The sequence below is a fragment of the Pelophylax lessonae genome, assembly GCF_965119305.1.
Source record: "Pelophylax lessonae genome assembly, chromosome: 5".
Classification (NCBI taxonomy): Eukaryota; Metazoa; Chordata; class Amphibia; order Anura; family Ranidae; genus Pelophylax; species Pelophylax lessonae.
The window spans coordinates 79,858,409-80,002,587 of NC_138772.1; the positions used below are offsets into that span (position 1 = coordinate 79,858,409).

The 144,179-nt window shown below is 43.0% G+C and overlaps 1 protein-coding gene across 1 annotated transcript; it reads right to left on the minus strand.

Moving 5' to 3' along the window:
• Positions 1-10,510: 10,510 nt before the first annotated feature.
• Positions 10,511-75,147, minus strand: LOC309555577 (uncharacterized protein; the record flags this gene model as incomplete). Its single annotated transcript, XM_082257636.1, has 8 exons — positions 10,511-12,360; positions 14,103-14,248; positions 17,581-17,702; positions 19,349-19,941; positions 24,382-25,983; positions 30,774-30,919; positions 46,159-46,280; positions 74,395-75,147. The coding sequence occupies 8 exons, from the start codon at positions 75,145-75,147 to the stop codon at positions 10,511-10,513; spliced, it is 5,334 nt and encodes a 1,777-aa protein (XP_082113762.1).
• Between the last annotated feature and the right edge of the window lie 69,032 nt (positions 75,148-144,179).

Sequence of the window (144,179 nt, forward strand, 5' to 3'; positions counted from 1 at the left end):
TAGTGGTTTTGTTACTTCCATTCCTTGTACAAATTTTCCCCACTTTTAGACTGCGCATGTCAGTGTGCATGTTTGATATACATCTGGGTTATTTTCTTTTTAAACGTTTTTTTTTATTAAAGGCAAAAGAAACATGGTACAGTAATATGCAGTGAAAATAGTAGGTACATGCCGTGATAAAACAAGGTGCTTTAAAATACAAAACTGCAGCATATAACATTCAAATAACAGGTAACTAGGTGATACATCAATGGGATCGACCCGGCGTCCCGTCTGAAAAGCAATGAGGGTATACTCAAACTGTGGGTGTGGCCGAGGCCACACTGCGTGGATGGACCCCCACACAGAAGGGGTCTCAACCAAAACCAAGGTATAGCTCCTAATAGGGTACGCCGGGGGCCGAGTGGACATCTGGGTTATTTTCATCCATTCAATGAGTCTTCCTGTTAGGGAGGGAACCGGTGCGTCTTGGCGTTCACGCCACGCCACAGCATCACACACTGGGCCGGGTGGGAGGAAGTTCGCCCCGTCGTCATCTCAGATCAGCGTTGGAAGCCGTACATGCCACATTGAGGCTTTACTCTCCAGGTGGATCATTGTGGTATGTAACACAGAATAAGTGCATTTTTGCAGTGGCCCTTCATTGAAACTCAAATCTAATTCTAACCTTCCTCTGTTTGTTAGTTTGCACAGAATCCTTTGGGGTGGAAACTCTCCAAACATTGAAGGGGATGTCTGATGGATGACTTTATGGATGTATTATGCAGTTAGCACTGAGAGCCACCCTCTTGTAAGTTTTAAACTGTTTTGGAGTTGTTCTGTACCTTTTTCAAAGTCCTTGAATTATACTCAATGAGTTACAGGAGGCTTTTTGATAGAACTTTTTGAACTTTATCCCATTCATTCATAGGTTCCAATAACAGCTATATTCAATTTCATTCAATTCAAAATTAGATCAGATTTTTCCTCCTGCGGTCAGCACATAGGAGCCCCACCCTGCAATCTCCTTTTGGATCTATGCCTAAAATAATGGTAATGGTTTTCAATCGTTTTTTTCCTCAAAATTGTGGAAACTTGGATAATTATACTAGGCCCAAATATACAGTGGTAAGAGACCCTTTGTCAACTCTAACCAATATTATATATTTTATGTTATGCTATTTATATACATATATATATGTGAATTTTTAATGAATATTTTATATATATGTAGCGGGGTTAAACATGCCTAAAGACACTGTTTGATATGTGGGAAGGAACTAGGCTCCCTCTAGTGGTAGCTGCATGGAATTTCCCGGGCTGTGACTTCCTTTTCACAAGATGAAGAAACTACATCTCCCAGGCTGCTTTGCAAGATCCAGGAACTAGGCTCCCTCTAGTGGTAGCTGCATGGAATTTCCCGGGTTGTGACTTCCTTTTCACAAGATGAAGAAACTACATCTCCCAGGCTGCTTTGCAAGATCCAGGGTGCACGGCTGCACCGCACGGCACTATGGGGGAGGTTATTTAAAGGAGAGAGAAGCGCGCGAAGGGGGGCCTTTCTGCGCTGGACTCTGAGGAACCAGCGAGCGAGAGTGAAGGACTGACACTGGATATTGGGCCAGAGCCTTTTAGCCTGGAGGGACGACGTGGAACCGTCCCATCTCAAGCACGAGGCACATTCCTGGAGGTCATACTGCTGTTTGCCGAGACCGGAAGTCATCCGCCAGAAGGACCCCGCGCGGCTGGCATATAGCCAAAGGACTGAGACCGCAGTGGAAGCGCGCGAAGGAGAAACTTCTGTTGGTGAGAGGGCACATGCCCAATAACTGACTTTATCTGCTGAAGAGACAGTTTTATCTACAGATAGCGGTAGCGCAGCAGGAGGTGATAAAACCCCGGGGTTTATCACCATACTCTCTCAGGAGACTCATAGACAAACAATACGGTCTGTAAAGGAGTCGCCAGAGGCTTATCTCTCTCGCAGAAGTTATTGCTCAGTTACGCAGACACCCTGCGGTGACAACTAACAGCTCGTTGTTTTCTCTCTCTTGATCTTTATTCCTAATCTGGATTACAAATGAGCTCTATTCAATAACCTTGCTAGCGAAGATCAACAAGAAAGAAGAGAACTCTGGGGGAGGGACTCAGATAGGCCCACCTACCTGGTACTGTGTCTAGCCTTAATGCAGGAGGAGTGTGGGGGTATTCTTTTACCTTTTTAAAGCTGTTTTAAATAACCTTTTATGGACTTGTATTGTATTGTATTGTATCTCCCCTATTCAATTTGATATATAGTAAACTAAGTTTGGTTAATTACAATCTTGTGCGTTGTTCCATTGTGTCACCCAGAAGGACTACTATTCAAGAAGGTAACAAGGTATTGTTGCATAGTGAAGTATTGTATTCCAACCTGTGTATCTATTTGATAGTCCAGTCCTATTCTGGGTTAGTTGTGCCTGAGGAGGGATCGAGCCAATTTGATTGGGTTGTTAGGCAGGGTGTAGACCCAATAATATAATCAGCAGCTCCTGCGGGGGTGGTGCTACACGTGGGGGCTCGTCCGGGATTTCTACAGTCCTGCAACACAACCCTCTCAGCCCCAGAATCCCCTCCCACGCAGAAATGGATCCTGTCGCTGCTGCTGAGTGGTGCAAGGAAGAGAATGTCATAGTGGAAAATGGCCTGGTGGTTGAAATCAAGGGAGAAGCCTGGACTGAAGAAAAGCTCCTCCCTGTTTTAAGGGCACTATCCACAGACAGGAAATTCTGGGTGATTGACATAAAAACTGACACCACTGCCCCACACACGTATGCACTGTGTGAGTGGAGGAAAGGGGTCCCTGATTATTTCAATGGAAACAGTGTAAAAACTATTGACCAAACAGAACTTTTCCTGATACATCCAGGAGTTCCTACTGCGGGTCCCTCATCCACCACCCATGGGGTATCCAGCCAAGAAAAAGGTGTCCAAGAAGGGCATCCTGAGTCATCACCTTTGTCGACTTTTAGCTCAGAACTGTGTGCTGTTCTTGGGGAGATTGTGGCAAAATGTAGCAGGGACTCCTCGAGCTATCTGATGACTGGATATAGGAAGCTCCGGACATTCTCTGGGAAACAGCCTGTGCCTTCAGCAGAAGATGGGTTCGAAGAGTGGCTAGATACCGCCACTCAGGCTTTGGAGGAATGGGAGGTACCAGAACAGCACAAGAAGCAGAGGATCACAGAGAGTTTAAGGGGACCTGCATTAGAGGCTGTACGTAATCTAAAGCTTAGCAAGAAGAACTGCACTGCACAGGATTATTTGGACATTCTGCAAGATGTGTTTGGTCGGACGGAGAACGCGGCTGAACTTCTCTACCAGTTGGACCACTGTTATCAAGAAGAGGGGGAGAAGTTGTCCGAATTCATTAAACGTCTGGATAGGATTATCCACCAGATTCTGTTAAAGAAAGGAATAGACCCCCGGAAAATAGATGAGACTCGTGCACGACAGGTTCTGAAAGGGGCTCAACCTTTAGATCCCATTGCCATACTGTTACGAACTCGTCGAGATGGCGGCATTCTAGAATACCCCGATCTGATTCGAATGGTCAGAGAGGAAGAGGTCATGTTGGACAACAAGAAGAAAAGTCGGCAGTTTGACTCAACTGCCCGGGTTGGAGTGATAAGTGTGGAAGAGGGTGACTCTCAAGTTGAACTCCTAAAGACCCAAGTGTCTCAGTTGATAGAAATGGTGTCCATCCTGACTGGTCAGGTATCCACTCTACCCAAGGGGAGTATATCGGAGAGGCCAGATGAACCTGTTAGTCTCAGCACAGATCCAGAGCCACGGCCTGTAAGATTGTTAACTTGTTTCAACTGCGGGGGAGTTGGGCATGTTAGAAGGGTATGTCCCAGCTCAGGAAATGCTGCCGCGAAACCTCGCGAGCCAGCGGGAAACTTCAGAGGACACCGGTGAAGGAGTCAACCGGGTGTCCGCCAGTCTTAAGGGACTCCAAAAGTGGTGCAGGATCAGGGAAACTGAGTCAGGGGGTCAGACCCAAATATAACACCCCCAGTTCTAGACCACGGGAACAGAGGGAAAGGAGAGTCATTCACCCACCTAAGAGACTGACCTATGATCAATTGGGTGAATGTTCGGAAGAAGCTGTTTTTACCTCCAAAAGATCTCCTGACCAGCCTAGTTCCTCCACTGTAGATTTGGTGGGGGACAACCCTAGCTCACCCCCAGGCACAACTGTACAAGCCACCCAAGTTTTGGGGGGTCTGTGAGAGATCATGAGAACAAAGTATTGAAGTAGAAAACGTTTGCATTTAAGTTTGTACATAAGGATATTGGGTTTGGCCATTATAATAAGCACAGTTTTTGATGTTCACAATTTGGTTTACTTTGTGAGTTAATGTTTGCGCACATTTTGTTGCTCTGACCTCACTATATGTTTTTTTCTTTTTCTCACCTTTTGATGTTTTTTTTTCAACACAAACTTTAAGATGTAAGTGTTTAAGAAATTGCAAAGGCACATGTGCTTTTTAAAGGAGCACTATATAAAAGCACTAGAAATCAGCACTATATTAACACTGTAGAAATCACTTATTTGCTTATTAATTGCACTTTATCGTTTTACTGTTGCACTGCTATTAGAATACAAAATTGGATGTATTCAGATTGACTTATTTCAGCAAAATGTTAATGTTTTTGTTGTATAATGCCAACCTATGCACTAGGGTACATACTGTTGACCTCTTTGGGGACCAAAGTTTCTCAAGTGGGGGGAGTGTGTAGCGGGGTTAAACATGCCTAAAGACACTGTTTGATATGTGGGAAGGAACTAGGCTCCCTCTAGTGGTAGCTGCATGGAATTTCCCGGGCTGTGACTTCCTTTTCACAAGATGAAGAAACTACATCTCCCAGGCTGCTTTGCAAGATCCAGGAACTAGGCTCCCTCTAGTGGTAGCTGCATGGAATTTCCCGGGTTGTGACTTCCTTTTCACAAGATGAAGAAACTACATCTCCCAGGCTGCTTTGCAAGATCCAGGGTGCACGGCTGCACCGCACGGCACTATGGGGGAGGTTATTTAAAGGAGAGAGAAGCGCGCGAAGGGGGGCCTTTCTGCGCTGGACTCTGAGGAACCAGCGAGCGAGAGTGAAGGACTGACACTGGATATTGGGCCAGAGCCTTTTAGCCTGGAGGGACGACGTGGAACCGTCCCATCTCAAGCACGAGGCACATTCCTGGAGGTCATACTGCTGTTTGCCGAGACCGGAAGTCATCCGCCAGAAGGACCCCGCGCGGCTGGCATATAGCCAAAGGACTGAGACCGCAGTGGAAGCGCGCGAAGGAGAAACTTCTGTTGGTGAGAGGGCACATGCCCAATAACTGACTTTATCTGCTGAAGAGACAGTTTTATCTACAGATAGCGGTAGCGCAGCAGGAGGTGATAAAACCCCGGGGTTTATCACCATACTCTCTCAGGAGACTCATAGACAAACAATACGGTCTGTAAAGGAGTCGCCAGAGGCTTATCTCTCTCGCAGAAGTTATTGCTCAGTTACGCAGACACCCTGCGGTGACAACTAACAGCTCGTTGTTTTCTCTCTCTTGATCTTTATTCCTAATCTGGATTACAAATGAGCTCTATTCAATAACCTTGCTAGCGAAGATCAACAAGAAAGAAGAGAACTCTGGGGGAGGGACTCAGATAGGCCCACCTACCTGGTACTGTGTCTAGCCTTAATGCAGGAGGAGTGTGGGGGTATTCTTTTACCTTTTTAAAGCTGTTTTAAATAACCTTTTATGGACTTGTATTGTATTGTATTGTATCTCCCCTATTCAATTTGATATATAGTAAACTAAGTTTGGTTAATTACAATCTTGTGCGTTGTTCCATTGTGTCACCCAGAAGGACTACTATTCAAGAAGGTAACAAGGTATTGTTGCATAGTGAAGTATTGTATTCCAACCTGTGTATCTATTTGATAGTCCAGTCCTATTCTGGGTTAGTTGTGCCTGAGGAGGGATCGAGCCAATTTGATTGGGTTGTTAGGCAGGGTGTAGACCCAATAATATAATCAGCAGCTCCTGCGGGGGTGGTGCTACATATACACATTTATAAATATGTTTTTTTGTATCTTCATGGTGTGCTATTTTGTACTGACTGAAATGATTTCCAATATTGTATTGTTGATTTGGAATAGATATATATACTAGATAGACATTACACAATATCTCTACATATATATAGTAGCGCAAACTCATCAAAAAGATAGTGCCATAAATAATGTGCAAACCGCACAAAGTCCAATGGTTCAACAGATGTCACATAGGCAAAAGAGAAAGACTAAGAGATATCATAAACAGTCCGTAATCCTTCAATCTATCTCCTGGGATGACTACGTGAAGAAACGTGTTTCTCAAGGGGATCACCACCACCACCGTGCTCCAAAGGGGGGAGGAGAAATGCCCACTCACCAGATGCTGTGGCCCAACCCACTTTCGTGTTTGAGCGTTAAGGCTTATAATGATGGTCACTGGTCCAGAGTATCCACACCGGGAATCACACCAGCACAGTCAACAAAAGCTCAGCAGCCATATATAGTATGAAATATCCCCGACCAACAAGCGTCGCTGCCTTGGAGACTTCAGAAGGCGGAAGTGATGGAGTTCCATGCGCGGGCTGCAGCTATGTGGACACGGGTGACGCGCATGCTATGAAGAATGACTGTGTGCTTGTTGGTCGGGGATATTTCATACTATATATGGCTGCTGAGCTTTTTGATGAGTTTGCGCTACTATATATATGTAGAGATATTGTGTAATGTCTATCTAGTATATATATCTATTCCATATTTTCTCAGTTAAGTAGCTGCATAGCCATTGCATTTATAGGTGAGTGGTCCTCATTTTGAGCGCTTGGGATAGCTTATTTTATTTCATTCATTTTTGTCTTCGGTGGGCATTTAAGCTGTCATATTTTATATTGTATTGTTGATTATTCTCTATTTCTTGATATAGGTGTGATATTACAGTATCCCCTGAATAAGCTAAATTTATTAGCGAAACATGTTGGGACTATCACCCCTGAGCCACCATGAACTTTGGACTATGCTAATCTGTTTCCAAACCATCATGTTTGAATAATTCTATTTAAAATTGTGTGTTTGTTCTTCAGTGTTTTTCTATACAGTTTAATGAATTGAAAGTAAAATTTTGCAGTTTTATTATTTATTTTGGAGTATACTATTTGCACCTTAAAAATCCCAGCTCCTTTGGGATAATTTTTTCCTGTTTTCTATTCCATATAGGGATGTGGTGCAGGTTAACTATACTTCTGGATATATCTCTTTCTTGTTTATATTTACAATTAAAAGGTTTACAGATGAGGAATATTTGTATAGTCAATTGATGGCTTATACATTCCCTCTTAATCATTCAGAACCCTTAAAGGGTATGTAAATCCTAACAATGAACTTACCTGGTCTGGTAAATATACCCATTATTATTCTGAGAAGTACATGCCCATCCATGTCCATAACATAGAGGGCAAGAGGACAAGGGGAGGGTGCAGTAGTCCTTGCTTGTTTTGTTGCCCTGAAACAGTAGGATGAATGAGTGTTGTCATACTAGGACAGGAAGTCAGTTAATGATAATAACTATTAATAATGATTAATAAAAAAAAAAAAAATATCAGGATATATCCGTTGCTATTTACTACCAATTTGACTTGAAAAAACAAAGTATAATCCACCTGGATACACAAAGTAGTTGTAATGATATGTTGAGTTTATTAACACATGTCAAAGTTGCAAAATTGTGTTCAGGCAATAACATTTGTTTTACCCCACGGGGTTAAGGGAATTAACAGAAACACATTTCCTTCATTCTCACAATTTATAGAGTAGGTGTAAATATTTACTGACATCCAATATTGGAAAAGAACTGCCAATCAATCAATGTCTTGTCTTTTTTTTTTAATGTTTTTTTTTTAGCACTTTCACATATCACACATTTGCCTTGGATTAGGGCCTTATTCAAATGGGCGCTGGCACCTACATCCAGCACTAGCATTCACAATGAGCTACAGGCAGGTAGCCTATAGCAATGGATGCAGACCCAGCAGCTGCATGGACACAGCTGCATGTCAAAATTTGACACGTGTGAGGGAGCGGGTGCACAGCCCAAAATGCAGACAGGCAGCACCCGTATGATTGAGACCTAAAGCAGAGTATGAATTAACATAATAAAGGTTTAGCCCAGACATAGCTATTATTTTTTTTTATTTGCAGTTTCTACTTATTGTTACAGTAAATACAGTTTCATATTATGTACAATTTTAAAATAAAAAATTTGTGATCAGTGATAACTGTTAGAGATTTAGAGTTTAATATTATTTTAGATGATAAAAGTCTCTGAAATACATATGAATATTATAATGTAATATGTTAGTTTTTGAAGGTTACTTCAATATGTCTTTGTGAAGGACAGAGAAGACATTGTTCTATGTATGTATTTCTATTCTGAGTTTCTATGTTAGTATGTTGGGTGGGGTTATGTGTCTTAACTATAAACGCAAACCATATATGCAAGAGTGAGTGTTACTTTTATATTTACAATTTCTACCTTCTTGGGACACACTTTTTTTGCTGACATCGTATTTACATATAGTATAAGAATACACTACTCTACGGCTACCTTGCCGTGAAGAAGGAGCGCGGCTGCCTTCCCCCAGGCAGCAAGCACGCTCGGAAACGCGTTCCATGCAGATGACATCATCCAGGTTCGACTATCCACCAAGCCTCGCTGTCAAGCAAATACACCGAGCCTACTTCCTGGTTCTAACCTTGCCGTACAAGCCGGCCACGGTGAAATGATTTCGGCTCCAGCAGGACGGATGTCCATGACTGGATGATGTACACTTCTCCACACTGGAACCTTGTTTTATGGGCATGAATATATGCTTACTAACGTGAGTGCATAATTTTATTCATTAAACCTGTTGCATAAAGTCTACACTTAGAGGCGCCTCTGTCTGTCTTTGAATTCTACTATGACTATGAGACAAGCACAACTGAACCTCTATTTGTCACTATTATTTTTGTTTTTGCTTTCATCATTACTTTTTCTCTAATTGTGTTATAAAGAACCGTCATTTTTTGGATGGACTTCAACGTTTTCCTCATATGGACTTTTTTCGTAAGAGACATTCTGATCGTTTGATCATTATGAGAAGGGGAGTTGGGATGCTATTCTCATATATAAATTTTTTTATGAATTGTCTGATATAGGAGAATATGAGTGTTTACAGCTTGAAAATATTTTAAAACACATTGTCTTGCATTATTCAAATTGAATGGATTATACAGCTTTGGGAATTCTATGTGTAAAATGTGTTGTATTAATCTTGATGGAAGTGATGAGATAGAAGGAAACATAAGTGACTCCATGTTGACATTGACATTTGATACTTTCTCCTACACAACCTTTGTTAGTCTAGTAGATCCTTGGAAGATTGATATCACAACAACAGCTAATAATAATGATACTAGTTTAGTTTACATTATAATTGTTACATTTAGGTTTCCTAAATATTTTACAGAAACACATATTATGATAAACATGTAAACATAGAATTAATTTTACCGTATTTTACTAATTTTGTTAGAACACACACAACTTGGGAAAGTTAGATAGTTGGGTTGCTATAACAAGGATGTACAAAAGTTCTACATTTGAAGCATTATTACCAATTAGAGGATAGATTTATCTTATTTTTAAAAAAAAATAGATTTAGGAATTTTACATTATGACTTATGGATATATACTTCTATTGAAGAAGATGCTAATTATATCTAGATCAAAAAAGGTATAGTTAACGTACATACAGGCTTGTGTGGAAGAGAAGGATCTGGTTTAATCTGTTCAAACAGAGTTACTGTTGAACTAAATAAATACAGAACGTTAAAAAAGAGCATAGAAAAGAGTTGCTTGTTGGTCCTAGATAGATAGATGGAATATATAAAAATGAGTATGGCAGTTGAATAATGGAGAGATATGATTACTTATCATACTTTTAATTGTTTGGTGTGAAAGATAATGTATAAAGGCTTATATCGTAAGAATCTTTTAGTTATAGAAATTTCCTGCGATAGAAGAGATTTTATTTATTAATTAACAATTTATATTACAGAGTAATATAATTTTACATATCAAATATATTATTTACTTTTTCCTTACATTGATATAGGAAAATAGTTATATGATATGGTCAAAGATTTACGAAAATAAATAAATTTCCTGAAGTATCGTGACAACTGACAATGAGCAATAACTATTGTTTCAAACAAAGATCTTTATTTGATTTATTGTTTCTACATATATAGATTTATACAGTATATAGAACTAACCTTTTGTGCAGCATTTTCTGTAAAAAAAAAAGCTGATAGTATATTGCCTCATGCACAGTCATGACTCCTATAATGTGAGCCAATGGGTTCTGAAATACTCCCCTACTACCAGAGACTGGTGGTAGTCCTAATCATTTTTGTGCTCCAGGTAAACTTGCAGTATTTTGTTTCTGTATTCCACCATTCTTTTAGTATTGTCTTTGTCTATCTGTCTATCCTGTGAATGAAGTACAGAGTAAATGTTTCCTTGCCAACTTGTACAATAACATTCCTTGCTCAGGTTTTTACAGTCCTGCACAGCTGGCACAGTACTGGTGTATCCTGGCAGACTGAATTCAGCCTTCCTTACTTGGCTCTCAGAAGTCAGTGGGTGCACTCTGTATATTAATGCAGGGGGAAAATCATTTGCGTCTTTGTCCCCATGCTTTTCATGATGTATGTCATTACTACCCTGCATTTGGCAATGGCCAACTGCTACCAGGAACACAGGGATAAAAAGCAGGCCATGAAGGGCACCGAATGCAAGGACAAGTAACATGATCTTACAAAAGGTTTGAAAAATGTAACTTTCTGCAGTAGAAAGGGCTGCAATCCCTAGTATTGTGGAAAGAGCCCCCTGTACTATGGGGTAACCAAGCACGTGCAGTGCATCAATCATCCTCTCATTGACACTTCTCTTTCGATTAGAGACACATGCATACACAATATGTGCTGAAAAATCAACAGAGAACCCAATGCAAATGACCAAATTGATCATTGATATGGAATCTAGGTTAACTTTACAAAAAGCCATAAACCCTGTGACGCCAGCAATGATTGATGCAATATCAAATGTCACCCATAAGGTGCACAAGGGATCTGGAATAAACAAAATTGAAATGACAAGCATGACAACAGTAGCCACTATGATATTTTGGATTGTGTTTTGAATTATTACAATGTATTGATCCAGATAAATAAATAACGGATGATAAACCATTGTATTAAAGCTGCAATTATTAGTGGTGTCTCGTAAGTGGGTTAACATATCTTTGGCATTGTCAATATTGATTACATTAACAGCCTGGATAAAAAATCTGGAGGTCTTAATTTTACTCCCTTCTATTCTGATATCCTGCCTGAAATCAGAAACATTTTCGAACATTTTTTCTAAGTTTTTCAAGAAATTTTCCTTAGTGCTGATGTTCAGATTTTCTCTCTTAGACATTTCTACATAGGCTCTCATCCAGGATGTGGAATATTCCTTGGCTATGTAGCAGCTCTTTTCTAAGTTCTGCATGCAAGTTTCAATGACCTCCCGAGTCTTTATTTCCCAATATTCCGCTTCACTGGTCACCACCACCATAACCCTAGGGCCATACTCAGAAAAATATAATGCTTCTGTATCATAGAAGTGAGTCAAGGAAGAGTTGGCTTTTGCCAAATCTTGAATATCAATTCCATCTTTTATCTGAATACAACCATAAATGCTAGCGGACAGATATAGCAGATATAAAATCAGTACTGATACCTTAGCCCAAGGCTTGGTGAGGAATGGACCATAGTATTTATAAAAGAAGATTGTGATAGGATGCTCAGTCTCTTTTTCCTGAGAGGAGCCCAGGACTTTTCCAACACAACATGCATTGTACAGCCAGCTCTGTTTGTTATCTCTCTTGTCACTTACTTTCATACAAGCTAACCAATGTCTGTTGTTCTTTTCATGGATTTCATTCAAAGCTAGTATAGCTCCAAAGAATGTTATGCAGTATATGTAACAGAAAACCAGAGCAGTCCCTGTGTAGATACAGAATGATTGAACGGATGGGAAATGGGTCATTATTCCAATGTAGAATGCTAGCACATCAGTGAGAGTGGTAATGGTGATGGACACAGCTGCCTCTTGATAGGTATCGGCCATTCGTTCTTCTAGGGTACTTGCAAGCTTAGTTTGCTTCCAGTAAGAGAGTATAATGAACATGTTGTCTACTCCAACTCCTGCAAAAAAAAAAAAAAAGATCAATGTTAGGCATAGGCACTGCATGTACAGAATATACTGCAAATATATATATATATATATATATATATATATATATATATATATATATATATATACAGTGCCATATTCATATTTCATGCTGTCCTCACCAAAATTTGACACAACTCTTTTTTGGCTACACTTAGTTTGCAAATTATCATATCACATCATTATTATAATGTGGATTAAAGTCACTATGTGCTATAGAAGTCAGCATTTGAATTATGCTCTTGCAGAGAACCACCAATCCTACAAAGAAAGAAAAGTCCAACCTCAACCAATAATTTTTGAGAGTGAGAAAGGCTTACATTCTTTGTCAAATTTTTACTGTGGTCTGTGTCCCTACTGGGAAAAATTCACCCTTTAATTGTCCTTTTGACCATTGTTATTAAGACAGAAAATGTGTAAAAGAGTTGTCAGCAGATCGAAATGTAAGGATAAAACATTTAATAGTGGCACCTATTCTATTGACAGTTTGCTAAGAAGGGAATGATCTTCGGTACTATGGAAAAAAATATCTTGTGTTTCAAGGGCAGGGAGTCAAGTGAAATCTTCTTAATTGGACTTAGGCAAAAAACAAAAGTGGCTAGAGTTTTTACCCTTCCATACTCTATCCAAATAAAAAAATAGTTATGGCTTTACATACCGTTTAATTAAGGTTAAAGAACATCATGTGATTCCCTCAAATAGATGCTTGCAGTTACACACACATCCATCCTACTTCTGGATTTACCCACAGTACAAAAGAAAAATGTGTCAACTGATATTGTAAATGTTACACTTTGGTCATTCACTTTCGTATCCTGTTCTCTCATACCTTGGCCCATTATTGCCTAACTGTATATATAATCCCGTTTATGGAAATATATGCAGTTTTGTTAGTCTCAGAGCGCTATGAATTACTATAAAACTAAAAAGCATAAACTTATTCTGAAGAAAGGTCGGAATATTAATAGTTAAAAGGTAGGTATATTTTACTAAGCATATTTATCTTATTTATACATTAAAGGATAAGTCCAACCTAAAATTAAAATCCCTGCATCTATAGATCTCCACGTTCTAACACTAACCTATTTAGCCCTGTAAAGAAGAAATCAGTGTATTTACCTTTTTTGAAGCTGATCTCATGCTGTCTCTAGCAGCAGAAGCATTGCAGAGGATACAGCCGAAAACGGCAGTGAAATGAATGGAAAGTGATGTCACCTTTAGACTTACTATGGAGCTTCCTTTGTCAGCAATGCACTCTGTGCCCGTCTCCCCAGCAAAGCCGCAGCTGACAGCTCAGTGTGGGATCGGACCGGCTTCAAAAAAGGTATGTATACTGATTTCTTCTTTACAGAGCTAGATAGGTTAGTGTTAGAACGTGGAGATCAATAAATGCCGGTATTTTAGTTATAGGGTGGACTTATCCTTTAACCACTTGCCGTCTGCTCACTTGAGCACTACTGCGGCAAAGTGGTTGGTTATCGTCTGGCTACGTAGATCTACGTCGCCAGACACTCCCCTTTCTCTGCGGCACGCGCGCGCCGCCAGAGGCTCGCTCCCGCTGTGTTCAGTCTCTGCAGGACTTGTTATTTTTCTATTTCAGAATTGGCGGTTTATTTAAAAATGTAAATATAACTTTTATGGGAAATATGGGAATCAAGGGCAATAAAAAATAATTTACTCACAGAACTGCAGCTCATTATTTTATTTTACTTACCAAGTATGAGAAATGGTGCATTTGCGACTGTTCTGGCAAAAGGTACTTTACACAGTAAGAGAAGCCCAAAGCTGGCCATAATGGCTAATCCAGGTGATATTACGCCAAGTGTTGTTACCCAAATTTTATTTCTCACGTTGTCCAAGCTAGAAATAAAGATATGAAGATGTTTTTACCCTTCTTTTTTTTTTTACTAAAGTTTTTATTTATTTATCAATTTTTCCATTATACCTTTACATACATTTGTAGTATCAAACAGTATTTACAATTATAGCAGAGGTTACGATTTTTTACTTCAATATCCTTCCCATATAGGGGATAAATAACACCACCAGTGTATTACAGTCATAACACTGATCTTCCTTAATTGTCAGTTTCAATTATACCCTTTTCATAATCTAACCTCTGCCATACTACATCCCCTAAAGAAAAAACAACCCACTTTAAAAAAAAAAAAAAAAGAAAAGAAAAAAGGAAAAAGAAGAAAGAGAGAAGAAAGGAAAAAAAAAAAAAAAGAGGGATAACTCAAAAGGTCTGGCTGGCCTGGGGGGGAACCGGGAGTTTCCTCTATCTCCTATTCCCTCATACAGAATTCTGCCTTCTTGTGGTTATAAATTTGTTCCATCTATTCCAAATTAATTTATATTTATCTAGTTTGTGATTGGCATTTAGTACTAGGTTCTCTAATTTATTGACCTCTTCTACCTTATTGATCCACATATTTAAGTTTGGTGGTTCCTCCTTTTTCCATTTTAGGGGGATGCATATTTTGGCTGCATTCAACAAATGAGGTATTATTGAATTTTTATATTGTTTTCTTGGGATATTAGTTTTGTGGAGAAGGAAGAGGGCCGGATCAATTATCAATTGGTGATCTGTCAAATTTTGTGTTATTTCATAGATCTGTTTCCAAAATTTTTCCATCTTGGAACACGACCGGAAGATATGGAGTAATGTCCCCTCACCTTCTCCACATCTCCAACATCTGTCCGTATTTGCTGATGATATTTTGTGCATTTTTACCGGAGTTTGATACCATCTTGACAGTATTTTAAAATTAATTTCTTGTATTTTTGTATTAATGAATGTAGTGTGGGCCATCTGGTATATCTGTCTTTTCTCTTCTACCGAGAAATGTTTTTACCCTTCTAGCTACAATAGGTAGTTTTATAAATCCACCTTATACAGTGAATAAAAAAATTCCCTGAAGAAGTGGACTTATTTTTAATGCAATTGTAGTACTTTGGACCTCCTATGACTTAGAGATCTTGCTGTCCGGTAAGAAGTGTGTGCTCCTGGTGGTGTGGAGAAGAGCAGATAACCATGTAACACTGTAACATGTACATGTAACATGTAACACATATAACTTAGCACATCACTAAAGAATAGCATACCATCTTTTTTATTGGCATATATGGTACACTAGTCTAAATGTTTAGTGACTGAAGAGAATTCCTGATTTGGATTTCCAGAGATTTTTGTAGTTTCACTTTTTGGAGGACAAAACTACTAAACAACTACCATTTGTCGTTTGCATATTGCTGTAAATAATAATTATTGCAGTGTATATATTATAAAATGATTCTGACAAATAGATCAAATTGGTACAGTGAACTGAAATATATATAGATCACAATTTCACTGCTGCTTTAACCAAGATGCCCCCCATGACCATTCAGCTTTGTGGCTTCCTTGCTTTCTGTACTTATTTAAATAAAACCAATTGTGTTTAATTTCCATGCCATAAAGACTAATGTTTTATTGTTGACTTCTTTCACACTTACTAAAGAGAAAAATGGAACACAAATTAGAAAACTAGAGGCATATTTAACCACTTGCCAACTGCCAACGGTAATATTACTGTGGCAGTGCGGCTCCCCAGGGTACCAGGGTCCAGCGAAGTAGACCTACGTCACTGGACTCCTAGTGATTCCAGCGGGACGCTCCCGCTGTGTTTAGACACAGTGGGAGTCGGGCTGGAGGAGGAGAGGTGGCGATTGCCGCCTCCCTTCCCCGATCATCGGGGGAAACTGTGAGAAGACCCTCCTGCTTATGTAAACAAAGCAGGCGGGTCTTCTCAGTGACAGACAGGAAGAAATCACTAGATTCAGCATAGCTGAACCTGAGATCTGTCACAGAACCCCCCCGTCAGTAAGCATGAGGCATACATTTAACCCATTGACCACCCATAGGGTTAACCTGCCAGTGTCATTATTACAGTAACAGTGCATATTTTTAGCACTGATTACATTTACTGGTCCCCCAGAAGTGTCAAAAAGGTCAGTTAGGGGTCTGATCTGTTCGCCGCAATGTCGCAGTCCCGCAAAAAATTGCAGAACGCCGCCATTACTATTAAAAACAAAAACAATAAAAATTAGATAAATCTTTCCTGTAGTTAGTAAATGTGATAACTTTTGCGCAAACCAATCAAAATACGCTTATCGCGATTTTTATACCAAAAATATGTAGCAGAAAACAAATTGGTCTAAAATGTTAAAAAATTTAGATTTTTACACTTTCTTTGGGGGGGAATGTCATATAGCAGAATGTGAAAAATATTTGTTTTTTTTTCCAAAATTGTCGCTCTTTTTTTGTTTATAGCGCAAAAATTAACAATCGCACCGATGATCAAATACCACCAAAAGAAAACTCTATTTGTGAGAAAAAAAGGACATACATTTCCTTTGGGTACAGCATGGCACAACCGCACAATAATCCGTTAAAGTAACGCAGTGCCGAATCGCAAAATAGGGCCTGGTCAGAAAGGGGGCAAATCCTTTCGGGGCTGAAGTGGTTTTGCTCTATCCCCATCTGGGCCTAATTGCTTCAATAAATTGTTGTGTTTAGTATTCTGGTGTGTGCCAATGCATAATATTTTCAGGGTTGCTTTTTACAGACATCCAATTTATTTCATGATACCCACTCCATGTCAGTTTTTTTTCAGATTTGCTTACTTATATGTTTTTTTTTTTTTAAGAAACCATACTTTACATGTAATAAACAAATGTTATCATGTTTTTCTTTACCATGTGGCATATTTTTTGTAATACTTCTGCTTGCGGCTGGATCTTTAATATATCTTTTTATATCTTTTATGAAATACAATATGGTTCAATCTTCTGTAAACAATTTCAGTCTTAGACAAATAATTTTTTTTTTTTTAAGCTGAGGTTCAGCACAAGAACCAATTAGTAAAACTGATATGATGTTGTAGAGCAAGGCTTTCTGTGTTTTTTTTTTTTTTTTTTTTTTTACTGAAGTTTAGGTAAGTTGTTTTATAAAAACCTATTAACTGTATTAATGGAAATTATTGTAAATAATGGAAAACTCCCAGTCTGCTTGTTAAATAATCAAATAAATATCCAAGGTCTGTCATGGCCATGCATTAGTATTATGCACTCCCCATATTCTTCCTACCTAGACTTATGCAGATATACAGTATTGGAGATGTAAATATGGAATGAATGCATTCTCTCACCTGGCACAAGACAATATGGAGAAGAGGATGGTCACAACATAGGTGATTGCAAACAATGGGATCACAGTTTCTGTGCTTCCTTCAAATTCCGTTTGCAGAGAAATAGATGTTGAGTGGTAAACCTAGGATTAACCAAATATTAGCTGATTTTCATCTTATTAGGGAAATATTAAAAATACAGTATGTTGGCACTATCATCACTATGGCAAACCTGTCATTTGCTTCTGATCATTTATTAGCTTGTATGATCCAATCATGTAAGAGTTTTATCAAGGTTACCTTGCCCCATAGTATAAAATTAATTAAAAAAATTGAAAACAACCATTGCTCACTAACTGGGTCGTTGGAGGCCAAGATTATTGCACAGTTATTTAGAATTTTTCTAATAGCAAACAATAATGAATCAAGGTATGCTTCACTGTGCATAATCTGCCTTAATTTTCCCCATGTTTTTATTGCCAAGTTTTTGAAGGCAGGCTAGGCAGTCTTTTTATAAAACTAGTAAGTATTCTCTATGGAAAACCTTTTCCAATTAAATATGTGATAAAAACTGTGACACTAATTACTGATATCCATTATGTACCAACACTTTTTGGAGCAACATAAAATTTCCAAAATGGTCCCGCTAATGACCATGACCATGATTCTAAAAAAGCTACTGTTATTTATAAGGACTAACAAGGGCAGAATGTTGATCTAAGGTGCTAACCCTATTGCCTTCATGGATAAGGAAGGAAATGTTTCCCTGCTGGAGCAAACTTGTTTTTCTCTGGATCAATGGTAGGTTTGGAAATGTCTGTAACTTAATGGATGTGTCTTTTTCAGCCTGACCAACTATGTACTATCATTGGTGTAAAGATGGTGTAAAAGAGAGGTGTAAAGATATGCTTTAGCTTTCCAGAGTCAGACCATAAAACAAATTACCAGTCATTTAAATTAAGCCACTATGAAAGCTGCCTATGTTTAGTAGTTCACAAACAGATCACCTGTGGCTACAATATTCAAAAATGGTGGATGACCCCGCTCGAGTGAAATCATCTTCTTTATCAATGGAACTTCCTAAATTCACACAACAGGAGAAAAACAAGATGAGTGCTCTTTAGTGTGAAACATGTTAAAAGCCTCACTCCTTTTCTTGTACCCCTGTTGTGAAGTTACATTAATACAATGTTAATATACTGGAATGTGGTCATCTATCATACTTGAGTATTTTATCTTCAGCTAGACGTGCACCCAGTGTTTGATGCAAAAGTGGACTGACCTGGAGCAATGTTTGATATTTGTTTATAGCTCATCTGTGATATATATACCCTGTTGGTCAGCATATCTGGAAATGTTTGACTCACATTATTTTGATCCTATAATATTGTAAAACAGTACAGCATTACTCTTATTTAAACACAATACACCATGAACAAAATGTGTTATGTAGGAACATAAAAAACATAAAAAGTCCAATAGTGTAATTTAAAGAAAGTTCAATCCCATGTGTCATCATAAATCATTATACTCCAATTGATTACTTTATTATTGATTTATTTTATTCATGAGAAGCACATATTAGTATTAGCTTGCTACTGGTGTTTGTGTATAGAGGTTATATATGAGTAGCAGTGCAAGAGTTTCACACTAAAAAAATTGTAAACCTAAAATGTTACATTAAAGACCCAGCTTAGTTATATAGATAGCACAGTTTTACTTGAAAATTTCACGATTTTCATGATTATTTATATCTACACACATACATTAAAGCCATACTTGAACATACCTTTACATATCTGAGTTGCAATTCATCTATCAGATGAGAGATGGAGTTCATAAAGTGATGAAGCCATTCTATGCTGTTGTGATGAACTGTACCATTGTCCTCTCTTAGGTAGTACAGAAATCGCAGGGCCTTGGCCTTCAACAGAACATTGTCTGGATCCAACATTACACCACCAATGTACAGTCCCACAAATACACCATTCTGAAACTGAGGGTAAGTTAACAGGACATCTTTGTTGTTATTTTGCATTAGGTTGAGTATTGGGTTGGCTGAGACACAGGTGGAGCCATTAACTTGGGCACACAGTTGGTCGAAATTAACTCCAGACTTGGAGGTCAAGTTTTTCACAGCCATGTCAAGCTTTTGCAGTTCCTTGAAGATGCTTGTGATTAGGATATTATCAGATGTGCTTACAATAATAAGAGACGCAAAAGTGCCCGGCGTGTAAAGTCTTTGTGGCGAAAACTGCCCCGAGTCATTCATAGGAAAATTAGTTCTGATAAAATCTCTTTGACTCTTTGCAATTCCTCCTTCTGGAGTGAATAACTCTTCAAGTTTATTAATTTGCCTCTGCTCCAGAAAACACAACCCAACTCCCAATCCAAGAGAAAGTATTAAGGGAGTAATAACAAAATACCATGGCTTTTTGGCAATCAGTTTGCCCAGTGTTCGGAATCCCTGGGAAAGGGGTCTCTCTAAGCAGTCTGCATGGCAGCCACTCATGTTTAGTTCATTAAAAAAAAATATATATATAGTTATTACAATAAAAAATAATGATGTAAGGTTTTGTTCCTTTTAAATCACTAAATCTGTTCTAGAGAAGCATTTCTTATACTCTAATGATTATATTCAGTAATCCTGGATTTATATATCTGATATGCCCCTAAAGTACACATCTGTTAGTGATGGTTAATTAGCCAGATGATGATGTTCACATCAGTAAATACAATTATTCATTGTGTCAGGACATTTAAATGGTTTAATTTAATGCAATGTATTAATGGCTCAGAGCACTGGAACATTTCCAACTAGCCACCTACCATAGACAAATATACCTGATTTCCAGTATCAGTGGTACAATGTTTCTTCTTAGTATCAGTCAAATGGAAAATATACTTAAAGCATATTTAACCACCTGCTGACTGGCCACCGTGTATATACTGTGGCAAAGTGGCGCTATTGTGCGAAACTACGTACCTGTATGTCGTCTCGTTCAATAGCCACTAGATGGCACCATCACCCCGCTGGAGGCGTGAATGCGCCGTTATTGGCTAGCAGGGAAGGCAATCATGTCCCCTGGCCACCCGCGATCATCCTGGGAGAAGCAGAACGGTGATCGGCCTATGTAAACAAGGCAGATCACTGTTCTGCACAGGGACAAGATGGGGATCTTGTGTTCCTGCTAAGCAGGAACCAGGATCTCTTTTTTCTCCCAATCAGTGCAACTCCCCCACAGTTAGTAAGCACCCCCTAGGGACACACTAAACCTTTTGATCACTCCTAATGTTAACCCCTTCCCTGCCAGTGTCATTAGTGCAGTGACAGTGCATTTTGTTAATTTCCCCCCAAAAAGTGTCAGTTATATGCCTAATTTGTCCACCGCAAAGTCGCAGTCCCACTAAATATCGCTGCAATTACTAGTAAATATAAATAAATAAAAATTGTTTAAAAATATTGCATCATTTGTAGACGCAATAACTTTTGCGTAAACCAGTCAATATACACTTTTTTTTACCAAAAATATGTAGCAGAATACATATTGACCTAAATTGATAAAAAAATTGATTTATTACATTTTTTTTATTGGCTGTGTTTTATAGCAGAATTTTTGCTTTGTTTTGTTTATAGTGCAAAAATTAAAAAACACAGAGGTGATCAAATACCACCAAAAGAAAGCTTAATTTGTGGAAAAAAAGGACTTACATTTTATTTGGGTACAGCGCTGCACGACCGCGCACTTGTCCGTTAAAGTAACGCAGTGCCATATCGCAAAAATGGCCCGGCAATTAAGGGGGTAGAATCCAGAATTGGTTGAATCCAAGAATAAAAATGTAATGTATTGGTTTGGATTGGAGTGAAGGGGATAAAAAAAATATGGTGTGAGGGATTGGTGGAGAACATGACTCTCCTGAGGCCCTGCAGTAGCCCAACAGACTTTAGACCACCATGGTATAGATACCATTTAAGTGTAATATTAGATGTAAAAAAAAAAAGATTTAATTGAATCAATATACAAAAACCATTGCAAAGTATTTATTCAATAACCGATCTTAGTAAATGTCTATTTTATACATATACATATCTAAATAATTTCTGGCTAAGATTCTGTTTGACGCTGTATTCATACTCAAATTTTATTATCATACAATGTACATGACACGTATAAAACATACTTGTAACATAAAAAAATCAAACCATAGGAGAAAGATGTAAATGGAATGGCCAGATTAGGTGGGTAAAGCTGGGAACTCAGGTTTACAGATCTTATTACTAGATACTCTGCAAGATATAAGATGCTATTGGATGGGTCATTCCTCCAACATCCCCAAATCCCAGAAGACGCCATTTTTAGGAAAAACGCATCAGCAGAGTCTACTTGTGACATCATCGTGACTGGCAGGATGGATGACACGGCGGCCGGCGGCGGTTTGCGTTTGTTATACACCACTTGTGATTTACAGCCTTATTGTAAATGTGTTTTTGTATTTTAAAAAAATCTACTATACTGTTTTACGCTATGAGGTATCTCCCTATTTACATCTCATACATGCTTGTATGGTAAGTGACTTTTCCCAAGGGTTCATTTACACCAGCAAGAGTTTCATAGCAGGAATGCCTTATCATTGAAGCATCCACTATGAAGATTGAGTAGCAGGCTTCTTTGATCTCTGTAACTGAGATCCATGCAGTCTGGTAAGAGGCTGACCTTTTCATTTTAAGGAACACATTAGGGGTAGTGGACCACTTTTGGAGTGGAAATCTGTTTATGAGCACTGAGCACTTTATACTTGCCACATTTATATTGTACTTTTTTCATATCAACAAGATGTTTTAATGGACTATATATTTTTGACTACACAACGATGCATATGGTGTAATATTTTATCTCATGGAAACTTCTCAGGGGGGAGCCCACAAGGGGAAACCAAGGACAGAGTCCACAGTTCAACAACTGCATGATGCTGCTTGCTCTACACGCCAAAGCCAAACCAGTTGAGCTCCATCCATGTTTTAAATGGAATCCTGCCAGAGTAGGCAGAATAGAAGCATCACTACCTGGAGGAGGTACCAAGGGGAGCCCAAACTAAAGGAAGACATTTAAACCCCTTCCTACATATTGACAGCACCTTTTTTACTTTTGGGTAGAGTAAGGAAGGTTTAATAGTCCTATAGGATTTGTTTGCTGTATGTGTACTATTGAGGAAATTTCAGTTCACTTCCTGTTCCATCTTTCAAAGTGAGGGTAATTCTCCTCTTAGACTGTCATCCCTGGAACAAGTGTCCCCTCACTTTCTTTCTCAACAACAGTGATCATTAGTATAGAGAGTTGAATCTCCACAATGGGGGACACAGGCAGCAAAAAAACGTATTGGAAGGTCTAACCCAGGGATCTCTAAACTACTAAATAATGGAAAGAATGCGCTAGCCCCACAGCAGGTAGGCAGCACCTAGAACTCCCTGGGAGGAAAATAGTGAAAATCCTTATAAGGAAATAAGTGCAAAAATTATATATGAAAAAATATATTCCTTAAAAATGATTGACCACGTATCACAAAAGTGCAGGAAAAAAAAAACATAAAAGTGTCATGGAACCAACTGGGATCAGAGGTCCTCTGGCACCTTCTGTGGGGGGGCATGTTGGGTGGAGCAGCCGCGTCGCTGCCGCACGCGGTCCGCACTACAGCCGACCATGCACACTTTTCTATGCCGTTTGTCAATTTTTCATCTACAATCATGTAAGTGCAGCTATATATTTAATTAAAGACTTTTTTAAAGATAATGAACTCTACCTCTCCATTCATTTGTATGTGAGTCCTGGAAAGTCCCGTTTTGCACGTGAAGTACCCAGATTTATGGATTGCTGTTATTGAAGGAGATTCCATCATCTGTTGGGGCCAGTCCAATCCTAGAGTATAGGATAACTACAGGCTTTCTGATTACTTTTTTCTGGTAAGCAGCCATCCATTTTTTTTTGATCACGGTAGGGTCGCATGCAGCACTTGATATCGCAAATTGTGTGAATTCACTCTACATCAAGAAATCACCTGTTGGACTTCACTTTGAAAGTTTCATTAACACCACTTTGCTCATTGGTGACTTTTTTGAGCATTTTATGCACATTTTTGTTTCCATGACACTTTTATGTGTTTTTTTTTCCTGCACCTTTGTGGTACTTGGTCAATCATTTTTAAGGAATATATTTTTCATAGATAATTTTTGCACTTAATTCCTTATAAGAATTTTCACTGTCATAATTTATTATGTTTGCTGATGTAAATTTATTTTGAGCGCACTTGTTTATTTTCACTTATCTCCAAACTACTGTCCTCCAGCTGTTGCAGGACTATACATCCCATGAGGTATTGTAAATCTCTGACATTCACAGATATGGCTAGGCATTATGGGAATTGTAGTTCCTGAACAACTGGAGGACCAAAGTAATAAATGGAATTGGTCTCTTTTTTTTAAAGAAACAGACTAGTATATGAGATGTCAATAATTTAAAAGCAAGTGTCAAGATAAACCAATGGGATTTGTTTCTACACAGGAAACTGCCTAGATCCCCAACATTTTAATTGTCAGGCTCAGAGAATATAATTAGCACTATATAGAGGGGAAGTAAGTATCTCTCCTAGGTAATTCTGCACAGTTATAATAACTAAAGACAAAATATTCAGATTCCTGCCTAAGCCATAACATGGCTTATTTTAATTATAAGGCTGTCATCTCCATGTCATTTATAGATTCTGAACTAAATGCTTCATTTGAGTAATAGGATGAATTTTTATTTTGATTGCTAAAGTATCTTTCACTTAGATTATCTTTTGTATTCCCTACTAAGTCATTGTCTCCTCTAGCTCCTTTCACCGTTGTTGTATTGTCATCACAATGAATTTTATGGCCACAATTTCCAAATAATGTTAGAAACACTGGAAGAAATACTAGTCCATGAAGCATTCCGAAAGTAATAACAAGAAATATGATCTTAAAAAATGTTCTGAAGATGTAGCTCTCTGAAGTGGAGAGTACTATGACACCCAGGATGGTAGAGAGACCACCCTGTATTATAGGATAACCCAGAGAGTGCAATGCATCAATCACCCTCTTATTTGCTGTGGATGTCTTGTTTGAAACAAAGGCGTATGAAATATGAGCTGAGAAATCCACTGAGAACCCAATACAAATGACAAGGTTGATCATGGATATGGAATCCAACTTAACATCCCACAAAGCCATAAATCCAGTGACCCCTACAATAATAGAAGCAATGGTAAATGTAACCCACAGCGAACACAGAAGGTTTGGGATTAGCAGTAATGAAATAACAAACATAGCAATAGCGGCTACAACAACATTTTGAATTGTGTTCTGGATGATTACAGCATATTGATCAAAGTAAATAAATGCTGGGTGATACACAAGGACAGGGACCTCACAGCTCTTTGCTGTGTCCCGAACCTGATTCAGCATGTTTTTCTCATCAATGGGAGAAGTGACATTCATAGTCTGGATAAAGAAACGGGAAGCCTTTATAGCACCCGCCTGAATGTCCACATCTTGTTTAAAATCTGAAAATAAAGTAAAGAAATTTGTCAAATTTCCTACAAAATTATTTTCATCATTTACATCCAATTTAGATAGTTTAGCAAACCCTAAGTATGCTTTCAGCCAGGACTCAGAGAGGTCTTCACTGACATAGGAATTTAATTTTAACAACTCCATACACCTGTCAGTTTTATTACGGACAGCTTTATCCCAGTAAGAAACTTCCTGTGTAACCACAACCATAACTCTGGGACCATACTGGTTAAAATATAAATCTTCACTGTTGTAGAAAGAACGGACATAGGAGTTGTCAGTAGCCAAGTTCCGTAAATCAATTCCTTCCTGTACCTGAAAGCACCCGTATATGCTGCCAGCTAAATATCCACCATAAAGAACTAACACAATGATCTTAGTCCAGATGTTGGTTAGAAATGGACCATAATATTTTTGGAAGAAATTTGTCATGGGATGGTCAGTCTCTGTACCAGTGATTGAACTGAATGTTCCTCCAACACAACAAGCATTATAGAAAGCGGAGCGTTGGCCATCTTTTTGCACTTTTTTACAAACTAACCAGTGTCTGTTACTCTCTTCTCTTCTCCCATTGAGGGCTAAAAACGCACCAAAACAAGTGATATTATACAGGAAGCAGAACAGTATAGCTGTTCCAGTATAAATACAGAAAGATTGCACGGAGCCAAAAGAAGTCATAATTCCTATATAGAAAGCTAGGACATCTGTGAGGGTTGTGATTGTTATGGAGACTGCAGCTTCTTCATATGTCTTGCCCATTCTTTCTTCAACTGGGCTCTTAACTTCAGTTTGCTGCCAGCTGGAAACCATAATGAACATGTCATCCACTCCAACACCTGTAAAGAAAATATCCATTCATGTTTATCATGAAATACTATTTTTTAAAATGATTTTAAATTAGTTGGAAGCTTAAAGTCTGGATTTTTTTAATTAAAAAAACAAACATGTTATACTTAGTTGCTCTGTGCAATGGTTTTGCACAGAGCACCCCTGATCCTCCTTTTCTGGGATCCCCCGTTGGTGCACCAGGTTCTTCCTCTTTTCTGTGTGCCACCATAGCAAGCTGCTTGCTATGGGGGCACACGTGTGTGCTCACGCTTGAGTTGCGTATGTCTATGGACCCACGCTCCATAGTTCCACACAGCTCTGCCCTGCCCCCCGGTCCCTCCTCACAGCATTGGATTGACAGCAGCAGGAACCATTGGCCACAGTAAAGTTCCAAGACCTGGTTAGGCTATATGAAAAGAGTGGCTGGATCACAAAAAAGGATGAATTCTCTTGGAAGGTAAAAAAGTCCACATACAGTATACAGTCTATATTTCAACAGTCTGATTCATCGGGTCACACAAAGCAATGTAACCCCCTTTAGGTACCTCTTCTCTGCATATAAAGGGCCTGCACGCCACCCTGATCTGAGACCACAGCCTGCAAAGCCGCTATGTAAATATCTATTTGTCTCAAACTTGGAAGGGGCATTGGCTCCCTGCCACCATGTAATTGAAATTCAGACTAATTTTTCGTTATTTGGAAATTTGGATGTATCCGACTTTCCGAAGTACAATATTAACAAATCTGAAATAACAAATTCAAAATTTAATAAAATTGAATTTGAATAGTTTTTAATCAAATTCGAATTCAAATAGTTTTTTTAATTGAATTTGAATTTCCAAAGAGAATAAAATAGAATAGAAAAGAAAAGAATATAGTATAATAGAATGGAAAAGAAAATTATACAATATAATGGAGTAAAACAGAACATAATATAAAATAAAAGAATAGAAAAAATTAAATAGAAAAAAAAGGGGTAGAATAAAAAAAAAAATAGAGTAAAACAAAAAAAAATAGAATAGAAGATAAAAGAACAGAATAACATTGATTAGAAAATTAAGGAATATAATAGAATAGAAACAATATACCCATCTTCTGAAATTCAAATTTCAAATAGAATAAAATTGAATTAGAATAAAATAGAAAAGAATAGGAAATAAAATAATATAACCATTTCCCAAAATTAAAAAAAAAAAATAGAACAGAATAGAATAGAAAAAAAACCCAATGGAGCAGAAAAGATAAGAAAGAATTTAACCATCCTCCTGAAAATTCGAACTTCAAACAGAATAAATTCAAATTTGAATAGAATAGAAACAAATAGAATAGAATAGAAAATAGAATTAACAATAGAAAAGAATAGAAAGAATATAACAATATAACCGTTTTCTGAAATTTGAATTTCCAATAGAATAAATTCAAATTCCAATAGAATAGAAAAGATTAGAATGGAAAATAAAAGAATAGAATAAAAAAAAATAATAGTATAGAATGGAATAGAAAGAACATAACCAAAAATTTTCCAAAATTCAAATAGAATGAATTTGATTTAGAATGGCATTCGATTTGAGTGAAATTATAAAAGTTTTAATCAATTTGAATTCAAATAAATGAAACAAAATCAGAAAATGAATTAAAGGGACCCCTTTTTCAAGGTGATAAGAGCTTACCACCTTAATAAAGGGGTCTCTGTAAGAATTTCAATGCAAGTTTTTGGTGTGGTAGCTTTTCTCCGATCTCTCCCTACCGCAATGTCGAAGTCCCGCTAAAAATCGCTGATCGCCGCCATTACTAATAAAAACAAAAACAAAAAATCTATCCCGTAGTTTGTAAACGCTATAAATTTTGCGCAAACCAATTAAAATACGCTTTTTAGGATTTTTTTTAACCAAAAATTTGTAGCAGAATACAAATTGGCCTAAAGTGATAAAAAAACATTTTTTTTATTGGGAATGTTTTACAGCAGAAAGTAAAAATATTGTGTTTTTTTCAAAATTGTCGCTCTTTTTTTGTTTATAGCGCAAAATCTAAAAACCGCAGAGGTGATCAAATACCACCAAAAGAAAGCTCTATTTGTGGGAAAAAAGGACATCAATTTGGGTACAGCGTCGTGCAACCGTGCAATTTTTCGTTAAAGTAACGCAGTGGCAAAAAGCAAAAAATGGCCTAGTCATTAGGAGGAAAAAACCCTTCCGGAGATAAAGTAGTTAATATGTTCTTTTTGGAAATAGATACAAGTATTTTAAAGGTGATTGTGCTTTTAAAACACATTCATTTTTTTTTTATCTAGGTTTTTGATTGCTGTCTCCTTCTTGTGCTTTTTGGCCTTGTCTCCCTAGGAATTTGTATGATTCGAAAAAATCTTGCTTGTAATCGGCTGGCAGAGGTAACAAGGGATGTTGGGATGGGGTAGAAACAAAGAAGGTATGAAAAAAATTACCCTTTAAAATTTAGGCTAAATTTATTTGTTGGCTTCACTGTAGTGTGTGAAGCAGTGATACAATATTTTTTCTGTTATGGTTTCCTAAGCTGGGTGTCTGTTTTCTCCTACCTGCTTGTGGAAGAAGCTTACAGAACATAGGAAAGGGAGATTCAAATGTCTAGTGTTAATATTTATCATGCCTTAGCCAAGCCCTGTAAGGAGGTGTTCAGAAGGTGGCTGGGGAGGTGATAAATGCTAGGGAGGCCTGAACAGAGTGATCCTTCCTCTCCAGGGAGGGTCCCACTTCTCCCAGGGCTTTTTTCTCTGGGAGATACTGTAGCTAGGTGAGACAAGAAACTGCAGTTCAGGCCTCAGCAGGCACTGGGCTAAGGACCTGGAGAAGATTGCTTAACCACTTAAGCCCCGGAAGATTTTACTCCCTTCCTGACCAGGGGGTATTTTGCGATTCGGCACTGCGTGACTTTAACGGACAATTGCGCGGTCGTGCGACGCTGTATCTAAACGAATTTGGCGTCCTTTTTTCCCACAAACAGAGCTTTCTTTTGGTGGTATTTGATCACCTGTGCGATTTTTTGATCATGCGCTATAAACAAAAAAAAGAGCGTAAATTTTGCAAAAATAGCAATATTTTTCACATGAAATTCCCCCCCAAAAAAATGTAAAAATCAAAATTTTTTAACATTTTCAGCCAATTTGTTTTATGCTACCTATGTTTGGTAAAAAAAAAATCGCAAAAAGCGTATTTTGATTGGTTTGCACAAAAGTTATCGCGTTTACTAACAAAGGGAAAGATTTTTGTTGTTTTTTTTTTTAACGCGTATTGGCAGTGATCTGCGATTTTTTTTGCAGTACTGCGACATTGCGGCAGACAGATCAGACCCTTGACTGACATTTTTGACACTTTTGGGGTTACCAGTGACATGCTATACATATGCACTGTTACTGTAAAAATACACTGGTAGTAAAGGGGTTAACTTTATTTGAGAGGGAGGGGCTGTGTGTGTCCCTAGGGGCGTGCTTTCTACTGTGATTGGCTGTGGCTTCAGATGTATGAACAGTGATCAACGGTTCTACATAGTAGAATCGTATGATCATCCTTCATACACCGGGGAGAATGACAGGCAGCTTGTTTACACAAGCCGCCTGACTTTCTCCCTCTCCCACGACGATCGCAGAGTGATCGGCGGACATCGGGCCCAACGGTCACACGCGCGGGGGGGTGCGTGACCGCGCGGGAGCAGGAGCGCGCCTTCGGCGGCGCGCGCTCGCTCCCTAGACCCTCAAAGGCTAGCGACGTAGACCTACGTCGCTTTACCTGTGAGGGGCTGACTGCCGACGTAGATCGGCGTTAGGCAGTCGGCAAGTGGTTAAAGTGTTACTAAACCCAGGATCCTGCATTCACTATATCTAGTCTCCCACAGTACACAGAACATGGAAATGCTAATATTTTAGTAAATATAAACTGCTATATACCTTTTCTCATCAGCAGTATATGGCAGTCTTGTGACTCCTATTGGTGTCTGGCCGATCCCTGGTTAAAGCTTGTAGGAGGAGTTTTCATTCTCCTCTTACTGTCCTATGAGGCTGCTTGACCCCTGACCCTCTGTCTGGACAGTACTGATTGGCCCTGTGCAATACACACCAAACTGAGCATGTGCATAGTGCCTCCAAAGCTCTGTTCTATCAGTAGATGGATTACGGACTGTGGAAGAAGGGGAGGATCAAAAAAGACAGGATCAAACAGCCTTTTTACACAATGCAGATGATTACCCCTTAGGTCCCTCAGTGACTATAACAAGCATGCTTTACTGCATATACAGACTGATTTCACTGTTGTGGGTTTAGTAATCCTTTAAGGATCATTTGCTGGAGTGCATCATCCTGAAGTCTGATTCTGGAGAAGGATTTTTTGTTTCCCTCACTGTGGATGGCAGACAGCTCTTTGGACATTACGAGTAAAGACTTTGTTGTGGACTCCTGAGTGTGCAAGTGCTAGAATGGAACTAAGTGCCAGAGGATGCTATATAGACTGAGACTGCTCTTATAGAGATCTAAATATGCTGGCCATCCCCTGTTACCTCCAGGAAAGGCTGCTTAGAGAAGATTAGTAAGAAGCCGTCCCTCTGATATTGCTACTTTTCTTTTGGAGTATCCTGAAACCTTTTACCTCTCTCCTGTTTCAAGTTATTCAGCAAAACATATTTAAAAGGACATCCCATAGACTGAGCCTTTACGGTCAGTGCGCATGTGTCTGTGCTTGTGATTGGCTGTACTAACAAGGGAGACCAGAATATATTCTCAGCAGCCCCCCCCGAGGATGGGCACCACAAATTATACACCTATACTTTAACTTACCTAAAATAAGAAAAGGAGCATTTGCCACAGTAATGACAAAGGGCACTCCGCATAGTAACAACAGTCCAAAACTAGAGAGAATGGCTAATCCAGAGGAAATGACTCCGAAAGCAGCAACCCAGAATTTATTCCTCACACAGTCAAGTCTGCAAAGAATCAGAACATTGCAAGTAGAGTTTCTTTAAAAAAACAGTCTAATAGTTTGGATGAGTATCAAGTCTATACAGGTTATTGGCAGATGCATATTGAAGTTACAGTTTTAAAGCCAAAACTTATATTTTAGTTTTAGATAGTGTAAACAATTGTTAAAAAACACTTTTTTTTATCATATGTTCCATTGAAGAGATTTCCACACACTGTCTGCCCAATAGACACCACACGAAGTGGAAAGAAATATTCTAAGACGTGAGGGAAATCCTCTCTTATTTGGCACTGGAACCAGTGGTGTTTTTTAGGTTTCGTGCTGCCCTAGGCCTGACTAAACTTGGGCACCCCCTAATTTAATACGGCCCATCCCTTTTTAGTAAAGGCCACACTCCTTCTTGTTTATGACCCGCCCTGTCACCTGTAAACCACAGACCACAACCACAGTCTATCAGTGCCCATCAGTTCAACCTCATCACCAGTGCCCATCAGTGCAGCCTTTTCAGTGTCCATCAGTGCAGCCTCAATACTGCCTCATCAGTGCCGCATATCAGTGCGGCCTCATCAGCGGCCACCAGTGCAGCCTATCAGTGTCCATTAGTGCAGCCTATCATTGCATCATGTCAGTGCCCATCAGTGCTGCCTTATCACTGCAGCCCCATCAGTGCAACTTATCAGTGCTGCCTCTTCAGTGGTCATCAGTGCAGTTTATCAGTACCCACCATTGCCGCCTCATCAGTGGCAATCAGAGCAGCATATTAGTGCCCATCATATCAGCCTATTAGTGCCCATTAATGCAGCATATCAGTGGCCATCAGTGCAGCTTATCAGTGCCACCTCATCAGTGGCCATCAGTGCAGCCTTATCAGTGCCACCTCATCAGTGGCCATCAGTGCAGCCTTATTATTGCCCATTAGTACAGTCTCATGTCACTCGATTAGTAAGATTACTCCTTTCTTTTAGGATAGTTGGACTTGTGTTTGCTGCCACTGATTGTAATCATAGGATTATTTCACTTATTTGTATAATGACTAGGAAGTCCAGAGTCATTATTCAAATAAGTGAAATAATCAGTGGCAGCAAACACAAGTCCAAATATCTTATAAGATAGGAGTAATCTTACTAATCTAGTGACATATTGGGATAGCACATATGAGGTAAGCAGGTCCAAAATATTATTGCCATACATATACAGCATCATATACAATTAAAAGTCTTAATTGTATATGATGCAATTCAATATTCTCGCTCAAGGACAAGAATGTTTAAAGAAATAAAATTATATTAATTGACATGATGCCTGCCATACCTGGGGGGCGGAGGAGGGTATTAGGCTGCAGTGCCACACTTATTAGCATTGGCGGGCGTGGGGCCAGTTGTATTAAGTGTGGTCAGCAGCCTGCGGTCTGTCCGAATGTCCTCACCGGCCGGTATTATCATACTCACAGGTAGCGGTGTGACCACTTTATGGGGCTGCCAGACTGATTTGCTTCCTGGACCCTGCCCTCCGGCCCAATTCGCCCCATAAGACTGGCACTATACTAAAAGTGTAGCTCAAGCTGGCAGGGGCCCTTTTTGTGTGGGAGATGGGGGAGGCTGTTTTTATTTTTTATTTGTGCGGGGTGCAGCTTTTTTGCTGCCCCCCTGCAAAGTGCTGCCCTAGGCCTGGGCCTTGTTGGCCTAGGCCAAGCTACAGCACTGACTGGAACAAGTGTTCCCATTGGATAATTTCCCCTCTATTCCTGTTCTGGTGATAAACCAAAATGATGGATTTTTGCATCACTTTCCGTTCTGGAAAGTGGCCACCAGTATAAATAGAGAGGGTAAAAATTTTAGTGGGTCCACAGAAATACAAATTTGACATGGTCGATAATGCTTTCCTACACTATCCACAACTAAACCACAGCAACATTACATGTAAAACAAGTTTAGTCTGAGTGCTGCCAGGATGGCTAATTCACTACACTATTGAATGGTCCAATGTACTGCAGATTCAATGCAGTTTTAATAGAATGTATACAAATGTCAACATTTCTGATTTTCAATTGGGCAATAAAATATGAATTTAAAAGGTGAAAAAGGTTTAAGCGAGTATATTTTACGATATACTCTGTGACACTGGGATCTCAACTGTTTTAACATGTCAAACGTAACTTCATGCGATTGATAAACCAACAGATCCCTGTAGATACATGCTACCTTATGCAAAATTCGTAATCAGTGATGACTATGATTAAAGAGATAGAGAAAAAGACCTATAAGCCCACTAGCGGTGGTAATTATAAAGTGAACCTATGTGCTCAGGAGTATAATGTAGATAAGAAATAGAAATGCTGCTACTTGTACAAAGACATATAAAATATGAAATTTTATAAATTTGCTACAATGATAAACATATTACAAAACTTCAGTAGTGCAAAAAACTAATAAGGAAAATAAAATCCCCATACACCTCTGGTAGAGATGCATGCAATCAATAAATAATACACCGCGCAGCTCATCTGCTGTTACTTAAAATATATATCAATAAAAGTTCACAAAGGTTCATAAACGTCCAAAACACTGTCCAATTGAGGAGCACTAGTGTCTTTACAGGACCACCAACACACTCCGCCACCACCGTGCAGAAATATATCAGGCAAAGGGGGGACTCACCAGATATCGTTGCCTACTCACTCACATGAATAAGGCAAATAGGCATAGATATGGCAAATAGGTATATGGTTAAACTCAATACTCCTCTTTCAACCGCCAACTTTCCTCTGATGGAATACCTCCTCATCCGCTCACATGTAGGGGTATAAACAGAAGGCTCCACTAGAGTGATAATGTTTTGAATCAAGTTTATTTAATAAAAATAACATACTGTATTTTCTGGCGTATAAGACTACTTTTGAACCTCAAAAAAATCCCCCAAAAATGGGGGGGTCGTCTTATACGCCGAGTATAATATCTCCAAGGTAACCCAAGTCTAAGAATTACTGGTAGATGAAAATTAGGGGGGTCGTTTTATACGCCCAGTCGTCTTATACGCCGGAAAATACGGTACATTGCAAGAGATGTCCAAGAGATGTAGCCGCCATAGATCCTCCTACCAGCTCCACGCTGGTAAAAGCGATGGTTGGGGACACTTACAGCTCTCCGGTAACTAGGAAGTGGACGCCGTAGACACAGGGGTGTGACCCTGTGATCTTGGATTTTGACACTTTGATGTGCTATTTATAACTGCTAAAAAGTGAGTGCAATGTATGTTATTTTTATTAAATAAACTTGATTCAAAACATTATCACGCTAGTGGAGCCTTCTGTTTATACCCCTACATGTGAGCAGATGAGCAGGTATTCCATCAGAGGACAGTTGGCGGTTGAAAGAGGAGTATTGGGTTTAGCCATACAGTATACCTATTTGCCATATCTATGCCTATTTGCCTTATCCATGTGACTGGGTAGGCAACGATATCTGGTGAGTCCCCCCTTTGGCTGATATATATTTATGCACGGTGGTGGCAGAGTGTGTTGGTGATCCTGTAAAGACACTAGTGCTCCTCAATTGGACAGCGTTTTGGACGTTTATGAACTTTTATTGATATATATTTTAAGTAACAGCAGATGAGCTTATTAAGTGTATTAATTATTGATTGCATGCATCTCTATCAGAGGTGTATGGGGATTTTATTTTCCTTATTATTTTTTTGCGCTACTGAAGTTTTGTAATATGTTTATCATTGTAGCAAATTTATGAAATTTCATATTTTATATGATTAAAGAGACCCTGCTGCCGGACCATTCATTTCAACAACAATATTTCCTTAAAGTATAACAAAAGGCAAACCTTTTTTTTTAGTTGGAGTGTAGAGGGGTTAGAACACCTGTCAGATTTTATTGCTGTCTGTGCCCCCGTTAAGGAGATCCATCCTCTCTATTTGTCCTGTTTACTATTATCATTGAAAGTGAAAGTAAAAGAAAATCCCAAATTTTGGATTGTCCCCAAAAAAGTAATAGCGTGGAAATCTTCCTAAGCGGACACTAGTTCTGGAGACCTAGGGGTCCCCAAGGAATTCCCTTCATTTGCAGGGATTTCGTCTCAATTCGTTTTTGGCTATGGGATAGGAAATGAAGCGAAATCTCCGAAATGTAACACAGATGGCAAAAAAAAATCTGACAGGAGTTATAACCCCCCCTTACTCTATCCAAAATGAAAAAAAAAATGAAAATTGTATCATACTTACCGTAATTTTCCTTTCCTGGTGCCTATCCATGGCAGCATACCTGTGATAGAGCTCCGCCTCTACTCTGCCTTCAGGACTAGTGAATAGCTTAAAAGAAAGACCCCCCTACTTCCAGCATTCTCCTGTGATATAGAATACTGAGGTAGGGAATACTGAGAATACAGGGAGCGTATGCTGCCATGGATAGGCACCAGGAAAGGAAAATTACGGTAAGTATGATACAATTTTCAGTTTCCCTGTTGCCTCCATAGCACCATACCTGTGATAAATAACTAGTTGACAAAAGGGTGGGTAGAGGCTTAAAGACAAGGAAATGTTTTTTTTTTTTTTAGCTGAAGAAAGGGCTTCCTGCATGGTCCTTCTTTCAAATTCTACAGTGGTGAGTGTTCCAGGGTCAACTCAATGTTTTATTAATGTGTGCTGAGACGACCATGGGGCAGCCCTGCAGATGGTATCCAGGGAGACGTTCGCTCTGGCTGCCCATGAGGCAGAAATTGATCTTGTTGAATGAACCTTTACCTGCTCTGGAGGAACCATGCCTTTAGCCCTGTACACTTTATGTATTAGTTTGACAATCCATGATGCAAGAGTCCTGCTAGAGGCTTTACCATGGGATAATGAACAGCCTGTTAGATGTTCTAAATTTTTCTGTAGCCTCGAGATACTTCTTGTGGACTTTCGCTATGTCCAAGCTTGGGTCTATTTCTGACTCGGGAAAAAAACTAATGGCAAGGCCCGTGGTTCCCTGAGGTGACTTGCAGTAGCGACTTTAGGGGTGAAACCTTGAATAGGTTGCAGTTCCACTCTGTCTGGAAAGAAAGAAACGTGATCCTCTCTGATTCCCAGGGCTTGCAAGTCCGATATCCTCCTGCCAGATGTAATGGCTAGAAGAAAGGCCATCTATAAGGATAAGTTCAAAATCGATATTTGTTCCATAGAAGCAAAAGGATGTTCCGCCAAGGCTTCCAGGATTAAAGTTAGGTCCCATTTTGGAAAGGTGCATCTGACCAGAGGAAAAGACTTTAACACCCCTCTAAGGAACGTAATATCAAGAGGGTTGACCGCCCATCTTGAATTTGTTGCCATTGATAATGCGGCCACCTGGACCTTTAATGAACTGAGACCTAGGCCTAGGTCAAGTCCGGTCTGTAGGAACCCCAAAATATTGGAGACTGAAGGTGAGAATCGATCAAAAATTTTTATTTTTTTTTTCCCTGCCGCAAAGGTTTGGAACTTTTCCCAGATTCTTGAATAGATGGAGTTTGTTGTTGTTTTCTTGTTTGAAGGAGTGTCGAAATGACTTCCGGGGAACAGCCTAAGGCTTCAAACCTCCGCCACTCAATTTCCACACCGGTAGATCCAATCCGTGCGGGTTTGGATGAGAGACTCTGCCCTGCTATAGAAGTTGAGGGAACAGGGGAAGTGTCAGAGGTGTGTTCACAGACAGCCGCATTGCTAGTGGAAACTAAGGTCTCTTGTGCCAATAAGGGAGAATCACCTGGATGTGTACTGGTTCCTTCAGGAGCCTCAGGAAGAATTTTAGAATAAGAGGGCGAGGTGGGAAGGCATACCCTGTGTCGAAGTCCCAGGTGCATGTCAGAGCGTCCACTGCTTCCATCTGGAGGTGTGGAAAACGGGAGAGAAATCTGGGAAGCTTGGTGTTCCGTGGTGTAGCGAACAGATCTACCTGAGGATATTTCCAGTGATTGGCGATCTGGTGAAATATGTGCGGATGCAGGGCCCATTCATTGTTGTCTGGACAAGATCTGGAGAGAATGTCCGCTTGATTGTTTAGCCTGGCCGGGAGATACACTGCTCTGAGGTCTAGGAGATTCCTCTCTGCCCAGAGCATGATCTGTTCTACTCTTGACAGAAGCGACCTGCTGCGAGTCCCGCCCTGTTTTTGAATATAGGAGACTACTGCCCTGTTGTCCAGTGATAGAAGGACTCTCTTTCCTCTGATGTGGGGAGCTAGAGAGGTTAAGGCTAGGAATGCTCCTCTCAACTCCAGGATGCTCGAGACTAAGCTCTCGGCTTGAAAGGACCATCTTCCCTGGACCTCGATTTCCTCGATTTCCTCGAAATGGGCTCTCCACCCTTTTCCGCTGGCATCTGAAGTAATTGTGGTCCAGGAGAGGGAACCCAACTATCGCGGTTTGGAGAGGTTCTGAAGCTTCGGCCACCAATGAAGACTTCTGCGCATGCATGGTGTTAAGAGGATGGTCTGTGAGAGACGTTGTTTCTTCCACTGTTTTAGGAAGCCTGTCTGAAAGTACCTCAGATGCCAACGTGACATGGCACCATCTGAATGCATGCTGACATTGAGCCTATGAGGCTCAAACACAGAGAAGCTGTCAGGCGGGGTTGTGCAAAATCTTGGAAACTCTCTGAATGAGGATCTTCACCTTCTGTATGGGTAATGACACTGTACCCTGACTGGTGTTGAATAATGCTCCAAGATAGATCATCTGCTGGGTAGGCATGAGATGGCTCTTCTGATAGTTTATTAACCTCCCTGCCTGGGCCAAAGACTGTAACAAGATGTCCCTCTGTGCAAAAAGGTGACTGACTGTCCACGAGCAAGAGGATGTCGTCCAGGTAATGATATACCCGTAGGCCCTTTTCCCTGAGAAGGGCTATGGTAGAGACTAGGACCTTGGTGAAGACCCAAGGAGAAGTGCATAGTCCGAATGGAAGGCACTGAAACTGAAGATGTAGACGCCCCACTGCAAACCTCAGATATCTCTGAGAGGACGGAAGAATTGGAATGCGCAGATAGGCATTCTGAAGAGCTATTGAGAGTAACCAATCCTTTGGTTATACTGCTTGGATTATCGTCTGCAGAGATTCCATCTTGAAACTTTCTAGATCGATATGTCGATTGAGGTTTCTCAGGTCTATTACTGGTCTCCATCCCCCAGTTTTCTTTGGAACGAGGAATAGAGTAGAGTAAAAACCTGTATATTGCTCCAAAGGGGGCACTGGAACCGCTGCGCTCTGTACATGGAGAGTCGTTATAAACTGCAGAAGAGCTTCCGCTTTTTGTGATGATGTTGGGATCTCTGTCCTCTTGAAGTAATCTTGAGGAGGCTGAGGAAAGAAAGTCCTTTAGTGTCCGTGTTTTATTGTAGATAGGACACAAGGGTCCTGACATCTTTTTGCCCAAACTGGCACAAAATGTTTGAGCCTGGTTCCCACCGGGAGTGTTTGGGCCTGCCCTATGTCAAAAAAGGTTTTTTTTTTATCCTGGATGGCGGAGAAAGGTTTTCTTTTTCTTGTTCTGAGAAAGGAAGACTGGGTACCCCTCCAGGTTTTCCGGGCATCCCTATTTTGGCAAGACTGTCTGAAATTTCTTGACCTGGATTGTTGAAATCTAGAAGAGAAGTTTCTGGATCTCCCGGCCCCTCTGTCTTGTGGAAGTAAGCCTGATTTGTCACCAGTCACTCTAGAAATTGCTTTGTCCAATTTCTCCCCAAACAGTGCCTTCCCATCAAAGGGATTCCTGCACCAGTTATGTTTTGAAGCAATATCCGCTGCCCACGACTTTAGCCATAAGGCCCTTTTGGCCATGACTGAATTGCTCTGGCTGAGCAGCGAATGGTGTCAATTGCTGCTTCTCCGACGAAATCGGCCAACATCTTCAGCTCATCCAGTGCCTTTATGATGTCTTTCTTTGGCACATCTTGTCTGATAGCCGACTCTTATGTTTTCTGTTCAGGCTTTTATTGCTGTGGACACTGATGTAAGGGCGATTGCTGGCTTTCATGCTGCACCTGAAGCTAGATTGCTCCTTTTGAGATCCAGATCCATACACCTCTCTAAAGGATCTTTAAAGGATGCTGAATCCATAGAAAGAGAAAGTTTCTTTGTTAGTTGGGTCACTGCTGTTTCCCACACTGGCATCGAATCCAGGGGCTCTGAATCAGCTGGAATTAGAGGGTAAAGTTTCTCAAACTTTGTGAGTGAAAACTTATTTTCCGTCTTCTTCCACTCCTCCTCAATCACCTCCTTTTCCTGAGAAGGGGTTCTGACCCTGTGCCCTGAAGGGCAAATTGGCATGCTGGCCATAGAGGGGCCTGGCACCTATGGATCAATGTCTGTTCCCTGTGGGTCCTGAGGTATTGCCTTAGCAGGCATCATGGCAGCCAGTTCAGAAAGAGAATCTTTCATGGTCTGTTTCAAAAGCTTGGCCACTTGTAGACTTTCTTGGTCTCGGTCAGCTGCGTATTCCTTAAAGCAGCTCTGAAAGACCAGCTTGTTAGGTAGGGGTGTGGCGCCACAGGCCCAGCATTTTGTCCTCACCGAACACGTATGAGGAGAGGGAGAGCTCTCATAGCTCCTATGAGATCTAGATTGACCGGAAGATCTATGTCTAGATGAATGCGATCTGTGGCCCGAACTGCGTTCACGAGGATAAGCATAATGTCCTGGGTGACTTTCTCGATCTCTTTGAGTAAACAGGGCTAAAAAATATCGAGAGAGAAATGTGTTTTTTTTTTTTTTTTAAAAACACATTTATCAGTGCACTCTTTTGATACTCACGCAAGGGTGGTCCCATACCTAATAGACATTTGCTGATCTTGATCATGAGGTGAATGGCTCATGTTGGCTAGTGCAAGAGGATCAGCTGAAAATAGGGAGGAGGAAGAAAGCTTCAAAATCAGGATACTCTAATGCTCTTTTTTTTATAAACTAAAAATGGGAAGGCTTGTTTCATTAATACATACATATATATATATATATATATATATATATATATACATACACGCACACATACACATTACACACACATAGTGACGGTATGCGAGGTGAGGTAGTCAATAATCGGTATATCTCACCTCGCATACGTTCGGTAGTAAGAGACCAAACCAGAATCCGGCCCGGATTTTTCCAGTCTCTGTGACAGGCTAGGTTCCGGTCCAGAGATTGTGGGTCACCTGAGTCCATGCTCAGCTGGACTTTAAATGAACAGGAAGAGAGCACAGGAATATTCTGGTCTGAGACTCAGAAGGGAATCTGAGAGAGGAGCTCTTTTTGGAAAAAAAAAAAAAAGTTTGCTTTTCCAAATGTTTTTGTGGGTGATGGGGACCAGCTCCACACTGTATAGTGAGAAAAACTGCTGTGTAGTTTAGCACCGGAAGGCAAAAGGCAAGGATCTATTTTACTGTTTTGTTGTTTTTTCATATTTGCAAACCTCTGCTAAATAAAGCTGGCAACCCACCAGACTTTAAATAAATTACCTGCATGCTGGCCTTACTTTTCTGGAAAAGGGGATCACTGTGAGCTAATCTCCCACAACACACACATATATACACACACACATATATATATATATATATATATATATATATATATATATACATACACACACATACTTCTCATTCAAAGAGTTTTCTTTATTCTCATGACTATGAAAATTGTAGATTCACACTGAAGGCATCAAAACTATGAATTAACACATGTGGAATTATATACATAACAAAAAAGTGTGAAACAACTGAAAATATGTCATATTCTAGGTTCTTCAAAGTAGCCACCTTTTGCTTTGATTACTGCTTTGCACACTCTTGGCATTCTCTTGATGAGCTTCAAGAGTTAGTCAACTGAAATGGTCTTCCAACAGTCTTGAAGGAGTTCCCAGAGATGCTTAGCACTTGTTGGCCCCTTTGCCTTCACTCTGTGGTCCAGCTCACCCCAAACCATCTCGATTGGGTTCAGGTCCTGTGACTGTGGAGGCCAGGTCATCTGGCGCAGCACCCCATCACTCTCCTTCTTGGTCAAATAGCCCTTACACAGCCTGGAGGTGTGTTTGGGGTCATTGTCCTGTTGAAAAATAAATGATGGTCCAACTAAATGCAAACCCGGATGGAATAGCATGCCGCTGCAAGATACTGTGGTAGCCATGCTGGTTCAGTATGCCTTCAATTTTGAATAAATCCCCAACAGTGTCACCAGCAAAGCACCATCACACCTCCTCCTCCATGCTTCATGGTGGGAACCAGGCATGTAGAGTCCATCCGGTCACCTTTTCTGCGTCGCACAAAGACACGGTGGTTGGAACCAAAGATCTCAAATTTGGACTCATCAGACCAAAGCACAGATTTCCACTGGTCTAATGTCCATTCCTTGTGTTCTTTAGCCCAAACAAGTCTCTTCTGCCACTCGTTTTCCTGTACTTAGCTGCTTTTTTTCTTGCTATAATACAAATTCTAACCAGGGCCGTCTTTATTCTTGATTGGACCCTGGGCAAAAATTTTCTTGGGCCCTCTTGAATCCACTTATCAGCTATTAGGGGGCTCAAGGGGCAGCTGCTTTGGGCCCCACAACAATGACTAGACCCTGGGCAGCTTCCCCTTTTGCCCTGTGTCAAAGACAGCCCTGATTCTAACAGTCTATTCAGTAGGACTATCAGCTGTGTATCCACCTGACTTCTGCACAACACAACTGATGGTCCCAACCCCATTTATAAGGCAAGAAATCACACTTATTAAACCTGACAGGGCACAACTGTGAAGTGAAAACCATTTCAGGTGACTACCTCTTGAAGTGTGACTCTACAATTTTGATAGTCATGAAAATAAAGAAAACTCTTTGAATGAGAAGGTGGGTCCAAACTTTTGGTCTGTACTGTATATCTATATATATATATATATATTTTTAAATAAATGATTCTCTGAATGAATAAAGGAAGGAAAAACTACACCCCAAGGAATGCCTGGCTGGCTGGTAAAGAGAAAGGGGAAAATTAAGCAGATGGAGGGGAAGGAGGGATACAATAAAATGGAACAAACTCACCTGGAGAGGAGGGAAAATAAATGTAGATACCTGAAGAAAGATAGCAGGGGGGAGTCAAAGAATGCTGATCCTGCTGCTACCGCCATCAATGCCAATCACAAAAAAAACTCTTTATGCAAAACAGTTATGGCAGACTGCGTTCCTCATTAGGAAACTCTGCATACTCCAAAAGATCTGCAGAAGGGGTTCCCAGACTTTTTAGCGCTTTGAGCGGCCTGAGTACAGGGACTGCGCTTGGGAGAGGCTTAACCCAGCGTAAGCTGCCAGATGGTCAGCAGGTAAGAACATACTGCTACTCTTCACCCGTCAAGAGGTATGAGGAAAAAAAAGGATAATGCTGGGAGTAGGGGGCATCTTTCTTTTAAGCTATTTACTAGTCCTGAAGGTGGAGTAGAGGTGGAGCTCTATCACAGGTATGCTGCCATGGAGGCACCAGGAAAAAAGTTTTGCCTATAGTTCTACTTTAAGGTTATATGTGCATTTAACATATTTGATGCATGTTTTATACCTGTATAAGCCTTCCTTGTGTACACATTCAAGCTCTGAGCCAGCTGCTGGGCACATATTGTCATATATTTTCAGTGTCAGTCAATCTTGTTAGTAGACCTAAAATGACACTAAGGGGTTGATTTACCAAAGGCAAATAGACTGTGCACAAAGTGCAGTTGCTCCAGAGCTTAGTAATTAAGGTAAAGCTTAAATTCGCAAAGAATATCCAGTCACATGCAAGGAATATTTAAAAAAAAAAAATAGAATTTTTTCTAACGTGTGATTGGATGATGGAAGTCATAGCTTCTGCTCATTTACTAAGCTCTGGAGCAACTGCTCTTGCAGAGTGTACAGTCTATTTGTCTAGTAAATCAACCTAATAGTATCATCCTTCTCTCATTCCCCAGCTGTTACATACAAAGGTTATGTAGGGAAGTGAAAGGAAAGCTTGTCCAGCTCAATTCATAATTTGACACTCCCAGAAGAGGAGAGGCTATGACATTTGCTTTCACAGTATCTGTAATTTTTTTACATTGGTGACAGATTCTCTTTAAAACCAGATTTAAAAAAACATGTAATCCAGAGGATTATTAACTATGTACTACATGTTTTGCTTAAAAAAAAAAAAAAAAAAAGGAATTCTGGAGGACATTGGCTTAGCATCTGGATCTGAACTCAGGACCTCTGTTGCATATGGCAGCAGGGCCGCTGATAGGGGGGGACCACCGGTCCTTCTGTAGGGGGCCCTGGCCCTGTCACTTATCAGGGGGGCCCGGCCGGCAGCTTCAGACTTCATGTAGAATGTGACTGTGTACAGTCAGTTAGTGTACATAATATACTGTTCCCTGCCAGAGTCCTGGGTATTCATATTCCCTGCTGGGCTGAGGGGGGGCCTCATCTGTTCCCCTCTAGAGCAGAGAGATCGCTGCAGCCTCTGGGGACTATTTTTTTCATTTCGGGCGTCCCCACGGACTTGCACACACTTTCTTGTAATGTGGAAGTCCCGGCTCTGTAAGTCCCCGCTGCTGGCCTGCACACTGCCTGACTTCTTTAGCCAGTAAGTGCTGAGGGAATCAGGCAGAAGAGTGCTGGCAGGCTAGGGGCAGCTAGCTGGAGCCTGGAACTGGAAACGATCCGTGCAGGGCAGGCACACAGATGAGTCCTTGTGTGATCTCCACTCAGCAGCTTGTCCAGCAGTGCAGACACAGAGGGATCTGGCATAAGTCACACAGGAAAGGTACAGTCTCATGACATGACACACCACACACCTTTCCCCATACCCTGGTATATTGCCTATTTTAATATATATATTATATAGCAGGGAGCAGCCAAATATGGTCATCATTATCATCATGATGACAGTCACACTCACACAGTACAGGTGCTTTGAGCCACAGAGCCTGTACTGTGTGATTATCATGATGATAATGAAGATCATCATTGAAGAAAGAACAGTGAAATGCATAGATTTTTTTTTTTTTTTAAAGGGTATGTTTATTAAACTTTTGTAGACATTGCAGCAACAACAAACACTCAGGCTCGGTTCACACTTGTGCGATGCGGGAAGGCTGCAAATATGCAGCCTGTTCCCGCATCGCATCCGCACAAGAGGCAGTTCACACTGCCATATGCGATACGCAGGGGGTGTCAATTAAATGTTAACGACACCCCCAGTTTGATCGCATATCGCAGTGCGATCTGACAGTACGCACAGAATCGGATCGCACAAGTGTGAACCACTGTGTGACCCAATCCTGATGCGGCTGAAAAAAAGGGTCCTGTGCGAGTTTGGTGTGGATACAGTGCGAATTCAGCCATACAAAGTGTATGGCTGAACTCGCATCCGCACAGGAGATCGCATGTAATGAAGGAGCAGTGCGCTCCAAATTACATGCGATCTCCGCAGCCGCAATAATGTGAACCGGGACTTAGTAAGTGGTAAAACAAAGCTTGCAAAACAGGGCAGTGCACCGAGGCGCAGCTCAGACAAATACAAACAAAAGAAAGAAAGAAGAGAGATCCATTTATCCATGACAACAATGCTTAATGAAAGACCAAAATGGTCCAGCCGGCCATATATGTTTCGAATCCCAGCAGGTTCAGCAGGAACCAGCCGAGATTCAAACCATCTATGGACAGGCAGATTGTACCCAAGTTGATCCACTTGATAGACTTGCATACAACCAGCCTGTCAGATTTCACATGCAATTATTGCTAGCAGCTAGCAAGTAATCATTGTGTTCTCCTAAAGGGGACCAGGTGGCAGAATCATTGTTTTCTCCTGACTATGGTTGCAGGAAATAAAATCGCATTATCTATGGCCTGCGTTAGGCCCCTATCACATTGGATGGACTCCGCTTTGTTCAGCGGAGGATCTCTCTACTGATCAGAGCAGAGTGGGCAGATGACAGGTCCATGTCCACTCAGTTTATGCAGAGCAGACATGGACAGAGCCCACTCTACTCTATGGGCAGTGGGGTGTAAATGGACTCCATTGTCTATTTACACCCGACCACCTAGATGGAGCAGGACAGACCCCCTTAGGGTTTTTTTATCGGACCAGATCAGAGGTAGGCAAGTTTAAACAGACACAAGTAGGTTTACATCCGCTGCTCCATAGAGGTAAATTGAGGGTCTGATTGGGTCCACCCAGGGCTGCCAATAAAGGGGGTACCATTGGGCCTCCTGTAGAGTTACTTATCAGGGGGGCCTGATCGTCAGCTTCCGACTTTGTTTCGAAGATAACTATCCCTGGAAGACAAAGCTGCATTTTTTAAGGCAGGTGGGCGGGGTCATGGGTGGGGTAAGGGGCGGGCTTTTGGGGGCCCCATCAGATAGACTGTACGGGGCCCCGTGATTTCTAACAGCTGCCCTGTATGGCAGCAACTCCTTTACTGAGCCATCTGATCCCTTGGACAGCCTTACTTTCTATCTTGTTTCTGGTGAACCTTGAACTCTTTGCTCCTTCCAAGAACTACCTATTAAAGCCATGCCTTTGCACTTCCTGTTTGCCAGATTACTGTGTTCTTCTCCATTCAGTTGGAAAAATTTGCTACAACTGGAGAAGACAGAAACTGGAGCAGTTGTGCATAGTAACCAATTAAGCTTCTAACTTGAGCTTGTTTAGATAAGCTTTGGAAATGAAAGCTAGGAGCTGATGGATTGCCACGCACAGCTGCTCTAGTCTTAGTAACTTCCCTTCAATATCTCACTTATTGTGCTCCTGCCACCGTCTGTATCTACACTACCACTTGTTGCCGACCTTTGGCTTGTTCCCCAACAAGGTTTCTGCTTGATCCCATCCTGCAACCATTGATTATTGACCATGGGTTTGTTTACTGACTATTCTTCTGCTTAATCTCTACCTACTACATCTGCTACATCACCCTAGCTTATTCACCTTCTGGTGGGGCAATCCCAAGGACCATGACCTGGAATAAGCATGTGGTGAAACCTATCAGGAGCACTGGTGAAGACCAGTTAGTGCTTGGACCCCATGCATCAAGTTAGCCAACGTCATTCATTGGGGATATCTGCTTGTGTATTTATCCTGCTGGCTTCTGTGTGAGCCTTCCCACTGATATAGCTACTGGCTTCACAGCCTGAACCTTGTCCATAACATTTGATTTGTGAACACTAGCTTATGAATTTTATGGGCTTGCACTGGGAAAGGTGTTGCCATGCATTAATTAGTAGCAGGTTTAGTGGCATTGACTTTCTTTTTCTTACCTCACACATGTTATAATAGAAAAGAATATTGTAATAAAGTATGTAATGGAAAATAATGGGATCACAGATTTGGAAGTGCCTTCAAATTCCTTTTGTCGAGATACTGATGTGAAATATGATACCTAAAAAACAACAGTAGATGTGTTATTTTTTGTGGCTACAGAAATATTTTGCAATGTTTAGTGCTATACAATTGATTTCTGCTACCTTACCTTTACATATGATATCATTAGCTGTCTTTTCATTTTCCTTAAAGTGAACTTTTGCCTTTCCCAGACTGTATTGTAACAGTCATGATAAAAAAAAAACGTGCTGCGTCTCTTAAACGTCCAGGCTGGGTCTGGTAACATCTGGTGAACAACTCTAGGAATCTCAGGGCTGGCACCACAAGCAAACAGCTGGATAAGTTCCAGAGCTGGTACCACGGGTGGGAAGCTAGTGATTAGGTATTCTGGCATCAATTGGTGCAGTGGTCTTCACAGTGGCTGGGTCTTCTGTAGAAGCTGTTTGCTAAAGGGGCTCCTGTCTGGCTGCCCGCACACTGGCACTAACAGTTGAGGACTGTACAACTGGCACACGTACAGCCACAACCAGGTAAAGTGTCTCTTAGCAGCATATGGTGGGAAACAGGGTAACAGGGATATTTCCTGGACAAGTTCAGGAGCCCATGAGATTGTGGGAACCCATGGGATTGTTGCATCTGAGCATAATGAATCAAGGGGTACTTCACTACACAAGAAATCTAATACAATCATTGGGCTAAGCATGCCTCTTTTAACCACTTGCCGACCGCCCACCACAGTTGTACGGCGGCAGTCTGGCTCTCCCAGGAAAAGCGTCGTACATGTACGGCGCTCACTCCCGGGGCCAATCAGTCATCAGGTCCAGGCCAATGATTTTTGGCCTGGACCTGTTGATCAGTCCTGACCAATCAGGAACTGACCTGTGCCTGTGTAATGTAAACAGAAATGACCCGCTCTCTCCTCCCAAAATCCTTTTTGAATTCATCGAGAGAAGAGAGAGGATCAAAACTGTGAGTACTGCACACAGCACACTTGCACACACCTAGCTAGGCACACTTAACCTCCCTAGTAGACCCCTACAACCCCTGTCACAACTCACACTGTATACAGTATATAGCTGTTTCCTATATTCATGTATTAGTGTGACTTGTGACCTGGTTTAGTGCTTGCGGCCACTCCTTTTAGGGTTAGGATACCCGCCACCCCCCAATAAAGATTTAACCCCCTTATCCCCCCCTGATCACTCCCAGTTAACCCCTTCCCCCCCTGTCACATTGCACACTATATACAGGTAATATAGTGTTTTTCTGTAAATCTGTGATAGTGTGGTTGTGACTTGAGTTAGCGCTAGCGAGTTAGTTTCTATCCCAAGTAGGTTTAGGGTCCCCGTCACCCCCCCAATAAAGATTTAACCCCCTGATCCCCCCTGATCACCCCCAGTTAAACCCCTTCATTGCCCTGTCACAGTGTCACTTTTATAGTATACAGTTTTTTTTTCTGATCACTATTATTAGTGTCACAGGTGACATTAGTTAGTGTTAGCGTCAGTCAAGGACAGTGCAGATCCCCGGCGCATAGTTAGAAATATTAGTTAACCCCTTGATTACCACATACACACACATACATTTCCATTACTAGTATAGTGTTTGAACAGATTAAGATCTGATCTGATCAGAACTATACTAGTTTCCTCAATAGTTTAGGGTTCCCAAAACGCGGTGTTTGCATGATCAGCACTGATTCCTGCCAGCACCTGCGTTTAGCCCCTCCGCCCAGCCCACCCCTCGTAAACCACTTCAATCAGCGGTTTACAGCCTTGTTTACCCCCCAACAAGTTGCCTGAGTTGATGAGTCCCTGATTAAGTTTACTGGCCGACTTGCTATGAAACAGTATCTCCCCAGCAAGCGTGCCAGATACGGGGTCAAGCTGTATAAGCAGTGTGACAGGGCCACAGGCTATACAGTTAGTTTCCAGGTTTACGAGGAAAAAGAAAGCACCGTGGAGCCCCCCAACTGCCCAGACTACATAGGGAGCAGTGGCAAGATAGTTTGGGACTTCCTGTCACCCTTATTCGGAAAGGGGTACCATTTGTAGGTGGACAATTTTTATACAAGCATGCCACTATTTAGTCACCTGCTTGAATTTCAAATTGGTGCTTGTGGCACCATGCAACCTAATTGCCAAGGCTTCCCCCAATGGCTTGTAGATTTCTGTCTTAGTCGGGGGGAGAGAGCCGGCTTGAAAATGGACAAATTGCTTGCAGTGAAGTGGAGGGATACACGTAATGTTTTCGTTCTGTCCTCCCTTCACGCAGACACGACAGTCCAAATTAGTATGGCAACTGGCGTTTTGGAGAAACCCCCTGTGTGCACGAATATAACCTTAATATGGGAGGGGTGGACCTCATTGACTAGCTTTTGGCGCCGTACTTAGTTGCCCGTAAAGCCAGACGCTGGTACAAAAAAGTGTCTGTTTATTTATTTTAATTGGCTATGCTGAACGCCTTTGTGCTATACAAAGCATCAGGACGAACTGGATCCTTCCTAGAATTCCAGGAAGAGATCATCGGAGGCTACCTGTATCCAGGAGGCGCTCCTGCCCAACTTCCCCTACCAGATGCAGTGTGCCGGCTGCATGAGAGGAACTTTCCACAAGTCCTCCCCAGGACCCCTACCAGAAGAAACCCCCAAAGAAGATGTCGTGTCTGTAGCAGGCGCGGATTTAGGCATGACACCCATTTTTATTGTCCTATATGTCCTGACCAACCTGGTCTCGGAGACTGTTTCCGTTGCTACCACACACTAGTGGAGTACTAGCGTAGGGTACAGCACGACACAATGTAGGGCACACTAACACAGGGTCTTGAAAGATGTTCGATGGCTATCAACATTTTGAGAGACCCTAACCTGGAAAGTTGAAGTTGAAGAAAAATGTGTAAAAAAAAATAAAAAATACAAAAAAAATTACAAAAAATAAAAAAAAAAACAAAAAAAAATATAAAAAGTTACAAACAAAATAACATAAAAAAGTCAAAAATAGTTGTCATTTGAGTTATTTTTCTGTTCTACTTTTCCTACTGTACTTTTACTGTACTTTGTTATTGTTTTTTATTCTATTGTTAACTAGTTTGCCTTGCAGGTACACTCATCGGCTACCACACTGATTTTATATATTCTGACACAAACAGCGTTTGCGCTCAGCATATATGGAAATCTATGATGGCAGCGCTGTGGTAAGTGATTTCACCACTGCAGTTAAAAAACCATTAAGTATACATGGAATTTTGTCATGTATACCCATCATTAAGAAGTGGGTTTGGATGTTTGGGCGGTTAATGGTGGGTATACTACACAATTTTCTTGCGGAGATTTCTGTTAGGTTCTCTTTTTTTCGTTCAGCCCAAAGGCTGCATGAAAAAAAAAAAACCTACACTATATGCCAAACAAGGACCAGCAATGTACTGGTACGTTGCTGGACTTTGAGTGGTTATACCAGGATGATGCCTGCAGATTTAGGCATCATCTTGGTATCGTTTTTTACAGCCAACGGTCGGCTTACATGTAAAAGCAAACCTAGTGGATAATTGGCTTTTACAAGCAGTGGGAGGGGACCCCCCCTCCGCCTTCCACGGTTTTTCTCGGGCTCTCCTGTCCCACTGGTTAACACGAGAGTGCAGCCGGTGGTTTAGTTATCTAACCATAGAGCTGATTGGAGACAAGAATGGCTCCAATCATCTCTATGGCCTAAGATACTGGAATCTATGAGCATTTCATGACTTCTGTTTCGCCAGAAATAAACAGCGCCATTGGGAAATTGGGAAAGCATCTTATCACATCAATCTTGGTGTGGTCAGATGCAATAAGGTAAGAGGAGAGATCTAGAGTCAAAGAGACCCCAATTTTTTTTTTAAAAGAGTACCTGTCATACAGATTGCTATCATAGGGGATATTTAAATTCACTGTGATAACAATAAAAATGATAAAAAAAAAAAATGAAAGGAAAGGTGGCAAAATAACATAAAAAGCAAAATAAAAAAAAAAATCAAGCCCCCCTGCCCCCCGTGTTTGCGCGCAAAGACGCACGCAAGCGTTGGTCTAGTGTCATATGTAAACCGCAATTGCAGCATGCATGTGAGGTATCGCCGCGAATGCCAGGTCGAGGGCAGTAATTCTTGCAGTAGACCTCCTCTGTAAGTCTAAAGTGGTAACCTGTAAAGACTTTTAAAGGCTTTTAAAAATGTACGTAGTTTGTTGCCGCTGCACAGGCGTGCGCAATTTTTAAAGCATGTCATGTTTGGTATCTATGTACTCGGCAAAAGATCATCTTTTAAATTTTACCAAACAACTTGGAATTATATAGTGTATTTGTGCATTAAATTGAAAAAAAAAAAATGTATTTTTTCGCAGAAATTGCGAAAATCTGTGCGCAAATACCGTGTGACAAAAAAATTTGCAACATCCGCCATTTTATTCTGTAGGGCCTCTGATTTAAAAAAAATATATAATGTTTGGAAGTTCAAAGTAATTATCTAGTAAAAAAAATATTTTTTCATGTAAACAAAAAGTCATAGAAAAGGCTTGGTTTTCAAGTGGTTAGAAGAATGGGTGATGTGTGGCTAAGATTGAGCATAAAATTCCAGGACCCCATTTTGCAAAGTAGACACTCCAAGCTATTTGCTGAGAGGCATGGTAAGTATTTTGCAGCTCTTATTTATTTTGGAAAATAAAGAAAAAAAAGGAAAATGCATTTTTTTCCTCTTTTTTTCAATTTCCAAAACTTTGTGACAAAAAGTGAGATCTGCAAAACACTCAACATGCCTCACTGCAAATAGCTTAGGGTGTCTACTTTCCGAAATGGGGTCATTTGGGGGGGGGGTGGGGGTTTGCGCTCTCTTGGCATTTCATGGCCTCCGAAACTGTGATAGGTAGTGAGGAGCGAAATCAACAATTTATGCCCTTGGAAAGCCTGAAGGTGGTCATTTGTTTTTTGGGGCCCTGTACGCGGCTAGACTGCAAAAAAGTCTCACACATGGGGTATCCCCATACTCAGGAGAAGCAGCAGAATGTATTTTGGGGTGTCATTTCACGTATACCCATGGCATGTGTGAGCAATATATCATTTAGTGACAACTTTGTGTAAAAAAACAAAAAATAAAAATAAATAATAATTTTCCTGGAACTTGTGGCAAAATATAAAATATTCCATGTACTCTTCATGCCTCTCAGCAAATAGCTTGGAGTGTCTACTTTGCAAAATGGGGTCAATTGGGGGGGGGGGGGTTGTGCTATCTTGAAATTTCAGGGCCTCTGAAACTGTGACAGGTACTGCGCAAGTAAAATGCACAATTTTCGGGGTACCGTACACAGTTAGACTCCCAAAAAGTCTCACACATGTGGTATCCCTGTACTCAGGAGAAGAAGCAGAATGTATTTTGGGGTGTCATTCCACATATACCCATGGCAATTGTGAGCAATTTATCTTTTAGTGACAACTTTGTGTTAAAAAAAAAAAACAAAAATGTAATTTCCCCAAAACTTGTGGCAAAATATAAAATATTCCATGGACTCACCATGCCTCTCAGCAAACAGCTTGGGATGTCTACTTTCCAAAATGGGGTCATTTGGGGGGGGGGGGGGGATTTGTGCTATCTTGAAATTTCAGGGCCTTCGAAACTGTGATAGGTATGAGGAGTGAAATCAAAAATTTATGCAGGATCACCATTTATTATTTTTAAGAAAAGCTGCAGATTTAAAATATTTGAAAACAACTTTTGAATTATGTCAGCCTGCTAAAAATAATGGGCAGCACGATGGCTAAGCGATTACCACTTCAGCCTGGCAGCACTAGGGTTATTGGTTTGAATCCTAACCATGACACTACCTGATTTCATCCTGCACACCAAGGACATGTTGGTATGTTAATTGCCACCTGTCTAAATTGGCACTAGTATGACAATGTATGAATGTGGGATAGGGATCCTTAGATTGTAAGCTACTTGAGGGTAAGGACTGATGTGAAAGTGCAATGTATATGTAATGTGCCCTGTAAATTCCTGAAATAAAATGAGTTTTATGAATTGAGTTTAGATCTGTTTTACCACAAGCTGGCATATAAAACTACATAGCACAAAGAGTACCTAATAGAGCTACCTGGGAGAGGGCATTTACAACACTTTTCTGGCACTTTTTTTGGCCCTTTAAAAACCCCTGTGTCTAAATCGTGAAAGCCTTGCAACAGTTTTGGTAAAACCGTTATGACACATGTAACAGACTCAAATAGTTACTTGCATCCCCATTACTACATGTCACTATAGCTGTGACAAATTCAAAACAAATTACCACCAGTTCATTGATAACAAAACCGCAGACAATTAACCACTTGCCGACCGCCGCAAGTACATATACTGTGGCGGTCAGCCCTGTGCAGGCAAAGTGACGTATGGGTACGTCACAGTCTGTGAGCCAATAGGGTCCCCCCCGCTCGTTTTCAGTGTGATGTCCGCCGGTCACTTGCGATCGTCCGTTACAGAGGGAGAAAGGCAGGCGGCTAATGTAAACAAAGCCGCCTGTCATTCTCCCTTGTGTAAGTGCAGAGATCATACGGTCCTGCTATGTAGGATCGTATATCTCTGTAGTTACACAACAAGCCACATCCCTTCACAGTTAGAAGCACGCCCCTAGGGACACACTTAACCCCTCCTTCTCCAATAAAGATAACCCCTTCCCTGCCAGTGTCATTTTACAGTAACAGTGCATATGTATAGCACTGATTACTGTAGTAATGACACTGGTACCCCCAAAAGTGTCAAAAATGTCAGTCAAGGGTCCGATCTGTCCGCCGCAATGTCGCAGTCCCGCAAAAAAAAACGCAGATCGCCGCCATTACTCGTTAAAAAAAAAAACAATAAAAATGACAAAAATCTTTCCCTTAGTTAGTAAACGCTATAACTTTTGCGCAAACCAATAAAAATACACTTTTTGCAGTTTTTTTTTTAACCAAACATATGTAGCCAAAAACAAATTGGCCTAAAATGTTAAAAAATTTTGATTTTTACATTTTTTTGGGGGAATTTCATATAAAAAAATGTGAAAAATATTGTTATTTTTGCAAAATTGTCGCTTTTTTTTTGTCTATAGCGCATGATCAAAAAATCGCACAGGTGATCAAATACCACCAAAAGAAAGCTCTGTTTGTGGGAAAAAAAGGACGTCAAATTCGTTTAGGTACAGCATCGCACGACCGCGCATTTGTCCGTTAATATCACACAGTGGCGAATCGCAAAATAGGGCCTGGTCAGGAAGGGGGTAAAATCTTCCGGGGCTTAAGTGGTTAAAGTAGAACTATGGGCAAAATTGTTTTTTTTATTTTGGATAGAGCAAGAGAGGGTTATAACCCCTGTCAGGTTTTTTTTTCGTCATCTGTGTCCCATTGCAGAGATTTTCCTTCACTTCCTGTCCCATAGCCAAACAGGAAGTGAGAGGAAATCCCTGCAAATAAGGGAATTTCTTGGGGACCGCCAGGCCTTCAGAACTAGTGTCCCAATTGGAAAATGTTCTCCTCTGTTACTTTTCTCAAAATTTGAGATTTTTTTCTACTTTTACTTTCAGTGATAATGGTAAACAGGACAAATAGAGAAGATGAATCTTCCTAATAGGGGAACAGTCAGCAATAAAAACTGACAGGCATTCTAATGCATTTTCACTCTATCCAAAAAAAAAAAAAAAAGTTTTGCATAGCAACCAATGATGTGGGGCTGAACACTGCAGTGGCCAGAACCTTGGGGGGATGCTGAGAGTAGTTTCCCGCATCCCTTGTGATTCACAGCTGAAGGCAATGGGGGGATTTCAAAGCCTTCACTGGACTAAATAGCAGTTTTGGAATCGACTCACTGACTTCCACTTCCAATCAAAAAGAAAGGGAAGACTAGCTTTCCACCAGGTCCGCTTGCCTTGTGATTGATAGCAGTGGGCAAATTCTACAGTGGTCGAATGGTTCCCCCCCATTCTTCCTCCCACTCCACTCCCCCCCCTCCCATATGGCATACTCTTTTTATTTGTGCTCCATTAAGCTATAGTGCTTCTGCATGTATGACACAAGAGACGGTCAGAGACTGCAGAAATTTCACAAGAGACAGTCAGAGACTGTATGCATGACACAAGAGATGGTCAGAGACTGCATACATGGCACACGAGACAGTCAGAGACTGCAGGCATGTAACAAGAGATGGTCAGAGACTGCATACATGGCACAAGAGATGGTCAGAGAATGCATACATAGCACAAGAGATGATCAGAGACTAGTGATGGACGAACATCGGCCGGGGCAGTTCACGAACGTCAGCCGCAAATTTTCTCAAAAGTCCGCGAACCGCAAGTTCACGGCAGGCCCCATTGACTTTAATGGGAGGCAAACTTTAAAAACCTTTAGGTCATATTTGCAGCCACAAAAGACTTACTAGCTGTGCACAAATAGTCCCAGCACATGGACAATGTCATAACAGAAGTATTACAATTGGAAAAGTTACCTGACAGCTAAGAACGTTCTATTCTGTGGCTGAAGGTACATTAGGCATTCACAGGATACAGAAGTAAGTGTCAGCCAGTATTGGCCCCAAAAATTAGCCCACATGGGTTTACCTGACAGCAAAGAATGTAGTATTTGGTAGCTGGAGGTACATTAGGCATTCACAGGATACAGAAGTAAGTGTCGGCCAGGCCAGTATAGGCCCCAAAAATTTGCCCATATGGGTTTACCTGACAGCAAAGAACGTAGTATTTGGTGGTTGGAGGTACATTAGGCATTCACAGAAAAAATAATTGTAGGTCATGAAAGGCCCCAAAAATTTGGCATTCCATGGACATGAAATGCCTTTTATGCCGCTGTATTTGGCGAAGACAAGGACCAGGAATTGTTGTGGGTGGATGGCGGTCTGGCTGATATTTGTGGCCTGTCATGAAAAATTTCAATTAAACATGGTCTACTGGTCACATGTGTTGAATTCCTCAGAGATCCATGCCTCATTCATTTTTATAAATGTGAGGTAGTCTACACTGTCATGAGCTAGGCGAGTGCGCTTATCGGTCACGGTCCCACCTTCTGCGCTGAACGTCCTTTCTTACAGGACACTGGACGGGGGGGCAAGCCAACAGTTCCATTGCAAATTGTGCAACCTCTGGCCAGAGGTCAAGCCTGCCCACCCAGTAATCCAGGGGTTCATCACTCCTCTTCCACATCGGCCGTTAACCCGATGTAGTCAGAAATATGTCTGTCTAGGCGTTCCCTGATGCTGGATCCGGAGTACATCTGTCGATGATTCGGCTGAAAGAAGGATCTCATATCTGAAGTGACCAAGACATCTTCAAACTGCCCTCTTCTTGTAGGCGCTGTTGGATTGCTTATAGTGAAAAAACTATCAGCGCAAGACTAAGTGAAATTCAAATGTGTATAAAATGTGCTAGAATAAATCAATATATAAATCCGGCTGCATACACAAATTGTGTCCACACCTCACAACAAAAACATAAAAATCAAAAAACGTGCTGCGCCAGAAGTGCACAAAAATAATTAGTGATTACATGAATCAACAAGTGTTATCAACAAAATATGTTGTCCATCATATGTGCTCTGATGAAACATAAATGTTCATATAAAGTGCTCCAAAGTAATGATTAGTATATCCAGGTGATGACAGGACAGCCTCAATCCCTTGTGAATCAAGCAGGAACCACCAGTGTGTGAACTCCCTCCACCAGTAAGATTGGCCTCTCACCTTGATACCAGACCCAAACGGGCCAGCATGAGCATATCAGGGGATAAACAGACTATCACAGGTAACCTCTCCAGCCTTCACCTCCGGGGGTCGCCAGGACATAAAATAAAGATAAAGCAAAGATCTAGTGCTCTCTGAATAATGAGCCTTTATTGAGCATAAAGGGGTAACTCACATTTGTTGGGCACTCAGCCGTGCCTGCTATTATGGCATTCAGTGTTGGAGAAGAAGCACCCGAGCGATCGGCGTCAGACACGCAGGCTCCGCCTCCCTATACGCGTTACGCCTGGAGCGTGGGCTCCGTTTGGCTTCTTCGGTAGGGGTCCCTGCAACTGTCTCTCTGTGACTGGAAATTCCTCTGCCAGTGCACGCAAAAGCAGAATGCAGCATTTCCCGCAGCAAGGCCTGGAAGTGCTGCATTCTGACCGCCCTCTGTGATTGTGGTAACATTTCTGCCATTTTTTGTTTGTACCGGGGGTCTAAGTATGTTGCCACCCAGTACTGGTCCTTGGCCTTTATGCTTTTTATACGGGAGTCCCCCTTAAAACACTGGAGAATGAAGGCCCCATTCGTACTAAACTGGAAGCGGTGTAGTGGCCTGCTTCCAGCTCATCATCCAGGATAATGTCGTCCTCGTTCTCCTCCCCTCATCCACGGATAGCACCAGGGATCCCAGAAAGGTTTAAAGCATGCTCTTCTTGCTCCTCCTCATCCCTCTCGGCACTATCCTTGTCTCAGATGGAGTAGCACCCACTGGGAATTCATCCAACATTGCGTCTTCCTCATCTTCCTGCTCCTCAACGGCTTGATCAATGACATAACGCAATGCACGCTCCAGAAAGAAGGCTTAAGGTACGATGTCACTGATGGCATGAGCAGCCACTGGTGAGGTAAAAAACCCCCCAGATCCCCAGAACCTGTCCTACTGCAGAGTTCGTACAGGTAGTCTTTAACTGCACGTTTCTGCTGGAGCAGCCTATCAAGCATATGCAACGTTGAGTTCCATCACGTCGGACAGTCACAAATAAGACGCCTGACGGGCAGGTTGTGTCGCCGCTGAATGTCAGCAAGGCGAGCCATGGCTGTGTAAGATCTTCTGAAATGGCCCGAGATTTTCCTGGCCTGCCGCAAGATGTCCTGGACCCCAGGGTATTTGGCAACGAATCGCTGCACAACCAAGTTCAGGACGTGTGCCATGCATGGCACGTGTGTTATTTTGCCCTGTTTCAGCATGCTCAGCAGATTGGCACCGTTGTCGCACACCACTTTACCAACTGGGAAATTGAGCGGTGTCAGCCACTGATCTGCCTGTGAACGCAAAACTGAAAGGAGTGCAGAACCAGTGTGGCTCTTGGCTTCCAGGCACAACAGACGCAGCACAGCATGGCAACGTCTCACCTGGCATGTGGAATAGGTTCTGGGGATCTTGGGCGGCGCAGCGGAAGAGACGGTAGCAGCGGAAAAGGAGGAGTCAGCCGAGGAGGAGAGGGAGGATGGAGGAGGAGGAGGAGAAGAAGAGGCAGGCCTGCATGCAATACGTGGCGGTACAACCAAATCTACACGGGTGCCATGGGTTACATGCTTGACGGCCATCAGAAGGTTCATCCAGTGGGCAGTAAAAGTGATATACCTTCCCTGCCCGTGTTTGCTAGACCATGTGTCTGTGGTCAGATGTATCTTGGCACCAACACTGTGTGCCAGAGATATATTCACTTGCTGCTGAACATGGCCATACAGCTCTGGAATGCCCTTCTGCGAGAAATATTTCCTGCCTGGGACCTTCCATTGTGGTGTTCCAATGGCCACAAATTTACGAAAAGCCTCCGAGTCCACTCAGGGCAAGAGGGTTATCCGGCGTTATGATTTTTTTCCGCTCCAACATTTGGGCCACAGAAGCCTGCCTTTTTCCAGAACAATGTGACGACGGCATGATGGAAGGTGGAGTGGAGGACAATTTGTGAGGAGAGAGGAGAAGGAGAAGAGGCTGGACGGTGAGAGCCTGGAGTGTGGCTTTGTGAGTTCTGACGGTGTTGCTCCCACTGGGCTCGGTGATGGGAGTTCAGGTTGCTTCTTAACCACTTGCCGACCGCCGCACGACTATCTACGTCGGCGGTCAGCCCCTCACAGGCAAACTAACGTAGGGCTACGTTGCTTGCTTGTGAGGTTCTAGGGAGCGAGCGCGCGCCCCCGGAGGCGCGCTCCCGCGTGGTCACGGACCCCCCCGCGCGTGTGACCAGCGGACCCGATGTCCGCCGGCCACTCGGCGATCGGCGGGGGAGAGGGAGAATGTCAGGCAGCTTGTGTAAACAAGCTGCCTGTCATTCTCCTCGCTGCAAAGACACTGATCACATGGATCTACTATGTAGATCCGTTGATCAGTGTCCTTACAGCTGAAGCCACAGCCAATCACAGTAGAAAGCACGGCCCTAGGGACACACACAGCCCCTCCCTCCCAAATAAAGTTAACCCCTTCACTACCAGTGTATTTTTACAGTAACAGTGCATATATATAGCACTGATTACTGTAGAAATGTCACTGGTAACCCCAAATGTGTCAAAAATGTCAGTCAAGGGTCCGATCTGTCCGCCGCAATGTCGCAGTACCGCAAAAAAATCGCAGATCGCCGCCATTACGCGTTAAAAAAAAAAACAACAAAAATGACAAAAATCTTTCCCTTTGTTAGTAAACGCGATAACTTTTGCGCAAACCAATCAAAATACGCTTTTTGCTATTTTTTTTACCAAACATATGTAGCATAAAACAAATTGGCCGAAAATGTTAAAAAATTTAGATTTTTACATTTTTTTTTGGGGGAATTTCATACAAAAAAATGTGAAAAATATTGTTATTTTTGCAAAATTGACGCTCTTTTTTTGTTTATAGCGCGTGATCAAAAAATCGCACAGGTGATCAAATACCACCAAAAGAAAGCTCTGTTTGTGGGAAAAAAAGGACGCCAAATTCGTTTAGGTACAGCGTCGCACGACCGCGCAATTGTCCGTTAAAGTCACGCAGTGCCGAATCGCAAAATACCCCCTGGTCGGAATGGGGGTAAAATCTTCCGGGGCTTAAGTGGTTAAGGCGGTTGTTCCTAGGTGAGTGTTGGGCTTACCGCGACTTATGCGTTGACTGCAAAGGCTGCGGATGTCAACACTGTTGTCAGCAATGGACACATTGAAAAAAGCCCACACTGCGGAGCCATGTGTCGGCGTCCTGGGAGCGCCAGATGTGACTGTACATGGTTAATGGCTCGCTCTTGATACATTTGCAGTCTGCTTTGTACCTCTTGTGCAACGCAAGTTCTGCCTGCCTCTCCTCCCTATCTGCCGGTCCGTCTCTCCCTCTGAACTCCCCTCCTCTTCCTCTCTTGTGGTCACCCAAGTGATGTCCATAGACACGTCATCATCCACGTAACCTTCCCCACCACTAACATTTGAGATCTCGGAGTAGGCAGCAACAGTGGGGACCAACCTCCTTGGGCTGATCTGGGTACTGTCGTCACACTGCTGAGTGGTGGCTGTTGTTACCTCCTCTTCCTGATCCGATGCCAAGAATGGCTGCGCATTGCAAATGTCTTGTGATGGATCGGAAAATAATTCCAGTGACTCAAGCGGAGGGTATGTGGTGGTGTCTTTGGGGGTGCACCCAGCAGAGAGTGAAGAGGGTGCAGATAGAGAGGATGAGGAGGGTGCAGAAGAGAAAGGCTGAGTGAGCCACTCAACCAAGTCTGGTGCATCCTTTGAAGTAATCGAACGCACCTTCTGAAACTTCACACTTTGGCTCCGGCCTACTGCACCTGCCCTACCCCTACCACCCCTGCATAAGTGTCTGCCTCTTCCTCTGCCTGTTATGTTTTTAAATTACCCTGTAACAAAAGTCTCTAGAGAATCGCAGTATATCTGGAAAAAGGTATATAACACCCCGCTTCAATCTGTGGTATTGGGGGGACCACAGGTTTATCACACCAGTTCTACAAATAATTGGCCAGTAACTGTTGTCACTGTGTGTAGCACAGTTAACACAGCAAAAGAGGCCACATTTTTGCAGGACTAAAATACAATCTTAGAAAAGTATACTGTTAAATAACACCCCACTTCAATATGTGATATTGGGGGGGCCACAGTTTTATCACACCAGTTCTACAAATAATTGGCCTGTAACTGTTGTCACTGTGTATAGCACAGTTAACACAGCAAAAGAGGCCAAATTTTTGCAGGACTAAAATACACTCTTAGAAAAGTATAATGTTAAATAACACCCCACTTCAATATGTGGTATTGGGGGGCCACTGGTTTATCACACCGGTTGTTCAAAAAATTGGCCAGTGAGTTTGGCACTGTGTGTATCAGGCTTAATGCAGCAAAAGAGGCAATATTGTTGCAGGACACAAAAACACTTATGAAAGTATACTCAGATAACACCCCACTTCAATATGTGGTATTTGGGGGCCACTGGTTTATCACACCAGTTGTTCAAAAATTGGCCAATGAGTTTGGCACTGTGTGTATCAGAGTTAACACAGCAAAAGAGGCAATAATGTTGCGGGACACAAATACACTTATAAAAGTATACTCAGATAACACTCCACTTCAATCTGTGGTATTGGGGGGGCACAGTTTTATCACACCAGTTCTACAAATAATTGGCCAGTAACTGTTGTTACTGTGTGTAGCACAGTTAAAGCAGCAAAAGAGGCCACATTTTAGCAGGACTAAAATACACTCTTAGAAAAGTATACTGTTAAATAACACCCCACTTCAATATGTGGTATTGGGGGGGCCACTGGTTTAGCACACCAGTTGTTCAAAAATTGGCCAGTGAGTTTGGCACTGTGTGTATCAGGCTTAATGCAGCAAAAGAGGCAATATTGTTGCAGGACACAAATACACTTGTAAAAGTATACTCAGATAACACCCCACTTCAATATGTGGTATTGGGGGGCCACTGGTCTATCACACCAGCTGTTCAAAGAATTGGCCAGTGCGTTTGACACTGTGTGTAGCAGAGTTAACACAGCAAAATAGGCAATATTGTGGCAGGACACAAATACACTTGTAAAAGTATATTCAGATAACACCCCGCTTCAATCTGTGGTATTGGGGGGCCACAGGTTTATTACACCAGTTCTACAAATAATTGCCCAGTAACTGTTGTCACTGTGTGTAGCAGCGTTAACACAGCAAAAGAGGCCAAATTTTTGCAGGACTAAAATACACTCTTAGAAAAGTATACTGTTAAATAACACCCCAGTTCAATATGTGATATTGGGAGGCCACTGGTCTATCACACCAGTTGTTCAAAATATTAGCTAGTGAGTTTGGCACTGTGTGAAGCAGAGTTAACACAGCAAAAGAGGCAATATTTTTGCAGGACACAAATACACTTGTAAAAGTATACTCAGATAACACCCCACTTTAATATGTGGTATTGGGGGGGCCACTGGTCTATCACACCAGTTGTTAAAAAAATTGGCCAGGGAGTTTGGCACTGTGTGTAGCAGAGTTAACACAGCAAAAGAGGCAATATTGTTGCAGGACACAAATACACTTGTAAAAGTATACTCAGATAACACCCCACTTCAATATGTGGTATTGGGGGCCACTGGTCTATCACGCCAGTTATAATACATTAAAAGTGCTTTTGTCACTGTTTGTAGTATTGCTGCAGAAACACTCAGCCACCACACCAGTCACAATGCTGCACAGTGCACAATACAAAACCACTATAATATGCTTTCTATATTGTAATGTATATTATACCGTGGATTACACCCCTGTATAGTGCATTGCACACCTATACGAAATAAATAGCAGCCCTTGAAATGACTTTTATGGACATTAACAGAGCGATTTGTGTCACTGCTGATCTCTGTCCCTGGAGCACACTGGATACCTGTCCCTAAACTGAAAAACTGCATACCTATACCAAATATATAGCAGCCCTTAACATGACTTTTGTGGACATTAACAGAGCGATTTGTGTCACTGCCGATTTCGATCTGTCCCTGATGAACACAGCATACCTGTCCCTAAACTAAAAAGAAAGTGTAGTAGACCTATACCAAACACCAGCCCTCAAAAGGACTTTTGTGGATCTTAACAGAGCTATTTGTGTCTGGCAATTTGTCCCTGATGCGCACAGCCAACCTCTCCCTATGCTGACAAAAAGCAGAATGTGAAATGGCTGCCAGTTCTGGTCTATTTACAAGGTAGGGGGCATGTCCATGTGCTGAAATGTTTAAATTGGCTTTCCCGTTCCACCTGATGGCTGTGTCATGGGTCAAAGTTCTCCCCAATGTAAACTAATATGGACGCCGCGAACATCGGCAAAAGTCCACCTTTTCGCAAATTGGCGAAAAAGCAAAATTTGCCGCGAACCGACCGCCGGGTGAACCGCAAGGCCATCCCTATCAGAGACTGCATACATGGCACAAGGGATGATCAGAGACTGTATAAATCGCACAACTGATGGTCAGAGACTGTATACTGTACATGGCACAGGAGACGATCAGAGACTGTATACAAGGCACAAGAGACAGTCATAGACAGCAAACATGGCACAAGAGACGATCAGAGACTGTGTACAAGGCACAAGAGATGGTCATGGACTGTATACTGTACATGGCACAAGAGACGGTCAGAGACTGCATACATGGCACAAGAGATGGTCAGAGACTGTATACATGGCACAGGAGATGATCAGAGACTGAATACATGGCACAAGAGATGATCAGAAACTGCATACATGGCACAAGGGATGATCAGAGACTGCATACATGGCACAAGTGATTGTTAGAGACTGCATACATGGCACAAGGGATGATCAGAGACTGTATAAATCGCACAGGGGATGGTCAGAGACTGTGCACTGTACATGGCACAAGACACAGTCAGAGACTGTATACATGGCACAAGGGATGGTCAGAGACTGCAAAAATGGCACAAGAGACGATCAGAGACTGTATACATGGCATAAGAGACGGTCATAGACTATATACTGTACATGGTATAAGAGATGGCCAGAGATTGCATACATGGCACAAGGGATGGTCAGAGACTGTATACATGGCACAAGAGAAGGCCAGAGACGGTACGCATGGCACAAGAGATGGTTAGAGACTGCATATATGGCACAAGAGACAGTCAGAGACTGCATACATGCCACAAAAGATGATCAGAGACTGTATACATGGCACAAGGGATGGTCAGAGACTGCATGCATGGCACACAGGACGGTCAGAGACTGCATGCATGGCACACGGGAGGGTCAGAGACAATAGGCATGTCACAAGAGATGGTCAGAGACTGCATGCATGGCATAAGAAACAGTCAGAGACTGCATGCATGGCACAAGAGATGGTCAGAGACTGCACGTGTGTCACATGAGATGGTCAGAGACAGCAGCTGTGGCACACGGGGTGGTCAGAGATTGCATACATGGCACAAGAGGCGGTCAAAGATTGCATGTATGGCACAAGAGACGGTCAGAGACTGCAGGTGCATCATAAGGGACAGTCAAATACTGCAAGCGTGGCACAAGGGATGGTCAGAGACTGCATACTTGGCACACTGGGTGGTCAGAGACTGCATACATGGCACACGGGGTGGTCAGAGATTGCACACATGGTACAATGGACAGTCAGAGATTACATACATGGCACACGGGGTAGTCAGAGATTGCACACATGGCACACAGGGTGGCCAGAGATTGCACACATGGCACACGGGACGGTCAGAGATTCCATACATGGCACATGGGGGGCTCAGAGATTCCATACATGGCACATGGGATGGTCAGAGATTGCATACATGGCACATGGAGTGGTCAGACATTACATACTGTACATGGCACATGGAGTGGTCAGAGATTGCATACATGACACACGTGATGGTCAGAGTTTGCATACATGGGATGGTCAGAGATTGCATACATGGCACACAGAGTGGTCAGAGATTGCATACATGGCTCACGTGATGGTCAGAGATTCCACACATGGGACGGTCAGAGATTGCACACGTCATACATGGAGTGGTCAGAGATTGCATACATGGCACACGGAGTGGTCAGAGATTGCATACATGGCACACGGAGTGGTCAGAGATTGTATGCATGGCATAAGTGATGGTCAGAGATTGCACACATGGCACTGGGAGTGGTCAGAGATTGCATACATGGCACACGGAGTGGTCAGAGATTGCATACATGGCACACCGAGTGGTCAGAGATTGCATACATGGCACACGGAGTGGTCAGAGATTGCATACATGGCACACAGAGTGGTCAGAGATTGCATGCATGGCATAAGTGATGGTCAGAGATTGCACACATGGCACACGGAGTGGTCAGAGATTGCATACATGGCACACGGAGTGGTCAGAGATTGCATACATGGCACACCAAGTGGTAAGAGATTGCATACATGGCACACGTGATGGTCAGAGATTGCATATATGGGACAATCAGAGATTGCACGCATGGCACACGGAGTGGTCAGAGATTGCACATATAGTACATGGAGTGGTCAGATAATGTATACATGGCACACGTGATGGTCAGAGTTTGCATACATGGGAGGGTCAGAGATTGCATACATGGCACACGTGATGGTCAGAGTTTGCATACATGGGATGGTCAGAGATTGCATGCATGGCACATGGGACGGTCAGAAATTGCATACATGGCTCCCGTGATGGTCAGAGATTGCATACATGGCACACGGGTGGTCAGAGATTGCATACAGGGCACACGGAGTGGTCATAGATTGCATACATGGCACACAGAGTGGTCAGAGATTGCGCACATGGCACACGGAGTGGTCAGCGATTGCATACATGGCACATGGGACGTTCGGAGATTGCATACATGGCAGACATGATGGTCAGAGATTGCATACATGAAACACGAAGTGGTCATAGATTACATACATGGCACACGGAGTGGTCAGAGATTGCATACATGGCACACGGAGTGGTCAGAGATTGCATACATGGCACATTGAGTGGTCAGAGATTGCATACATGGCACACGGAGTGGTCAGAGATTGCATACATGCACACAGAGTGGTCAGAGATTGCATGCATGGCATAAGTGATGGTCAGAGATTGCACACATGGCACACGGAGTGGTCGGAGATTGCACACATGGCACACGGAGTGGTCAGAGATTGCATACATTGCACACCAAGTGGTAAGAGATTGCATACATGGCACACTTGATGGTCAGAGATTGCATACATGGGACAGTCAGAGATTGCGCACATGGCACACGGAGTGGTCAGAGATTGCACATATGGCACATGGAGTGGTCAGATAATGTATACATGGCACACGTGATGGTCAGAGTTTGCATACATGGGAGGGTCAGAGATTGCATACATGGCAGATGGGATGGTCAGAGATTGCATACATGGCACACGTGATGGTCAGAGTTTGCATACATGGGATGGTCAGAGATTGCATGCGTGGCACATGGGACGGTCAGAAATTGCATACATGGCACGTGTGATGGTCAGAGATTGCATACATGGCACACGGGTGGTCAGAGACTGCATACATGGCACAAGTGATTGTTAGAGACTGCATACATGGCACAAGGGATGATCAGAGACTGTATAAATCGCACAGGGGATGGTCAGAGACTGTGCACTGTACATGGCACAAGACACAGTCAGAGACTGTATACATGGCACAAGGGATGGTCAGAGACTGCAAAAATGGCACAAGAGACGATCAGAGACTGTATACATGGCATAAGAGACGGTCATAGACTATATACTGTACATGGTATAAGAGATGGCCAGAGATTGCATACATGGCACAAGGGATGGTCAGAGACTGTATACATGGCACAAGAGAAGGCCAGAGACGGTACGCATGGCACAAGAGATGGTTAGAGACTGCATATATGGCACAAGAGACAGTCAGAGACTGCATACATGCCACAAAAGATGACCAGAGACTGTATACATGGCACAAGGGATGGTCAGAGACTGCATGCATGGCACACAGGACGGTCAGAGACTGCATGCATGGCACACGGGAGGGTCAGAGACAATAGGCATGTCACAAGAGATGGTCAGAGACTGCATGCATGGCATAAGAAACAGTCAGAGACTGCATGCATGGCACAAGAGATGGTCAGAGACTGCACGTGTGTCACATGAGATGGTCAGAGACAGCAGCTGTGGCACACGGGGTGGTCAGAGATTGCATACATGGCACAAGAGGCGGTCAAAGATTGCATGTATGGCACAAGAGACGGTCAGAGACTGCAGGTGCATCATAAGGGACAGTCAAATACTGCAAGCGTGGCACAAGGGATGGTCAGAGACTGCATACTTGGCACACTGGGTGGTCAGAGACTGCATACATGGCACCCGGGGTGGTCAGAGATTGCACACATGGTACAATGGACAGTCAGAGATTACATACATGGCACACGGGGTAGTCAGAGATTGCACACATGGCACACAGGGTGGCCAGAGATTGCACACATGGCACACGGGACGGTCAGAGATTCCATACATGGCACATGGGGGGCTCAGAGATTCCATACATGGCACATGGGATGGTCAGAGATTGCATACATGGCACATGGAGTGGTCAGACATTACATACTGTACATGGCACATGGAGTGGTCAGAGATTGCATACATGACACACGTGATGGTCAGAGTTTGCATACATGGGATGGTCAGAGATTGCATACATGGCACACAGAGTGGTCAGAGATTGCATACATGGCACACGTGATGGTCAGAGATTCCACACATGGGACGGTCAGAGATTGCACACGTCATACATGGAGTGGTCAGAGATTGCATACATGGCACACGGAGTGGTCAGAGATTGCATACATGGCACACGGAGTGGTCAGAGATTGTATGCATGGCATAAGTGATGGTCAGAGATTGCACACATGGCACTGGGAGTGGTCAGAGATTGCATACATGGCACACAGAGTGGTCAGAGATTGCATACATGGCACACGGAGTGGTCAGAGATTGCATACATGGCACACAGAGTGGTCAGAGATTGCATGCATGGCATAAGTGATGGTCAGAGATTGCACACATGGCACACGGAGTGGTCAGAGATTGCATACATGGCACACGGAGTGGTCAGAGATTGCATACATGGCACACCAAGTGGTAAGAGATTGCACACATGGCACACGGAGTGGTCAGAGATTGCATACATGGCACACGGAGTGGTCAGAGATTGCATACATGGCACACCAAGTGGTAAGAGATTGCATACATGGCACACGTGATGGTCAGAGATTGCATATATGGGACAATCAGAGATTGCACGCATGGCACACGGAGTGGTCAGAGATTGCACATATAGTACATGGAGTGGTCAGATAATGTATACATGGCACACGTGATGGTCAGAGTTTGCATACATGGGAGGGTCAGAGATTGCATACATGGCAGATGGGATGGTCAGAGATTGCATACATGGCACACCTGATGGTCAGAGTTTGCATACATGGGATGGTCAGAGATTGCATGCATGGCACACAGGACGGTCAGAGACTGCATGCATGGCACACGGGAGGGTCAGAGACAATAGGCATGTCACAAGAGATCGTCAGAGACTGCATGCATGGCATAAGAAACAGTCAGAGACTGCATGCATGGCACAAGAGATGGTCAGAGACTGCACGTGTGTCACATGAGATGGTCAGAGACAGCAGCTGTGGCACACGGGGTGGTCAGAGATTGCATACATGGCACAAGAGGCGGTCAAAGATTGCATGTATGGCACAAGAGACGGTCAGAGACTGCAGGTGCATCATAAGGGACAGTCAAATACTGCAAGCGTGGCACAAGGGATGGTCAGAGACTGCATACTTGGCACACTGGGTGGTCAGAGACTGCATACATGGCACACGGGGTGGTCAGAGATTGCACACATGGTACAATGGACAGTCAGAGATTACATACATGGCACACGGGGTAGTCAGAGATTGCACACATGGCACACAGGGTGGCCAGAGATTGCACACATGGCACACGGGACGGTCAGAGATTCCATACATGGCACATGGGGGGCTCAGAGATTCCATACATGGCACATGGGATGGTCAGAGATTGCATACATGGCACATGGAGTGGTCAGACATTACATACTGTACATGGCACATGGAGTGGTCAGAGATTGCATACATGACACACGTGATGGTCAGAGTTTGCATACATGGGATGGTCAGAGATTGCATACATGGCACACAGAGTGGTCAGAGATTGCATACATGGCACACGTGATGGTCAGAGATTCCACACATGGGACGGTCAGAGATTGCACACGTCATACATGGAGTGGTCAGAGATTGCATACATGGCACACGGAGTGGTCAGAGATTGCATACATGGCACACGGAGTGGTCAGAGATTGTATGCATGGCATAAGTGATGGTCAGAGATTGCACACATGGCACTGGGAGTGGTCAGAGATTGCATACATGGCACACAGAGTGGTCAGAGATTGCATACATGGCACACGGAGTGGTCAGAGATTGCATACATGGCACACGGAGTGGTCAGAGATTGCATACATGGCACACAGAGTGGTCAGAGATTGCATGCATGGCATAAGTGATGGTCAGAGATTGCACACATGGCACACGGAGTGGTCAGAGATTGCATACATGGCACACGGAGTGGTCAGAGATTGCATACATGGCACACCAAGTGGTAAGAGATTGCATACATGGCACACGTGATGGTCAGAGATTGCATATATGGGACAATCAGAGATTGCACGCATGGCACACGGAGTGGTCAGAGATTGCACATATAGTACATGGAGTGGTCAGATAATGTATACATGGCACACGTGATGGTCAGAGTTTGCATACATGGGAGGGTCAGAGATTGCATACATGGCAGATGGGATGGTCAGAGATTGCATACATGGCACACCTGATGGTCAGAGTTTGCATACATGGGATGGTCAGAGATTGCATGCATGGCACATGGGACGGTCAGAAATTGCATACATGGCAGACATGATGGTCAGAGATTGCTTACATGAAACACGAAGTGGTCAGAGATTACATACATGGCACACGGAGTGGTCAGAGATTGCATACATGGCACACGGAGTGGTCAGAGATTGCATACATGGCACACGGAGTGGTCAGAGATTGCATACATGGCACACCGAGTGGTCAGAGATTGCATACATGGCACACGGAGTGGTCAGAGATTGCATACATGCACACAGAGTGGTCAGAGATTGCACACATGGCACACGGAGTGGTCAGAGATTGCATACATTGCACACCAAGTGGTAAGAGATTGCATACATGGCAAACTTGATGGTCAGAGATTGCATACATGGAACAGTCAGAGATTGCGCACATGGCACACGGAGTGGTCAGAGATTGAACATATGGCACATGGAGTGGTCAGATAATGTATACATGGCACACGTGATGGTCAGAGTTTGCATACATGAGAGGGTCAGAGATTGCATACATGGCAGATGGGATGGTCAGAGATTGCATACATGGCACACGTGATGGTCAGAGTTTGCATACATGGGATGGTCAGAGATTGCATGCGTGGCACATGGGACGGTCAGAAATTGCATACATGGCACGTGTGATGGTCAGAGATTGCATACATGGCACACGGGTGGTCAGAGACTGCATACATGGCACAAGTGATTGTTAGAGACTGCATACATGGCACAAGGGATGATCAGAGACTGTATAAATCGCACAGGGGATGGTCAGAGACTGTGCACTGTACATGGCACAAGACACAGTCAGAGACTGTATACATGGCACAAGGGATGGTCAGAGACTGCAAAAATGGCACAAGAGACGATCAGAGACTGTATACATGGCATAAGAGACGGTCATAGACTATATACTGTACATGGTATAAGAGATGGCCAGAGATTGCATACATGGCACAAGGGATGGTCAGAGACTGTATACATGGCACAAGAGAAGGCCAGAGACGGTACGCATGGCACAAGAGATGGTTAGAGACTGCATATATGGCACAAGAGACAGTCAGAGACTGCATACATGCCACAAAAGATGATCAGAGACTGTATACATGGCACAAGGGATGGTCAGAGACTGCATGCATGGCACACAGGACGGTCAGAGACTGCATGCATGGCACACGGGAGGGTCAGAGACAATAGGCATGTCACAAGAGATGGTCAGAGACTGCATGCATGGCATAAGAAACAGTCAGAGACTGCATGCATGGCACAAGAGATGGTCAGAGACTGCACGTGTGTCACATGAGATGGTCAGAGACAGCAGCTGTGGCACACGGGGTGGTCAGAGATTGCATACATGGCACAAGAGGCGGTCAAAGATTGCATGTATGGCACAAGAGACGGTCAGAGACTGCAGGTGCATCATAAGGGATGCGACTCAGAGACTGCACACATGGTACAATGGACAGTCAGAGATTACATACATGGCACACGGGGTAGTCAGACATTACATACTGTACATGGCACATGGAGTGGTCAGAGATTGCATACATGACACACGTGATGGTCAGAGTTTGCATACATGGGATGGTCAGAGATTGCATACATGGCACACAGAGTGGTCAGAGATTGCATACATGGCACACGTGATGGTCAGAGATTCCACACATGGGACGGTCAGAGATTGCACACGTCATACATGGAGTGGTCAGAGATTGCATACATGGCACACGGAGTGGTCAGAGATTGCACATATAGTACATGGAGTGGTCAGATAATGTATACATGGCACATGTGATGGTCAGAGTTTGCATACATGGGAGGGTCAGAGATTGCATACATGGCAGATGGGATGGTCAGAGATTGCATACATGGCACACGTGATGGCCAGAGTTTGCATACATGGGATGGTCAGAGATTGCATGCATGGCACATGGGACGGTCAGAAATTGCATACATGGCACCCGTGATGGTCAGAGATTGCATACATGGCACACGGGTGGTCAGAGATTGCATACAGGGCACACGGAGTGGTCATAGATTGCATACATGGCACACAGAGTGGTCAGAGATTGCGCACATGGCACACGGAGTGGTCAGCGATTGCATACATGGCACATGGGACGTTCGGAGATTGCATACATGGCAGACATGATGGTTAGAGATTGCATACATGAAACACGAAGTGGTCAGAGATTACATACATGGCACACGGAGTGGTCAGAGATTGCATACATGGCACACGGAGTGGTCAGAGATTGCATACATGGCACACCGAGTGGTCAGAGATTGCATACATGGCACACGGAGTGGTCAGAGATTGCATACATGCACACAGAGTGGTCAGAGATTGCATGCATGGCATAAGTGATGGTCAGAGATTGCACACATGGCACACGGAGTGGTCAGAGATTGCACACATGGCACACGGAGTGGTCAGAGATTGCATACATTGCACACCAAGTGGTAAGAGATTGCATACATGGCACACTTGATGGTCAGAGATTGCATACATGGGACAGTCAGAGATTGCGCACATGGCACACGGAGTGGTCAGAGATTGCACATATGGCACATGGAGTGGTCAGATAATGTATACATGGCACACGTGATGGTCAGAGTTTGCATACATGGGAGGGTCAGAGATTGCATACATGGCAGATGGGATGGTCAGAGATTGCATACATGGCACACGTGATGGTCAGAGTTTGCATACATGGGATGGTCAGAGATTGCATGCGTGGCACATGGGACGGTCAGAAATTGCATACATGGCACGTGTGATGGTCAGAGATTGCATACATGGCACACGGGTGGTCAGAGATTGCATACAGGGCACACGGAGTGGTCATATATTGCATACATGGCACACGGAGTGGTCAGCGATTGCATACATGGCACATGGGACGTTCAGAGATTGCATACATGGCAGACGTGATGGTCAGAGATTGCATACATGAAACACGGAGTGGTCAGAGATTGCACACATGGCACACGGAGTGGTCAGAGATTGCATACATGGCACACAGAGTGGTCAGAGATTGCACACATGGCACACGTGATGGTCAGAGATTCCACACATGGCACACGGAGTGGTCAGAGATAACATACATGGCACACGGAGTGGTCAGAGATTGCATACATGGCACACGTGATGGTCAGAGATTCCACACATGGCACACGGAGTGGTCAGAGATAACATACATGGCACACGGAGTGGTCAGACATTGCATACATGGCACATGTGATGGTCAGAGATTGCATACATGGCACACGGAGTGGTCAGAGATTGCACACATGGCACATGGAGTGGTCAATGATTGCATACATGGCACACAGAGTGGTCAGAGATTGCACACATGGCACATGGTGTGGTCAGAGATTGCATACACGGCACATGGTGTGGTCAGAAATTGCATACATGGCACATGTGATGGTCAGAGATTGCATACATGGGATGGTCAGAGATTGCATACATGGAATGGTCAGAGATTGCATACATGGCACAAGGACAGGACTGGTACAATAATATACAGCACAGCTTGCTTGCCTCACCCACAGATGAAGGAAAAATAAATATTTAATCTCTGACTGTGCCACCACTGCCAATCATGCTCCTCCTGGGCCTTCTGCTTGCCTTGGCCCCTCCCCCTGGTCTCACTGATCTCTAGGCTCCTCCCCAGGCTCCCTCTCTTCTCACACGCTCTGTGTGTTAATGAAATGGAGGCATTCCTGACCCTCTGAGCCATGGCCCAGGTGGGAGGGATTGTTTTTTCATGTTCCAGTGATACTCCCCTGGAGGGCTGAAGATAGGGGGTGGTCTTCAAGTGTTTTAGAGTCGCGCTCTGTGCTGCAGCTGGCAGAGGAGGAGGAGTGCAGTAGGCAGATAACAGGGACTGTAGTACGAGTGGGCGAATTAAATAACGCCTGACCGCGGCTGGGGCTGTGCTGCTCCGCCTCCTGTCAGTGTACCAAGCTGGGCTGGGTACAGGTGCAAGCAGGGCTGGCCGGCGGCGCCAGCAAAATCAACTATTAGAGAACCCCTGGCTTTGGCGCCCCCACCCTCTGCTGGCGCCCTCAGGCGGCCGCCTTGGCTGCCTTATGCTGGCGCCGGCCCTGCCTGCCCCTTACAACAAACTTATATCTCTGTTCATGACAGGTACATTAATCTGTCACAAACGCCACCATTTATCATTGAGATGTAACAGAATTTCAAAGAATGTTTATGATACCCTTTATGAATTCCAGGGACAGTGAACAGAGTAATAATAAACAGTAACACAGACACTGAAATATCATTGCTTATTGGTTGCTATAGGCTACTGCACTTTTCATTATTAAAAAACCCCCACACAAGTATTTACAGAGTACTACTTTAACCTCTTCTGGACCAGAAGGATTTGCCCCCTTAATGACTAGGCCATATTTTGCCATTCGGCACTGTGTTACTTTACCGGACAATTGCGTGGTCGTGCAACACTGTACCTAAATAAAGTTGATGTCCTTATTTCCTCACAAATAGAGCTTTATTTTGGTGGTATTTGATCACCTGTGCGATTTTTATTTTGTGTGCTATAAACAAAAAAAGAGCGACAATTCTGAAAAAAAAAAAAAAATAAAAATTTCACTTTCTTCTATATAACATCCCCCCCCCCCAAAAAAAAAAAAAATGTAAAAATCAAAATCTTTTAACATTTTAGGCCAATTTGTTTTCCGCTACATATTTTTGGTAAAAAAAAATCACAATAAGTGTATTTTGTTTGTCTTGCGCAAATGTTATCGCATCTACTAACTACAGGAAAGATTTATGTCACTTCTATTGTTTTTTACTACTAGTAATGGCGGCGATCTGCAATTTTTAGCAGGACTGCGGCATTGCAGCGGACAGATCGGACCCCTAACTGACATTTTTGACACTTTTGGGGGTACCAGGGACATTACTACAGTAATCAGTGCTAAAAATATGCACTGTTACTGTAATAATGACACTGGCAGGGAAGGGGTTAACCCAGGGGTGATCAAAGAGTTAAGTGTGAGCCTAGGGGTGTGATTCTAACTGTATGGGGGTGTGGCTTGTGACATGATCACAGAGACGTGTGATCTTACATAAAAGGATCACAGGTGCTCTGTGATCATTTCAGAGAGATGAACGGTCAGCTGTGTTTACAACAGGTGACCGTTCTTCTCTCTCAGCGGGGAACGATCGCGGGTGTCAGGCGACAATTGGAGCTGCCGGCCCCATGCATCGGAGTTCCCGCTGACGGGTGGGGGTGGGAGCGTGTAGACCTATGTCGTTTCGCGCAGGAGGGGCTGCCTGCCGCAGTAAATTGGCGGCGGGCGGTCCGGAACTAGTTAAAAGTTGACTGTGCAACAGGTTTGAAAAATATAACATGCGGTAAATTGATTAAAAGAAGAAAAGGCAACAATCTCATATATGTGTAAGGTAAAAGAAAGTATTATAAGTAAAGTATTACCTGTACATTCTTGAGTTGTAGAGAATTAATATTGACTGAGGCGTATTTGATAAAATGCTCAATCCATAGCAGGCTGTTCTCTCTGTCGTGTTCATTCTCCTCTCTCAGGTAATACATCAACCGAACTGCTTTAGCTTTCTCCACGGTGTTGTTGGGACTGAGTGTCACTCCACCCAGGTATGTTCCTAGGAATATTTTCCCCTGAAACATGGGGTAGCTAATACTTAATGTCTCTATCAAACTCAAATTACTTTGTACTAAAGATAGAAGTGGATTAACTACCATACATTTCCTCTCCTGGACTTCTACACATAGACGTTGACAATTTAGAATCACATCACCATCAGGTTGAGTCACAGTAATGCTCATATTCTGCAACATCTCATCCAGGTTCATCAGCTCTCTAAATGAATCAACATTGATAATATTATCAGACAGACTGACAGCAATGAGAGAAACAAATGAGCCCTCTGTATAAAGTCTCTGTGCAGAGAAATGCCCCGAGTTGTTGGTTGGGAAGTGTGTCCTAACAAATTCCCTCTCAGTTTTAGCTGGACCTCCTATTGGGGTAAACTCCTTTTCTATGTCATTAGCCTGCCTCTGAGGCAAAAAGTAAAATCCAGCTCCCAGACCAGCAGATATCACCATGGGAATAAATAAGAACCACCAGGGGTACCTGCCCACCACTTTCCCTAGCTTGTAGAATACAAGAGAGAGAGGTCTCTGTATACAGTCTGTCCGGCAACGAGCCATTCTTCACCCTGCAGTCAGCTTCTCTTACCGTTTCCATGAGCAGAACAGTTGAAGACCAGTTACATTTATAAAGAGACAATGAAATTTGTCATAAGTGTCAACGTATGCTATTACTAATATGATTCCCAATCCAAGTAAAACAGTTCCTCTTTGTAGGATGTTTATTGAGCGTATAAAATGACATGGTAACTGCAAAAAGATAATATTTACCTTTTGTACTTGAGAGATTTTGTATGCAAACATACTTTGCATACCAAATACAGGAAATATTTATTAGCTAATAGAAAATAACATAACAAAGGAATACCTGGCACCATTCACACAGCTGGAGGGGTGTTAGTTGTGGGTACTAAGGGCCATCATAGACTCCAGGTTAGGCAAATGTTCTCTGCTCCTTGACCCCTCACTTAGGCCAAAGGTGGCGAATGTGGCAATCAGTTTGTGTCCTTTGGCACTGAGAATTTTTTTTTTCAAATTCTTTATTTATTTTAAAGATTAAAGCAGCCAGTGGAGCAATGCTCAGCAGAATAGGAACAGTATCTCTCATAAAACTGTAACTGTAACTAATATGCCAGAATTTGCTCTGTCAGACACTTTCATTTTTAGAAGGAAAGGAACAAGAACAAAGAAACAAAAGAACGCCTTTAGACGGCAATAAAGAAAAGACTCAGGAAAGAGAGGTAAAAGGGGGAGGGAAGAAATAAAAAAGAAAAAGGGGGGTGGGTAAAGGGGAAGGGGGGTGGAATGCCAGGGTGATGGGGTGCACATGTGCATTGGCAAGAAGGACGGGAGGACTTCATTCTTCAGAGTAGCTCTCCAAGAGGGTCTTCCTTTTTCCCGAATACACCAACTTATTCAAACATGTGTTTTAGTATATTGCTCTCTACTGTTTTGGGCGGTAAGCATCAGATCCTCCAGGGCGTTAATACTCCTGACTCTATTAAGCCACATAGCAATGGAGGGAGAAACGCCGAGTTTTTTTGAATGATTACGGTAATGCTAAATGTTACGTTTGCTTGTGCTCTCAATCAAATTGTCAAACCATTAACTGGCTGGTGTCATAACTGATCACATGTGCAGGACTATGGCAGTTACAGAACAAACAAAGGCTAGGGTGGCAGCTTCCTTGGCTGAAAAAGATAGGAGGGTTTAGTTCCACTTTCAGCTGCCTACAGATTTTAGATGGCAGCCTATAATCATTAAACAGCAGTACATGCACAGTTCAACCACCAAAGACTTTTTGACAAAAGTTCTTTCCTTGAGCTGACAAAGGAAAATGTGCCTATGACTGTGGGGAAAGGGAGCATTGCAAGTGCTGAATGTGACAGGGAGAGCAATAGTGATTGTCTGGAAAAATACATACTGGACAATAAACTTTGTTCTGAGTAGGTTCATGGAATATTAACCAGGGTCATGGGTGGGCCTACAAAAGTGCAAACATTCCCAATGTGATAAGCTGAAGATGTAACCATTGCAAATTGTAGTAAAATCATAACATTCATAAAATTCAACTGCTATTTACCTTTGAATGATTTTCCTGAAAAATGTCACTTTTCAAAAGTTTGTGATAGTAATAGAGTTAAGTGTGCTTGGGTACAGTTTGAGAGACATTAATGTAAAAAAAGTTTGAAAATTGCGAATATTCCCCAAACTCCAATGGAAGATGAATGCTACAAAATGTTTAATTTTTAAGGCTAATAGGAAAGGAATTGTCAAACAAAGGGCACGGGGAGCTAAATTTTAAAAATAAATACTGGTTGAGAGTAGCACTTTAAAAGGGGTCCAGAGAGCAATATTACAAATTCACAATTCCTTCAAATAACATGCTTAGGGGGTTCCCTAAACCTGCCAGTAAGGTGGCACCTCTGTACAATGTACTGAAGCAAAAGTGGCATTTACAAAGAAAGAAAATACAAAGCAGCCATGAAATCACTTCAAAATCTGTTCCAAACTCTTCTTATCCAAGCTACAGCTCAGCTATAGATTGTAATGGGGACTCCACAGAAAGAAAAAAAAAAAAAAAGTTTATTTCCCCACTTTCCAAAAATGGATTTTAAGGGATCTTCCACCCCAAGAAAATAGAAAAAAATTGTGGGGTCTCCCCAAAATCCATTCCAGACCCTTATCCACTTTGCAGTCTGGCTGGCCAGGAGGAAAGGGGGGCAGTAAGCATGTATTGTATGTGGGGGAGATAGTTGGAAAACGGCGCTACCTTTAATGTGTAGAGTAAAAATGAACCATATGCGGTTCTGTGCAATCCAAAAAGTGCTAGTGCAACAATAAATATGTGCAAGAATGGTGCTCATATAAAATATATAAAATGTATAAAAACTGTCCGGTTATTAAAACACAAGTGAGCTGGTGCAAATATTTAATATTGTGACAAGATATGGTACAAATATTAATAAATATTGGTGATATACATAAAAATGGTCAAACCCGATAGAGATTGGTAATAAATAGTGGTGAGCAAAAAATATATAAATATTTAATAAAGGTGATGAGTTCCAAAAGATAGTTCGGTGAAAAATGTGTGAAGATAGTGATGGTGATGGTGAGTTAGAATTGCTGCGTTCCCAACAACCACTAGAGGTCGCACTTACCCCTCAGCAGGATAGTGTTAATGGCTGCATAGGGTAAGCATAAAGGAGAAACCTGAGACCTGTCCCCAATCTATCCTTACGGACCGATGGATCCCATCATGCTTGGCTACCACATGGAGGAACAGCTGTGATAGGGAACATTCTCTTTCTTGTAGACCAACAGACCATCAGAACAAATCGACCCTAGAAAGGGTCAGGAAAGCCTGTAAGCAATGGAATGTAGTAATGCACCAGAACTTCTCCTAGATGATACCAGGTTGTTAGAGATGATTTTTGTCAAAAGTGGTCCGAGATTCCTCCACAAAGTAAGTGGGCATGTACACCCCCAGGGAACAATGCCAGGCCACATGCTCTCAACATGAGAAGGGGGCAACTACTAGGGGTGAGGTTCAGGTCCAGGGTGATGCAGGGTTCACAGCTCTAGTTGTTCGCACTTCAGTGAACTCAATGGCCTGTTTTGCCGCCAGCTTCCTAGCTACCACAGCCATGTAGAGGAAGCTGTTTTCTGTAGTAATACCACCATTATTTAGTGACTTCCAACACAGCTGCATGGAGTACAAACAGCTAGAGTTTGGGGCAAATCCTACAACCAGAATGAAGTGCCTGGGAACTGTCCTTTACTGAGAATTTAACTGGCATTTTTTAAAATTTGTAAATGTCACTTTTGCTTTAGCACATTGTACAGGTGCAGTATTTCATTTTAAATGATTTAAAATATTGCCCTTTAAGCCTTTTTTAACCACTTGCCGACTGCCGCACGACTATTTAAGTTGGCAGTCAGCCCCTCACAGGCAAAGTGACGTATATATACGTCACTAGCCTGTGAGGCTCTAGGGAGCGAGCGCGGTCCGCCGGAGGCGCGCTCCCGCTCGTTCACGGACCCCCCCCCCCCCCGCGCGAGTGAGTGGCGGACCCGATGTCCACCGCTCTTTCGCGATCCTCCGGTACAGCGGGAGAAAGGCAGGCGGCTAATGTAAACAAAGCCGCCTGTCATTCTCCCCTGTGTAACAGCACAGATTATACGGTCCTGCTATGTAGGACCGTAGATCTCTGCTGTTACACACACAGCCACATCCAATCACAGTAAGAATCACGCCCCTAGGGACACACTTAACCCCTCCCTCCCAAATAAAGTTAACCCCTTCACTGCCAGTGTCATTTTTACAGTAACAGTGCATATGTATAGCACTGATTACTGTAGTAATGTCACTGGTAACCCCAAAAGTGTCAAAAATGTCAGTCAAGGGTCCGATCTGTCCGCCGCAATGTCGCAGTCCCGCAAAAAATATCGCAGATCGCCGCCATTACGCGTTAAAAAAAAACAACAAAAATGACAAAAATCTTTTCCTTTGTTAGTAAACGCGATAACTTTTGCGCAAACCAATCAAAATACGCTTTTTGCGAATTTTTTTTTACCAAACATATGGTAAAAAAAAAAAAATTGGCCTAAAATGTAAAAAAATTTTGATTTTTACATTTTTTGGGGGGGAATTTCATATAAAAAAATGTGAAAAATATTGTTATTTTTGGAAAATTGTCGCTCTTTTTTTGTTTATAGCGCATGATCAAAAAATCGCACAGGTGATCAAATACCACCAAAAGAAAGCTCTATTTATGGGAAAAAAAGGAGGTCAATTTCATTTGGGTACAGCATCGCACGACCGCGCAATTGTCCGGTAAAGTCACGCAGTGCCGAATCGCAAAATAGGCCCTGGTGTAACGCTCCTTGCGTTTCTTATAAGGTGTGGATTTTCAGCTGCAGAAGTAGTTCCACGTCAGTAGTCATGTAGGAGATATGCTGAGATACCAATCCCAACCTCAATGACTCATCATGTATGGAAGGTCTTATTTCAGCAAGTAAATACACACAGTAATTAAGCTGGTTCCTAGTGTGACTTTATATACAGTACATGTGGTAAGACAATGATAAAGGTCTTAGGGATAGGTTTGAGTGGAAGTGGTAGGTGACAGACACTTGAGATGAGACAGTGCAGATGGATGCAGGAAGGGTTAGCGATCATGTATGATAACAGATAATAGAGTAGCAGGTGCATACAGGAGAGATCAACCCAGTGCAGGAAATAGCAGCAGTAGCCCCAAGAGCCAGCAATCTAGTTATGCAGATGTAAAAGACAGTCCTTGCTATGCAGAGCTAAATAGTGTAAGCCTAGTACAAGTCTATAGAGATTTCCCCTGTGGGGTACTTAGCACTAATAGCGATAGCCGAAGGATCGCTCAGGAGATGCGGATGATCCAGTAGCAGGATGCAGGGATCAGCGCAGCGAGGTTCGTCAGCGAGGAGAGCTTGCAAGCATGGAAGCTTCAAGCAAGATTAGTATCCAGGTACTGGTGTTTGAACGAACACATGTGAGTGAGAACCGACGCCCTAAATAGCCATCTAGTCCGGCGCTGGGTGATGACAGCTTCAGCCTTAAAGGGAAACACACCTATATGTGTTTCTTCTGTCTAGGTAGATGGAAATCACCCGGAATAAATGTGATAGGAGGCACTGAGAGTGCCAGAACCTTACATTACCCCCCCCGTAAGGCCGGCTTCGGAAGGCCTCTAAGGCTGGTTGTTGATATAAGAATCACATGAGACTGGTTGCCGATGCGAAAATCGGAAGGAAAAAAAAAAATTTCTCTTTTTTTTTTTTTTTGTTGCCGATATGAGAATCGGAATGAGACTGGTCTCCGATGCGAGAATCGGATAAGACTGGTTGCTGATATGAAAATCGGGAAGAAAAAAAAAAAAATTGGTTGCTGATATGAGAATCGGATAATACTGGTTGCCGATACGAGAATCGGATAAGACTGGTCTCCGATATGAAAATCGGAAAAAAAAAAAATGGTTGCCGATATGAGAATCGGATCAGGTTGGTAACCGATCTGAGAATCGGATCCCTTGTTGCCGATATGAAAATCGGATCAGGTTGGTAGCCGATGAGAATCAGATCCCTTGTTGCCGATATAAAAATCGGATCAGGTTGGTAACTGATGAGAATCGGATCACTTGTTGTTAGGGTGTCTGCTACATGGACCCCTCACTAGAATCGGACGCATAACCATCCGAAGTAATCCTAGTAGACCTAGCAACCAATGCTTCTTCAAACATCCTCAGATCCTTCCTACATACCACCGTGCCATTAGAAGCACGTACGCAGTCAGGTGCAAGAATCTCTGTATTTTCATCGGAAGCCAGAAATGTGCTTGCAAAAATAGGAGTATCCTCAGGAGGTGGTACAGGAGGGTTTTTTGAACGTGGTATAAAGTTCACTGGAGTTGAAGGAATATCTATTCCAATATTTGTTAATTTCTGGGTGTCCTTCACTGATATAGAACGGGGACAGGGCTGGCAACAGCCTTGATAATTTCCAGGCTGTTTTTCAGGGTAGACCCTTCGGATTCGCCTGGCCTCCATTGGGAGAGCCTTAGGCCTATGGGGTCTGGTTGGGCAGAATGTAATGAAATGTCCCCCTTCACCACAATAAAAACAAAGGCCACAGATTCTCCTGTGATCTCTTTTTTCTTGTGAGGACAACCTAGCATGTATGGCACCAATCTCCATAGGCTCCTCATCCATCTCTGTAGGATCAGGGTCCAAATGGGATGTGTCAGAGTGACAAGGTCGACTGTTTGAGGCAGGCTCGGACCATGACCAGGCAGGATCACCATATCTACTAGGTCTCCTTTTTTCCTTAGGTAGCCGGGGTCTGTGGTTACCTGGAGCGGGTTTAGGAGTGGGGTCAATAGCTGAATTCTGAGAAGAACTGGATAATGGCATTTCCATTTTTTCAGACTTCCTTTCTCGTAGTCTTCTATCTATGGTGATACTGAGTTGTATCAATGTATCCAGGGTTTTTGGCATCTCTGCTCGGGCGAGCTCGTCCTTGACGGCTTCTGATAGGCCAAGCCTAAATTGGGTTTTCAGAGATGCATCATTCCATCCTGAATCAAGGGTCCATCTCTTGAATTCTGCGACAAAGTCTTCTACAGGCCTTTTTCCTTGTTTCAATGATCTTACCTGAAGATCGGCAGTACTCTGCCTATTGGGGTCATCATATAGGCTAGTGAGCTCTGCCAGGAACAAGGCATAGGAGTTGAGAAGCTGGTCGTTTTTTTCAAAAAGAGAATCTGCCCAGGCTCGAGGATCGCCTGATAGGTAAGAAATAATAGTACAAACCTTAATGTGATCAGTAAGGTAGGTACGAGGTTTTAGCAAAAAAAGTAACTCACATGCGTTTTTAAATTCGCGAATTTTTTTGCGATCGCCTGTAAATACCAAAGGGGGATTTATCTTGGGTTCAGGAGACTGTGCAGAGGTAAGTTGTGTCAGTCTAATTACCTGCTGCGACAGAGCCTGATTGTCGTTTTTCAATTCAGCAAGTGCGTGTATTAACGCAGATACTTGCTGTTTTAATTGTGTCACCTGAGTGGCTACTTCTGCTGAATCCATTTTTTGGGTTCGTTCAATCTGTAACGCTCCTTGCGTTTCTTATAAGGTGTGGATTTTCAGCTGCAGAAGTAGTTCCACGTCAGTAGTCATGTAGGAGATATGCTGAGATACCAATCCCAACCTCAATGACTCATCATGTATGGAAGGTCTTATTTCAGCAAGTAAATACACACAGTAATTAAGCTGGTTCCTAGTGTGACTTTATATACATGTGGTAAGACAATGATAAAGGTCTTAGGGATAGGTTTGAGTGGAAGTGGTAGGTGACAGACACTTGAGGTGAGACAGTGCAGATGGATGCAGGAAGGGTTAGCGATCATGTATGATAACAGATGACAGAGTAGCAGGTGCATACAGGAGAGATCAACCCAGTGCAGGAAATAGCAGCAGTAGCCCCAAGAGCCAGCAATCTAGTTATGCAGATGTAAAAGACAGTCCTTGCTATGCAGAGCTAAATAGTGTAAGCCTAGTACAAGTCTATAGAGATTTCCCCTGTGGGGTACTTAGCACTAATAGCGATAGCCGAAGGATCGCTCAGGAGATGCAGATGATCCAGTAGCAGGATGCAGGGATCAGCGCAGCGAGGTTCGTCAGCGAGGAGAGCTTGCAAGCATGGAAGCTTCAAGCAAGATTAGTATCCAGGTACTGGTGTTTGAACGAACACATGTGAGTGAGAACCGACGCCCTAAATAGCCATCTAGTCCGGCGCTGGGTGATGACAGCTTCAGCCTTAAAGGGAAACACACCTATATGTGTTTCTTCTGTCTAGGTAGATGGAAATCACCCGGAATAAATGTGATAGGAGGCACTGAGAGTGCCAGAACCTTACACCTGGTCAGGAAGGGGGTAAAATATTCCGGGGCTTAAGTGGTTAAAGTTCTTCTCCCCACTGAATGGCATTTTTTTTTTAAAATGTTTTCTACATTGGCACATGTTCCCACCCATGACAGTACCCAGTTCCCCATGACCTTTGTTTGACAATACCTATCCTATTAGCCTTAAAAATGGGAAAAATACATTTGCCAGATTCATCCACCATAAACTTCAGTGGGGGTTGGGGAATGCTCCGTTTCCAAAATTTTTCAACTGTTTGGTAAATGTCCTACAAACAAAATCCAGACTCATTCGGCTAATCACTACAGAGGTCTATAGAACCCTGTCCTAGGGTAATAATGTTGCTTATACATTGATACAGTATGGTAAGTGAGTGTTGTTACACTTGGACAGAAATTGTGCTGCTGGCAGGGTGACCAAGTAAAAATAAAGTAAGAAAAAGCCTAAAAAAAACAAAACAAAAACCAACTATCTACCGTGGCTGTTGTTGCCCTCCGCTATGGCTGAATAATGCATCATTCTGAATGTGCAAAACTTTAATATCTCCTTTTTGTATAGAGCTACTGCCGTTACTACTATATACCTCAGCAGACATTCACAAAAGAGGAACCCAATAGAGATGACAAAACGATTTGCCGGTTACCTCTCTATATATACATTCTTCTCAGTCTTACAGGCAATCCAGTTTGCTCCAACACCTGAAGTGGGTTGATAAAAGAGTAATTTGGATTTTTCCAATGTAAACGATTCAAGCTCAGCTCAATCTAGTTGAGTGAGGATTTGACTATGTAAGGGATTTTTCTAGGATGATAACAAGTGATTTGCTCCGATAAGACAGAGTAAGGGAACGTGTTTTAATACGTCTAAGATACTGTATATGGTAAATATATACAGAATTGATTGATCTATAGCTCTATTTAGAATTTTCCTTTTCAGTATCTTCCACTATCATAGATGATAATAAAGGTAGGTGACTTATTTCAGGGACTTTATGAAAGAAAAGGGTAATCTCTCTGGGGGAGTTTGGGGGGCCCCCAGCCCTGTATTCTGATCTCTGTAGTGCAGTGGTCTCCAAACTGTGGCCCAGGGGCCTGATGTGGCCCTTTGCTTAACTTTATCTTGCCCTTGGGTCACTATTCCACAAACTGAAAACAATAAATAGGGCACCATTCCCCCTACTGACACCATCAATCGGGCACTATCCTTCTCATTGATATCAACAATGGGGCACTATTCCTCCCATTAAAACCAATGATGGGGTACTGATGCCAGGGCATTTTCTACTCTCACCAGCCCCCCTTAAGCCTGAAGGACAGTAAACTGGCCCTTTGCTTAGAAAATTTAGACTCCCGCCCTAGTGGATTCTCTGTGCCGGACATAATATGTTCCATAACATAACTCAGTGGTATTCAGGTACTTGTGGTCAACACATGTACATTTAAAATCAATGTGTTGTATACTAATGTAAAAGGGATTATGCTTATTTGTTTTGTTTTCTCTTTTTTTGGGGAATATTTGTAGTGTTGTTTTTAATTACCCACCACTGCTGTTTTCCTGAAGAAGTGGATTACAATCCAAGAAATGCGTTAAGCTAGACCATAGTTTAATTCTGTGACGAGTTGTATAAATTAACATGCAAAGGTCAGAATGACCATTTGATACTAAGTTGGTTTGTTATGGTATAATACCTATGGCAAGTGGAGGTAGCTTTGAATCCATGCTTTTATTGATTTTAAACCTTATAAATTCTTTGTAATAAAGTTGTGCGAATTGTGCCTTAAAAATCCTGCCATTAACCTCCCTGGTGGTATGATTCTTTCGGATTTTAGGTGCTGAAAGCGGTACCATTATTTTGCATGTAATTCTTAAGAATGAGCAGCCCAAACCAACTATTTATATATGATTTCTTTTTACTGTGCATTCTTCTTTATAACATCCCGGGTATGATAAATTTTGAAACACAAAATCCTAAATTATAATATAATAAATTACTATAAAATAATAATATAATAATAACACTTTTTTTCCAAAAAATAACACTTTTTATACAATAAATTATAGTAAATAACGTAATCAAAAACACTGACATTTTTTTTTTGTCAAACAAGGATGCAATATTTTTTTTTTCCCAAAAAGGATGCAATATTAGTGGTCATATTGCTTCAATAAAAGTCCCGGGTGTGGAAAATTTTGAAACAGGGTACAGCGCAAAGTCCAACGTCACAGTCAGGACAGTAGTACCGCGTTTCTTTTCTGATTTTCCGTCCGCTGTCGTCACGCTTGGAACAGCAAACCACACACATCCTTGTGGGTGCAGACTTCTTTTCCGTCGGTGGAATGTGGTCCATAAAGTGACGACCGGTCAGGCGTTCGGGGTTCACAACACCAGCAGCACGGTGTCCGGATCTACTTACTGTTGGTGTTTGGTGCCTGAGAAATATGAGCTCAGCAATTTTCCACACAAAGTCTGCATGAACCACAGGCCTGTCACTCTTCTTTTTTAGGAGAATGAATGCATTCCACAAACACTGCTCCAGGAGGTTTCCTGAATATTTTTTTATAATATTTTTTCTGTTGTTTCTGCATTGCCAGATAGAAAGTCATGGCCTGGTCAGCTCTGTCCACACCTCCCATGGTGTTGTTATAATCCAGGACCAGTTGCGGTTTCATAACATCTTTTCCCCCTTTTGTGTGTACCATGACAGTAGCGGTGTTGTGGATGGTACTCATCAGGCACACATGTTTTTTGTCACGCCATCTCAGTGCCAACATTTTTCCTTTCTGCCAGGCAACTAATTCTCCGGGCTTGAGTTTTTAGTTGGCAAAGGTGGGGGGGGCATGTCACGCCGGTTAGCCCTGACGGTCCCATACACATCTGTCTTGTGTTGTAGGAGGAACTCAAACAGTTCTGGGGATGTATAGAAATTGTCTGTGGTGACACAGTACCCCTGATTCAGCAGAGGCTCAATCAGCGTCAGAACTGAAGCGGTTGCCATTCCATAGCTGCTGAACCTTTCGTTGAGCTTGGTTCCTCTCCCGGTGTATAGGCCGAATTCCAAATATATCCAGAGCTGGATTCACACAGCATAAATGATTTTATGCCAAAGCGTGCTCTCTTGGATGCAATATATTGTATCCAGCTGAGTCTCCCTTTATAGGCCATTAGACTTTCGTCTATACAAATGTTTCTTTCTGGGACATAGGACTCCTGGAAATTTTTCAAAATTAGTTGATAAATGTCCCAGATCTTTTTGAGCTTCGGAGCTGGATGAGAAGTCTCATCAAATTTGTCATTATTGGTAAAGTGCAAATACATCATAATGAGCAAAAATTTGTACTCCGACATAACTGTGCCAAAAAAAGGAGTGTCCAATAATTTTTTGGTGGTCCAATACCACTTCCGCAGGGGTTTCCCCACCACTCCCTGCAGAATAATTAGGCCCAGAAATTTCCAGATCTCCTCTCTGGTCACGGGTTCCCACATCCTGCTCCTTGAAAACCGCCGATGCGCTGCGGCTTGGGAAAAAAAAAATATTGCATCCTTGTTTGACAAAAAAAAAAATGTCAGTGTTTTTGATTACGTTATTTACTATAATTTATTGAATAAAAAGTGTTATTTTTTTGGAAAAAAAGTGTTATTATTATATTATTATTTTATAGTAATTTATTATATTATAATTTAGGATTTTGTGTTTCAAAATTTATCATACCCGGGATGTTATAAAGAAGAATGCACAGTAAAAAGAAATCATATATAAATAGTTGGTTTGGGCTGCTCATTCTGCTCATCATCACTGGGCTTTTCATTTTTTTGAAATATAAAAAAAAAAAAATACTAAAATTAACCACTTGCCGACCGCCGCACGACTATCTACGTCGGCGGTCAGCCCCTCACAGGCAAAGTGACGTAGGGCGGCTTGTGTAAACAAGCTGCCTGTCATTCTCCCCTGTGTATGAAGGATGATCATACGGTTCTACTATGTAGAACCGTTGATCACTCTTCATACATCTGAAGCCACAGCCAATCACAGTAGAAAGCACGCCCCTAGGGACACACATAGCCCCTCCCTTTCAAAAAAAGTTAACCCCTTCACTGCCAGTATATTTTTACAGTAACAGTGCATATGTATAGCACTGATTACTGTAGAAATGTCACTGGTAACCCCAAAAGTGGCAAAAATGTCAGTCAAGGGTCCGATCTGTCTGCCGCAATGTCGCAGTACCGCAAAAAAAATCGCAGATCGCCGCCATTACGCGTTAAAAAAAAAACAACAAAAATGACAAAAATCTTTCCCTTTGTTAGTAAACGCGATAACTTTTGCGCAAACCAATCAAAATACGCTTTTTGCGATTTTTTTTACCAAACATAGGTAGCATAAAACAAATTGGCCGAAAATGTTAAAAATTTTGATTTTTACATTTTTTTGGGGGGAATTTCATATAAAAAAATGTGAAAAATATTGCTATTTTTGCAAAATTGACGCTCTTTTTTTGTTTATAGCGCGTGATCAAAAAATCGCACAGGTGATCAAATACCACCAAAAGAAAGCTCTGTTTGTGGGAAAAAAAGGACGCCAAATTCGTTTAGATACAGTGTCGCACGACCGCGCAATTGTCCGTTAAAGTCACGCAGTGCTGAATCGCAAAATACCCCCTGGTCAGGAAGGGGGTAAAATCTTCCGGGGCTTAAGTGGTTAAAAAAAAAACTTCTTCTTTGTTTCTGTTATAACATTTTGCAAATTAAATATTCTTTCTTCATAACTTTGGGCCAAAATGTATTCTGCTACAGACAAAAGATGTCCTCTAAAAATAACCCAAATCAGGGTTCAGTCAGGTTCAAATCAATTATTTAGTCTGTGTAAAAGTTAATAGAGTCTACAAACTACGCTATATATGTTTTAAAATTGACAAGTCCTGATGTACTAATGGCGTATCTCATTTCTTGAGGCCCTAAAATGTGTGGACAATACAAACAAACCCAAAATGACCCCTTTTTGGAAAGCAGACAGTCTAAGGTATTTAGTAAGAGTTTTTCTAAGTTATAATTTTTTGTCACATTTTATTGGAGCATTAAGAAAAAAAAAAAAAAAGAATATATATATATATATATATATATATTTTTTTTTTTACATGCTGTCATTAGTGCAGTATAGCATCATCATGTGACTGGTGTGGTAAACAAAAACACAAAGAAAGGGCGCACCAGCCTAGCGCATTATCCTCAGTAGGGCTTTTATTTATAACAAATTAAAAGATGTCTACTCACAAACGGGTGATGTAAACCAGCATGTCAGATTAGAATAACGAAGTCCATGATTATAGAGTCCACAGTCTTAGTTTTGGATGTTGGCTATAATCATGGACTTCGTTATACGAATCTTACATGCTGGTTTACATCACCCATTTGTGAAGACGTCTAACCAATGACGAAACGCGTTAGGTGGAACGCACGTCGTGACGTCATACGGCGCTTGGTGGAACGCAAGCCGGAACTACCGCTCTCCACTGCAAGCCCACGTGTATGACGGCTTGTTTGCTTGTGTATGGACCGTTACTCTTTGTTTTTACCATACCAGTTTGGATTTTTACCACGATTTTTACCATGATTTTTACCACGATTTGTTATATATTGTGTGTCCTTTGCCTACTTTGCACAATTTTTTTAACACTTGGGACTGCATGTATTTGAAGTGAACCGGGGGTGTGCAATAAATCCTACTTATATACAGTACTGCACTATCCGAGTTTTTTGTCCCTTATACCCCGTGGCTGGAGCTGACCCTGCATAGGAGGACCTTTTTCCCGCTGAGCTTATTGGGACCATCACCCCCTCCCCGGAGAGAGTCAGCAACGGAATTTGGCACCGCAGAAGGGATATCTGGGCCCGCCAGGAGGGGACGTTCCTGTATCTGGAGATTGTCTCCAAAGCAAGATTGGTCCTGGTGCCGTAAGGCATACAGGACCCACGTCTTCTGGTGAGTCTGAATTTCACTTATTCTCCACGGTGAAGGGTCACAATTTAATGGGAAGAAGAGAAGAAGAAATATTGGCACTTTTTTCAATTATTTAATTATTTATTGATCTAATCGTTTGGAATTTACACTATTCACTGGACTACTTTACATTTTTTATATTTTTATATATTATTATACACATGGATTTGATTGTTATTTATATGTAATCTATGATTATAACTTTATGCGTGTCACAATATAAACATATTGATTTATCACATCTTAGCAAGCGCTATAGGTAATCGATCTATATTGATTACTGTTTTTCACATTTTTGCACTAGCACTTTCTATAGCAGCTGCTATATATATATACCATTTTTATTGTTATATATTTATTTTTATTGATTGATTCAATGATCATTAATTAGGTATCACATTTTTTTCACTATATATTACTCACCATAGAATTAGGCCACATATATATTTAATTAGATCCCCCTTGGCGCAGGCAATATACTTGTGAATTCAGGTATATTTTCTTGCATATATATGTTTTAAAATTGACAAGTCCTGATGTACTAATGGCGTATCTCATTTCTCGAGGCCCTAAAATGTGTGGACAATACAAACAAACCCAAAATGACCCCTTTTTGGAAAGCAGTGTAACGTTCATGCGTTTTTGTTTGTGGATGGATTTACAGCTGCAAAATTATTACACTCAGTAGCCTTGTAGAGAATCTGTTGAATAAACATATCCAACTCTCAGGACTTCATCACCGTGTACAGCCTGTTATATACTATATATATATTAATAGATGTTTAATGGAGGGATAGAGTATATGAGGATATATAGATGAGAGACAGGCTATTGTATGGTGAGCAAATGGTAAGAAATATCAGCGCTCAACCCTATCAGATAGCAGTTGAACACTAAAAACAGGCACAGAAACAAAACCTGGATAGCAAAAAATATAAACAGTAGAACAGTGCAGCGCTCTAAAAATAATAAAACACAATGGAATAAAATCGCAGCTAAAATCGCAGATAAAACACAAAAGCAAAGTCCATCTATAAGAGCCAGATCAAAGGTCGGGTAGGAAGAATCAAAAAAGGGTAGTAGGTGTAATAGTCCTTATAAGGTGCAAAGATTCCTAATGAATTCCCGAGGAGCCAGGTGCAGATAGCAGAAGACACACACACTCCCTCCACCTTCCAGAGTGGCCTCTCACCTTATTATGGTATTACACGGGCATTGTAAACATAGACACATCACCAACTCCAACCTCTTGACAATCCTTCCAGTTATCAATGAAGGAAAACAATCTGTAGTAAGCATGAACCTACACAGCTTCGTACTGCACACTCCTGGATGTCTCTCCGATGACAGGGTATTAAAAGGAAAAAAACGCCAGGATAGTGTAATACTGATTTTTTAATATGATTAAAACATCACAAAGTGGCCTCTTACTTGTTAAAGATGGACATCAGGCATATAACAATAGAAGGACCGGGACAGCGGGACTCGCTCGGTGTCACTCGGTCTCCTCCGTGCCAGCGGGTGACGTCAGACGCTCGACTCCTCCTCCCTCCGCACGCGTATCGCCTCCGTGGGTGGAGGCTTCGTCAGCGATGAAGAGGATTGGTCCAACGTCACCTTATAAATAATCCTCCCCTTAATCTGATTGGCCAGTCCTTCTACAACGTTCCTATGGATACCCTAATGCCGGAACTAGAGGGAAATCCCGGCTCAGACTTCAGACAATCCCGAGTATGGCTATAAACAAGATGAGAGGAAACTTAACCCCTTCTCCACCTTCGGGCAGCTTAATACACTCCCCAAAGCCAATTATTAACAGGATCAGGATGGATAGCACTCAATTAATGTGCTTAATTAAAAGTTTAAAAAATAATAATACAACAGCGTATGACGCCGTATACCCGTTGGCACGGAAGATACATAAAAAATATATACATCATAAAGATACATGTTAAAAACGATAAAAACTTTAAACATAATAATACAACTACTTAGGACACTGCACATATAGCTATATAAATAAAAATAGAAATGAACATAAAGGAATAATTTATCGATCAGAAATAAAACAATTCAAATCAAAATCCGTGTTCAGACCCCGGGGTACGGCAACCTTCATTTCATAAATCCAAAAGGATTCCCTTTTACTTAATTGGCGAATGTAGTTGCCGCCCCTCCAGTGCTTTTTAACTTTTTCAATGCCCCAGAATTTCATATCCTTGGGGTCTTTGTTATGGAAGTTTTTGAAATGCTGGTACAGAAAATGGGGGAATTTTCCCTTTCTAATGCACCTAACATGTTCAGCAAGTCTTACTTGGAGGGCTCTTGAGGTCCTACCAACGTACTGTAGTCCACAACTACATTCGATCACATACACAACCCCAGTAGTCGCACAGGTAATAAGGTCATTGATCTTATACTCTCTACCTGTCGCCTGAGCCACGAAATCCTTCCTGCGTTTCACATTCTTTTTCGCAGAACGGCACACAATGCATTTGCCACATGCATAAAAACCTTTCAGGAAAGCAAACAATTTATTATGTGCCTCCACTGGAGGATCTACTACTCCTGGGGCTAAAATATTCCTCAAAGTAGGTGCCCGTTTATAAACAAAACGTGGTCTGGCTGGGAGATGGTCGCGTAGTACTCGGTCTTGCATCAGAATGGGCCAATGTTTATTAAAAATACTTTCAATTTTTTTGTATTGAATATTGTAATCTAAAACAATCCTTACATCACCCTTTGGTGCTTCTCGTTTGGGGCCACTAGTTAACAGCGTATTACGGTCAATCTCTTTGACACTTGAGAGGTCCTTAGATAGTCTCTCTTTATTGTAACCCTTCTGTAAAAACCTTTCAGATAAGACATTGGCCTGTTCCATATAGTCAACTTCTGAGGAACAATTGCGTCTTAGCCTGACAAACTGCCCTTTCGGAATGTTACAGAGCCAAGAGGCATGATGGCAGCTGTCGAGAGGGATGTATGCATTTCTGTCTGTTGGTTTGAAGTGGTTACTAGTCATGAACCCTCTGGTTCCCTTTGAGATGACCAGATCCAGAAAAACTACACTGGTAGTACTAGTGGTCCATGTGAGTACTATGTTTTTGTTATTATTATTTAATTTACTCATAAATGTCTCAAGGTGGTCCATTTCACCGTTCCACACAAAGAACACGTCATCGATGTACCTTTTATAGCACACCAGTTCGGGGGGACGGTCATGAAACACCACCTCCTCCTCCCAGTGGGCCATAAATAGGTTGGCCACACTGGGAGCGAAACGGGCGCCCATGGCCACACCTCTTTTCTGGAGATAATAGTTATTGCCATACCAGAAATAATTTCTTGAGAGGCAAAAGAATAAACTACTTAGGAGAAAACTCCTAAGTTTCCTCGGAAGGCTAGATGTTGCAAACGCCCACTTGACTGCTGCCTCTGCTTCTTCATGGTCTATGATAGTGTACAGCGAACCTACGTCCGCTGTAACTAAAATAGAATTAGAAGCGCAGGGCACATCTTGCAGAAGCTGGATAATGTGCTTAGTGTCTTTTAAGTAGGCTTCTGTAGACACTACTAACGGTTGAAGGTGCACATCGACAAATTGGCCCAACCGGGATGTCACGGAATCAATACCGTTGACAATCGGTCTTCCCGGTGGGCGTTCCCTGTCTTTGTGCACCTTCGGTAGACAATAGATAATCGGAGTTCTACAGAAAAGTGGATCCAAATAAAGTGACTCTTTCTTGTTGAGGACTCCCTTATATTTGCCTGACTATTAATTTGCTCAGTTCCCCTTTGAATTTCAAAGAGGGGTCACTCCTTAATAGTTCATATGTATCGCTATCTGCCAATAAGCGGTTCATCTCCTCTTTATAGTATTCCAGACTCAGTACTACCAGACCTCCACCTTTATCGGCAGGTCTGATCACAATTCCTTTGTTATCTTCAAGAGATTTTATACCTGCTTTAATATATTGTGGGTCCGATATCCTTTTAACCTTCAAACTCTCCAGGTCCTTACAGACCATATTTTTGAAGACATCAATAAATTTATTGTTTTTATTAAGAGGATTGAATACTGATTTATTCCGCAAATTGGAACTGGGCATAAATGTGCTCGATGAACTAGTTAGTGCAGAAGAATCTGTATTAGTTGTGTTCTTAAGGATAGGGTTGGATAAGCAATATTTTTTCACGTTAATTGTCCTAACAAATTTCTGAATATTAACATATGTTTGAAATTTGTTCAGGTTACGTGCTGGAGCAAACTTAAGTCCCTTATCTAGGGTTTTGAGCTCTTCAACTCCCAGAGTCACTCCACTTAAATTGTATATCCCTGCCCCTAACGGGATCTTTTTTCTTTGGACCCTCCGGCCTCCTCTTTTTCCTCTCTGTTTCTTTTGGCGACCATCTCCCAGCCAGACCACGTTTTGTTTATAAACGGGCACCTACTTTGAGGAATATTTTAGCCCCAGGAGTAGTAGATCCTCCAGTGGAGGCACATAATAAATTGTTTGCTTTCCTGAAAGGTTTTTATGCATGTGGCAAATGCATTGTGTGCCGTTCTGCGAAAAAGAATGTGAAACGCAGGAAGGATTTCGTGGCTCAGGCGACAGGTAGAGAGTATAAGATCAATGACCTTATTACCTGTGCGACTACTGGGGTTGTGTATGTGATCGAATGTAGTTGTGGACTACAGTACGTTGGTAGGACCTCAAGAGCCCTCCAAGTAAGACTTGCTGAACATGTTAGGTGCATTAGAAAGGGAAAATCCCCCCATTTTCTGTACCAGCATTTCAAAAACTTCCATAACAAAGACCCCAAGGATATGAAATTCTGGGGCATTGAAAAAGTTAAAAAGCACTGGAGGGGCGGCAACTACATTCGCCAATTAAGTAAAAGGGAATCCTTTTGGATTTATGAAATGAAGGTTGCCGTACCCCGGGGTCTGAACACGGATTTTGATTTGAATTGTTTTATTTCTGATCGATAAATTATTCCTTTATGTTCATTTCTATTTTTATTTATATAGCTATATGTGCAGTGTCCTAAGTAGTTGTATTATTATGTTTAAAGTTTTTATCGTTTTTAACATGTATCTTTATGATGTATATATTTTTTATGTATCTTCCGTGCCAACGGGTATACGGCGTCATACGCTGTTGTATTATTATTTTTTAAACTTTTAATTAAGCACATTAATTGAGTGCTATCCATCCTGATCCTGTTAATAATTGGCTTTGGGGAGTGTATTAAGCTGCCCGAAGGTGGAGAAGGGGTTAAGTTTCCTCTCATCTTGTTTATAGCCATACTCGGGATTGTCTGAAGTCTGAGCCGGGATTTCCCTCTAGTTCCGGCATTAGGGTATCCATAGGAACGTTGTAGAAGGACTGGCCAATCAGATTAAGGGGAGGATTATTTATAAGGTGACGTTGGACCAATCCTCTTCATCGCTGACGAAGCCTCCACCCACGGAGGCGATACGCGTGCGGAGGGAGGAGGAGTCGAGCGTCTGACGTCACCCGCTGGCACGGAGGAGACCGAGTGACACCGAGCGAGTCCCGCTGTCCCGGTCCTTCTATTGTTATATGCCTGATGTCCATCTTTAACAAGTAAGAGGCCACTTTGTGATGTTTTAATCATATTAAAAAATCAGTATTACACTATCCTGGCGTTTTTTTCCTTTTAATACCCTGTCATCGGAGAGACATCCAGGAGTGTGCAGTACGAAGCTGTGTAGGTTCATGCTTACTACAGATTGTTTTCCTTCATTGATAACTGGAAGGATTGTCAAGAGGTTGGAGTTGGTGATGTGTCTATGTTTACAATGCCCGTGTAATACCATAATAAGGTGAGAGGCCACTCTGGAAGGTGGAGGGAGTGTGTGTGTCTTCTGCTATCTGCACCTGGCTCCTCGGGAATTCATTAGGAATCTTTGCACCTTATAAGGACTATTACACCTACTACCCTTTTTTGATTCTTCCTACCCGACCTTTGATCTGGCTCTTATAGATGGACTTTGCTTTTGTGTTTTATCTGCGATTTTAGCTGCGATTTTATTCCATTGTGTTTTATTATTTTTAGAGCGCTGCACTGTTCTACTGTTTATATTTTTTGCTATCCAGGTTTTGTTTCTGTGCCTGTTTTTAGTGTTCAGCTGCTATCTGATAGGGTTGAGCGCTGATATTTCTTACCATTTGTTTATTCTGCTTATACAGTTACTCATATTAGCTGCTCTTCATGGATATTTTCAGCTATCTGGATAAAAGGGAAATTGATCTTGGTGATATCTTCTCTAGTGCTCCAGCCCCTAGTTCAGAAGGAGATGTTTCATCCCTATTTAAGAGACTTGGTTATGCACTAGAGAAGAAGGTGAAAATATGGTGGGATATTACCACCTTTGAATATTACATCAAGAACAAATTAATCCCTAGACGTCTGAGGTGGGATGTCCCACCCAATGACGGGTTGTTAGATGAAGAATCCCTCAGTGAGTGGAGGGAATTCTTCTTAAAAAAGGGAGAACAACTGTTAGAATTTTTATTGATGAGGAAACGTCGTAAACTCAAAATTATTGACGCCCAAATTAAGGAGATTCAATCAGCATTGGAACCCTTTAAAGATAAAGAAGAGTTTATAAAAGGTTCTGGGACCCTTCAGAATAGGCTTATTAAATGGGATAATGATACCCAGAATAAGAAAAAGAAGAAATTCCTAAGGGATTGGGAGGATTTCCAAAAAAACGATATTTTTAAGTGGCAAAAGAGTCCCCTTGTGAGTGTCCCTATGGAAGAGGAAGAGAGTGGCCAACAGGATGACCCCCCCCCTGCGACCCCCGTTCCTCCAATCAGGAATACACAAGCTGGATATTGGAGAGCACCTTCCACCCCTGTGTATCAATATGATAATAGGAATGGACCAGGTAATAGGGGAGGAAAAAGAGGTGGCAAAAGGGGTAAGGGGAAGAATAATAACACCCCTAGGAGAGGACAGGATAGTTATTATTATAACGACTATCCTCAAAATAATTTTTCCCCTAGACCCCCTGCACAATACCCCCAAAACTCAGGGTGGCAAGTCCCTGCTCGAGGAAGGGGGAAAGGATGGAAACCTAATGCCCAGAGAGGCGGTTACCCTAATAGAGCTAATTACCAACAGCCCTCACAGGTAACCACTCAGAATAGGTATGAACCCCTGAGCGAACCACAAGGTAATAGGAATGGGGCTTTTTCAGGGAATCGGGGGGGACAGGCAGTTGCCTACCCCCCCCTCCCCCTCTACCCCTGAACCAAATGGACAACTGGTGGAGAGGCCCGATACAGGAAACACCAGGGAACAAACCAGCCAAAAGAAACAGAGAGGAAAAAGAGGAGGCCGGAGGGTCCAAAGAAAAAAGATCCCGTTAGGGGCAGGGATATACAATTTAAGTGGAGTGACTCTGGGAGTTGAAGAGCTCAAAACCCTAGATAAGGGACTTAAGTTTGCTCCAGCACGTAACCTGAACAAATTTCAAACATATGTTAATATTCAGAAATTTGTTAGGACAATTAACGTGAAAAAATATTGCTTATCCAACCCTATCCTTAAGAACACAACTAATACAGATTCTTCTGCACTAACTAGTTCATCGAGCACATTTATGCCCAGTTCCAATTTGCGGAATAAATCAGTATTCAATCCTCTTAATAAAAACAATAAATTTATTGATGTCTTCAAAAATATGGTCTGTAAGGACCTGGAGAGTTTGAAGGTTAAAAGGATATCGGACCCACAATATATTAAAGCAGGTATAAAATCTCTTGAAGATAACAAAGGAATTGTGATCAGACCTGCCGATAAAGGTGGAGGTCTGGTAGTACTGAGTCTGGAATACTATAAAGAGGAGATGAACCGCTTATTGGCAGATAGCGATACATATGAACTATTAAGGAGTGACCCCTCTTTGAAATTCAAAGGGGAACTGAGCAAATTAATAGAGTCAGGCAAACATAAGGGAGTCCTCAACAAGAAAGAGTCACTTTATTTGGATCCACTTTTCTGTAGAACTCCGATTATCTATTGTCTACCGAAGGTGCACAAAGACAGGGAACGCCCACCGGGAAGACCGATTGTCAACGGTATTGATTCCGTGACATCCCGGTTGGGCCAATTTGTCGATGTGCACCTTCAACCGTTAGTAGTGTCTACAGAAGCCTACTTAAAAGACACTAAGCACATTATCCAGCTTCTGCAAGATGTGCCCTGCGCTTCTAATTCTATTTTAGTTACAGCGGACGTAGGTTCGCTGTACACTATCATAGACCATGAAGAAGCAGAGGCAGCAGTCAAGTGGGCGTTTGCAACATCTAGCCTTCCGAGGAAACTTAGGAGTTTTCTCCTAAGTAGTTTATTCTTTTGCCTCTCAAGAAATTATTTCTGGTATGGCAATAACTATTATCTCCAGAAAAGAGGTGTGGCCATGGGCGCCCGTTTCGCTCCCAGTGTGGCCAACCTATTTATGGCCCACTGGGAGGAGGAGGTGGTGTTTCATGACCGTCCCCCCGAACTGGTGTGCTATAAAAGGTACATCGATGACGTGTTCTTTGTGTGGAACGGTGAAATGGACCACCTTGAGACATTTATGAGTAAATTAAATAATAATAACAAAAACATAGTACTCACATGGACCACTAGTACTACCAGTGTAGTTTTTCTGGATCTGGTCATCTCAAAGGGAACCAGAGGGTTCATGACTAGTAACCACTTCAAACCAACAGACAGAAATGCATACATCCCTCTCGACAGCTGCCATCATGCCTCTTGGCTCTGTAACATTCCGAAAGGGCAGTTTGTCAGGCTAAGACGCAATTGTTCCTCAGAAGTTGACTATATGGAACAGGCCAATGTCTTATCTGAAAGGTTTTTACAGAAGGGTTACAATAAAGAGAGACTATCTAAGGACCTCTCAAGTGTCAAAGAGATTGACCGTAATACGCTGTTAACTAGTGGCCCCAAACGAGAAGCACCAAAGGGTGATGTAAGGATTGTTTTAGATTACAATATTCAATACAAAAAAATTGAAAGTATTTTTAATAAACATTGGCCCATTCTGATGCAAGACCGAGTACTACGCGACCATCTCCCAGCCAGACCACGTTTTGTTTATAAACGGGCACCTACTTTGAGGAATATTTTAGCCCCAGGAGTAGTAGATCCTCCAGTGGAGGCACATAATAAATTGTTTGCTTTCCTGAAAGGTTTTTATGCATGTGGCAAATGCATTGTGTGCCGTTCTGCGAAAAAGAATGTGAAACGCAGGAAGGATTTCGTGGCTCAGGCGACAGGTAGAGAGTATAAGATCAATGACCTTATTACCTGTGCGACTACTGGGGTTGTGTATGTGATCGAATGTAGTTGTGGACTACAGTACGTTGGTAGGACCTCAAGAGCCCTCCAAGTAAGACTTGCTGAACATGTTAGGTGCATTAGAAAGGGAAAATCCCCCCATTTTCTGTACCAGCATTTCAAAAACTTCCATAACAAAGACCCCAAGGATATGAAATTCTGGGGCATTGAAAAAGTTAAAAAGCACTGGAGGGGCGGCAACTACATTCGCCAATTAAGTAAAAGGGAATCCTTTTGGATTTATGAAATGAAGGTTGCCGTACCCCGGGGTCTGAACACGGATTTTGATTTGAATTGTTTTATTTCTGATCGATAAATTATTCCTTTATGTTCATTTCTATTTTTATTTATATAGCTATATGTGCAGTGTCCTAAGTAGTTGTATTATTATGTTTAAAGTTTTTATCGTTTTTAACATGTATCTTTATGATGTATATATTTTTTATGTATCTTCCGTGCCAACGGGTATACGGCGTCATACGCTGTTGTATTATTATTTTTTAAACTTTTAATTAAGCACATTAATTGAGTGCTATCCATCCTGATCCTGTTAATAATTGGCTTTGGGGAGTGTATTAAGCTGCCCGAAGGTGGAGAAGGGGTTAAGTTTCCTCTCATCTTGTTTATAGCCATACTCGGGATTGTCTGAAGTCTGAGCCGGGATTTCCCTCTAGTTCCGGCATTAGGGTATCCATAGGAACGTTGTAGAAGGACTGGCCAATCAGATTAAGGGGAGGATTATTTATAAGGTGACGTTGGACCAATCCTCTTCATCGCTGACGAAGCCTCCACCCACGGAGGCGATACGCGTGCGGAGGGAGGAGGAGTCGAGCGTCTGACGTCACCCGCTGGCACGGAGGAGACCGAGTGACACCGAGTGAGTCCCGCTGTCCCGGTCCTTCTATTGTTATATGCCTGATGTCCATCTTTAACAAGTAAGAGGCCACTTTGTGATGTTTTAATCATATTAAAAAATCAGTATTACACTATCCTGGCGTTTTTTTTTCCTTTTAATACCCTGTCATCGGAGAGACATCCAGGAGTGTGCAGTACGAAGCTGTGTAGGTTCATGCTTACTACAGATTGTTTTCCTTCATTGATAACTGGAAGGATTGTCAAGAGGTTGGAGTTGGTGATGTGTCTATGTTTACAATGCCCGTGTAATACCATAATAAGGTGAGAGGCCACTCTGGAAGGTGGAGGGAGTGTGTGTGTCTTCTGCTATCTGCACCTGGCTCCTCGGGAATTCATTAGGAATCTTTGCACCTTATAAGGACTATTACACCTACTACCCTTTTTTGATTCTTCCTACCCGACCTTTGATCTGGCTCTTATAGATGGACTTTGCTTTTGTGTTTTATCTGCGATTTTAGCTGCGATTTTATTCCATTGTGTTTTATTATTTTTAGAGCGCTGCACTGTTCTACTGTTTATATTTATTGTATGGTGAGCACTAGAAGTAGTATTAGGAGAGTTGCAGGTGATGGTAAAGCAGATAGGTTCTGATGTCAAATATAGTGCAGATGGTAAGAGGACACAGATGGAGTATACTTAGACAGAGTAACCTAGTGCAAGGATAGTTGAAGGTAGTCCCAAGAGCTAACAGTCTATGCAGATGATAGTGAATAGATAGATACAGATAGTCTTGGTAATTGCAGTAGATGACAGTAGGAGATTGGTTAGCAAGAATCCCCTGCGGGGTACTTATCACTTAGATTGGTTTAGGAAGAACAGTGTCCATTGGAGAGGGGTGATCCCGTAGCGAGATACGGATCACCAGCGAGGTTTCCGGCTTCAGTTCAGCAAGGGAGAATGTCAGCAGCTCCGACTTCACAAGCGTAGGTGCGATGAACATGTGGGTTTGAACGAGCGATGAGTGAGAGCAAACCGGCGATTGAAATAGCCGCTCATAGCGGCGCTCGGCAATGATGTCATCCGGTCTTAAAGGTATATGCGTCCCTTGTTACACAAGATGGGACGCAATTAGGAGATGAGAAATATGGAGACAAGGGTACCAGAGGTACCAGAACATTACAAGCAGACAGTCCAAGGTATTTAGTAAGAGTTTTTCTAAGTTATAATTTTTTGTCACATTTTATTGGAGCATTAAGAAATAAAAAAAAAAAGAAGATATATATATATATATTTTTATTTACATGCAGTCACCAGTGCAGTATAGCATCATCATGTGACTGGTGTGGTAAACAAAAACACAAAGAAAGGGCGCACCAGCCTAGCGCATTATCCTCAGTAGGGATTTTATTTATAACAAATTAAAAGATGTCTACTCACAAACGGGTGATGTAAACCAGCATGTCAGATTAGAATAACGAAGTCCATGATTATAGAGTCCACAGTCTTAGTTTTGGATGTTGGCTATAATCATGGACTTCGTTATACGAATCTTACATGCTGGTTTACATCACCCATTTGTGAGTAGACATCTTTTAATTTGTTATAAAGAAAAGCCCTACTGAGGATAATGCGCTAGGCTGGTGGGCCCTTTCTTTGTGTTTTTGTTTACAGTGCTATGTCGACGACCCCGGTCGTAGAGGGCAGCAAGGTTTAGCCATTGGGGATGTCAAGTATGAGGCACGTGACAGGAGTAGTCTGGGAGCCTTGTTTCTGAGCACAGGAGTAAGGTGCCAAGCATTATAAATTTATTTTGGAGCTGTGACTGGTGTGGCTCTGATCAGGGATACTGACTGGTGACAGTTTGTAAAAAAAGTATTATTATACCGATCTGTCATCCACTGTGTCCACGGGACGGGTGAAAGAGAGCGCTGCAGCACAGCCCCTAGGGCGCGCGCAAGGCACGTGACTGGATTGATGTCATATGATGTCCTCCTGGATTTAGGGAGCTCCCGCTTGTCCATCATATTATAATAAGCCAGACGGGAAGCAGCTAAAACAAGCTTTCATTGACTTCTGTAGCTACAGGGCACTTCACCCCCAAATTTCCCAGCAGAAGGACTAAAGTCGGCTCTCTCTGTTCTCCTCTCTGTATTTATACTAGAGATTGGAAGACTGGAAGGCTGCAAAAGTGAGCTACACGATCAGATATTGGGACAACTTACGGTTCGTGTTTTGTTGCATAATACCAGTATCGCTAAAGCGTTCTACTGAACGTACAATTTTTTTTTCATACGATTCATGAAAAGCGTTCTTTTTGCATAGCTACGTATCGGAAGTGATGTCATCTACGGTACGTGTTAGCCATGCCTTTTGGCTATTTCCGTTCTTATCATAGAGGCATATTTGTGTATTCCTCTCCGCACATTTACTCCTTTCCTCATGTTATTTCGCTTGTTCTCATAGTACAAATGGAGAACTGGACTGAAGGAACGCAGGACCCAGCATTGTTTACGTTCTCCCATCTCCTTCCGGGTTATTTTCGTGTTTCCAATCATGCGTGGTCGTTGTCTATCAATTTTTTTAATCAGGAAGAAAGTTTGTTGAAATAACAAAGATCCCATACACATACATTCTGAGTGCATAGCAATTTACATTGGTATACAAAGAGATGAAGAAAGTAACCATCATATATAAACAGTCAGCAACCCATTAGACAGGGTATCCAGAATGGTAACAACTAGTGGATCACAATTAATGCTCATTTCATCTCAAATTTTGCAGATTAACCCTGGCATCTGCAGCAGGAAGCAATTGCTGTGCATATAGTAAAAACAGAAAAAAGACAGAAGAAAAACAAAGAAATACATACAAAACTTTAAGCATAATTTACCCATAACAACTTGATAAAAAATAATGTTCTTTAGCAAGAAACACATTCCACATTAGTAATAATGCTACAAAAATGATTGTGTGCTGTAAATTGCCTCCGGCGTTTCTCTGGTTTCTTCTTGCTGGAGGCTCCCATTTTGCTGAAGCCCAAAGCCCCAGCAGTAAATCATAAAGCAAAACTAAACACAACTATTTAACAATTTAAAAAAAAGTTACAGTTCTGAAATGCTGGGATTGCTAACTGTCACATTTGCTTGTTTTTTCAAGCAAACTGTCAAACCATTAAATGGCTAGTGTCATTCCTGATCACCAGCACCATGGCAGTTGCAGATCCAACAAAAGCAGCTTCCTTTGCTGTAAAGGATAAGAAGGTTTAATTCTGCTTTAAGGCTGTCAGCAGATCGGCCTCTACAAATTCGGCAATACCTAAAAATGGAGAGCAACTTATCGTGTGCAGAGCAGGGTGATGCAGTATTACTGTATTATACAGTATAGGCACCTATTTTTAATGTTTTACATAGCTATACCTGCAAAAAGGGCAAAACCTGAAGTGATCTAGAAGGACCTTATTTTCTGACTTAAGTTCCACTTTAAGTACCATGGCCTATGCATTGAGGTCTATCGATTTTTAGCAGACGCATACTTTACTGATTAAATGATTGTCGTTCACTAGGCTTTTGCACGAGAACATTTTTTGTGTTTGTCCCTTCGGATATTGTTGGATGAAATGTCATGATCAGCTGTCAAAAGCTGTGTACTAATGATCAGATTATCATACGATCAATCCAAAAAAAACAAGGTTGCTCTTTATTGAAAAAAGTCAGAGTTAAACAACAGTATACAGCAAACGTGTAGTCAGTGGCCAACATCATAAACAGATGGGAGAAATCAGTACACTAACAGCGCTCAAGTAAGCATGGTGGGGAAACAGTGCATACATACAGTACAGAAAATGCAGACAAAAAAAAACAAGTAGAGAACCGGCAGACCATTGAACAAAAGTACATTAAGGGGAAGTGAAACTAAATCGCATCCTCCACCCAAGGCTGCCAAATCTTTTCGTATTTGTGGGGACAATTTCTATTAATATAAGTGAGTTTATACATGGGGAGAGCCCCATTCACAAGGGCCACCCACGCAGACAGCGTGGGGGGGGAGGGGGAACCCCAGCGAAGAATGATCTCCTTCCTAGCATAATACAGCAACAAAGAAATCAGCAGCCGACTACTTAGAGCGTCTAACCTTATCAGGAATACCCAAGAGTGCCAGCTCAAGGGTACACGTGACAGTGAGATTAAGTCGATTGTGCAGAAGGTCAAACACAGCGCCCCAAAACTCCACCCATGGACAAGTCCAAAACATATGTAGATAAGAGCCCTCAGCTACCAGACATTTAGGGCAGGCAGCCGATCTCGCAGGATACATTCTGTGCAGTCTCAATGGAGTTAAATAGACTCTGTGCAGAAATTTTGTATAAATAAGTTTGTCTCTAGATGCGATAACCAAACCTGACCCATGACCCAGGCCACTCCTCTCCCTCCCACTCCTCTCTATCTAGGGTAGGCAAATCCGAAGACCAGCGCTGCCACAGTCGCTCCAGGGCAGGAGAGTCCGCAACCAGCAGGGTGGCATACAGGGCAGAAAGAGGCTTGGGGAGCATCCACATCCTCCAGACGATCAGTCTGTAGGACCGGGGTGGTCGGAAACTGGGCACGAACCGCATGGCGCAGTTGGAGGTAGCGGAAACCTATCCAGCGGGGCAGGGCAAAGGAGCCGCGCAAGTCCGAGAGCGTGCGAAGCGTGCCAAGTGGCATTATGTCCTTCAGTCTCTGGACACTGCATCGGGCCCACACCTGCGGGTCAGGAAGCATCCGCAAATGAGGGAGCGCGGGTTGCCCCACAGGGGCTGATAAGGGGACCAAGTGTTGGGTTGGAGAAACTGCACTCTAGCCACCTTCCAAACCCGGAGAGTAGTCCTGGTGGGGAGGGGAAGAGACGGATAAGCACCCGCGCCACGGAAGGCCAGGTTGCCGAGACCCGCGAGGGAGCCCAGACAAGCAGCCTCCAGGCACGTTGCCGCATTTGACCGAGATCCCGCAAACCACCAATGGATGGTGACCAGGACAGCCGCCCAAAAATAAAATTTAAAATGAGGGAGGTCCAGTCCCCCCGAGGACACCGGTAGTTGCAAAGTAGAACGCGCCAATCTGGGGTGCGAGGCAGCCCACAAAAAAGAGCCAATACAGACATCCAGGTCACGAAAAAAAACGACCACACCGGGGAATGGCGAAAAACATAAAGAAATTTAGGCAAAACAATCATTTTGATAATGTTGATATGGCCCAACAGATTCAGAGGCAAGGACCCCCAGCCTGCGCAGCGCTCACGAAGACGGTCTAGAATAGGAGCAACATTGCGAGAGAGATAATCTCTGGGGTTTTTAGTAATCCTGACCCCCAGATATTTGAATTCATCCACCCACAACAAGGGGGAAGGAGCCGCCAGGGTCCTTGCATCCGGATCCAGGGGAAACAACACCGACTTGGACCAATTAATACGGATCCCCGAAAAACCGCCGAAGGATTCGAAAATGGCCAGGGCAGCCTGTAGGGACGAGGATGCATCAGCTAGATAGAGCAGGGTATCATCGGCATACAGGGACACCTTCTCCTCAAGGGGACCTATCCGCCAGCTGCAGACAGCCTCCGAGGAACGAAGCAAGGCCGCCAGGGGTTCCAACGCCAGAGCAAAAAGACCCGGCGAGAGCGGGCACCCCTGCCTCGTCCCCCTACCCAGCGGAAAGGCAGCAGAAGTGGCACCATTAGTGCGAACCCGGGCCAGCGGACAACGATAGAGCAGGTGCAACCAACCCAGGAAGCGAGGGCCAAACCCGAAACGACGGAGAACAGACCAGAGATAAGGCCATTCGACCGAGTCAAAGGCCTTCTCCGCATCGAGGGAGGCCACCACCCGCTGGCCAGGATTGAGATGTGAGGCAGAGAGGTTCAGGAGCAGATGACGGAGATTAATATCCGTCCCCTTCCCTGGCATAAAACCGGTCTGATCCACATGCACAAGATCCTCAATGACCGAGGTCAAACGAATGGCAAAGACCTTGGCCAAGAGCTTGGCATCGGCATTCAGCAGAGATATAGGATGGTACGATGCACAGTCCTCCGGGTCCTTACCAGGCTTGAGTATAAGCACAATGAGGGCCTCAGAAAAAGAATCCGGCAAGGTGTTCAGGTCCGTAAACCGACCCAACAGCTCCACCAGTCGTGGAGCCAGGGATTCCTGAAAAGAGGAATAAAATTCCACAGGAATACCATCTGGGCCCGGGGCCTTGCCAGGCTACATCCGAGACACTGCCGTCTGGACCTCCTCCAGCGTGATGGGACCATCTAAGCTGTCTCTAGCCTCATCATCTAGTTTCGGGAGAGAGACACCAGCCAGAAAACCGTCCAGATCATCTGCACTATAATTTACCCTAGAAGTGTAGAGATTACGATAATAATCACGAAAGCAGTCATTAATACCAGATAGTTCAGACAACATGGTGCCGGCCAGCGACCGGATCCGACCAATGTGCGTGACGGCAGTCTGTTCCCTTGACAGCCAGGCCAAGAGGCGTCCATTCTTGTCCCCATGTTCAAAAATGCGTTGAGCCGTCGAGAGAAGGGACTTTTCCGTGGCAGCAGTCCTGCACACCGAAAGATCGCGCAACGCACGCTGGAAAGATGCATAATGGTCCGCATCAGGGGATGCTACATAAGACTCCTCTGCCGAGCGGAGGGTCGCTTCCAATTGTTCCAGAGACTGCACAGAACTTCTGCGGGCCACCGCAATACGAGTAATATACACCCCCCGTAGCCAGGCCTTAAAGGCGTCCCACAAAACCAAAGGGTCAGGGTGTTCTTCGTTGCGTGACCAGAATTGGGACAATTCGGCCGGCAGGGCAGCAAAAATAGATGGCTCCATAATCCAGTATCTAGACAGCCGCCAGCCACCACCCGACCTCTCATCAGACAACCGGAGGGAAAGCAATAAGGGAGCATGGTCAGATATGCCCCGAGGCAGAATAGAGGCAGATGTGACCATTCGAATGACCTCCATAGAGGCCAGAGCTAAGTCTATGCGGGAAAAGGTCAGATGAGAGGCCGAGTGACAAGTAAATGCCCTATCCGACGGATGTAAGCACCGCCAGACGTCCACCAAGGAGAAGGTGGACATCCAGCGGGCCAAGGCGTCAGACCAGGCCGAGGGGGGATGAAGGCAGTCCAGATCCGGAGTGGGAGACATATTAAAATCACCCAGCAATAATACATTAGAGACATCAAAAGAGACAATCAGCTGCATAAGAGTGTAAAGAAAGTCATGGTCAACTGGAGGAGGCAGGTACACACCCACCAAGAGGAAGGGCACAGAGTGTATGGTAGAATGCAGCAGCACATATCGGCCTGCAGAGTCGGTCCGAACCTCCAGCAAATGAAAAGGTAGGGATCGATGTACGAGGACACTGACCCCCCTGGCGTAACATGAATGCGTGGCATGGTAATGAGAGCCCACCCAGGCCCGCTTGAGGCCCAGGGTACGAGAGCCCAGCAGGTGAGTTTCCTGTAAGACACAAATGTGTGGGGCATATCTACGCAGGAAAGTAAAGACCAGGGAACGTTTGACCGCAGAGTTCATACCCTGCACATTCCAGGAAATTACATCAACCTTCGCCATGAATAACTGGGAGTTCCATCAGCACAGGATAGGCACACAGCACCATGCCACCGACAACAGGAGGGTCAGGCTGCCCGCCCACCGCCCAGGCTACAACAGGGGCCAGGCAAGGGGACTCAGCCACACAAAAAAATTCCCAAAGAGCAACCATAAAAACAATACGTCTAACAAATAAATCCCCCGATCTTATAAAAAAACAAAGAAAGAGCGGCCGAACAGAAATAAAAATCAGAGTCCAACAACCGTCGGTTCCCCCCTCCCCCCACCCCGCCCGACCCCAAAACAGAGGTAGGCATGGATCCCCAAACCCCACAACAGTCAAGTCAGTAAGGTGACGTGTAACCAAGGGCCAACAGGCACAAGGTCAAAGCAATAGGGTAAGGCACAACAGGTACCAGTTTAGTGCAGCTGCATGGTGCAGCCGAGAGCGATAAACTCCGGATCCAATCGCTTGAAGAAAGGAGGCCCAAGTCAGCTAGCCAGCCGACTGAAAAAACAGGACAGCCACCTGAAGAAGTCCAGGCACAGGGTTACAGCACAACAGGGGCAATGCAGGCTACCGCCAGCACGGTATCAGGAACACAGGAGTACAAAGGAGGAAAGGGTCACAGTAGCCAACAGTAGCATATGAAGGGGGAAAAACCCAAGGCAAAAACAAAGTGAAGAAGTCCCGATCATCCACGGGGGGGGGGGGGGGAGCTGCTCCAGCCAGTCTGAGGCATCCCTAGGATCGGTGAAGAAACGGGTGGACTCACCATCGATCACCCGAAGTTTAGCCGGAAAAAGCATATTATATTTGATGCCCCGAGAGCGGAGCGCAGCCTTGACAGCATCGAAAGAGCGGCGTTGTTTCTGAGTCTCCACGGTGTAGTCCGGAAAAATCATCAGTTTAGCATTGAGGTAGGACAGCGACCCCGCCACTCGCACTGCCCACAGTGTCTCATCCCAATCCCGAAAGTTGAGGAGGCGTAGGATCACAATGCGGGGAGCCTCCCGGGCCTGGTCGCGGGGGACCCGATGCGCCCGCTCCACGGTGTAATGCTAGGAGTAGCGGGCCACAGGGAGCAACGAACGGAGGAGCTCCTCCACGAACAGCGTCGGGTCTTTACCTTCCGCCCCCTCCGGGAGACCCACGATCCAGAGATTGTTGTGCCGGTTGGGGTTCTCGGCATCCTCGGCACGGAACTCCAGCGCCCGCACTTTAGAATGCAAGACCGAGGCCGGGTGCTCAGTCAGAGTGTCCTCCACGGGGCCAATGCGCTGCTCCACCTCGGTGAGACGGGACCGGATCTTATCGAAGTCCTGCCGCATCAGACACACATCCATCTGCACCGCCTCAATCTTTGTGGTAAGTGCCAATTGACAAGACACTATGGCTGCCATAACCTTCGGGATGCCGGGCGGCGGGGAATCAGCAGCAGACTGCGGATCCGTCTGGGAGGCCATGTTGGCTGAGGACGGAGGCGGCTGCGGCCTAGTCTGCGTGGGAACGGAAGCCACAGGGGAGTGCGCCGTCTATGGAAAATGGAGCTTCTTCCCTAGCTGAGGTCGGGAGGAAGACTTGCTGGGCATACAGAAGGCTGGATCGGGGATCGGTAAGTATAAAATCAAGCCACGGATGACCAGCAGGATTAAACACTCTCGGAGCTCTCAGCAGGCACATCTGCTCAGGTTGCCATCTTGGACACGCCCCCCAAAAATGATTTTTATCATCCGATTATCTGATTGTGTGTACGCTGTATTAGAGAATAACTAAAACAACTTCAGTGCTGCTGCTGTGAATTTTAAGAATGATTTGCTCTACATTGCCTGTAGCTACAGCACTCAGTAAGTACTTGTTTTATAGCTCATTTATTGCTTGCTAAAATATGTAAATACTTGAAAGTCCATTGCCTGACTACAGATTCATTTTAACACAGTGAAAGTTATTCTTTGTGTAATTGAATTACTACACAGGATCTTTGAAGTGACCACATGTCTGGACATTAAGGGTGGGTTCACACTACTGTGAATTGGATGCGGGTTTTCTCCGCATCCAATTTGCATGTCAGGAGATTGTGACCGGATCTCTATGGAGTAGGTTCACATATCCCTGGAGCGGTTTTGGAGCGAATGGCACAGGAGTCCTGTGCGTCTTCTGGTCTGTTTCAGGTCCGCATTCAGCTAAAAATTCAGACTTAATTTGGACCTGAAACGGTGAACAGGGACGCACCAGACCCCTGCTGTGAGCCGCTCTGTGCTGCAGTGTGAACCCAACCTAAAGCTTGCATTTCTGCCAAGCATTGTCTGCCTAATATATAGAAAGACTCCCTACATTGCCCCATTCTAGCTTGACTGTGACAAGCAATGTCTGCATCTTTGATATCTCCTGCATAAATTGCACTGTGTTGTCACCCTTAAGCCTCGTAAACAGGATGGGAATAATGGATGAATGATCGCCGTTTTTTTTGCATGTTAGAATGATATCGAAAACGAACAGGTTAAAAAAGTTACGAAAATTCTCATACGACAGAATACAGCTTTGGAAGGTGTCGTACAATTACTATACTAATTACACGTAAATTATTAGTTCTGTTATCTTATTTGTCACTTCGGATATTTTCGCATGAACTGTCGGCTCTCGAAAGCTGTGAGTATAATGAATAGATTATCGCTCCCAATGCGTTTTTTTCCATCCAATTTTCTCATCGTGTGTTAAAGGCATTACTTTCATCATTTTGTTTTTTCATGTTTCTGTTTGGCCACATAGATAAGATATAGTGTACTGTACGAAATAAAGATTCTGGGGTATTTCAAGTCGAGTCATTAATATGTAACATATTCTTGATAAATGATTTAAATCTGTGTTAATGCACGGACGTTGACAATTAGCAATAAAACGTCTTTCTCTGATAAAGACAAGTAATAATTGTTTCAGCTCAGAACAATTTCAAGAAATTGTATCTTCTGGGTCCATTTGATGATGAATTGTATTGGTAAGAGTATCTTTTCTTATGTAGCAGAAATTGGTTACACCCAGAAGATACCATTCCTTGGAATTGTCCTGAGCTGATAAAATGATTACTTCTCTCTATCATAGAAAGACGTTTTTTTGCCAATTGTCAACGTCTGTGCATTAACACCGAAATCATTTATCAAGAATATGTTACATATTAATGACTCAACTTGAAATACCACAGAATCTTTATTTCGTAAAGTATCATCTTCAATTTACTCAAATGTCAGCAATAGGTGTGTTCAATTTTGGTCCATAACTATCAAAGTTAGAAAAACAAAAATCATTTATCTGATTATTCTAACCAATGTGAATAGATTTTCTCTTTGCAGATTGATATGTTAGTAATAAAATGTTACAAGAACTCAAACAATATACCACAGAATGATTTCCTACACAGTAATTTTTCTTCATGGCAGATCCTCTGGAATAGGAAACGTTTTATGAATAGTAATGAATGATTTTTTGAAAATATAACTTCCTGGAGCAATCATTTTCTTCTGGTTCACCACTAAAGTGTATGTCCAGTGTGTGGAAGGAGCAAAGACGTGACTTAAAAGAGTCAGAAGGTTTTTTTTATCTTAATGCATTAGGATAAAAAGCCTTCTGTGTGTAGTAGCCGCCCCCAGCACCCCTGATACTTACCTGAGCCCTGTCTCTGTCCAGCAATGTCCACGAGTCCCTTGGCCATCCAGGACTCTCCATCCTGATTGGCTGAAACACAGCTGTGGTGCTATTGGCTCCCATGGCTATCAATCAAAGTCAGTTAGTCAATCAGGAGAGAGATGGGGCGGAGCCAAACCACAGCTCCATGGACACACAGAGCTGCAGCTCAGCTTGGGTGCCCCATAACAAGCTGCTTGCTGTTGGGGCACTCCACAGGAGGGAGGGACCAGGAGCAGTGAAGAGGGACCCGAGAAGAGGAGGATCTGGGCTGCCCTGTGCAAAACCACTGCACAGTGGAGGTAAGTATAACACGTTTGTTATCTATTTTATTTTTTTAAAACAAGATTTTACAATCAATGTAAATATGGCTTTAAGTTGAATACCGTTATGGCTCATGCGCACTGGACATTTCCCCAGATCTTCTGAATGCCTTTTCTCCTTCTAGCTAGGAGAAAGGCAGCATAAAAAATGTTCTTGCATAAAAAATGAGTCAAGCATTGTCTGCCTAACATATAGAAAGACTCCCTACATTGCCCCATTTTAGCTGGACCCCCCCCGGTCGCTGGCTCACCCTGGGCAGGCAGTGGCGGCGGTGGCGGCTTCCCCCTCAGTCTCCTCTGTGGGCTTCCCCTGCGTTTCCTCCCTCCTCCTCCTCGGCCAATAGCATGGCCTCTCTTTTCGGCCAATTGGGAAGCTTCCTGATTGGCCAGGAGGAGAATCACGTGTGGCAATAGCGAATGTTCATTCGCTATTGTCACACAACTGGGTGGGCTCAGGGCACAGTGCTCTGTGCCCCGAGCCCAAGCTTTTTTGAAGCCTATTAGAGCCTCTAGCTCTAATCACGTGCTTCAAAAAAAAAAAAAAGCCCCATTGAAATCCATGCGTCCAGCGCCCTGCATGTAGATTAGGGGGCAGGACGCATGGATAGGGGGGTAGCCCCCTGAGCCCCCAATGGATGGGCTGCCACTGTGCTTGTCCCTTCAGATATTTTCACATGAACTGTCGTGATCGGCTCTCGAAAGCTGTGAGTATAAAGAATAGATTATCGACCAATCGCTCCAAATGCGTTTTTTCCATCAAATTTTCTCATCGTGTGTTAAAGGCATTACTTTCTTCATTCAGTTTTTTTCATGTTTCTGTTTGGCTACATAGATAAGATGGGCGGCCGGATTTAAAGAAACTGCAGCTTCAGACACCTATGATTTGTTTCAGTTTCGCCGCTTTAAAATCAATTAACTTGCGCACTGGCGATTTGGACAGCGGGACAGCAACAATGAATTCCGCCGTCAGCGGTATTCAGTTACGATCGCGTCTTCGCAAATTCGCATACTTATGTCTTTGTGCTCACAGCAGTTTCACATAGCGATGTGGTCTAGTGGATTAGTGCACACATCTCGTCTGTAATTCATCTCCCTCTGCTGTAGGTTCGAGGCTTACCATCTCCACCAACTTATTTTTTATTTTTTTGTATATTTTTAAAATGTAACGGATTGGATCATATATATTGCTAAATAATGTTACACCCAGAAGCGATTGCAAACTTACAACATCTTAAGTGATTTTATTATCTCGTCTGTCTGTGGAATTGATCTTATGATTCCAAGTAGCAAAGGCAAGTCACCAAACCTCTACACCACTTCAGGTCAAGATGAAACCTCACAATTTTCCCATGGTCTTCTTCCGAGATTACATACAATGTTTAGTACTTTAGCTATATGTGCTTTTTAGCCTTAACACACTCCTTTATTTTCACCAAACAGTTCTATTCTGCACAATAGCTAAGTGCTTTGCAACTTCACTGCAGTTAACAACGTCATGGTTTCAAAATCACTACACTTGGGATCTCTTTACACTCTCATTTATTTTATAGATTTTGTAAAGAATATCTAATTTTGGGGGTGGGTGGAGAGGGGGGGGTGTGTTCTACCCAAATTTCAAGCACATTAATGGAACCAACACAATATTTATTCTATGAGTGTGGTCCTCGTTTTCTGGAGCTGCAATTCTTTACACATTTACCATGGTTCTTACAATTTCTGGACCAAGAAACATAGGTGTTTGATATTGGACTCTCTCCATATTTGAACAACACAGACCCTCATAGTCCAACACTACATTTGCCTCACACCTCAACACAACACTGTCACATCCCTACCCTACATTTCAACCCCTCACATTACCAGTACAAGCAGCATGCAAAGTGCAAAGCTCCGGCCTTGGCAGCTTAATGGGCCATACACTATAAGATTTTTTCAAGACTTTTTCCTGTAGACTTCCCAAAACCATATAATATGATGTCAAACCTAAACACTTTCAATTTGTATGCAATCAGGCAGGCCATTGCACTACATAGAAAAGGTCAATACGAAGGATAAAGTCTTCTCAAAATCTTAGAGTGTGTATAGCCTGTCCGTAGAGTCTGTAGCCACCCACCCAAAAAAAAAAAAAACACATGTTCCGTTCAAAAGTGTTTATTGTTTATGGAATTACAGCATAAGGAGGGATGCAGCAAGCTAATATTGACAGTCTCCAGTCCATGTGCCTTTACAGCGCCAGCCCACGATCTTTGCTCCATGGCTACATTAGGCAAGGATACGGGATTCTGATATCTTCACCAACTTCATGCAGAGTCAAGAAGCAATTCTGCACCTCTACCAGCTCATAGGGGACAGGCACGGTCAGGTTGCTGTTCAGCTTCCAAGCCACTTCGGAAGTTCCAGGGTGTTCGTGTTGGTCATTGATGCCAGTTCTGCCCATGTGCCTCACCAAATATCCACTGACCACAAATGCAGATGAGTGGAGTACATGAAGGTGGGTTTCTACCAGCTACAACCGCAAGCAGTACCACTCCTGGAAAAATAAACCAAAGGATAAGACATTTTATTATGAAAATCACATCTTAATGCCCGTTTGCTTCATTCTGAACTTCATTAAATTTCTATATCACGAGTGAAATAACACATTTTCACACAACTTACACAAACCAGAAATCATTAAGGCAAACATTTGAATACACACCTGTGACGCCAGACAGCCACAGGCTTCTCATTGTTACGTGCCATGATTCCAAGATGTCCAGATTCTGAAAAATTAGGACACCATAAGATACCAAGCAGCCGTTCATGTTATCAATAACTACACAGGTGGCATAGACACAACTGAACACCTGCCAGCTCTTCTCAGCCCTTTCCACTATTCACAATACCAACATGTTTATGGTTAGAGGTGCATGTTCTTGCTCAAGTAACACAGTTTACAAATGTTGACTACACTTTATCTACAATGGCAAGTGTCATTGGCAGATGAGAATTACCTTCTGTCTCCCTGTGAGTGGCACCTCTGCTAACTAGCAAATTAATACACATGCCCTATCTCGACCGGTTATAGTACTTACATGTAAAGTGGCTAGCAACCAGGGTATTCCGGGTGGCCATACCTGCAGCGGTGCTCCGCCACCTGGGGGCCGCCGGCTGACGGACCTCTGGCCCCCTCTCCTCCGTCAGCTCCCAAGATTCATCCCGGGCAACGCACATGTTGTGCAACACGCAGCACGCCAGGACGATCTTGAAAGCCTTTTCAGGAGAGTACAGGAGTTCACCCCCAGGCCGGGCCAAGCACAGAAACCGGGATTTGAGAAGACCTATGGTTAACTCTATGATACTCCGGCTTTTCCGCAAGGCCCTGTTGTAGTTCATTTGTGCTCGGCCCTGGGGGTACCTGATTGGAGCCATCAGCCACATCAACTGCGGGTAACCAGCATCCCCTGAAAAAAAAAATATATACATTAGTTCTTCATATCATGAGACTTTAGATGACTCCTCAAAATGGGAGACAATGATGCATTTTACTAAACAACCTGCTCGTCTGTGTGCAAAAACTCATATGAAAATCTCAACTCTGTCTAACTGCCTAAATCACTAATACAAATGGGAAAAAGGACACACAAAGTGGTGTGTTTCTCTTGCAAGTTCCAACTTGTCCCGTATTTTGTTCCTATTACATTAGCATAGGCATTACTTCTGGAATATATCTTCAACTAGAGTGAGGAAACCAATATTGACTCACTTATGCAAAGTACTTTTGGGATATGGCAATACCATTGGAATCATTTTTATGTTGTGTTTGGGTGGCTATAGGACACCATTTAAACATTGGTTAACCACCTTCATTTGACTCAAAGACAACTTTTGAAATCTTTCTGTTGTGAGCTGCTAGGCTGATGATCAGGTTGTGTGCGAACAGTCTGCCAAATCCTAGCACATCCATTTTAGTTAGGCTTTGCTTAAATCAGGGTGTACACCAATGTAGCTTATTCCTATGTCTATGTAATCTTACAGTTTATGTTGTTAAGACAAAATACTTTACCAATAAGCCACCCTTCGGGCATTTGGCCACTTTCAAACTCCCGGTACAGAGCACTGTTTCTTAACATCCTGGAATCATGGCACGACCCTGGGTGACCAGTGTTGGCACTCATTATGCGCCGTTTGGCGTCACACACCAATTGGACGTTCAGGGAGTGGTACTGCTTGCGGTTCCGGTACTCCATTTCGTGGCTCCTTGGTGGCCTGATGGCTATGTGGGTGCCATCTATTGCCCCTAGGATTTGCGGCATGTGTGCCCGCAGGTAGAAGCCCAACTTCACTTCATTCCACTCATTTTCATTCTGTGGCCAGTGGATAAAATTGGGCACTATATCCACTATGGCATTAATGACCAACATGAACACCCTTGAAACTGTGGGCTGGCTAATGCCCATTATACTTCCAGCTTATAATGGTTGAGTAATAAGTGGCTTGGAAGCTGCCACGCCCTAAGATGTACAAAGTGGCCAGCAATCTGGCCATGCCGGGCACCGCATGGCCGCGCTGTGTGTCTGCTTGAATTTTGTCCTCTATCAGCTGGTAGAGGTGTAGAATAATTCCTCGCTCGAGCCGGAACTTCCTCCTGACATCAGAATCCCGCAGCTTGTCCAAATAGATCCTTGGAGAAAAAATGCGTGGCTGGCGAGGTAAGGGCACACGGACTGGAGGTGCTGCTGCAGCTGCTTCCCCAGCACCTGCTTACCCACCTTCTGCTGCCTCCTGTGCTAAGGCTTCCTCAAACAGGGCACCGATAAAGGCTAACATCGCACCATTTAAAGCGTTTGGTGGTTCGTTCTCCATTTTGAGCGCGCAAATTCGCACATGCCCGCACATATATATATAAACGGCCGCTAATTGTCACACCTGTGAGCCAGCTATAAAATGAGCACATGGTCAATATGGCTGCTGGATGTCTGTTATGTGCTAGCAAAACCCTGTGACCCACAACGTACATTATCTTTAGGTAAGACAATTGTATCTCTCTCTCAAAAACTAAAAAAAGTGTGTATATATATATATATATATATATATTGTAAGGGATTAGCTCGGTGGTAGGCGTGGATGACCCCTTGGGGGGTGCGTTTTCCCAGAGAGGTAGCCGACAAGTGCTTGCAAACAAACAGTGTGGTTTATTAAATGGTGTTTTCTTCACCAGGCTGTATGCAGCAAAACATCCAAAATAAAATAAAACAGAAAATAAATCCTTGCCTCTGTGGGCGGCTACCTTCTCACAACTGGAACCTGCCTAAGTGTCTGTCTCCAACCTACCGTCGGGCAGACTTCCTTGTCCTACAGCGGACACTCAATAGTCCTTTTATAATAGCTTCACAGGGCAACACAGTCCTTTATTTCTTTCACATCAACAGTTCGTCTTCTCACCTTTGAGACGTATTCACCCTTGGTTACCGTCCCGGGCACACATCACTCCGGGGGGTCTTCTCCCAGGCCCACACATCCTGTCGGGAGGCACACGCTGACTGTCCTCCTGCTCCCAGCCCACATGGCTTCAGGATGCAGCTTCTGGAGGCAGCAAACAATAGGAATTTCTCTGAACAAATTATAGAGCCTTAACTCCCTCATTCTGAACAGGTGAAGGCCTTTCAACTTCCTGCTGGCTAGCTCTGTAGCCAACACCCTAAATTAATTAATGGACTTTCTAAATCAGGTAGAAATGTATCTCCTTCCTGTGACTACATTCCCAGATTTAGCTGACTTCCTGTTACATACCCCCCCCCTCTTGTTTCAACCCTAGGGTTGGGACACAGATTTCCAGGCACGCATGTGTCAAGCACTGCTGACTCACTGATAAGCCTCCTATTATCCTCAAGCTTCCGGATGAAACTGTTTTGTCATCTTCATTGACGGATTTCTCATAAATGCCACACAGTTTGTCTCTCATCTCATATACACATTCTTCAACTGCATTTTTGGCATCATTTTGCTCCTTCTCGTTTCTGTCATCTTCATTGACAGCTTTCTCATAAATGTCAGACAGCTTGTCCCTCATAACCGTCTGTCCAATCCACCATGGAGGACCGTGATCCATAGGCAACTCAATTGGGCTAGTCTTAATGTCTTCAACATTCTTAAGACGCCTCTCTCTGCAATCCATAAATGTTTTCCACAAAACTTTGAGAACCTTTGCTTCACTAAGCTTTGTTCCAAGTAGGGACTCTTGACATCCCTCTGTGACTTGAGTTGCCTCTCCATACAGCTGTACACAATCATTGACTTTTTGTTGTAAAAGGGAATGATCTTCCTTCTTGAGCTTTGCTTGCTCTAAGATGCTGTGCAGAGGATTTTCCAATTGAGACAACAGGCTGTCACACATTTCTTCAAAGTGACCCCTGTTCCTTTTCCCAGAGATATCAATATCATTCAAACATTTCATATTCATAGGCAGATCTGAAGCATTTGCACTCATCAACTTCTTAAACTTTTCGCCCTCCTGAGCGAGTCGCAGTAAAGGCCTACTACTTGATTTGATATTCAGTTTATATTTCTTGCCAAACTCTTCACAGAAGTAGCCAACCAGAACATCATCAACTTTCCTTCCACCAACATAGGGGTCAAAGGCAACAACACAGTTGAACCCAGCGATCTGGGTGGTATCCATTATAGACCTCCTCTCTGCATCAGTGAAGAAGCATGGAACTGCAACACATTCTTTTACAGGTTTCTTCAATGCACTTTCTGCTGAACTATTTGACCGCTCAAGGTCACCTAGTTCTTTTTCTCTATCTGAATTCCACATGGAATGCATCTCAAGATCACGATCAAACTTCTGCCACCCGTCTTTCACCAGTTCCATTTTGGAAACACTCCCTGAAAGGCACTTATTCATTTGCTTCACGTTTTCACCAACAGCCTTAGTTTTCTCCACTAGGTTTTCAGCCTGAACTGAGAAATCACCACATTTCTTACTCAGCTCCTTTGTTTGCTGAAGTTCTAATGATACATTTTCCAATGCTTGAAGTTTTTGAAGGAACGGTTTATTCCAAAGGGGTGATTCAAGCCACATGTCGTCACATTTCTGAGGCTCACTCAGGACAGACCCCAAAACACTGATCCTTTTAAAAACTGCATCAGGCACACTATCCCCTCTTTGGGACAGATCCTCTGTTGCCTGGAATTCCTCTTCCAGTTCCTGCAACGGAATCTTCATCTCTTCTACTTGCTGTTCTAAGGCTCGCTTAGACTTTTCTAGCTCCTGAACTCTTTTCACAACATCATCCTTGGAGCTGACCAATTCTTCCATTTCTGTACGCAGCTGTTTAACACTTTCTAGTTCAGCCTTACACTCTAGAGCTTCCTCCAAAGAGCGAGCCAAGAACAGGGCTTTGCTCTCGTTATCACGCACCTCCGTTTCTGCACGTGCGCGTTCTTCTGCATATTTTGCAGACACAGTCTTCTCTTCACCAAGCATCTGATCAAACTTCTTTTTCACATCTTCAACACACTGTAATGAACCAACGCTTTCTTCCATGCGTTTTTTCATATCCGCTATCTGAGCTTGCAATGTTGCGACTTGCTCTGATAGGTTTTTCTTTGCTTCCGCCTCCTCTTTTAATTGTTCCAGGAAGCCATTTTTCTCATCTTCCATTTGTTTGAGCTTTGTGCTAAAACTCAGCCTTTGACACCTCTCTTCCTGTAAGAGTTCCTGCGTGTCTTGCAGCTGCGATTCCAAGATAGAAAAATCTTCCGCAATTTCTCTAGATTTGCTGTCTGCTTGAGAAAGCTGATTTGTAACATTGTCCAACTCAACCTGTAGTCGGTTTGCCTTCTCTGACAGCTTAGCACACAATCGGTCACCTTCTGACACCTTGACTTGCGATTCCAGAAGCTGTGCCTCTACTTTTTCCCTCTTATGTTCACAATCTCCTTTTCCCTGCATAAGAGCCTTCACCTCATTGGCTAGCATCTGGGAATAAGAATGTAATTCTGCCACACAGGCTTCTTTCTCCTTTAACTGCTGCTGGACACGTTGGGCTTCCCCTTTCCAACTTTCACAGTCCGCACGCCATTCATCTACCACATTGCTCAAAGTAGTGAGCTCATACACAGTACTCAGTAATTTAGCCTCTCTTTCACTTTTCTCTTTGTCGCTGAGAGACAATGTCGCTTTCAGAGCAACATTCTGTTCCTGCGACTCCTGCAGGTCTATTTTTGTAGCTCCCAAAGACTGAAGACTTTTTTCCAGCTGATTACGCAACTCCAACATATCAGCCATACTTTGCTTCTGCAAAGTCTGAATTTCACTTTCCTTTTCCATGAGGATGGTATCTTTCTCCATTATAGTCTCTCTGCGTTTTTGCAACTCGACCAAAAGAAGAGCAGTGGATTCTTCCCACTGTGACACATGAGACTTGAGTAGTTCATTCGTTTCCTGCAAGTTTCTATGCTCCATTTTAAGCAATTCCAAGGCTTGTTCCTTTTCTTCCATTTTCCGTTGCAAGGCATCCAACTCAGCCCTGCACACATACTCGGTTTCTTCCAAACCGATGGCCTCCATTGGCTGCTGGCGTCTCTGTTTCCAGCCTGCCATGCTCTCTTGATGAGCCTTTTGTTGAGCTGCAAAGCTCCGCTGAAAATCCGCATTTGCCTGCTGTTGAGCTGCATTTGCCTGCTGTTGAGCTGTATTTGATATAATCAGTTGTTTCAACATCTCCTCCATTTTGAGCTTACTTTTCATCTGAGCACACTGCGTCTCCATAGCAGTTTCATCAGTGTTGCTAGGGACAACAACCTTCCTCTTTAGTATACTCTCTTTAGGCATGGATGGGGCTGGTTCAGACGGCAACATCCCCTCCATCCATAGAATCCGGTCTCTCATTTCATCTATCTTTGCATTTTTCAGGCGTTTGGACCGCCCCATCTTCAATAACTCCACAAACAAATTTTTCACAGTCCAGCAAACAATTTTCAGACCACTGTCTCTTTAACACATGTAGTTTTTCTCTCTCTTGCAAGATCTCTTTTCCTGCACACACAGTTTGTGCAGTCACTTGCACCAGACACAACAAAGTTCATCAAATAATTTTGAGACCGCTGTCTCTTTAAAACACTTTTTTTTTTTTTTCTGTCAGGATCTTCTCTCCTGCACACATAGATTGTGCAATCTCATGCACCAGATAAAGTTCATCAAACATTTGCACTTCCTTGCAGGGATCTCTGCTTATGCCCACTGCATACCTCCACCATATGTAAGGGATTAGCTCGGTGGTAGGCGTGGATGACCCCTTGGGGGGTGCGTTTTCCCAGAGAGGTAGCCGACAAGTGCTTGCAAACAAACAGTGTGGTTTATTAAATGGTGTTTTCTTCACCAGGCTGTATGCAGCAAAACATCCAAAATAAAATAAAACAGAAAATAAATCCTTGCCTCTGTGGGCGGCTACCTTCTCACAACTGGAACCTGCCTAAGTGTCTGTCTCCAACCTACCGTCGGGCAGACTTCCTTGTCCTACAGCGGACACTCAATAGTCCTTTTATAATAGCTTCACAGGGCAACACAGTCCTTTATTTCTTTCACATCAACAGTTCGTCTTCTCACCTTTGAGACGTATTCACCCTTGGTTACCGTCCCGGGCACACATCACTCCGGGGGGTCTTCTCCCAGGCCCACACATCCTGTCGGGAGGCACACGCTGACTGTCCTCCTGCTCCCAGCCCACATGGCTTCAGGATGCAGCTTCTGGAGGCAGCAAACAATAGGAATTTCTCTGAACAAATTATAGAGCCTTAACTCCCTCATTCTGAACAGGTGAAGGCCTTTCAACTTCCTGCTGGCTAGCTCTGTAGCCAACACCCTAAATTAATTAATGGACTTTCTAAATCAGGTAGAAATGTATCTCCTTCCTGTGACTACATTCCCAGATTTAGCTGACTTCCTGTTACAATATATATATATATATATATATATATATATATAGATATGTCTGTCTGTGTGTTCTTGCTCAGCGTTATTGTTTCCTGAAGGAGATAATTTGTACTTATCTTGGGAGTGCTTAAGTTGTCTATGGTGCATCTCCCTCCAACCCACAATACCTTGGGAACCCCTCAAGTGTCTTTTAATCATTGTCAGTTGGCCCCATGTGCATGTGGTTTTGACATATGTTTTCGCATGTTTGGTAAAGGTGTGCAGTCTAGATTTGGCGTCTAAACCTGCCCCCTTACCTTCCCAGCTTCCAAAGACCCCATTTTTGCTTTCATCATAACTGTAATTTATTATGTGCACGTATGTAGGTCATGCGATTTCTCATGTATGTTTAATGTTTGCTGCCTCCTTTTGCCTCTAAAAGCTTCCACCACTACCACCACCAAATATACCTCATTTGTGCCGTTACGTAAGTGTTTGGAGGGCCTCGTGTGATGTTTGACCATATGCATTTTCTAATGTGTTTTTTTTGCATTTATTTGCAGCCTCTTAGGCTCTTTGTCCACCACCACCACCACCACCACCATGTTTGTGCCATTAGGTAAGTGTTTGGAGGGTCTCGTGTGATGTTTGACCATATGCGTTTTCTAATGTGTTTTTTTTTGCATTTCTTTGCAGCCTCTTAGGCTCTTTGTCCACCACCACCACCACCACCGTGTTTGTGCCATTAGGTAAGTGTTTGGAGGGCCTCGTGTGATGTTTGACCATATGCGTTTTCTAATGTGTTTTTTTTTGCATTTCTTTGCAGCCTCTTAGGCTCTTTGTCCACCACCACCACCACCGTGTTTGTGCCATTAGGTAAGTGTTTGGAGGGTCTCGTGTGATGTTTGACCATATGCGTTTTCTAATGTGTTTTTTTTTTGCATTTCTTTGCAGCCTCTTAGGCTCTTTGTCCACCACCACCACCACCACCACCGTGTTTGTGCCATTAGGTAAGTGTTTGGAGGGTCTCGTGTGATGTTTGACCATATGCGTTTTCTAATGTGGTTTTTTTTTGCATTTCTTTGCAGCCTCTTAGGCTCTTTGTCCACCACCACCACCACCACCGTGTTTGTGCCATTAGGTAAGTGTTTGGAGGGTCTCGTGTGATGTTTGACCATATGCGTTTTCTAATGTGTTTTTTTTTTGCATTTCTTTGCAGCCTCTTAGGCTCTTTGTCCACCACCACCACCACCACCACCACCGTGTTTGTGCCATCAGGTAAGTGTTTGGAGGGTCTCGTGTGATGTTTGACCATATGCGTTTTCTAATGTGGTTTTTTTTGCATTTCTTTGCAGCCTCTTAGGCTCTTTTGCCACCACCACCACCACCAACGCGTCTTTTTTAAAACAAGCAGTGGCTAGCTTTGGTAAGTGTGTTCTGTAACTGTTCACTAATTATACTGTATATGAAGAGCAATCTGCAAATCATGTTTTTTTCTGTTTTCTCTTTTGTCATTTCAGATTTAGGCGTTTGGGGCTATTTGCGGCTGCTGGACAGCCAGATTCTCTGCCCACCTCGTGCTCCCATGGCCCCACCCACTGGAAGGCTGAGGAGAAGTAGTAGGGTGGCCAGGGGGGGCAGGGTGGGCAGATCGTCTTGCTCTGGTGTGAGGGAGGCTCCAGCTGTATCCAGGAGGGAGTCCACCATCCCCAGCCCGGAGGAGGAAGCTGGGGGAGGTGTTAACACACCAAATGGACAAGCTGGCTCTTCTGACAGTAGTCCTGGACAGGGTCCGTCCACCAGAGTCAGCTTGTTTACATTACCCCGGCTTCCCCGTTTCACCCACAATCAGTGCTGTGTCCTGGTCCAGGCCTATATGGCCAGATATGAGGCGATACATGGGACCAGGGCCGCGGCTAACTCTGTAACAGAGAAGCGCAGATTGTGGGATGAAATCCGGGATGCTGTAAATGCACTGGGTGGTCGACCTCGCCACAGTGACAGTGTGCGGAAGAAGGTCAACGACATCTGTGGGTCCGTTCGGAAGAAGCTAATTGCATGGGCTGCTGAGGGTCTTTATGACCGACAAGGTCGGCTAGATCCACATGCACTCTGAAGCAAATATGCTAAATTGCTGTTGTAAACCTTGAACTCAAACTTTCACAGCAAATTGTTCAAAAGGTTACATAAGATGGCTTGGAATGTTAGTAGCAGTTCCACCAAAGCTAAGTAAAAGGCTTTTCTTCATGTCAACACAACCAATCATTTTGAAGAATGTAAGGTGTTGTGTTCAATTGGTCAACACGATACATGTGCACACATTTATCTCTATCACCATTGGAATTTGTGTAGCGTTCTCTCTCCCTCTTACTGTCTATAGATTGAACCTGACACATAGTAGAGACTCACCACTTGGAATTTTGAGGACCATTTGTGGCAGGGGTAGATGCCTCTCCTCCCCAGATCCCCTTTGCTCCATCACAGCTGTGTTAAGAGAGAATAAAAAGTTTCTCAACAAATGGACTCACGCTAACTGTAGGTTACGCAGTCATGAAAACGCTCTAACACCCACTCCTTCCCCCTCCACACTTTCCTGAAAGTTTTATTTAGACATTGATGCGGTGGTGATGCAGATTTGTACAGTGCAAGCTTCATTCTTCTTGGTGAAGCTTGTAGCGTTAAGGATATGTACTCCCTGCTTTTGTGCTGATTGTGTTTCTCTGATGTTTTTTGTGCCTCAGCCCTGCCTGTTCTAAGTGTTGGGAACATCTCATTTTTGGATGGCTGGGGAAAACTAATCAGGTTAGACTTACCCGCTCTAGCTTTTTTGGGACGAGAGAAATCACGATCCTCCTCTTAAAATGGCCCCTGTACACCCCTCTAGGCACCTCCCTCCTGTTGGTTGACCCCACAGCAGGCAGCTTGCTATGGAGGCACATGAGATGAAGCCAAGCACCCTGTGCCTGTTCAGGCACTAGGCTGTGAGCCAGCCTTGACCCCCTCCCTTCCGATGGTCTCAATGATTAGGAGTGACAGCATCAGGAGGCAATATTGGCATGCTGTCACCTCAGCTAAGGAGGAGGAGGAGTCTTTTCCAGACAAGTATTTGTGCAAAATTTTGGACAGTAATAAAATGGTCCCGGTAAGTCTTAGGGGGAATATGCACACCTATCACTTGGAATACTAATGCATAGAATGCATTCACATAAAGAACCTGCTGCCTTTAGAACAACTTGAAGCCTGATCGGGGACATACACATGTAGCATTTCTCCACTTACTAAGTAGACACATTACTGCAAAAGCACACAACTTACCATCAACAATGTTTTCTGGGCCCCCAGAACCCGATGGTATTGGCTCATGAGAAGCTGCACAAAAATAACACAAATTGTGAACTGGAATGTGGTACATTACCGGGGAAGAGTATTTCTGAAAGGTTGAGAAACACACACAATGTTCAAGCCAAGCCACACGCATTTTCAGTGTTGACTAAATCAGGACATGAGTTAATTAACATGGCCCCAAATAATTTAGAAGTACAAAGCACACCATTTCCAATGTAGGGAAACTAACACCAATTTAGAAGAGGGTGGCTTGAGAAAGCTTAAAAATAATAACATGTCCTGTAATGCTCCCCAATACCACCTTCCAAACATGAAGGTTAAGCAAGAGTGTTTCATGACCAACCTTCCTGTCACATATAGCAAAACTGCACTTGCTTTGACTCCAACTTAGATTATCACAGATACACATCATCCTAGCACACACAATACATGTGATAATCAAATTTTATGTACTTACAGAATAGTTCAGGGGAGCCACAAACATTGGTGGAGTAATCCGCCTCCACCCCTGGAGTGGGGGAGGATGGGGGAGACCCTGCATGGGGTGATGGTGTCGTATCTCCTAGAAACACAAAGACATGAATACAATCCTTGAACAAAAGCTATTTGATAAAGGCACACAGAAAGTAGTCCCTAAACATTGAAGGTAGTAGTTACAGTGAACTGGGTAAGCAGCGGCCCTTCTTCCCCAGTCCTCCACAACAAACATCCTCAATGTCAGCTGCTACATAACCCCAATGGCAAAATATATATATTACAGCCCTTATATTTCCCAGGACACATTGAACACACAAACACATGTAGAATACTTACTTCCCATTTGAGGAGAGCCCAGGTCCTCATCACTGAGGGACAAATTGGCCTTTTCTTGGGCACCAACGTCCTCCTGCCCCGGATCCAGGCGACTTGGCCCTGCCTGAGGCTCCTCTCTTGCTGAAGCTACATCAACCACAAAAGAAAACAAAACAAACAATCATTCCTCCAAGTTAGACCTAATACACAACACACCAGCACATCCACATTACTTACAGTGGGCCTGAGAAGGCTGAGCCTCCAGATCCTCATCACTGGTTTCTAAAAAAAACAAAAAAAACAAAAACATGATATATTATTTATGGACACAAATAGGCAGTAACCTCTCATCATGCTAGCACCATACTCAATGCCCCTACAATTCAGAACATAGAAGTGCACTTACACCAATGAGATGCATTGACCATGTTTTAAAACAGGAGGGCACCATGCAAATTAGGCGGTCGCCTAAGGCCTCGCACCTACAGGGGCCTTGCGGCCAGTGGCGGAGCAACAACATTTAGAAGGGCGCAGTCAGGGAAATCTCCCAAGTAAAAGATTGCTTTCAATCCTCGGATCTAAAAGTTGCAGCAGTGTGCTGCAGTCCCTTCACTGCGGCTGCCAGGTGTCTGTTGTCCGCTGACACTTACCCCTCCTTCTCTGACTTGGGATTGACCGTCTGATCATGTTATCCTAAGATGTTGAGGAATCGGTAGGTGTGTACCTGCACCAGTAGGAAGTGACTGCCCGGTCAACTCACTCTGCTATCATCGGTTGTTGCTCTGGGAGGAGAGCTCTGCCCTGGACCAGGAACATACAGGTAACCAGGCCCAGACTTGATATTTTGCAGGCTGGTCATAGATTTGTGGTGTCTACTATGCAAAGGGGGTGAGTAGCCCCAGGGAAGTTGGAAGAGTCCGAAAATGGTTGGTGGAGGAGGAGGAGAAGAAGGCCCTGGGTGGCTGGGGGACAAGGAGAGGGCCCCTGGGTGTTTTCTAGAGGAGGAAAGACCCCCAATGACGCCAGAGTCAGTTGCCAGGGAAGAGAGTGGAGCTGAGCAAGTCCTGCATATCTGACATGAAAGCCAAACATGGTGGAGATGGAGCCCTTTGCCCTACACAATGACAGCACCCGAGGTGGAAGGTGAGGGGTAGCGGGTCTTTGACATTATATAGCATATGGACTCTGTCCATTATTGGTAGTTTTGTTTGGAGTTGTCCTTTAGATGTTTAACTCTGTTGTTTTTGCCCCGAGCTGTGAGGGACTGAGGTAGGACAGCCCACTATGCTGGGACTTATAGTGCCCTAGAATGTGGAGGACTGAGGAATCCTTAGTCCCTAACAGAGGGCACTACAAGTCTTAGCATAGCAGACAGTAGTTCCTCAGTCCCCTACAGAGAGCAGTACAAGTCCAAGCAGGTAGCCTTCTGCAGTGGGACTTGTTGTGCCCTTGACTGTGGTGGACTGAGGAAGGGAAGTGTAAGGGGGTCTCTGTAAGCTCAGATGTATGGGGGAGCTTTGGTGACCACAGAGTTCCCTTTTACACCAGAGTCCCCAGCTTCCCCCCTCAAATAATGGTTCCCAGAACTCTCTATACATCAGAGTCTTCAGACTTCCCTCTTACAGTGTAGTAAGTCTGGAGACTCCGATGTAAAGGGGGCTCTGTGAAATGTGAATAGAGATTTGACATTTCGACAATTAAAATGTTTCTACTTACCATCCACAATTTGTAGCTGCTGGAATGGCTCGCTCTCTCGGAACACATAGCGCAGTGTGGCCGCCCTCCTCCTCCCCTTCTTCACCAAAAGCACAAGAGGGTGTCGCCCGTCCGCTTTGGCTAGAAGCAGAAGAGAAAAAAGAAACATAAAAAAGACTAATGTACATAGTAGTACTAAAGGTTGTGAAGAGACACTTGATGGAGGTAGGAAAGGTAGGGGCGAGAGGGAGGGGAGTGGGGTGGGGTGGTGTTATTTGTGTTGTTGCATACCTAAACACATGTCCACCTACCCAAAAAATTATAACCTATCTGGTCACATGTAATGTATATTTTTACTTACCGGAGATTTGCTCCACAGCCTTTAGCATGAGCCTGGGCGAGCGCCTTTTGGCATCACTCCAGGCCGCTGGAGATCCACCACAAGGGCCCGGAATTGGAATCTCCGCCGCAGCCTCATCCGGACACGACACATGATCTTGTGCTTTTGGTGAAGATGTGTGTTGATCCGGTCATAACCCCAGAGGAGGAGGAGCTGTGGAAAGAGCAGTGTATGTTTGAGTCAAAGTATGTCCAAAAAAGTACAGTCTTCCAAAAACATGCTAGGTCGTCTTTTAGATATTGTAGAACAAAGAATACCATTTCTGGTGATACATATACATCGATGTCCAAATCTACCTCCATGACATAGGTTGACCCACACTGGTGATTTCCTCTACATGATATTGGCATTTTATCAATTGTCCTTTCAATACACACCCAGGGCTGCCATCAGGGGGGGACAGCCAATACACATGTAGGGGGCCCGAGTGCCTGTAGGGGCCCCGGACCCGGCATCCATGAAGTGTGCAGGAGACAGTAGCCAGGTGACACATAAGGCAGGAGAAGCGCAGAAGGCTAAATGCATAGTAAGCACAGTAAACTAGCTGGCAGGGCTGGGACTCAGGAGATGTTATGAGGGAGGGACTTAAGAGCCTTTCAGCTACTCATTGGCTGAGGAGGTAACAGGAGGCAGGCTGATCCGCTTCCTGCTGCCTCCTTAGCCAATGGCAACACAGGGGGCACTGTCCATCACTGCACAGCCTGGTGCTTCCTCTGGTGATGGGATAGAATTCCTCTGCTACAAAAACCTGCTGCAGAGATGGAGGTAAGAGAGATGAAAAATAAATGTTTCCTACTGAAGCTGCTAGATTTAGCTAGAATACATGTAGAGTTCATAGCTCTTGCCATGTTAATTACAGTCACTGTATTTACAACCTTATTGCTGTCCATTTAGGATGAAAGTAACTTTACACACGTGTAGCATAGGTATCAACTTTTGTCACCATGTTAAAAGGACAGCAGTATGGGTAGCATTACAGTGACTGTTATTAGTCCAGGTTCACTAAACTAGCCAATGCTCGGAAAAGCAAGCCATGCAGATTGCTTTTCAGATCCCTTTTAACATGAGCCGTCTGATTGGGTCTGGCTGTTCATTTTTCACGCAGACCTGATCAGCCCCTCCATTCTCCTTTATGGAGTGTTATATGTAAATGAGATTGATTCATTTGAGATGCAGATTTAAACTATGTATGGCCAGGCTGAAGGTACCCAAGTTGATTGATCGATCAACTTGAGGACAACGTACAACCAGTCTGTCAGATTTTACACACGCTTATCACTAGCAGCTCTTGTAGCCACTAGCAATAATCACTGTGTTTTCCTGGCAGGGGCAGCACCGGGAGAACACAATGGCTCCGCAGGAGGGTTTCCCCTGTCTGTGTTGATGGGGGAATCAAGCCAAACAGTTTTTCCTGCAAGCCACGGGACAAACAAATAATGTTTCTTTAATTAATCCCTAATTTTGGCAAAATGGGAAAAAAAGATGTTTGCTTTGTATATTTTTAAGTTTGCTACATAACTAGAACATGTAACAGGGTTATATCATTGCAGGAGATTTCCCATCACTTCCTGTCTTGGTGTCACTGGGACAGGAAGTGAGGGAATCTCCCGGTGGGCATATAGCCAGCAATTGTTTCCTTTTATATATACTATGGACATTATAAGGCAACAATTGCAAGCTAGTTCCCCACAGTGATATTGCCCCACTTTCTGTTCTGATGACACTAAGACAGAAAGTGAGGGAAAATCTCATGCAATGATATAACCCTATTAGAAATTCTACTTCCGTCTAAAAAGTATACATAAAGTAAGCACTTTGTTTCCTAAGTGGCTAAATTATGGAGAAGTTAAAACCCCATTGTGTGATCCTGGGATATGACGCTGTGCTCATACACTGCTGAATGTGTATGTTCATTGTGCTGTGCTGAATTATCCTGGATTCAGAATTCCTGCAAGAGGAGGACATGGGATGGGGGGATGGGCTTGGAGGAGGAGGAGAAGGACATGGGATCGGGGAGATGAGACTGGAGGAGGAGGACATGGAATTGGACTCAGTGGGACTGCCAGTGTCCGGGCCCAGGGGAATGTAGATGGTCAGGTCTAGGGATGGGGGAGATGGGGGGACCAGGGGGCCCAGGCCTAAAACTGTGTAAGGGGCCCCAAAATGTCTGATGGCGGCCCTGGATGTTAGATTAGAGGGGAGCTCTGACATTCCCTGATCCCAACTGCTTGCCTATTTATTACTTCACAAAAGCAAAACAAGCAAGAGGTTTAGAGGTTAGAGGTGATTAGTGATTAGAGGTGATTTCTCCAATGCAATCCTTTGAAGACATGACCAGTAGAGATTTTTGTGATCACTCATTCCATCTCAGGTGAACAAATTAGCTGCTGTCTGCACATCCATCTTATGATGGGGACTCTCAGACAAACCTTGCTGTGTGTATGTATGTATTTAAGCCAAAAAGTATTTTCTAAATGTATTTAGGGAATATAATGTTTCTAATCTTGCATATATGAAAAGGGGCTATACATTTGTCTTTACCTAGACAGATTCCAAAGCGTCATGGCAATCTGTAACAGATAATTGTGTATCATTTTGTCCAAAAGTCAAAACAATAGGATATATATATATATATAAATATATATATATATATATATATATATATATATATATAAATATATAAATATAAATATATATAAATATAAATATATATAAATATAAATATATATAAATATAAATATATATAAATATATATAAATATATTGTGAGGGATTAGCTCGGTAGCGGGTGTGGATAACCCCTTTTGGGGGGGTTTGTCACACAGGGAGATAGCCGAGGAGTGGTTGAAAACAACAGTTTATGGTTTATTCGTCCAATTTCTTCAAAACAGTGCATGCAGCAAAAACATCAAAATAAAACAAAACACAAAATAAATCCTGGCCACTGTGGGCGTCTACCTTCTCACACACCGGAACCTATCTAAGGAGTCTTCCCAACCTACTCTTTGGGCAGACCCTGCTGGTTCTACAGCAGACACTCAAATGTCCATTTGTGTTTTCTTTACACAGAAAAAAATTCAACACCTCACCTTTAGAAGTCTCTCATCTGACTGCTCTCCCCAGCTTACACAGCCTCAGGAGACAGCAATCAATAGACTCCCTTTGGACAAGTTATAGAGATCCTAATTGCCTCATTCTGAACAGCTGAAAGTGTTCTCAACTTCCGTACACCTTCCTGCCTACCTCTGCAGCCGACACCTGATAGCAATTAGTGAATTGTCTAAACCAAGCAGAAATATATCTCCCGTCAGTGACAACACCCATAGATTTTCCTGACTTCCTGTCACATACCCCCCCCTCTTGTTTCAACCCTAGGGTTGGGACACAGGTTGACAGGCACGCATGTGCACGGGACAAACCATCTGCATTCCCCATTTGAACACCGGGGCGATGCGTTACCACAAAACTAAACTCCTGAAGGGCCAGAAACCACCTATTTATTCTCCTATTGGTCTCCTTGTTCTGTGCCATCCACTTCAATGGGGCGTGATCCGTCACCAGTTCAAACTGTCTACCCAGGAGGTAGTATCGGAGAGAATCCAAGGCCCATTTCACCGCCAAACACTCTTTCTCAATGGTGGCATAATTCTCTTCATGGGCCTTCAACTTTCGGCTGAGGTACATAACAGGGTGTTCTTCCCCATTGATAATCTGGGACAGTACAGCTCCTAAACCCACATTTGATGCATCTGTCTGGACCACAAAGTCTCGTGAAAAATCAGGCGACTTTAAAACTGGCTGGCTACATAAGGCCTGTTTTAAAGCCTGAAAAGCTGTTTCTGCCTCGGGAGTCCATTTGATCATGACAGACTCCTTCCCTTTGGTCAGATTGGTCAGGGAAGCAGCCTGTGAGGCAAAATGGGGAATAAAACGGCGATAATAACCTGCAATCCCCAAAAATGCACGAACCTGTTTCTTGCTGGTGGGACGTGGCCAATCCTTAATAGCTTCAACTTTGTTTATTTGGGGCTTGATTAGACCTCTACCAATGGTATACCCCAGATACTTCGCCTCTTCTAGCCCAATGGTACATTTTTTTGGATTGGCTGTAAACCCAGCTTTCCAGATGGAATCCAACACAGCCTGAACTTTTGGTAAGTGTGAGTCCCAATCCTCACTGTGAATGACCACGTCATCGAGGTATGCAGCAGCATAGGCTAGATGAGGCCGAAGGGTCTTATCCATGGTGCGTTGGAATGTGGCAGGAGCATTCTGTAACCCAAAAGGCATCCTCCGATATTGGAAAGATCCGTCTGGAGTTACAAATGCTGTTTTTTCCCTGGCCGACCCCGAGAGAGGAATTTGCCAATAACCCTTGGTAAGGTCTAACGTGGTCATGTACCGGGCAGTGCCTAGGCGATCAATTAGTTCATCTATGCGGGGCATAGGATAGGTGTCAAACTTAGTGATTTTATTCAGGCGGCGAAAATCATTACAAAACCGCCAACTTCCATCTGGTTTGGGCACTAAGACAATGGGACTGGACCAATCACTATTTGACTCTTCTATCACCCCCAACTCAAGCATTTTTTTTACTTCCTGGCGAATGGCATCTCGCCGGGCTTCTGGAATTCTATAAGGCTTTAACTTGACCTTATCCCCTGGGGTGGTGATAATGTCATGTTTAACTCCCGAGACCCAACCTGGCAGGTCTGAAAACTTCTCCCTATTACGGAGCACAAATTCTTTAACCTCCTGTTTCTGAAGTTTGGACAGAGTCTCTGCTATCCCAACTTCAGGGACAGCCAGGTGAACTGGAGCAGAAACTCGGGTAGTCTCAGCGACCAAGGACTCTCTATCCTTCCATGGTTTTAACAAGTTCACGTGATAGAGCTGCTCAGGTTTTCGTCTTCCTGGTTGGCTAATTTTATAATTCACCATCCCTATTTTCTCCAATACTTCATAGGGCCCCTGCCATTTGGCTAGGAATTTACTTTCGACCGTGGGGACCAACACCAACACCCTATCACCAGGTGCAAAAGAACGGACCTGGGCCCCACGATTGTAAATCCTTTGTTGAGCCAACTGGGCTTGGGCTATATGTGCCTTCACAATCGGCATCACTTGGGCAATTCTATCTTGCATTTGAGCAACATGCTCAATCACACTTCGATGAGGGGAACTCTCACTCTCCCATGTTTCCCTGGCAATGTCAAGTAGGCCCCGGGGGTGCCTCCCATACAGCAACTCAAACGGAGAGAACCCTGTGGATGATTGGGGAACCTCTCTTATGGCAAACATCAGATAAGGGAGCAGATAATCCCAATTCTTTCCGTCTTTATCCACCACCTTCCTCAACATTTGTTTTAACGTTTTATTAAACCTCTCCACTAACCCATCTGTTTGAGGGTGATATACTGAGGTACGTAACTGGGTCACTTTCAGGAGTTTACAAAGTTCTCTTGTCACCCTGGACATAAACGGGGTGCCCTGGTCAGTTAGGATTTCCTTAGGTAGACCCACCCGGGTGACAACTTGAAATAACTCCTTGGCTATGGTTTTAGCAGAGGTATTTCGGAGAGGAATCGCTTCTGGGTAACGGGTGGCATAATCCATTATCACCAAGATGTGCTGGTGCCCTCTTGTGGACTTCAGTAAGGGCCCAACCAAATCCATGGCGATCCTCTCAAAAGGAACCTCGATAATGGGCAGGGGTACCAAAGGACTACGGAAATGGGGCATGGGTGCATTAATCTGACACACTGGACAGGAAGAGCAGTACAATTCCACTTCCTTAGTGATCCCAGGCCAATAAAACCTCTGGGTGATTCTCTCCCGGGTTTTTTCTGCTCCCAAATGTCCCCCAAGAATGTGCCCATGGGCCAGTTCCAAAACCATCTTGCGGTACGGTTTAGGCACTACCAGTTGCTCAACAGTGTCCTCTATCCTCTGTGACACTCGATATAAGAGGTCCCTCTCAATAATGAAGTAAGGGAGGGCAATCCTCTCGTCAGGGTTAACTAGCTCCCCATCTATCTTCACTACATTCTCCCGGGCTCTTAGCAATGTGGGGTCCCTCAATTGCTCAGTGATAAAATTTTCTCGGTGCACTTTAAGGTCATCCAACCCTAACGGCCGCTGTTCCTCTTCTGAGGTAGCAGGCTCCTCCCTAGGGACTGGTGTTTCCCCGGCTAAGACTGAGCACGGAAACTCAGGATAATCCTCACAGTTAGAGGATTCTGGAGTAGATGGTTCAGGCTCAGAAGAACCACCTACTGGGGAATCTGGGCAATCCCAGAGTTCCCAGAATTTTGGGAAATCCCTTCCCACAATGGCGTCATGTGGCAGTTTGGGAACTAAACCCACTTGGTGACACAAGTTACCGAGGGAGGTTTCAAAGGAAACTGTAGTCACCGGATATTCTCGAGTGTCCCCATGTACACAAACTACCGCCATTTTCCTAGGATGTACGTTTTTTTTCACCACTAGATCACTTCTCACTAAGGTAACCAGGCTACCTGAATCCAACAATACCACAACATCTTTACCATCTAAACACATTCTATATAAAGGTTTCTCATTCCCCTTTACTGCAGTGTATGTGGTTGCAAAAAAGGACTGTCGTCTCTCTGTCAGAAAGTCACAATGCATGGGTTCATCATCCACTGGGCAAACCGCTGGGCAAACTGCTGCTACATGTCCCTCTTCCCGGCAACGGTAACAAATCAACCTTCCAGTCCTCTCCTGTGGGATGGGTCTTCCAGGTCGCTCTCGCCAAACATTAGTAGTAGTCCTACTAACACCTCGAGTTGCTCTTTGGATCCTCTCTCCACCCCCATCCCCTGACGCAGTCTTACTTATAGGTGGGGAGGGTCTGGTCTTGGGGTGAAAAGTCTGTGCATCTCTGGAAAAAGAGGTCAAATTCTCAGTTGTTAGGTACCTTTCGACCAGGTCTACTAATTTGTCTGCGGTTTCCGGACCACCATGGCTTACCCATTTCTGCAGGGTGTTAGGAAGAGACCTAAGAAATTTGTCCATGACTACTCGCTCCAAAATTTCTGGTCCGGACAGAATTTCTGGCTGCAGCCATTTCTTAGCCAAATGGATGAGGTCATACATCTGCGACCGGGGTGGTTTCTTCAGCTGATAACTCCAATTGTGGACCCGCTGAGCACGGACATCCAAGGTTACCCCAAAACGTGCCAATATTTCCACTTTTAATCGATCATAGTTTTTTGCATCTGCAAGTTCCAAGTCAAAATATGCCTTTTGGGCTTCTCCAGCTAATAGGGGGGCCACTAGTCCAGCCCACTGTTCTTTAGGCCAACTCTCTTTCTCCGCTGTTCTTTCAAACGTGGTCAGAAACATCTCAGGGTCCTCATCTGTAGTCATCTTTGGCAATAAGTGGTTTACCCGAAAAGTCGGTATGTTACTGGCCTGACTCCCAACCTCGGTCTGCTGTCTCTGAAGCTGTTTCACAATGGCCTCCATTTGCTGCTGGTGTCTCTGTTCCACGCCTTCAATGGCCTCTCGGTGAGCTTGTTGTTGAGCTGCAAAGCTCCGCTGAAAATCCGCATTTGCCTGCTGTTGAGCTGCATTTGCCTGCTGTTGGGCTGCATTCGATATAATCAGTTGTTTCAGTATTTCCTCCATTTTTTTGGGTTTACTTTAACTGCCCGCGGCACTCCACCATATGTGAGGGATTAGCTCGGTAGCGGGTGTGGATAACCCCTTTTGGGGGGGTTTGTCACACAGGGAGATAGCCGAGGAGTGGTTGAAAACAACAGTTTATGGTTTATTCGTCCAATTTCTTCAAAACAGTGCATGCAGCAAAAACATCAAAATAAAACAAAACACAAAATAAATCCTGGCCACTGTGGGCGTCTACCTTCTCACACACCGGAACCTATCTAAGGAGTCTTCCCAACCTACTCTTTGGGCAGACCCTGCTGGTTCTACAGCAGACACTCAAATGTCCATTTGTGTTTTCTTTACACAGAAAAAAATTCAACACCTCACCTTTAGAAGTCTCTCATCTGACTGCTCTCCCCAGCTTACACAGCCTCAGGAGACAGCAATCAATAGACTCCCTTTGGACAAGTTATAGAGATCCTAATTGCCTCATTCTGAACAGCTGAAAGTGTTCTCAACTTCCGTACACCTTCCTGCCTACCTCTGCAGCCGACACCTGATAGCAATTAGTGAATTGTCTAAACCAAGCAGAAATATATCTCCCGTCAGTGACAACACCCATAGATTTTCCTGACTTCCTGTCACAATATATATAAATATATATATATATATAAATATATATAAATATATATATACATATATATATATATATAGATATAGATATCTAGATATATAGATATATTTTAGGGAACAGGATCACATACAGGAACTTTCTGTAACAGGAAGTTGCTATCTCATGTTTCACAGGCAGCAAGGGCATGCGCATATCACTAGAGAAAAAGTTAGTTGCACACCCACTAGATAAGCGAAACACCCCCCCCCCCCCCGGCTAACTAACATCTCACACATTCGCGCACACACACACACACACACAACCCCCCCCTCCCTCACCTTGCAGATGAAGGCCACAATTTCCGCTGTGAAAAGAGCGGGCGCCATAGTGTTCCGATTTGCGGGAGGATCTGTACAGTTTCCGGAAACGTGTGCACCCACAAATAGTGTCGTTTCCGGTTGCATTTACAAACGTGAGAACGCGGTTTTGAATGTTCGCAAATTCGCTAAATATAGTCACCTTACACAACCATTCAGCATGTATACCAAGCATAGCTAAAAATAAAACAATACATACATATGTGGACACCAGAAAACTTTTTTATTTAGAAACATGAAGACATTTGAAACATGGCCGCCCAACATCATCAATGTTAATTACAAAGAGGATACACAGCTCAAACATTTCACATGACATTTTTTTGGCACAGTCTCCACAGTATCCCACTGAAGCCACATAATGTAAATTTTTTCACAAATAAAACCTTTGTACAACATTTATACCATATACATCGACAAACAGGCAACAATCTTCTGATACATGTGCATATTGACAGAACAATACACAATTATGTTAATGCCAAAAAATACTTACAGAGAGTCAAGTGGGCTATGTGTCTTTGTACATAACAGACAACACAGCCAAATCCCACCTCCATAAATAACAAAGGCCCCAAATATTTAACATAAAGCATGTCACACACAAATATATTGGACCTCTTGCCAGGCCAAATCTTTGCTCCTGTCTGAGTGGTCTATATATAATTAAGGAAAAAACACACCCAGTAATGGTAACTCCCAGACCAAAAATTAACTCTGTGTGTCCTGTGTGTTTTGGAGCATGCTCAGTTCCCAAAAAAAGGGAAATAGAAATAAAGAGAGAGGAGAGAGAGAGAGACCAAAACAAACCAAATACATGTATGTATGTGAGTATATATGTGAATAGCAAAATTTTAATTTCCAAGTTTGCTATTCATTATTTATAATGTGTAGATACAGGAATACATACATATATATACAATTACATGAGAGAGAGAGAGAGAGAGAGAAATATATATTTAGGTAAACAATTGAAACACAGGTTTTTTTATTTGCCAGTTGGGATTGTGAAGATTTAACAGATATCTAAGCCAAAAATCTGACTCATCACTCATGAACATCCATAATCTTGGCATGGCAATTATATCAGGCATTCTTATGGGCGTTTTTGCTGGCGTTTTCACAGGCGTTTTGAAATGCATTTTTGGTGCAGGCATTTTTATATGGAATGACATGAAAAAGCCCAAAAAACAGACCACAACTCCTACATGTGAACGTAGCCCGTTTTGGTGCGTTTGGGGGGATTTCTACAGCTCGAGGATGAACTCACAACTCGAATCCTATTCAGTTCAATGGCCCCTGTTCACATGTAAGCACTTTGACGGCATGAGGAAAACGCCCAACGCTCACAAGAGGACATGAGCTTCTTTAATGCCAGTAAGGACTGAGAAATAGCACAATAATTAGGGAGTCTGCCTTCCTGCTGTAGGTTTGTAAGTTCGAATCCAGAATGAGCCCTCTGTATGGGCAACAATTGGAGGTCTCCAACCCTCCAAATGTTCACATCAATACTTTTGTTCATGTTTGAAAAGGCATGTGTATCACCAAACTTTTAATATAGAGACATTAACTAAACACAAAAGATGCCACATAAAGTCCATATCTAGCAATATTGAGAGCTAAAAGTATATTTGTTTGTTGGCCAGACTTTGCTCATTAGCTAAGTATGGGGATATATACCTGCAGTTAAATGTGTACTAAAATGCTAACACTTGGCCATACCCATATGGAAAAAGTGTATTTGCAATATATTTGGAGTAACATAATTTTTCAAAACATAGAATATTTGCCAAATTTTGACATTTCCTAGATATTTGTGAAATGTTAATAATCTTTCTTTGAAATATGTTTTACATCTATTTTTCTTCTATCTGAGTACATGTTTCCCAATGTAATATTTTGTGGGATAACCTAGATAATGTGGAGGTTCTATATAAACACTGTAGATTTCACTGTTATTATTTGTGAGTTAGCAGGAAAGGTGTATGGAACGTGATGGTGTTTACTAAGAGATCCCTTGGTAGAAGTGTGCATGTTTTTCAAATCCGCCGGTTCTTTTCATTTTATATGGGCGATACAGCGGATTTTTGGTTGGTATTCAAAACAAATCTTGCTCAAATTCTCGAAAGTGCAATTTTTTTGGCCCAGTTGGCGTTGCGCATGCGCACATTCGCGCACTTGCAGCTCGGGACTTGCGGGGCTGTTTTTACTTTCTACACTTTTGCAGATATCTTTCTTTCTAGATCAGTTTTTGACATTTTGTAAAAGCTAGTCATCTGAAAATTCATCTCCACATCTTCTACAGTGATTTGGGATTTTTAGGGGTACAGGGAACAATTTGGCAAAACATTAGTCGAGCTTTTAGCTGACGTGTTTTTAAGTCGCGCCCTGACATTGTAGCGTCTTCATGAATCTAACACTAGGCGTTATTGGCCGCCCGCCGTGCTTTGAATACCAATTCAGACGTTCAAATTCGCCGGTTCGCAAAAATCCCGGCGTTAGCCAAATCGCCGTACTATGAATTAGGCCCATAGTGACTGATAAGTTGATGATGAATATTAATGGTAAGAATATCTTTTCTTATGTAGCAGAAATTGGTTACACCCAGGAGATACATTTATTGAAATTGTCCTGGCTGAAACAATTATTACTTGTCTCTATCAGATAAAGATGTTTTATTGCTAATTGTTAACGTCTGTGCAATAACACCAAAATCATTTATCAAGAATATGTTACATATTAATGGCTCAACTTGAAATATCACAGAATCTTTACCACGTACATTATGATCTTCAATTTACTCAAATGTCAGCAATAGGTGTGTTCAATTTAATCCATGACTAGCAAAATTAGAAAAAATCATTTGTGTGTTTATTCCAACCAATGAGAATAGATTTGCTCTTTGCAGACTGATATGTTAGTACTAAAAATCATGCATTTTATTTTGCTAAATTTTTCTTTTGAATGCTACAAGTACTCAAACAATCCACGGATATATTTCTTACACAACAGTTTTTCTTCATGGCAGATCCTCTGGAACAAGAAAGGTTTTATGAATAGACATGAATGATTTTTTGAAAACTTAACTTCCTGGAGCAATCGTTTTCTTCTGGTTCAAAGCCTCATGCACACTGGACATTTTTATAGCTGCTATTTTTTTCTTCAGGTGTTTTTTTCTGCAGCCAGTAAACTTCCCAACATGTGTCCATGCCCACATAGGTTTTATCAGCATTTTTTGGCAGGGGAGCTTTTTGGCTGGAAAAAAACTCTTAGAACTAGTGGGTTTGAGGGGGAGTATTTCAGTAACCCCCCCCCCCCCATATATTAGTTTCCTGGCCCACCTCAAGTCACCACATAACGGGTTAACATCTCCTCTGGAGCCCACAGGTTCACCTCTTTCTAGCTAAAGAAAAGACAGCCCCTCCCCCAACTGAAGTGTTCTTCGTTTGTCATCATGCTCCAGGCCATATGTTGATTGCAGTTGGTAAGTACTTTGTTTGCTGCAAGTATATCCTCCCTCTCATGGAGTTGGAAGGCCCAGAATGTTGGAGGTAAACCTTCCTAAAAACTGGGTGCCCTGTGTGCTGGGCCACGGGCAAATGATGCTTAGACAACATTGATATTGTACAGGTGTGGTCGTTATTGCCTCTCCCTTGGGTTTTTTCCTGTCTTGTCTATGCACCGTACTGCGCTTCTGACTTTATTTTCAGACTGAGAGCAGCTGTGGATGATGTCACGGGGAGCAGGGAGATGGAGAAGCACGGGATGGTATCTGCCAGGTGCCCAGCAATGGAGTCATTGGTATTGGTATTGGTCATTGGAGTCAATGATATCTACCAGGTGCCAAGCAAAGGCCACAGTCTAGAGGTCTGCAGGAAAGGGCTTCTCTCCCTCTCTCTCTGCAGTCCTGCCAGGTAAAGACTTGTTGCTGTTTCTCCCTGCTGTGCAGTGTGTTCCTGGAGATTGGACTGTCTGACTGGTTTTGTCTCAGATTTTGACTGTGTCTTCTGTCTGTCTCTAGATGTGCTGTCCTGGCTCCCTTCAATGCGATGTACTCCTGTGGGTTTGACAGACTGACTGGTTTTATCTCAGACTCTGACTGTCTCCTATCTGCCTCTGGAAGTGTTGCCTGCACTCACCTGAAGTAAGTGGATGAAGGCAGGTGAGTCTTAACCACTTAAGGCCCGGAAGATTTTACCCTCTTCCTGACCTGGCCCTATTTTGCGATTCGGCACTGCGTGATTTTAAAGGACCATTGCGCGGTCGTACGACACTGTACCTAAACGAAATTGATGTCCTTTATTCCCCACAAACAGAGCTTTCTTTTGGTGGTATTTGATCACCTGTGCGATTTTTATTTTTTGCGCTATAAGCAAAAAAATGTGCCTACATTTTGAAAAAATAACAATATTTTTCAAATTTTTTTATATGAAATTCCCAACCAAAAAAAAATGTAAAAATCTAAATTTTTTAACATTTTAGGCCAATTTGTTTTCTGTTACATATGTTTGGTAAAAAAATTTTAATTGGTTTGCGCAAAAGTTATTGCGTTTACTAACTACGGGAAAGATTTTTGTCATTTTTGTTGTTTTTTTTTAACGAGTGATGATGGCGATCTGCGATTTTTTTTTTTTTTGCGGGACTGCGACATTGCGGCGGACAGATCGGACCCTTGACTGACATTTTTGACACTTTTGGGGTTACCAGTAACATTACTACAGTAATCAGTGCTATAAATATGAACTGTTACTGTAAAAATGACACTGGCAGGGAAGGAGTTAACTTTATTGGAGAAGGAGGGGTTAAGTGTGTCCCTAGAGGCGTGTTTCTAACTGTAAAGGGGCATGGCTTTTCGTGTAACAACAGAGAAATACGATCCTGCATAGCAGAACCGTATGATCTCTGTCATTACACAGGGGAGAATGACAGGCGGCTATGTTTACATTAGTCGCCTGCCTTTCTCCCTCTCCAACCGACGATCGCGAATGACTGGCGGACATCGGGTCCGACAGTCACACGCACGGAGATGTTAGGGAGCGAGCGGGGGCGGTAGTGCGCCTCCGGCGGCGTGCGCTCGCCCCCTAGAGCCTCACAGGCGAGCAATGTAGATCTACGTCACTTTGCCTGTGAGGGGCTGACGGCCGACGTAGATAGTCGTGCGGCGGTCGGCAAGAGGTTAAAGAGACAGTGTACCTGTTTTTTTGGTGAGAGGTAATATGCTTTTTTCTATATATTTTGTGCAAATATGAGCTTGCCACACCTGTTAGTGGCACAGAAGACTAGCAAAGGTAGGAGGGCAACGTGGGACATGTTTTTCAAAGAGTGCTTAAGGACTGCAAATTAACAAATGCTACAAAAATCATAAGACCCACCAATGATCATCATTGCCTGCCCAGGACAATCCGCATCCCACAGAGTCCTCCTCAGGGCGGCTGAGAGGAGGTCAATTAGTGTCACCAGGTCTGAGGTGGGGGGTCACTGATGTGGGTGGGGGTGAATATAATAGGGTAAGGGGGGGACACTTATATAAAGGTTCCCCCTTATATCAGTAAACCCCCCTTATCTTAGTGTATTCACTCTAGCATGAGACCCATATACTCCAAGCAATGTGCTGGTTTCAGAAATGATTGCTGATAATTCAAATTCCAGCTGCACCTTTCAAGGTCTGGACTGTCTGCAATGCATTATTGGTTAGATTTTGTGCCTGTTCCTCAAGAGGAGATTGTCCAGGTACCCCAAAATGTGAATGCCCTTGGAATACAGCAAAGATAGAACTGATACTAATACCTTGGTGAACACTGGGTGGTGAAAAGGATAGACCAAATGGAAGGGTTACAAATAATGTTGTGTGTACTGCTTTGATCAAAAAAACCTCAAGAGCAGCAGGAAAATTTGCAAGCCTGTGCAGACACAAAAGTAACATGGACAAATGAAATGGGGTAGAAGCAGAGAGCAAAAATCCAGCCTGCAGTGTGTATACTTTTTCATTAGATGTCCACAAAGGCTAACAACCTCCCCCCAGTTTGAAAAGTGGGGGCATCACTTTATAAGATAGAGGACTTTTCTGCAGGATTGGAGTTTACCTTTGAGGCTCAAGGTCTTCTGCAACTGAATTGCTCTTAAATGATGGAGCCTTGAAGAAACAATGTAAACTGTGTTTAGCTTCAGAGGCAAGAAGAGCCTTTACAGAAATAAGGCCTAAGTATCTTCTGTTGGGGCATATGCATACTCTTATTGCCTAGCAGTCTGTGCCAAGGTTTCACAGCAAAAGGTCATAGGGCCAATAAATTTAACAAAGGTCTCATAAACAACTGCTAAATGAGCAGGCGAGACAGACCCACTTCACTATTGATGCTTGAGACAGAAAAGCATGACAATTAAATGGAGATTGACATCAACACTATCTGCTACGATCTTAGAAGTAGTGGTTGAATTTACAGAACAAGCTCTGCTAGCCCAACACACTAAGGGCAAAGAAAAACAAGTTTTAGAATGAGTTCACTAACCTGCTACTATGGACCACCAATAGTAACAGAGCAGAGGGGTTAACCTTGAGAAAAAAAAAGCAACACCCTAAATGAATAAGGACATGTGGATAAAGAACCTTTCAGACAGAGAGTGTACACAGCCTAAGAAGAAAGTCTTAGCCAAGGGAATACATTTTGCTGTAGCACTCTGATATTTTCCTGTGGTGGATATTATCACAGCTACAGAATTTTCCCTCCACAACAACCACATACCAGAAGAGGCTGAACAATTTCATCTGAGGGTCCCAGCAGTCCTGTCAAATGCCAAAGCACCTCTTTCCAACTTCACAATATTAGAAAGGAGGGCTCTTACATCTGAGTATTACCATCCTGCTAGCAGACAAAGAGAGTGACTCAGTGGTCATGAATACATCCGATTACTATTTTAAGGCTACCAATCATCTTAGTAATGCCAATACTTATGTGTAAATAAAAAGGAACCCCACTAGTTGAGTAATAATTAAGGTATCAGTATAGAATCGATCTCAAAAGAATACACCACCGTCCCTAATATTTTGAAAATGGAGAGAAGAGACTAGGGAGGCAGGGGGACTTTAACCACTTTACCACTAGAGCATTTTGCTGTCTTACGTCTGGGCCACTTTTTGCGATTCGGCGCTGTGCGACTTTAACTGACAATTGCGCGGTCATGCGACGCCGTACCCAAACAAAATTTACGTCCTTTTTTTCCCACAAACAGAGCTTTCTTTTGGTGGTGTTTGATCACCTGTGCGATTTTTACTTTTTGTGCTATAAACAAAAAAAGAGCGTTTATTTTGAAAAAATAACAATATTTTTAACATTTTTTTATATTAAATTCCCCCCCAAAAAAGATGTAAAAACCATTTTTTTTTAAAATTTTTGGCCAATTTGTTTTCTGCTACCCATGTTTGGTAAAAAAAATCGCAATAAGCGTATTTTGATTGGTTTGCGCAAAAGTTATTGCGTTTACAAACTAAAGGAAAGAATAAAATATATATAAACTTAGACACCCAATGTCAAGAAGAATATATCTTTGCGCTTGAGGAGGAGTCAATATCTTGACTGTTATAATGAACAAATAATGCTGCTACTTGAACAAATAATGGAAAATATTTGCGAATAAGTAAATGGAAAAAGAGTAGCGCACGAGATCACTTTTATATGACTCAAGAAGATGTAAGCAAGCTATCAAAGATAATGCTAGACAAACATTTCAGAAAAAATAATAATAATATTCAGGAAAGAAATAATGTCCCTTCAGTCCATGAGATCCAAGGGTAAGTGAGATGAATTACTGGATCACCGTCCACCACCAGGTGTCACACCAAGAAACAGTAGGATTGGTAACTCACCAGAACTCAATGCTCAGGTGTTCTCACACAAGAGCATACTGCGCAGAAATGTTAGGCGGATATGGAACCAGAGCCTGTTCACCACTGCTTCAAAACAAATCCTTGCACACACTCCCTCGATATACCGATATCATGAAGAGAAAGAATGGCCCCACATAGTGAAATACCGTAACCACAATAGCTTTATTTAAAAGTAAAATGTTGCACTCACATGTACAAGCTCATCAATAGGCATATAATGTTTGGTAGAAGGGAACCTAGCTCGTCCAGTCCCCGGGCTCACTCCACGCCAGCCCTGTACCTTCCGGGTAGGTCCCCCACCGTCACGTGATGTCGGATGTGTTGTCTGGTCACGCCCCGACCAGTTTCGTCATGTCCGACTTCAACTGGAGGCGTGACCACAACAACAACATCCGGCATCTAAGTAGCCCTGCTGGAACGCTCTACGTCCAATCGGCAACGAGGCGAAAGCCGGAAGTTAACCAGCTCACCACGCCGCGGAACTTCCAACATCAACATAAACAAAAACAAACTAAAAAGACGTCCCTTGCAGGAATCCAGTTTAATTTGGCACTATAACTAACGCAAAACATTAAACAATAGTGATATTGATCCTAACCAAATGGTATGGGCCAAAAATAAAAAGAGATAAAAAGGAATGGCTATAATGCAATGCCGCTCCTTGCCGATATGAA